We start from the raw sequence: 143,629 nt of genomic DNA, 5'->3' as shown, positions 1-143,629 counted from the left end.
CAGTGCCATCCCACTGCTATCTCTATCTTTCTAGCTTATCATATCTACTCATCCCTCTCCAACAAGTGACAAAACCAGCACCACGAAAAACCCCAAACGTAATAATATGTTAAGTCATCATCCCAATCGTAATAATAAGTACCTACATGGTACTCTAGGTATCAAAACCAACACCAAATTGAACCACCCCTCTTGAGTTATCAGATTAAACACCTAACAAATTTCAATGTTTGATGAATGTCCAAATCCCAAAACCAAACCACAACTAAACCATTTCCATGCCTAAAAGTCAGAATGCTTCAACTTGAAGATTAAAATCCAAGTTGTGAGTCTTGTGACCAATAGTCAAGTCCAAAAAAATTAATTTGCTTTGGTGATTCTTTCGTGATGGTGGCCACTGGCTTACGATATATACATAGACACGAGTCTCTATCCACATATGTGTAATAGGTTTTGGTGACTTGATAATTTGAGCGTTCATTGTATTTATCTCAGCGTTAGATGAGTGGCATGGAGCATAGGTTTTTCTTAGTTTTATTTCAGCATGTATATAAATAAGAAGTGGAGGGTGATAATATGGTTGTTGACATTTCAATTTGGGTATTCAAATTGTGCCATGATTTGCATAATTCTTTTCTATATGTATGGGACCAACAAAAATGCTTTATTATTTTAAGTATCTGAATCACTGTGGTTAGAGGGGATAGTGGCAATGAAGAACCTGGTCATAGCCACATTTTTGGGTCATAGGGTTGGAAATATAATATCAAACTGTGAGCGGACCAATTTTTTTTTCCCCATATATGACTTCTATGTTGTTAGTTTACTTTTTTAGCATTTGTCAAAAGTTTTGGAATTTCTTCAATTAGTCTTGACGTGACTAATTACAAAACTGAAAAAATATAGGCCGAACTTAAAATAAGTTCAGAAAAAATAGCAATAAGCAAAAAAATTATCTGCTTTGGCTTATTATTTTTACTTTGGTGAATTTTTTTTTTAGCTTTCAACCCTATCTTTTTTTTCACTTTTTTAATCGCTCCTCTCAAGACAAAGCAGAAAAGTTAAAATTTTGACTCCACACTAGGAGCAACTGAGAGAGGGGGAGACCAGGAACGGAGAGGTGGTTGAGTGGTGTTACTCGCTTGAGAAAAGATAGACTGTGGGCATATAATTTTTGTTTTATGAAGTTTGGTTACAGAAAAGATAAGTTTAATTTTTGGGATGCTTTAATATCAAGGTTAAGGGGGTGGGGAAATACACAAGACAACAAAATTTTGGGGTTGTATATTAATTTCATATGGCTAAATTTAACACCGTTATTGCAAAAAATAACAGGTGGGTTGATTTTGGTGTTGCAAGAAAAAGTAAGGGAGGTCAATGTAATTTCCAAAAACTTCAGGGGAGATTTATTTATTTGCCAAAAACCTCGGGGGAGGTCAGTGAAATTATCCCAGTCTATTTTTCACGTCAATGTACATTGGTATCTGTATTCTGTGGATAAATAATCTACTAACAAAGGTGTCAATCCGTTGCCATTTTACCTTATTTTCCGTTCACCAGTCACAATTCAGTTCCTTCGGCAATGGTACTTTGTAAAAGTTTGATAATCAGAGCATAGATACAGTACCTCCATGAAGTCCCTCTTGCTTATCACAAGGTACTGTACTTTCCTGCATCCTGACAAGTGACTCAAGATGGTAGATGCTTCCTTGGATCCTCCGCAGATGTCCTTGAACTTCCTCATCGTAATGATGCATGAGGAAGTCCAATGATTCTCTGATATCGTTTTGACAACTTCAGCAGCCTTAACCTACATATAAAGAAAGAAAGAACTTATTCAACAGCATTTAGAATGTTAAAGGCAAGAAGATCAGGCCTAAAGTCCTGGTTCAGGCAAGACAGGAAACAAAAGAAACCTTTTTTTTTTAATCATAAACAAGAGAAACTCTGAGGAACCTAAAAAAGTACTTGGAATCAATTCACAAAGACCAATGCCAAGGAGGTCAACTAATTGCAGATAAGGCAACAAATCAAATTTATACAAGTACATAGTTGACACATTCTAAGAAGGAAATAGGATATAAATATACACACACACACACACACGAAGCAATGTTACCAGAGTATGCTAAAACCCCACGAAATTACGTTCTGGAACGTGTATGTCTCAAAATATCATACACCTTGGTTCCAAATGAGGAATTTAGCAATCCAAAGTGATCCACTTTTCCCCAAGAGAAATGATAATGCCAAAACTGTAGTGTATAAAAAACGGTTTGGTACAAGTCTTTTACGCACTACAATTTTTGGCATTAACAAAAACAATTTTGTCATTAACAACACCCTTCTCCAAAAATCAAATGTAATAGCTAAAAATCCTGAGAGAGTGAAGTTTTGGTAAGAGGAAATTATAAACATTTGGTCATATACTGCTAAATTGAGTTTTGCAGTAATAATTTTAAAAAAATATTATTTTTGAACTAGTGACTATTGATTGCTTGAGAGGTACGTTTTAAATTTGTCATGCATACGAGCCTGCCCCTATCTAGCTTAATTTTGAGCACATGGCACCCCACGATCCCATTCCCGATTCCTGAACCCATTGATCCGCGATTTGGGTAACATAGATATGAGGCTATGCAAGGGAAACATCGCAACACGCAATCAACCCATTTAGTGATTTAGATCACCAAGAACTTGAATGGAAATACATAGAAAGCTCTCAAATCAGTAATTTCGTTTCATCTTAACAAAAACTACTGTGGAAACATTTTTTCACAAGGGAACAAAATTTTCATGAGTCATATGGCATCTGACAAAAGCCAACACAATACGTCCTAATGGATTACCAGCACATTTGGACGGTGAACATACTGCTGTGAAACTCATTGCCTTTTGGCCGCCTTCGAAAGAGCCAGCCACTGTTTCACCAGATGGTTTCAGCGAACTTACTATGTTAAACCCAAGACTAGAGTAGCAAAATCAAGTCCGTTACTTGAGAGCCACACTCTGGGAAACTAAATTACTTCTGGTCGTCATACCAACAAAGAACAAAACAAAGTAGACTAACAAATATACCAACCTACATGAGATGAAATCTGTGGGGCTCCATTCCGAATGGCTTATGCTTTTTGACTGTGGGTTCGAGATCTGCTCCTAATCTCTTTCTTCACCCTGCAAAACGAAGCACGACTAAAGACCACACCGGAGGTTCTCCGGGATGGCCCTCCAGTGCAAGAGTCAGTTCACTTGCAGAGAGAAATTAGGAATTAGGAGTTAGGGTTTTTTCTGTGCGTACCTCTAACAAGAAGGCATAATGAGGTATTTATAGCGAACCTCTTAGCTTGATCTCCAAGATTGCACCAACGCTCGACACGCGTCGGCTGACGTCACTCTTACGTCACGTTTAGGGTTTTGTAACCATTTAGAGGATGAGCTGGCATCTTCACATGCCCCCATCGTTATCCTTATAACTGTTTGGATGACGTCACAATCATCATCATTGCCACGGTTGCTGTTCCCACGCAGGCGAGCTGGAACGATGGCTACGCTCGTTCGGCACCGAGCGTGTTGTGAGACCATCGGAGGATGTCCAACCGAACGCATTTCCCGCTCGCGTGGGTGCTGGAGACTGAGGCGATTAAGGGATTTGTAATTAACGAGACCCTCGGCTATGGAGTCCTTCGGCGTTCCGAACGTTGAGAGTAGGATGACTCGGAGTTGATCGGGATACTGGATCACGTTCAGAAATGGCACGAGCCATTTTGCTCAGCCTGCTACAATAGCCCCTCAACCCATGCCGAAGCTCTTTACTTGGTATGGGTTGATTTCGGATTAGGCCGAGCTTTATCCGAGGATCTTCTTTCAAACTTGCAACAGATTCATCCGAGCCCCACGAAGGATGATAGCTGTCGAGCATTTGAACAGGTGTGTCAGTCGAAAGGACGCCTTGGCAGATGAGAAGACGGCTGGCATGGGAAAGGCTTTTAGTCGCCACGTGTCACGTAGTGGTTGGCGAGGGGTTCAGCTGTGAAATGATGGGCGGGAAATTCGAAACGGCCGCTCCATCTATAAATAACGACGGAGGAGAGAGAAAATTCTTCTGCACTTTCTCTCTCTAGCATTTGGAGCTTCTCTCTCTACAACCCCGTTCCAGAGCTTGATTTAGATCCAGATCTTCACTTTGAAGCCTCATTTCATCAGAAATCTTCAGGTATGTCATTAATTTTTATCGCTTTACTTTTTCCTTTGCTTTTCACGAACCTTTTCTCGGTTTTTGGGGTGATTTTTGGGGTTTTGTGTTTTGAGTCAATAGCGGAAATCTGGGGTGAACAGTGATGTTCATCCCTAAACTCAACCTGTTCTTCCGAGCCCCAATAGGATGTTCGGGGCTCTCTGAACGACTTTTCTCGATGGAGGTAAGTAACCGAACGGGATCACTATTTGATTGTTGGGCCAAGTGTAGAGAGATGTTTTAGATATGCCGAGCCCGTTCTAGGATAGCCATGACTCGTGAGCCGATAAGATGAGCCGAACTTTCAGATTATTTTCCTTGCCGACGCAGATTTCAACTGCTTATTACCCCTTTGTTCTTCTCCTAGGTCTGGCTCACGAGGTCATCGACGTGTCTTCAGACTCGAATTGCTCGGAAACAGAATCCGAACGTCAGTTCATCAGCGAACTTCTCGAGCTGCGTAGGAGGAGGAGTGGCCGAGCGGTCGAATCTGCTTCAACCAGGATGTCGGCGACTTCTCCTGTGTCTGATGATTCTAACGCCGAGCGTGATTATGAGTATACTGCGGATGGCTTCTTGACCGAGCCCGAGATAAGTTTTTCCCCGCAAACCCAATCCGAGACTGAGCCACAGGTGGGGCGGGAGGCCAAATCACGGCTTATGTCGGGAGCCAAAGCTTCGACATCGGCTCCGAGCAACGCCGATCTTTTTGATAAAGGCTTGCTATGCCCTTATGCTCACTACTTTAGTGGCGACCCCGGGGAGTATGCAGCGTTTCGTACGAAGTACAATATTCCCGACGACGTATTGATTCACCGAGTCAGGAGTACTGATATTAGAGACAGGAAGGAGGATCGTCCCGAGCATATCACAGTGCCTCTGATGGCAATCTGTGAAGCCGGGCTTCGATTCCCCATACACCCTTTCCTTAGGGAGGTTCTTTGGAAGTTCAGCTTGGCCCCCCATCAGCTCGCGATAAATAGCTACCGAATTATCATGTCGGTGATTGCTTTGATCAAGAGCCAGGATCTCGATTTTACCCCAACCGATCTATTTTTCACATACACCATGTCCAGACATGGCAAGTCTGGCTGTCGGTACTTGACGACGCGCCCCAAAAAGGAACCTCTGATCGATGGGCTTTCGGATACTGACAAATGGGCTGATTTTTACCTCGAAGTACATGGAAACTTCGAGTTCGGCGACGGTCTCCGTCGATACTCTATTCCAAAAGTGATTGATACGAGAGGTGATAAGGCCGAATGTGCTCAATCTTGTATTACTTTCTGTTTTTGTCTTCTTTGCTGCTGAGGACATTTCCCAATTGTTGTTTTTCTTTTGCAGAGCTCGGCCCAATTTCCAAGGTGCTTAACACCAACTCCCGAGAGAAGGCCTGCGAGACGCTGCTTGCTCAAGTTTGCCGTCACGCTCCGACTCTTCTTGATTACAAGCCCTCTTATAGAGGTGTGCTAAGGAGGAAGGAAAAGGGGAAAAACACCGTGCCGAGCAAGAAAATGACATCCGGTGTTCCGACCATCGAGGCTGCTCAGAAGAATAAGGTAACCTCAAACGTCGAAGGAATTCGAAAGAAGAGGCAACAGGGGGGTAAGGTTGCCGAGGATCGGGTTTACCGCTGAGGAGTGGCTCACGCCGTTCGGATCTGACGAGTTTGTGGAACCTTCTGCTGAGGATATGTCAAGAAGAAACATTCCCAGGCCGGTGATCCCAGCAAAGACGGCTAATCCTGGCCGAAGCCGAAGCTCTTCAGAGCAGCAGCATCAAAAGGAGAAGAAACAGAAAACATCAAAGGACGTTCTTCTGCAGAACATTTCTCAATCCGTACCTTTTAACACTATCCAAGCCCTTCCATCAAAGGAACCGGGGAATCTTACCGAACCTCACATTGATCTTACCGATCCTGCCACCGAAGCCGCCGTCCGACGCCAGTTCAGCCCCTCTTACACGATGCCTAATGGTAGGATCCTGCTCCAGAACGACTCGATCAAGGAGGAGCCGAACCTTGCTGTCACTGTTTTGAGAGGGCTAGCCCTTCCGAGGGATTATGATCAGGTTCCACCCGACCTTTTTCCAAGTCTCGGTGAAATGTGTTCTCATCTTGTTCAGGTTTGTTCCCCTTTTTCTCTTTTTTCTTCTTTCTTTTCTCTCCTCTTTTTCTTATTTTGCTCTTTTGGTCAGGCTGGGCAAGCCGCGCTAAAGGCGTATGATAAGGCTTCCAAAGTTTCTGCCGAGCGAGAGAGATACAGGTCTGACCGAGATTCTTTCCGAACCAAGTTTAGGATCTCGGAGCAGCAAGTCAAGGACGCGGAGACCGAGGTGGAAAAGCTGAAGAAGGAACTGGCCGAAGCGAGAGTTGTCGCCGAGACTGCTGAGGCCAAAGTGAAAAAGTTGAAGGGGGAGGAGAGAGAAAAGATTAAAGTTGCCGACACTCGGGGTTATGAGGCCAGGATCCAACGGGCCGCCCTCGAGTAACCCAGGTTGCGCACAAGATGGTCAACGACGAGCTTGAAGCTCGGTTACCTGACTTCTTCAGGCTGGGATATGCTGCGGGTGTCGACGCAATGGTTGGTGTGATGGCGATTCAGCCTGAGTCAGGTTGTCTGAAGCAACTTCCCGAGCCAGTTGTGCCTAATCTCAACCTTCCGTACACCGAGGAGGAGTGTCAGCCTTTGCCACCTGAGGATGATGATGAAGAAATGATTGATGCGCCTGTGGCCAATCAACAGGAGAAGGTTGGTGATGGTGATAGTCATCTCGAGGCTCAGGAAAAAATTGCTGAAGATACACGAGTTCAGGTTGATTGATGTGATGAAATTTATGCAGGCGCCGAAGCCAAGTCGATCAGCTACCGCAAATGAAGACCTTTCAAGAATTCCTCTTAAGTCTTTTTTGTTTTTTGTTTTTTTTTTTTTTTTTGCAAGGATTTAAACTTTGTTTTGGACTGGTCGGCTCCGAACATTAGGAATTTGCCGTGCCAGGTGTAATAGTTTGGAGGAGGGGCGGCTTTTAAACGTTTTTTCTTACGCCGAACCTCTTTGTTAGGGTTTTCTGAATTCCCTGTTAATTCTTAGAAAAAATTCTCGAATTTGTTGCTTTATTGAATATTCCTCTATGCCTTAGAAATATTTTCTGAGTTTGGCCGAAGGTCAAGCAACCTTGGCTTGTTTCCAAGGTTTTGTTATTTACTTATAATAGCCCCTACGTTGGTATGAGGCTTGGCTCAAAAATGCCAGTCTTACGCCAAGGTAATATGTGAAGTAAATGTCTGAAGTGACTATTTAGTTCAAGTCAAAGTATGAACATAGCCGAGCCAAAAGCAAACCTGTAAGTTTGTTGATTGTTTTGTGTCTGGACGTCAAGTTGTCCGAGCCACGATATGTTTTGCTAATGATTGATCCGAACGCAGTCGTAAAAGCTAGAAGGCCGAACTTAAGTGATCGAAGTTTGAACAATGTAATCGAATAATAGAGAACATTGATGCTTCAGAAATAGGAGGGACTTCTCATTAAGTAAAAAGTTGACCAAAACAGGTACAGCATTTTGGTAAGTAATAAGTAATAAACTGGTAGAGGGAGTGATAGACCAAAACTGAGGAGAAACTTCAAAGGTATGCCTTCCTGAGGTCTAGAGCATTCCAGGGGTTCTCAATTTCCCTTCCTTCTTTGTCTTCCAACTTGTATGAGCCATTGCCGACCTCTTTGACCACCCTATAGGGACCTTCCCAATTGGGTTTGAATTTAGTCTTCTGGCTGGCTCGGACAACCTTCCTCCAGACCCAGTCGTCAGTTCTGAACTTCTTAAGCCTGATGCCCCGATTGTAGCCCCGAGCGACTTCCTGCTGATAGTTAGCTAGTTTGAGCTGGGCATCGTCTCGCTTTTCTTCGGCTAAAATAAGCTCGGTAGCTACTGCATCATTGTTGATTTGTGGATCAAAAGTTTCAGTGCGCAGGGTTGGGAACCTCGACTCAAGTGGGATTACAGCCTCCATGCCGAAGGCCATTGCAAAGGGACTTTGGCCAGTGGAGCGGTAGGCCCAGAGAACCCGAGGCAGTTCCTCGGCCCATTTTCCGCGTTTGGAGTCTAACCGACGCTTGATGCCAGCGCACACTGTCTTGTTTGTTGCCTCGGCCTGACCGTTGCCCTGGGGGTAGGATGGGGTTGAATTAAAAAATCTAATTCCGAACTCAGCACAAAGTCTTGTTAATTCTTTGCCGACGAATTGTGAGCCATTATCCGAAACAATTGCATAAGGCACGCCGAACCTTGTGACGATGTTCCTCCAAACGAATCGCCGAACGTCTGCTTCAGTGGTTGTGATTAGTGGCTCGGCTTCTACCCATTTTGAAAAATAATCCGTTGCAGTTATTAAAAACTTGAAGCCCCCAGGGGCAGTTGGAAGTTTGCCAACTATATCCAAGCCCCATTGAGCAAAGGGCCAGGGGCTGGTGGTAGGTTTGAGGGATTGAGCGGGCTGCTTTGGTATAGGAGAAAAAAGTTGGCAAGGTTTGCACTTTTTGACTACTTCTTCACAATCCTTCTTCATTCCTTTCCAGAAGTATCCTTGACTTAGAGCTCTTTGATAGAGGGAACGCCCGTCGGAGTGACAACCGCAGCTTCCAGAGTGAAGTTCGGTCAATATTGTTGGGACCTCGGTTGGATGAACGACTCGAAGATATGGCCCTGTGAAGCTTTTCCTGTAGAGTTGGCCGTTCTCAGAGATCCAATAGTGGGCCGCTTTGCTGCATACCCGATGGGCTTCTTTTTTGTCGGAGGGGAGCGTGTCATTCTTGAGGAACGAGATTATCTCATCCATCCAGCTAGGAACGATGGAAATGTTGAGAACTTCCTCCGAGACTTCGAAGCTTGGCTGGTGGATCTCGCCGAGGCTGATGTGTCTGTATTCAGATGCTTTGCTTACCGAGGCTAAACTTGCAAGAGCATCGGCATGAGCGTTATCTTCTCTGTTGATCTGTTCAATGTGGAATCCCTTGAACCCTCGTATTAGCTCAAGAGCCGTAGCCTGATACTTTATCATCCTTGGGTCCCGAGCTTCATAATCCCCTGTTACTTGGTTAACGATCAGTTGAGAGTCACAGAAAACGTGTAGGTCTTCAACTTGTAAACTTGTTGCGGCTCGGAGCCCAGCTAGTAATGCTTCATATTCAGCTTCGTTGTTTGTGGTTGGGAAGTTGATTGTGATAGCACTTTCATGAAGGACGCCACAAGGGTTTACAAGGACAACCCCTGCACCCGCACCGTTGCTGTTTGATGCCCCATCAACGTGTAGCTTCCAAACGTCTCCACTGAATAAGTTCCATGTTTGCCGAGCCTCTTGTTGTTCCAGCATTCCATAATTAGGCTTAATCAATACTTGGACCTTGATTGCTGTTCAAGGCTCAAAATGAATATCAAACTTTGCTAATTCAACCGCCCATTGAGATACTCGGCTTGATAGATCGGCCTTCCTTAGGAGGTTTTTCAGTGGAAACTCTGTGAGGACTATGATAGGTGTAGGGGGCCGAAATATCCGAAGGTTCATAGGGTTCACAAGGTCCAATGAGGGGGGAACAGGTTCACGCGCTATTCAACCCGTCGTTCAGTTATCTCAATTCATCTGTAAATAAAGATAAGCTTAGGCGTGATGTATCGTTAATCTTCCGAAGGATAGAAGGATCCCCAGGTGCTTCACCGAACGCTGCACGTCCATCCGAACGCACATATATTTGAGTTCGCTCGGTGATCTTATCTTTCGCTCGGGGACGTCTCTCGTTCGGCTAAGTTGTTCTTCGGAGAGCACACCAGATGCTCGGGGCAGCTTCGTCCATCAGGGGGGCGCTCCACCGAGTACAGTCGTTTATGGAACCTTCCAGAAATATCTATTGATAAGTAAGCTGTCTTTTCTGATATTCGAAGTGACATCTCTAAGCGATGTGACCTTTCTAACATCAACCCATGTGACTCTGTAAGATCTGAGGAAGCGGCGCTTATTAAATGGCTCTGCTACATGACGTCATCCGAGCGTTACTCGACGCGTGGAAAGCAGAGCCATCTTGCTCAACACTCTACCCCATCGCCTATAAATAGAAGGGCATTATCACTAAGAAAGTCTTTCTGAACTCCTTCTGAAGAGCACTCTCTCCTCTCTACTAGCACATTTCTTACCAAACTTTTTTTTATCTTCTCCACTTACTGACAAGTTCGTCGGAGCTTCTTCCCGGAGGAACATCCCCCTCCGGTTCTGCAGGTACACCAAGTTCAACGCCGTCTCCAACGGTCCGGCTTACGAAGATAGGAACACAGGAAAGATCACGAAGAAAGCGACCCCCACAATTGGCGACTCTGCTGGGGATCACGTTCTTCGTGGTGTCCTTCGTGTTCTTCGTGTTCATTATACCGAATAGAGGGCCTGATTCGATCCAAGTTCGAATTCTGTCCGCTCCTCTCGTTTGAACAGAACAAATGACGCAGCGCCTCTCACCTCTGGGACCAGAGAACTTCACCCTCGGGTTGGAGGGTTATGGGTCTATCAACCTTGAGCCCCATCAAGCGGCTAGGACGGTTCCCCACGTTGCTTGCCAACTTTCTTTTCCACCCACCGAATTAGACGTCGCCTTGGCGGAGCAGAAACGTCAAGCGGCGGTCATTGCCCTGCTTCAACAGCGGCTGGAGGAGCGGGACGGAGGGATGACTGTAACCCCTACTCACGGGCATCCCGCCGAACCTAGCCGACCGAAGGAACCTCGCAAACGAAGGAGAACATCTCGTCCAGCCCAAGCGACCGAACTCGCTGTTTCCGAGTGTCGAACTGTCTTCGAGCGTCTTGACCAAGGATATCAACAACCGACAGCTTCACGTCCTCGGCTTACGAGCATTATTCATGCAGAGAGTTCACGATCTTCAGCCACAGGCTCCACAGCCGGAACCAGTAAAGGAGACGCGTCAGCCCGAGCGAAACTTCGTTCTGAACGGCAACCGAGTCCAAGAGATGGGAAAAGGCCCGTGGATTTAAACAATCCACCTCGGCGCACACACACCAGCAGCAACCGGGAATACTCGGTGCGATCCCGACATGATTCCGAACGCCATGAAGGACGACACTCGGCTAACTCAAGCAGCCGCCGCCGAACAGACGGCCGAGGAAACCGTTCGGAGCATGATAACACGATTGTCCTGTACGATCAATTTACGGGCTTGCCAACCATGTATCAACCCATCGACCCAGGATTTGAGCCTCGGCATGCTCATTTGGCAGGCTCGAGAGGTGATGCGCGTGCTCCCTCGATTCTAGCCACTCGGCGACCGAAAGAGAAAGACGAACGTCACCAGCACCATCGACGAGAACGCAGAAAAACTCCTGAACCACATGTTGAAGTTCCTCTCCCTATTGTCCCACAAACCCCAATTCAAGAAGACAACTCGAAGCTCGGGAAGGCAAAGGCTTCCCCCTTCGTGGAAGCTATACAACAGGAGCGGCCGCCGGATCGGTTCGTCATGCCGAAGCTGAAACGTTACGAGGCGAAGGAAGACGCAGTCGCGTTCGTTTGTTGCTTCAGACAAACTATGAGCCTCCATAACTTCTCCGATGCCCTCATGTGTAAGATCTTCCCACTCACGCTGAGCGAACCAATCATGTTATGGTACAATCAATTGAAACCCAAGTCTATCACTTGCTTCAACGAGCTGGAGTTGGAGTTTAGTAAACGCTTTGTAACAAGCAACATTCAACCGAAGACATTATCTATGCTGGTGAACATGCGAAGAGCGGCTGGGGAAACCCTATGACTTTATACCGAGCGCTATTGGGAGGTTTATAATCTTATCCCAGATTGTGATCAAGGAGTTGCGGCTGAGTCGTTTATGAACAGATTGGATCCAACCTCGGCAATGTTTCGTGACCTTTCTCGTAACCCACCTAAGACAATGGGAGAGCTCATGACCATAATCGAGAAGGATTGTGTTCACGAAGAGGCCATGGCCGAGCGACGTACACCAAAGGCTCCCGAACCTGCCAAAGCAACAACTCGGCCGAAGAAACAAGTAGCGAATGTTCGCCAGGGGCAAGGAGGCCAGGGCAGTTCAGGCCAAATGACCAACAAGCCGATCAACAAGGGTCGACCTCCGCAGCACCCTCAGCCACAGTCATGGCAACAAACGAAGAGAGAACCACGGCCAGACGAGTACGTGGCCGAACATACGGCATTCACCGAACCTATCTACAAACTCCTCAACATCATCGGTAAACTACCATTCTTTGTTTGGCCAACAGTACTCTTAGGCACCGTCGGGAGCGGACCAGGGATGTGTACGTATCACAAGGAGCGCGGCCACTACACTACACAATGTCAACCTTTCAAACGGTATCTAGAAGAGCTTGCAGCAGCCGGGTATCTAAATCAGTGGATTGACGTTCGGCGAAGTTCACTTCCTCCACCTCCACCGATCATCGGCAATCTCGTAAGCGTTATACAAGGGCTGGTTTCCGAAGATAGGGCAGCCGAGCTTCGTTCAGAAATTGACAGAGCCGTCACCTCTTTACCCTTTTGCAACGTCGGCATTTCGGGAAAGCGAAAATGGGAAGATCCGAGCTTCGGCAACCTTATTACTTTTTCGTCTGACGACTTGAAAGGCGTGCAACTCCCTCATACGGATGCCCTCGTTGTTACTGTTACTATCGATAAGTCAACCGTTCAACTGGTGTTGATAGATCAAGGAAGCTCGGCTGACGTAATGTTTTATTCAACATTTCAGAGCCTCGGATTATCTCCCGCTCAACTTCGGACAGCATCTACTCCTCTCGTCAGTTTTACTGGAGCCCCGGTCTGGCCACTCGGCTTAATCTCTCTCCCTGTGCGGGCTGGATCACGAGTTCTTGAAATCGAGTTTGTGGTGGTCGCTTCTCCAAGCCCATACAACGTAATACTCGGCCGAACCTGGCTGCACGGGCAGTCGCTTCTACCTTTCACCAGGTGGTGAAATTTGTTGGATGGAATAGTGGTCAGGAAAGCCTCCGAGGGGATCAGATCCAGTCAAAGAAATGCTACATCAGCACTGTAACAAACAAGCGGAGCTTTATGGAAGTACAATGCGTGGTAGCCACTGCTGTCCCACTAATTGAAGATGTTGGTGTGCCAGCCGAGCAAAGATCTACCGAGGAGTTAATACGATTTTTAATCCCCGAAGGTGACGGAAGATATTTTTTAATTGGGAGTTCTTTGAGCATGGCCGAACGCAAGGAGATGTGTGACTTCCTGATGCGAAACATAGAAGTATTTGCTTGGACTCCGCAAGACATGCCGCGTGTGGATCCCACGATCGCCGTGCACGCATTGAATGTTGATCCAAGTAAGCAGCCGGTGGTGCAGAAAGTTCGACGCTCGTCCGCCGCACACATCGAAGCCGTAATGACAGAAGTGGATCAACTATTAAAAGCTGGCGCCATTCGGGAAGTTTTATATCCCACCTGGCTTGCCAATCCAGTGGTTGTACCGAAGAAGAATGGGAAGCTACGGGTTTGTGTTGATTACACAAACCTCAATGACGCCTGTCCTATGGATCGATTTCCCCTCCCTCGGATTGAGCAAATGGTGGACGCAACTGCTACAAGGTCGTGCCGTTCGGCCCGAAGAATGCTGGTGCAACCTTCCAACGCTCCATCACAAAGATGCTTCCTGGTATGCTCGGCAAAATATTAGAAGCCTATATCGATGATCTGGTTTGCAAAAGCACATTCGCTCGGGACCACCTTCGGGATCTGGGAGAGGTCTTTGATGTTTTGAAACGGCGGAAGTTGCGCCTCAATGCTGAGAAGTGTGCGTTTGGTGTAAGCTCTGGGAAGTTCCTTGGTTACATAGTCAGCCGCCGAGGAATCGAAGCTAATCCAACACAGATCTTGGCCGTGCAGAATCTCCGAGCTCCGACTACTATAAAAAAGGTACGACGACTTACAGGAATGGTGGCTGCTCTGAACCGTTTCATCCGACGTTCGGGCGATCTTTGTAGTCCGTTTTTTCGAGCAATCACGACTAGCCGACGCAGATTTGTATGGACCGAAGAGTGCGAGCAGGCTTTGCAATCTTTAAAGCAATACCTGTCCCACGCTCCTTTGCTCGTCAAGCCCCTTCCCAACGAAGATTTATATCTTTACCTTGCTGTTTCGGATCATGCTACCAGGGCAGTTCTTGTTCGCAAAGAAGGAATGGAGCATCAACCAATCTTCTACTCAAGCAAAACGATGACGAACTCTCAGACGAGGTATTTGCCCATGGAGAAATTGGCATTGGCCCTCGTTTCAGCTAAAACGAGCCTCTTGCCTTACTTTCAATCCCATAGGATTGTGGTCCTCACTGAGTTTCCTCTCAAAGCCGTCCTTCGAAAGACGGACACGTCAAGTCGGATCCTGAAATTTTCTCAAGACTTGGCCAATTTTGACATCCAGTTTGAGCCTCGGACCGCCATCAAGGGTCAGTCCTGGCCTGGCCGACTTCTTTGCCGAACTCACTCTTGGATTGCAAGACGAGGCCAATGCCTTGGCCACCGCTGCAGAAGAAGCTCGAATTCAGGACGAAGAAGTTTTGGAAGAACCATGTAGCCGTCCCGCGGAACCCCTCCGCGCTCGGTACACCCTTGGACACAAGAAACCGAAGCGGCAATGGAGGCTCTTCTCTGGCGACGCCTGGCGAATGACCGTTGATGGAGCCTCCAATGTTCACGGGGCTGGAGCGGGCATCGTCCTTGTGTCTCCGAGCGGGACTATGCATGAAAGCGTGGTTTCGATTGGGTACCCGGTGACGAACAACGAAGTGGAATATGAAGCTCTGATTGCAGGCCTCCAACTTGCTCTTCGGCTTGATGCAGATTTAGTTCACATCTTTTGTGACTCACAGCTTATTGTGGGTCACTTAAACGACGATTATCAAGCCAAAGACCAGCGTATGAATGCTTACGTCAGCCACGTATTGGCCTTGTTCCGAAGATTTGGCCGAGTGGAAGTAAAATGGATCGCTCGGGAGCGCAATGCGCATGCTGACGCCCTGGCAGGTCTTGCTTCGGTTTACCGGACCTCCGGCAGTCGCACTATTGTCTTTGACGAAGTCGCAACACCGAGCTTCGAGCAGTCGTGTCAACTAGTGATGGCGATTTCCCTCGGTCCAAGTTGACTGGATCCAGTGATTGATTATCTGAAGCACCAGGTGTTACCACCGAACAAACGCGAAGCATACAAACTCCGTTGCCGAGCAGCCAATTTTTTCCTGGATCCAAACGACAACCTCTACCGACGGACTTTCACTGGCCCAGATTTGCGTGTCGTCCACGAAGACAACGTGAAGACCGTTCTCGAGGAACTCCACTCGGGAAGCTGTGGGGCGCATTCCGGAGGACGGTCCCTTGCACAGCGTGCGCTGACGCAGGGCTATTGGTGGCCAAAGATGGTAAAACAGTCGGAGGAGTACGTGAAGCGATGTGTTCGATGCCAGCTGCAGGCGTCTCTCATCCACCAGCCTGCCTTCCCCCTTAAAATGTTCACTAGTCCATGGCCATTCGCGGTTTGGGCTTTTAACATAGTTGGCAAGATGCCAAAGGCACCAGGAGGATTTGAATATATGCTCACAGCCAGAGATTTATTCACTAAGTGGGTTGAAGTTTCCCCCTTGGTCAAGACAACTGCAGGCGACGTGGAGCGTTTTATTTGGAAGCATATCATCTCACGGTTCGGCGTACCTTACGCCATCCTTTCTGACAATGGCTCCCAGTTCGTTGCATCCGCCATCAAAGCTTTTTATGCTAAGCGCCACATCACGATCCATAATTCCTCCGTGGCCTATCCTCAGGGCAATGGACAGGCCGAAGCTTCTAACAAGACGATCACTCGGGGGCTTAAGCGCCGTTTGGACCGGAAGCTCGGTAAGTGGATGGAAGAGCTTCCACACGTTTTATGGGCCTATCGTACTACCACTCAGCGGTCTACAGGCCGTACCCCATTTGCTATGGCCTACGGCATGGAAGCTGTCCTCCCCTTGTCTACTATGATTCCAACAGCCCGAACAGAAAATTTTAACCCTGTGGATAACAATGCTCTTGTGGGGTCAGAGTTAGACTTTGCCGAAGAACTACGTGACAATGCTAACCTTCGGCATGCGGCGTATCAGCAAGAAGTAGCCAGGGGCTACAACCGAAATGTCCGCGCTCGTCTGTTTGACGTTGGGGACTTAGTCCTTCGGATGGTCACCGAAGCATCGAAGCTAACCAAACTAAAGGATCCCTATGAAGGACCCTACCGAGTGGTGGAAAAGATTGGACATGGCGTCTACAAACTCGCTGAGATGGATGGAACGCCAATTGCTAATCCGTGGAATGCTCAAAAACTTCGGAAATTCCATGGCTAGTACTGGCATCCTCCATTTTTCATTTCTTCTCTTGTATTTACATTTTTGTTCGGGATGTACGCCTTTGGCGTTTACTTAATGCAAGTGTGTTTATTTATTCAGTTGTTTCCTTATTATTCTTTTAACTGGGGTATCTCATCTAGCCCCGGGTTCATACCCTCGGGTCGCAGGTACTTCCTCCCTGTGACCGATACGCTCGGTATGCACTTCACTTGTTCGGGCGAAATTCTCGTAGCCCACGATGGTTCGTACGTACGGGCGAAATTCTCGTAGCCCAATATGGTTTGTTTGTTCGGAGGAAATTCTCCAAGCCATTGATACGAAGTATGCTCGGGAGAGCTTCTCGCAGCCCAAGTCTTTTCCCTCGAATGGACCGCTCGCACTTTCTGTATTGACGACTGATGATTTTATTGTGTACTCATTTGTTTGCCTTACTGGATTCTCATTTTTACATTATGACCATCCACTAAGACAGGGGGCTTATACTTGGCTACACACATAAATCCAATCCGAACAAAAAGACTAGGCATATTTTTCATAGTAAAGACATATACCGAAAGGAGTTAAAACTAAAAAGATTTGCAAATTTTTCAAAAAAAAAAACAAGTCATCGTTCACCAAGGCATGGTGGTCGTAAACCGTTCAGCGCCATCCACAAATCTGTTTTAATTACATCCCATGGTTTGGCAAGCCTCCAATTGCTCGGTGCCAACCATATTCAAAACAAAAAAAAAAAAAAACACAGGGGAAAGCCATTGAAGCTAAACTAGACTAAATTCAGCTTGTTGTAGGAGCATCTGCAAGGGCTGGCACAGTGGTAGAGTCGGCAACGTCAACTGTTGTCTCTTCTGCTTCAGCTTCGGCAGGGGGGAGGGGAGGTACTTCCACCAAAGTCCTCCTTTCGTCGTCAGGCTCAACTCCTGCATCGTCGAAACCCCTGTTATAGCCGAGCATGAAGCTTTCCTTGTGCTGACCTTCCTTAATCTCAGCTTGAACTTCCAGAATTTGATCAGCCACGTCCTCCTCGGCTTGGGCGTACCCCTTATCATGCTGCTCCTGCAGCTCCTTCTCCATCTCCATCTCCTTCATCTCCTCTCGCTCGAAGGCTCTCCCTTCAAATAGGCCCTCCTCTTTTCCTTCGGCCATTGTACGCTCGGCCGAGTCCTAAAGTCCCTTTATCAGGTCATTCAGATTTGAAATCTGAACTTCCTGGCCTTGACGTACAATCTCGGATTGCTCCAAGCTCTTCTTGTAGTCCTTGGCGACGCTTTTGTTATGCTCAACCGATTGCTTCAGCAGTTTAGACTTCTTGTCATGTTCGGTGAGATAACACTGGGCACTCATGATGGATTGGGTGGCCTGCAGTCAAAGCAAAATGAAAATTATTCTGGGAAACTAGGGCGAGTGTACAAAAAATCATTGCAAGTACGAGAAATCTCCTTACTCTTCCAACATGAAAGTAATACTCGCTCAAGGAATGCTTTTAGAGACGGGGGGCTTTGTATATCCCTCGGTAAAGCCAGCCCAGAGTAAAGAGTAAAAGCCAGGGAGGGGTCCTCCTTCAGGCTGTCTGATTTTAAAATTTGTTTCTTGCTCGGGGTGACAAAGTTAGGCACCCACGGGTGTCGAGGTCCGAGGACAGCTCCATCCTCTCTTTCTCTCCCTCCCCCTGTATCCCCTTCGGCAGCTCTACCTGCTGGCTCTTCCCCTTTGGAGCTGTTTTGGTCTTTTTGCTCGCGAGTGGACCTTCGGGGAAGGAGGGGTGTCTAGAGGGCGTTTTTTAGAAGGTGGGGGAGGCGGGGTTCTCTTGCTTGGCATGGAGCCCGAAGCACCCGGGGCTCCAGCCTTCATGAGCTCGGCCTTTTCCTCCTCTTTTTCCTCCAGTTTCCTTTGGAGAACGGCTTTGATACTCCTAGGAGGCATCTCTTCTTGCTCACGAAAAGGCTCTTCTTCGATGGGTAAGCGGATTGTCCCTCGGAGAGGTTTGTCAGAGCTCGGAAGAAGCTCCTCTAGAATGTCCTCGGAGCCAACTTCAGAAGCTTGCTCACGCTCGTCGGTTACTTTTCGTCGGATACGACCCCCGTACGTAGCTTTGTACCTAAGAATTGTTAGGGCGTCCCTTTCCTCTGCTGGAATGGTAAGGAGAGAATCAGCTAGACCACAGCCCCTTACTGCCCTTAAGAGAATTTTGTTGAGCTTGGTAGTATCTGCCAAAGAAAAACACAGCAAAAACAATAAATATAAGCATAATAAGAACAATAGTAGGAATGGCACCAAAATGACGAATAACTGTTCTTGCTCGGAGTCCCCCTTCGCGTGGCGATTTCGAACTGTCCATACTCTAGTTCGGGGAATTGGAAATTTCCCCGAACCTCAACGTAATCGGAGGCCCATTTCTCCGAGTCGTACATACCCTCGGGAATGATTTTTTCCATCTTCCTTCGGGAGCACAAGTAGTACCGGGAATACCTAACGTTTCGTGACATCATGTAATTTTCAAAAAAGTGGTAGGCTTCGAGTCTGAACATCTTTACCTCAGCAAGCTTGATTACCGAGTGAATAATACGGTAAGAGTTCACACTCAACTGGCATGGAGTGAGATTGAAGCGGTGAAGAATCTCTCTCAGGACTCTATGCATCAGGAACCGTAGACCCCCTTCCGTAATCGCCATCAAGGATACGGTGATGTGTTCGTCACTATATCTTATTCGGGGGCCCCGGACCGGCGTGATAACGACGTCATCAGGAATGTAGTAAACTGCTCGGAAGAGGTTTAAGCTCTATACCCTCGGGAATGATTTTTTCCATCTTCCTTCGGGAGCACAGGTAGTACCGGGAATACCTAACGTTTCGTGACATCATGTAATTTTCAAAAAAGTGGTAGGCTTCGAGTCTGAACATCTTTACCTCAGCAAGCTTGATTACCGAGTGAATAATACGGTAAGAGTTCACACTCAACTAGCATGGAGTGAGATTGAAGCGGTGAAGAATCTCTCTCAGGACTCTATGCATCGGGAACCGTAGACCCCCTTCCGTAATCGCCATCAAGGATAAGGTGATGTGTTCGTCACTATATCTTATTCAGGGGCCCCGGACCGGCGTGATAACGACGTCATCAGGAATGTAGTAAACTGCTCGGAAGAGGTTTAAGCTCTTCTCGTCTTGGAAGTATTCCAAATAAGGGCAGGGATCCCTCCCCGTTCAGTCGGGAATTACGTCGGGATCCAATTGAACAATTTTCCTCTTCACCTTTGGAGCTTGCGACGAACACTCTCCGACGACGCCGATTTCCTCGTTCGTTCGGCTTGACGAAGCAACAGGAGTTTGTCTTCCGGATTCAGCTTCGTCTGCCCCCTCGGCGTCTTCTTCCTCTTCCACTTCGTCGTGTGGAAGTTCTCTATCAGACAATTCCTCGTCTATATCTATAATATTGGGGTCTGGTCCCATTGTTCGGAGGGGAATTACCCTGGCGGGATAGTCGATCCCTTCTACTCCTTCGGGAACCCCAGCGCTCGACCCCGTTCGGTAGCTCCGGGCGAAGTCCCTGATTACTTCTGCTAACTCGGGATCAACTCTACCGAAGTCCGACGCTCCGGTATCCACTGACTGGTAAGATTCACCCGACGAAGTTGATTTCGAGGATTCCATACCTAGAAACAAATAAGTGCATGGGATAAGACCGTTAGCGATTTGCATGGCCAGGAATCTAAGTGCCTATGTTCGGTGTTCTAAGTCTACTCAATTACTTCCCGAACGATAACCCTTCGGCAGAAATTCCGAAGAAGAGATTCCCTACCGTTCGAGGAAATGATTGGGAACCCTACATGTCTCCAATGAAGAAACCAGTGGTTAAAAAACTTGATACGTATTACCAAGCTTCTTAATGAGTATTCCTTTGGGAAAAACTCATGCTTAGAGGTACCCTCGTGTTTGGAAGAACACGAGTTGAAGATGAACATGTGTTCGGAAGAACACATGAACATGTGGGAGATTAGTCTACTGTTTCAATCCAAGCGAAAAAGGGAAAAAGCCAACTATAAGGGGGCTAAAGGCGTTCGAAAATAACCAAAATGCATCGACAAGTGTTAGAACTCGAAGAATACCTGAAAAATCGAGAAAAATCTGTGATCAAATCCTTCAAATCTGCATATTTCTGGCGATTTCTGGTCTCGAACGTCGCTTGAACAGGGAAAACGATTGAGAATGGGAGAAAAAGTGATTTTCTCTCTCCATCCCCCGCCCTTGTATACTGAGTGCGGAATTCGAAGCGGTATTGAACCCCAGCCGTCGGATTTGAGCGGGAGATTGATGTGACGCTCGATGAAGGACACGTGGCAAGTAACGAAACGTGCCGTACCACCACCCAATGTAATCGTGACACCTGGCAACGTTTCAAATCGGCGGTTACAGAAGCATTAAATGAAAGCTGCAAGCATATGTCAAAAAGTTCCAAGCATTTTTTCCGTTCAACAACTTCAACGATTCGTCCAGTCATTCGCTCTTCGGATCTATATTGACGTTCGGCCACTTATTATTCAACTCCTCCTTCCCGCCCGAGCAAGTAAAGCAGGAGTTGAGGGGTTATTGTAGGGGGGCCGAAATATCCGAAGGTTCATAGGGTTCACAAGGTCCAATGGGGGTGGAACAAGTTCACGCGCTATTCAACCCGTCGTCCAGTTATCTCAGTTCATCTGTAAATAAAGATAAGCTTAGGCGTGATGTATCATTAATCTTCCGAAGGATAAAAGGATCCCCAGGTGCTTCACCGAACGCTGCACATCCATCCGAACACACATATACTTAAGTTCGCTCGGTGATCTTATCTTTCGCTCGGGGACGTCTCTCGTTCGGCTAAGTTGCTCTTCGGAGAGCACACCAGATGCTCGGAGCAGCTTCGTCCATCAGGGGGGAGCTCCACCGAGTACAGTCGTTTATGGAACCTTCCAGAAATATCTATTGATAAGTAAGCTGTCTTTTCTGATATTCGAAGTGACATCTCTGAGCGATGTGACCTTTCTGACATCAACCCATGTGACTCTGTAAGATCTGGGGAAGCGGCGCTCATTAAATGGCTCTGCTACATGACGTCATCCGAGCGTTACTCGATGCGTGGAAAGCAGAGCCATCTTGCTCAACACTTTACCCCATCGCCTATAAATAGAAGGGCATTATCACTAAGAAAGTCTCTCTGAACTCCTTCTGAAGAGCACTCTCTCCTCTCTACTAGCATATTTCTTACCAAACTTCTTTTTATCTTCTCGACTTACTGACAAGTTCGTCGGAGCTTCTTCCCGGAGGAACATCCCCCTCCGGTTCTGCAGGTACACCAAGTTCAACACCGTCTCCAACGGTCCGGCTTACGAAGATAGGAACATAGGAAAGATCACAAAGAAAGCGACCCCCACAATAGGGTGCTCCTAAAAATAAGGGAGTAACTTCCGAGCAGCTGTAACTAATGCTAGAAGAAGCTTCTCCAGTGGCAGATATCTGGTTTGAGCTGGGAGTAGGGTTCTGCTAGTGAAATAAATGGGTTGGTCTTCAAGGCCTTCCCGTCGAATAAGTGCCGAGCTAACAGCATGTGGAGAGACAGCTAGGTAGAGATGGAGAGTTTCAAAAGCCTTTGGTTTGACGAGAAGCGGGGCCGAACAAAGATAAGATTTCAGTTCGGTTAATGCTGTGTTGCAATCTTCCGTCCATTTGAAGCTTCGTCGGCTTTGCTTCTTTAGGGTTTGGAAGAAAACGTGGCATTTATCTGATGAGCGGCTAATAAACCTGTTAAGGGCCGCCGCCATCCCTGTCAGCTTTTGAATTTCCCGAGGAGTCGATGGTGGTTTCAATTGCTAAATTGCGGAGATCTGGTTCCGATCTGCTTCAATGCCACGCCGAGTGACGAGATAACCGAGGAACTTCCTGGAACTAACTCCAAAGGCGCATTTGTCGGCGTTCAGTCGTAACTTGTACTTCTTCAGTATTGCAAAGACTTCGGCAAGGTGAGAAAGGTGGTTCTCAGCTTTGAGACTCTTGACGACCATATCGTCAATATAGGCTTCCATGATCTCTCCGATGAGCATTCCGAACAATAGGTATACCATTCTTTGAAATGTGGCCCCCGCGTTCTTTAGACCGAACGGCATAACAAGGTAGCAAAAGAGGCCCCTGGGGGTGATAAATGCCGTTTTTTCCATGTCGTCGGGGTTCATCGCTATCTGGTGGTAACCTCTGTAGGCATCCAAAAAACTGAGCCGAGCGTGACCCGCTGTTGCATCAACTAATTGATCTATCTTTGGAAAGGGTAGGCAGTCCTTTGGGCAGGCATCATTCAAATTGGTGTAGTCCACGCAGACCCTCCATTTTCCATTCCTCTTCTTTACCACCACAAGGTTCGCAAACTAAGTGGGATATTGTACTTCTTTGATTGCACCCGCCTCGAGGAGTTTGTCCACTTCTTCGTTTACTGCTTCGGCATGAATAGTTGCCGATCGTCGAGGCTTTTGAATCACTGGCTTTGCCGACTTTGAAATGTTGAGTGAGTGCTGGATGAGCTTTGGGTCGACGCCTTGCATATCGTACGGTGTCCAAGCAAAGACTTCAATATTGCTCTTTAGGAACTGAAATGTTTCTTCACTCTTGGCTTCGGGCAAACCGGCGCCGAGCATGAAATACAGTGATGCATCCTCGTTGAGTGGGAATTTGATAAGGTCTTCAATGGATTTTTCTTCCGGAAGAGATCCGACGTCCTCGAGAACCGGTTTGTCTGGGACTTCAACCCAATGTACTCGTTTGGAGCTTGGTGTCTTTCCGATGGCTGATACGTAGCATTGTCTGGCCTGTAATTGATCTCCCAACGAATCTTCTTGTCTGCCGTGAGCGCCGATGTATCTAACCAGCTGGTGGTAGGTTGAGGCGACGGCTTTTATCGAATGGAGCCAATTTCGGCCGAGGATTGCGTTGTACGGACTCGGAGCGTCCACGCCGACGAACTCCAGGTTAGAAGCAACCGAGCCTGTAACCACGGGGAGGGTGATCCTACCGAGGGGCCAAACGGGAGTTCCACTGAATCCAATTAAGGGAACTTCTGCTGGGAGAAGGCATGACTCTGGGATTTTGAGCTCCTTGAAGAGGGATAAGTACATTACTTCCGCACAGCTTCCTTGATCAACAAGCACCCTTTTGACGGAGTGAGTTGAGATTTGCACCGTGACCACTAGAGCGTCGTTATGGGGTGTTTGGATTCGTTGGAGATCTTGCTCGGTGAAAGTGATTGACCAGGGACGCTCAAGCGTCTTTATCCGCTTAGGAGCACGATCGATAGAAAAAATTTGGGCAAGTTTCTGAGCTTTGTCGTGCTCTATTCGAAGTTGTTTTGCTGCCTCCTTAGTAATTGGTCCGTGAATAACGTTGATGACTCCGACCGAACGGGGAATAGGATTTTGTCCACCGGCGTTCGGCTGTCTCCTCTGCGTTTTTGTCTAGTCAATATGATCATCGAGAAGTCCCTGTGCCGCTAGATTTTCCAAAAGTGCTTTATACGGAGCGCAAGCTGTGGTGTAATGCCCAAGCTCGTTGTGGTACGAGCATCTCTTCCGACTATTATTATTACCTTCTTCTGTGTTCAACTTGGGAGGGTTCGGCCAGACAAAGAACGGTTCCTTCTCTAACGTACGGAGGAGGAAATAAATTGGCTCTTTAAAAACGATGGTTTCGGCTATATAGTCATGGGCTTTCAGACCTTTTTTGTCTGCAAGCTTGACTATGTTGACCTACTTCTTCGGCTGGACCGCGATCACAGGCTTTGGGGGTGCAATTTGGGGCGTGGGGACATGAAGGCTTTGGGGTGTGGTTGAGTTTTGTCCTGCTTGAAGTTCTCGTTCGGCGAGGAACTCTTCGTAGGAACAGAACTGTTCAACCATCCTCATTAGCTCGTTCATTCCGTGAGGTGCCCGTATTGCTAACTCATCTAAAATCTTGCTTCCTATTTCCAATCCATTTTTAAAGTTCCTTGCTGCCCAGTATTGATCAACACCGGGCATCTCGTTAAACAATTGCCAGTAACGCTCGGCATACTTCCGAAGTGTTTCGCCGGGCCTCTTCCTCAGCTGTACTAGGGCATCTTCTTCCTTGGCTTGCTTGTTGCTTGTGATGAACCGATAATTAAAAGCCCTTTCAAGCTCTTTGAAACTATGGATCGATCCTGCTTCTAATAGGTTAAACCATAAAAGGCCGAGGCGCCCAAGACTCGAGGGAAATGCTTTGCACATGATGGCGTCGTCATCGGTAACGCATGAGATGGTGCTTCTGTAACTGATGAGATGGGTGTATGCTTCGGTTGTGCTGGGGTCGAACTTCTGAAACTTCGGGAGATGGATCCCTAGCTTCGGCAAGGTTGCTTGGATCTTAGCCGAGAAGGGAGACTCTGTCAATTTTTTCAATTGATACTCGTGAGTTGGCCGAGGAGGGAGACCTTCTCGAGTGTTCCGTGATTTCTTTGATGCTCGGTATTCCTGTTCTTTTGGTTTTTCTTCCATCACATCATGCCGACGTTGAGATCCCCTCCCTTTCTTCTCTATGGGGTCCCTTCTGTGGTCCTCTTCTGGAAGATTTTCAGTATGATAGACCCTTCGATGGCTAGGACGATCGTCATGCCGAACGTCCACACTTACGCTTTTTCCACAGGGAATTTTCCGAACGTTCCCTGAATTTGTTACTCGTCCGTCATAGGTCTTTTCCCGAGGGACTTCATCATGTTCAATACGATGGCTCTGGGGAGCTTTCCCGTTTCCTCGCGGCGTTCGGCTTCTTCGCCGTTCGGATTCATATGGGATAAGAGCCTGATCGTTGTCTTGAAATTCCACGGTATCGTAACTTTGGGAGCCCTGGGAGTATTCATCTCCAGCCGATGAACTTGAGAAAACAGTATGTGGGCTCCCTTCTCGTCGCCCTTCTCTTCCTCTAAGTCCCGCACCATTGCCGAGACGTTGATGAACTGGGGAGAGTTGCTGCCTAAAGCGAGCGCTATCCCCGGCTCGGTGCTCTGTCAATGGTGGGTCCAAGCGATCATGGACTGAGATTCTATGTGGTCGTCCATCACCAACCAGAGGAGGAGGAGGCAGATTTCCTCTCCGGCGCCGTCCCTTAGATCCGGAGTGGGATGCTGTCGAACATTCGTTGGCCTTAATTTTTGCGATCTCCATTTTGAGAATGGCGACATCAGCGTTTGTCTGTTCTTGCTGTTGTTCTAGCATTTGTACGTATGCTAGAGCGTCTTCACTTAAACCTACTGGACGCTGGATGGAGGTGCTCACGCCTGGAGGAGTAAATCCAGGGGATGAGATGGGGAGGCGGCATTGATACCGGTTTCAGAGGTGTGTAAAGAGGAACCGAGGGGTTGAAAAAGAGGAGGTGGTGGTGCTCCGCCTATTTTTTAAGAGGAAACTGGTGGAAATCTGAGGGAGTGAAATTTTTAGGACAAAAGAGGTGGTCGACACGGAGGAGCCGCCGTGGATCTAAGAAACAACCGTTTCACGTCGGGTTCACCAAATTGTAAGGCTCCATTCCGAATGGCTTATGCTTTTTGACTGTGGGTTCGAGATCTGCTCCTAATCTCTTTCTTCACCCTGCAAAACGAAGCACGACTAAAGACCACACCGAGGTTCTCCGGGATGGCCCTCCGGTGCAAGAGTCAGTTCACTTGCAAAGAGAAATTAGGAGTTAGGGTTTTTTCTGTGCGTACCTCTAACAATAAGGCATAATGAGGTCTTTATAGCGAACCTCTTAGCTTGATCTCCAAGATTGCACCAACGCTCGACACGCGTCGGCTGACGTCACTCTTACGTCACGTTTAGGGTTTTGTAACCATTTAGAGGATGAGCTAGCATCTTCACGTGCCCCCATCGTTATCCTTATAACCCTTTGGATGACGTCACAATCATCATCATTGCCACGGTTGCTGTTCCCACGCAGGCGAGCTGGAACGATGGCTACGCTCGTTCGGCACCGAGCGTGTTGTGCGACCATCGAAGGATGTCCAACCGACTGCGTTTCCCACTCGCGTGGGTGCTGGAGACTGAGGCGATTAAGGGAGTTGTAATTAACGAGACCCTCGGCTATGGAGGCCTTCGGCGTTCCGAATGTTGAGAGTAGGATGACTCGGAGTTGATCGGGATACTGGATCACGTTCAGAAATGGCACGAGCCATTTTGCTCGGCCTACTACAAAATCAATACCATAATTTCAGGTTTCAATGAAATCTTCTATATGCTTACTTGAGTCTTTCATCTTCAGCAATGGAACTTCGCTATTTGATTCAACTACGCTAGACAAAAACAGACTTCTGAATGAAAAACCAGCGATGACATGATAAGGAAGTAAAGCTTCACACTGGTCCACCTAAAGTCCCAGCTCTAAATGAACCACCACCCTCTCCACCGGCCATCATCTGTTGAGAGAGTCATCGTCAACTCTACATCACTGGTATGTATTGAGTTCTGCTGGAATCTTTCTAACTCTTTCAGAATGCTCTAGGCTTTACTAGAATTTTTCTGAATTCCAACGAAACGTTCCAGACTACAACAGAACAATCTACCTATCGCCGGAAGCTTCGAGATGTTTTCTCTTCCCTCCCCCACCATCTCCCTTTCTTTGTAATCTTCTAACTATTCTTATTTTCATCCTTTCTAGAATAATCTTTTGCTACCTATAGATGTAAGATGAAATCTGCTTATAAGAGTGTGAAATTAAGGACACAAACTCAAGTGCGAAAGTGAAGTGTCCATGTGTGAGGTGTCTAGCAACCTTACTGTGTACTTGTGCAAACTTGTGTTGTGTACAAGTTAAAGGATTTAACAAAACTGTATCTTTGTTGTATCTTAACCCAACAGCATCCCTAAGGCCTAGGGCTTTACCCTAGGTCAAAGCATCCATCTCAAAACAAATATGCAATGAGTAGAAAGGCCATCAGGTTCATATACTAGTTTTGAATGTGATAATTGACCAATGCGGGACAAGCTCTAACACTCTCCCACATGTGGAACCCCTGATTCTCATATGGAGGGATAAACAAAGATTCATAACATACCGATCACAGTAAAACAAGGTGCACTAACGGCACAAATAATGGAGCAATCAATTAAGCAACTCTTATTTAAAAGCCTCTGAAAAAATCTAACTTTGATACCATCTTAAAGCATCTATTTTAAACCAATTCGCAATTAGGGGAGAGGCCATCGAAGTTCATATACTAGTTTGGATGTAATAATTGACCAATATAGAACAAGAGCTAACACCCAACATGAAGTACCGCCCTCCACTGATGAAAAGCCATCTTTTCCCTCAAAGCTCATACCCAAGCTCTCCATTACCACTGCTTGACTCTTGTTCCCATGACCATTATTGATCATGTCAAAAGTTTACAACCCTAGTTGAAGAAGCTTTTTATTTTTGCATTGTTGCCCAACCTAAATCCTTAAAATAGAATTTGCAGAGTACGGATAGTTAAGACATTTGCTGAAACTGTTAAACCCTTTAGATTTTTCTTAGTCAAAACCATAGGGGGGGTATGTATTTGATGAAGTGTAGTAGCAGTACAACAATGAAAATTATGATCTAACAAAATGGGAATATGTTCCAGACACTGTGGGGTGCATTTTCATTGTTGTCGAAAAGTATGTGACTTACTTGGATTATCAAAAATTGAAAATTGAAATTCATTCCAGACTAAAAGCAAGTTAAGTGCAGGCTTGACTCTTCGTGCCACTTTTGGCTATTAGGGAAAGAAAACCCAATTGGCGTAACGGATATCTTTAATTGTTCAAAGAAAAGTACCTGTAATAGTGGCAAGAGAATGAGATGGTCTTCCATGATATCCACCTGAGTTAATGATCTAGACAAACCCATCACTTGTACTACTCTTCTGAAAATTTGAGAGAATCGAGCACTTGATGGATCTACTAGATCCCCCATTCTTAAAATAATACCAGCATTATACATTTCGAGCTGAAAAGGAAGCGAATAATAACTACAATCAATTGAAAGACATTATCGGAAGAAATGGTTCATAAAAGAGAGCTACATGAATCATCTTCTCTGAAATTGTTTCGAACAATTTGATCAGGCTGATTCCAACATGGAACCATCTTATAGACCGACAACAGCATGATAAACCCGAACTGGGGGCTAAAGAAAGCTAGTCATAGTCATGCAAGTGATTCTCAATATAAAGATAAACTAGGGAATAGTTCAATATGGTACAAACACATAACTATTGTATACCAAGAAGAAGAAGTTTCATAGTAGCAGGTTGAGTATAGGAAGAAGCATCGCGTCACAAGAAACTCACCAGTACACGGTCAAGGCATAAAGGACTCAGGCCTCCTCGACTGAACCAAATGTTTTTAACCTTGAAAAACCCAAGGCTAACTCATGAGAAGAGATTAAATGTGACCGTGGCACAAAACAAAAAGTCTTTTGGATCAATAAATGATACTAGTACATAGTAATTAATAAATTCCGAAGAAGTGGAAGTACTGTAGTAGTTTGAGGGAGGGGAGGGCAAAAAAGAGGTAATTGAAACCTCGGAAGGATGAAAGAAGAAGACGCCGAGGTGGGTGGCCACCTTAAGGATGAGGTCTCTCCAGAAAGCGTATTTGGGCTCCCAATCCGACCTCTGTCCGCTAAATGCCTTGAATCTTGCGGTCGCCATCACCTCATCGTCCCAATCTGCCACCTCCTTCCTTACGAATTCCTCGACTGTCCGCGACAACATCGAAGAAGAAGAAGAAGAAGATGATCCAACCACCATTTCTCTTTCTTTTCACTTTAAAGATACATATCCACCTATCTGTGCGAAACTGGTTCTCAAACGAAACGAAGCGCCAACTTCTCAACCCAAACTCCGCCGCATCGGAGTATTTTTGTTTGGATTCTGTTTGGAAACTGGGAAAATGGAGGAAAACAGGATTAAAAATTCTCTTTGGTTGTTTGGTTCCTAGTTTAGGGAAAAAGAAAATGAAAAAATGAAAGAATTTATTAAAGAAAAACTGGTAGAAGAAATTGGGGGGGAAAAGGATACTCCGTACTAGCTCTATAAGGGGAAGGCAAATATTTCTTTAATTCTTTTTTATTTTCCTCTTAAAACCAAGCAAAGAAAGTCATTTACCTCAAACGAGTAAATTCTTTCATCTTTTTTCTACATCCAAATAAGAGAAAGTGTCCACTTTCTTCACATTTTCCTTCCCTTCTTCTTTTTCTTTTTTCCCACCACAAATTTTAAACAGACCCTAAGAACAAAAGAACGTATTTTTTGGCCATTTCTCGTATCTATTTAAATGAAATACTCCATCTACTTGTTTTTCTCTTTTTCAAGAGAGATTAGAAAGTTAATAGAATGTTGCATAAGAAACAACCGTGTGACACTAGAGCAATTCACGATATCGCTCATAAAGTCACAAACTAATTAGGTTCAATGTGTTGAGTTGTAGGACCTGTTTGGAACTTGGAGAAAATAAAGAAAAAAAAAGCTTGGAAAAAAGAAATTTTTTGTTTTGGTTCTTTTCTTTCTTGTTTCCTCTCAAACAAAATAGGGAAAAATTATTTTTCCTTCCTTAATTTTCTTTTTCATATGTTCCAAACAAACACATAGTTTTTTTTTCCTTTTTCTCCCTTAAAACTCTATTAAAGAATTTCCAGTCTTTACCCATTTTAAGACCCAAATTTAAAATTTGGACAAAAACCACAAAAATCATTCTCCAATCCTTGACTCAAACCCTTCCTTATTTTGGGTTTTACCCATTTATTTGCCCAAATCCGGGACAACTTTTGCCTTGACCCATTTCTCCAACGGCTAGTTAGAAAGAGAGAGAAGCTCGTTGACAGTGACAATAGGCCGAGGTGGTCTGAGAGGCGATGGAGAGAGTGATAGTGGCGTTGTGACCTCTAAGTCGTATTGGGTCCCCCAAAGTTGTTGTTTTCTCTTCTGGCCTCCTCCTCTTCCGATGAACGAGTTTCAGAGTTGTCTTCTGTGGTAGAGTCTGGTTTTGGGTTTTGTGTGAAATTTTTTTTGTGTTTGATTATGGGAGAGAGAGAGAGACGGAAATGGAGAGAGAAGAGTACCCGTTCTCCATTTCGGATTTGATTCCTCTACCTTATTTACCATTATGCCATTAATAATATATATATTTATATTTGGATTTGATTATTGGAGATGTGCTTACCCAAAATGAATTTTTATCCAAAATTTTATTTAAATTTGAGGAAAAAAATAGGTGAAGACTGGAGATGCTCTTATTTAATCTAACTACCATGATATCAAGATTGTTCTTGGCTTATCGATGATGCTTGTTAATAAGGTGTTTACGCTGGTGATTAACTTATACAACATAATTTTTTGATTTTGTCTTTATTCAAATTTTTTTTGCGCTTATTAGTTTTATGGAAAAATTTTACTATGTGATATAGGTTTGTCTTAATGAGAGGAACTGAAAAAGAAAAAATTATGACTCTTACACAAGTATTTTGGGAAATAACCAAAGAAAAGTTTTAAAAAATCAATTTTTAAACCTTTTTTGGGATATTTTTCAAAATAGTTGTGTAAAAGTCATAATTTTTTATTTTTCCGATTCTTCTAGTTGAGACAAACCCATATTACACAAAAATTTGACGTAAAACTGACAAACACGAAAATATATTGAATGAGGACAAATTCAAAATTAGTGTGAACGAAGCGACGTTAAAGAGGTTATGTTAGGCCATCCACAGTGGCATAATCAAAAATGGATAACCAAAAGTTAACACATCAGCTTTTGATTATCCATTTAAGAGGTTGCTAAGCTTAACAATATTGAGGTCCACAATGATCACTTCTAGTCCATAACTAAAATAAGGGATACGCTACAATTACACTCTCTCTCCCCTTGTGTTTTCCACCATTGATCACTTTCCTCCATTACACTTTTTTTTTGGCAAAAATATATCGATTTCCTCCTTTAATTTTGGGAAAAAAATTGGTGACTTCATTCCCTAATATTATGAATTTGGAAAAAAATTCATGTACTAAAAAAAAAAAAAACAGATGTGTTCTTAAATTTGTAAAAAAATGTAAGGTTCTTTATGTACTCAACAACAGGGAGAGGAACGAAAAAAAATAAAATAAAAACGAAAAAAAAAGTGAAATACCTTAATGTGGCGACAATTGTTTTTCACCATTGATCACTTTCCTCCATTACGGTTTTTTTTGGGCAAAAATATATCGATTTTCTCTCATAATTTTGGAGAAAAAATTGGTAACTTCCTTCCCTCATATTATGAATTTGGGAAAAAAATTATGTACTAAAAAAAATAAAATAAACAGATGTGTTCTTGAATTTGTAAAAGAATGCAAGGTTCTTCATGTACTCAACCACAAGGAGAGGAACGAAAAAAAAACGGAAAAAAAAGTGAAATACCTTAATTCGGTGACAATGAGTTGAATTGTAAATGATTGAAAGATATGAGCTTCACTTTTGGAGGGGAAGAAAAAGAAAGAGTTTGTGGCCGAAGAAAATGAGATATAGAGCACGCGAAGAAAATACCATTTGAAATACGCGTGTCCATAAATTTTAGAACCAGTTAACTTATGTGGTGTGATATCCACAAATTTTGATTATTGAAAAAGGTTGCTAGTTTTGATTATCCAAAACCCAAAATTTGATTATTTCTAAGAATGTTGTTAAGTTTGATTATACCATTGTGAGCCATCTTTTATCCCAATATTGTTAATTTTAAAAATAATTTGCTTTTGATTATGCCACTGTTGATGGCCTTAAAAGAGGTTATTAATGTTGCTTGAGATGTTGCGAGAAATTAGATTTTCAGAAATTCTTCTCGTTTCAATCTAATTTCCTCCTTTTTCTGATTTGGCTGTTTTGATCTCTAGCAATGCAATCCCATGGATTTGGGAGAGTTTCCTCCGTTGTCTTTTGAACCTAAGAGTTACTTTTTCTGGTTCGATAATTATTTCAGGGGTGAGTATAGTCCGGATTGATTCGGTTTTGTAGTAAACCAAGAACCAAATTAATATCTACGGATTAGGATTTTGGAGAACCCAACCAACCCAAAAAAGTCATAGAACCAAATCAATCAAAACCATTAAAATACGGTTTGGTTTCGGTTTTAAACCACAGTTTGCTTTGAACTAAGCTATCTTCTTTAAAAAAATATTTCAAGTACTTAAAATTACGAAGATAAGCCCGTTCCAGAACACCTTCTTAAAAAATAAGTACTTATTTCACATTTTCAAACTCAAAAATAATGTAAATGAAAAATAACTTTTAAAATTTTTTTGCACCGTATTAAAGGTCTCAATGAGAACTTTCAAACAAGATCCATATTGCATATTTTTAGATTTCAATAAACTCATCGTTTTTTAGCTTGAAATTGCCTTCTTAAAAAATAAGTACTTATTTTGCGTTCCGGAATGGGGCCTTATACTTTGGTGTTCCACTTTCCAAAAAAAGAACTTTTTGAAAAAAGAAGGTAATTTCAAATTCAAATATAATGAAAATGAAAAATATTTTTTCAATTTTTTTTGGCACCGTTTAAAAGATCTTAATGAGATCTATCAAACAAAATTCATATTGGTAGAAAAATTATTTGCGTAAACACATAAATTTTGAGCTTGAAATTGCCTTCTTCTTCAAAAAGTTCCTTTTCCACAAAAGTGGAACACCCCCAAATTTGAATATAGAATAAAAAGAGGCTTTCCTGCATAGAAACTTAGGATAATTAGTTTTGGTAGTGAAGGAATTATAAGAATAGAAATTGAAATTGGTTTTTATGTACAGAAATTTAGGAATTGGGCCGTCGACGTTGACTTATCTGGTAATCCCAGGTGTTTTTTGTGTATAATAAATTAATAATCATAAGAAATTAGGAATGAGTTGTGATATATAGAAGTTTAGTCTAAATTATCTTTGGTAGGGAAGGAAAACTAAGTGTTGTGGTGAATTTAATAGGATCAATAAATTAGGAAAGTAGTAGACTAAGGCTCCTATATTTATTTGGTGAATCATAATTAAATATTATATATATATATATATATATATTTGTGTGTGTGTATTGTACGGTTCGGATCGGTTTGGACAATAACCGTGAATGTAAATCCACAAACAAAACCATATAATGCGGTTTCTAATTTTTTTAAACCAAGATCAAACCATACTACTAAAAGACCGAACCAAACCTTTCGGTTTGAATTGGTTTGGACTGGATTCACAGTTCCACGGATTTTTTGCTCACCCTAATTACTAGCCCCCAAGTGGATGTTTCTGCTCCTAGGAAGGTTAACTCTGCTCATGTGAATCCTCTACCTTCTCCGTTCCAAAATATTTGTTCGGTCTGTAAAACGAAGACTAAAAAATAATGCATTTTTTTCAAGAAAAAAAGCAAACTTTTTTAATAAAATAAAAGAACTCATCGATATCTAGTAAATTGTTGAAAAAAAATTAGATTTTTCTTACAAAATTTGTATTATTTTAACGTCTTTCATTTTGTGGACCAGACAAACAATATGTGACGGACGGAGAATTGTTTGGTTGGTCATTTTTTTAATAAGATAAGATAAGAAACTCTCCTTCCTGTTTCTGCGTAGTACAAATTTGAAGATATGGAATAAGTTCCTGACCAATGGCATATAGAGAAGACCAATGGCATACAGAGAATGACTGGTTTCCTACTTTCCTCCTTTTCTCTTTGAACACAAGTTACTGGCATATAGAGAAGACCAATGGCATACAGAGAATGACTGGTTTCCTACTTTCCTCCTTTTCTCTTTGAACACAAGTTACTCAATGGTGATTCAAGGAAGGTTCTGGAAGTTGGTCGACCTTGATTTCTTGGGGTAACGTGTTGGTGATTAAACAATGGGTAAATTACAGTTAACCCCTTCTAACTAACATCTGGAGACACTTAACTCCTTTTAACTGTAAAATTGAACACTTAACCCCCTTTAACTATTGAAATCCATTCCCATCTTACTTTCGTTAGCAATCTGTTAAGATTTGGATAGAAATTGGTACATGCAAGTCACATGCTCACTTATTTGAAGGATAAAGAAATTGTTGCCCTTTCCTCCCCTTCTATCACCACCTTTCCTCTTCTCTCTGTTCGATAAGAATAACCACCTACTGGAACCATGCCTCTCTCTCTCTCTCACACACACACACACACACACATATGGAGGACAAACAAACCAACTGGCCCTGGAGAACAAGCGTCGCAACCTGTTCAACCGTATCGATCGCCACGTCCTACGGTGGAATTGCTCGATTTGCCGACTTCATGTACGATCCTTTCAATCATGCTTTGAATTTCAACAAAGATGAGCTCCACGACGACTACCAACTGCTAGGCGAGGGGGCTCCGTTGCAGAAATCCTTTGCTAGGGTTTCGACCGCTAAAGACGGTGGCCAAGGCAAGAATCACGTGAGTGTAGATCTAGGTTAATGACGGTGAGGGTTCTCGTCGATGAAGACGATGCAACCATGGTGGTTAAGGGTGTTCCAGAAGAGGGTTTCGTGGTTAAGTCGGCGGATTTGATCTCGGCGGCGAAAAGGCGGTTATCGTCAATGGAGTTTGATAGTGATGCTGGATGAGGGAGTCGAAGATGGGTCTGGGTAAAGGGGGTGCCGTCGGTGGCGGCAGTTATGGTGGCTGGCTTGGGGAAGCAGTTTTGGTGGTGATGAGGTGAGTGAAGAGGAAGTTAGTTGGGAATCTTGGGATGGTTGTTGTGGTGGTAGTGATGGGGATATGTGGGTTTTGGAGGAGGTGGTGGGGATGGAGAACTATTTTTCTGTCAAGGGCAAAATGGTAACTATGTGCTCCTGGTTATGGAAGTCGGATGTGAATCGATTTTCAATAGTTAGAGGGAGGTAAGTGTCCAATTTATAGTTAGACGGGGTTAAGCGTCTTTAGGTGTTAGCTAAAGGGGGTTAACTGTAATTTACCCTTAAGCAATAGCAGCATCATATGACTTTGGTTACGGGTGCTGCTATTCGCAGTCCTTTATTTTCTTCCATGGCCCATTATATTTTGGTAAATGGTTGTTGAAAATCATGCATAACATTTCAGTAAATAACTGTTGAAACCAAAGATTATATTTTGGTAACTACATGTCGAAAATATGTTCAAGTTTCGGTAAACAACTGCCGAACATACATTTTCGGTAAATAGCTGTTGAAAAAAATATTATATTTCGGTAATTGGATGCTAAAAATATATCTCAATTTCGGTAACTAACTGTCGAGTATAATTGAAATTTTTTAACTGGTTATGGAAGAAAATGAAGGGCTACGAATACCAGTGCCTTTGGTTACGGATCAACTTCATACTCTTTTAATATGTGTGCAGTTTTATAATGTCTCTTTTAAATGCTAGACTCTCGCTACAATTATATTGCTAGCTCTCTTGGTAAACCCCTTTATGCTTATAGGAATGCTCGTAAATGCAAATAATTTAAGTTTTGCAAAGTTTGTGTAGAGGTGAATCTTAACTGTACTTTTCTTGATTCTTTTGATCACATTTATTTTAAAGGTGATCCTATTACCTTGGAGATGAGCTCTAAACATGTTGTTTCAATGAAATGTACATTGGAGATGAGTTCTAAACATGTTGTTTCAATGAAATGTACAGAATCGCATATAAAAGGAATTTTCAGGGGAAAAAAATGGTCTATGTTGTTTCAGGAGTTAGGAGGCCAGGCAGTACATAACATGATCACAATGACAAAATTCAACCGATCAAAGTTCAAAGGACTTACAGTTCAAAAAAAAATATAGTTCAAAGGATGGATAATCCAAAAACTTTAAATTTTGATTTACCAACATGAGAACTACTCTCTCCGTCCCGATTTGTTTGTCCATTTTCATTATTTGGGACTTCCTACAAAATTATTTATATGTTTTAATTTATAATAATTTTTATATGTAATGTAAATCTTATTTGATAGATTTCAATTAAATATAAAATATAACATTTTAAAAATTATATAAAATTATTATAAATTATAAAATATAAATAATTTTTTAAAAGATAAATATACCGACAAACAAACTGGGATAAAGTGAGTACATAGTAAAACTCAGGAGAACAAAGTGCAGTTTACAACGTAACATAATATTCCCGAGCCCACCGATAATATTCCCCCGTCTCTTTCCCCCACGTGATCCGCATGTGAAATCCGACACGACACAACTTCACCCCAACCCAGCAGCTACCGACACCCCTTCTCTCTCTCTCCCTCTCTCTCACTGACCTACCAGTGGTGTGGAGAGCAGAAAAGGCTGCGCAGGTGGACTGGTAGCAAGCACGAGGGTCAAAGGTTGGTTTGGTAGTACAACCGAGTTCTATTTTTCTCTCTGTGGTATGTGCTTGATTGCGATCCCCTTCGCCTTTTATCAGTAGAAGATCTGATTATTATTTTTTTATCGCTGCATATACATCCGAGAGGTATTTTCATTTTTCCCATTTTCCCTCACCATTAAAAACCCTAATGCGTTTTGGGTAGTTCTGCTTTTGTTTATACTGGCCGATCTTTCTACCGAACCTACTCCTCTGGTTTTCCTTATTCGCACTTTTTTTTGACAGGACTATTACTGAAAGCAATTTATATAATCTACTAAAGTAAATTAGGTGAGATCATCTATCTTATAGGTAGTTAATTCGGGTGTTAAATTTTCTAGCAAGACTCAATTTTTGTCACTTGCATATATACTGCTCATATCCCATCAATCAATCGGCCCTTGGGTATTTGTCTACATGTATGTATTTGTGCATGTGTTTGTATTCTTGATACCCAGTCCTTCCTTTCATTCTGCAGTTTCTAATGTTCTATTGTTTGCTTTTCTTCCCCATCCTTTGTTGATGGCTGCTGAGAAAGATTACTAATTGATGAATAGGGGAATCTATTTTGTATTTTTTTGGGCTGTGTTTGGATATTCGTTTTGTAGATGGATTGCTGACAGGAAAATCAGAGATAAAAATTTTTCAAGCTTGGATTTCCTTTCCCCTTTTACTCTTTCCACCATAAGTTCCTTGAAAGAAATCCAAAATTCAGATACAGCAAGATATTATTTTGCCCCATTTTACATAAAGCTCACAGACCTTTGCAAAACTGTGTAAACTATAAAGGTATTGATACGTGTATGATGGCTTCTGTAGGTGAGGTGTATTGAACTTGTTTGTGCAACTGAAAGCAAGAGTTTGTTCTTGGAAATGGCAAACATAGACATCGAGGGAATCTTGAAGGAACTGCCGAATGATGGCCGTATACCAAAGACGAAGATCGTTTGTACCCTTGGACCAGCTTCTCGAAGCGTGCCAATGATCGAGAAGCTTCTGAGGGCGGGTATGAATGTTGCCAGATTCAACTTCTCCCATGGTACTCATGAATACCACCAGGAGACCTTGAACAATCTTAGGATTGCCATGCACAACACCGGCATCTTGTGTGCTGTCATGCTTGATACCAAGGTGGGTTTCTTGTATTGTGCTATCTTCTGCTTAATTCTTGGTTATATTTGGCACCTCGTGCAGGGTTCTTAGGACTGCAGTTTTTTTTTTTTTCCCCTTTTCTTCCAATAACCCTTACTTGTTTAGGGGTTGGGGGCATGTGACTTGCGAGTGCAAATTAGCTGGCCTTTTAATTTCTCAACATCAATTTCGAAATTTATTTTCAGAAAATGCCACTGTGTAAAGTCATTTTCAAGTCTAGAGTTGTTTGCTGATATTGATATAGTGGATATTTTCTACTACGGTAATTCCCATTACATCGACTGAGGATTAGGAGTGACATTTTTTAGCTACTATGCTGATCACAAGAAAAGTACTAGATTTTTGGGCTACCATTTTGGTAAATGTTCAGTTATTGCCAATGGGTTACAGAATGTAGCATTTTCTTCGGATCTTAATCAATTATGCTTGTAGGCTTGTAGTACAATATGAGATGATGAGTAGCTCTTGGTCTGATCAGAAATTCACTACTTGCTGGCTCTGAATCTCCTTCGGCCATAAGGCTGTTGATATGGATTTTAACTGTCACTGCTGCACTTGGTTCCATGAGCTAAAGTAATACTGTCTTGAGGTGTGTATTTAGTTCAGTCAATGCATCTTGTCAAGCACTGGGACCTTTTTTCGTCATTTCATATTTAGGGAAAATTTACAATTGGCGGTAGTTTCCGAGGTGATACTCCCAAATACCCAGGAAAAGAAAATGCCCAAGCCTCCAAGAATCTCTCCGAAATACTGTAGCCTCCAAAAAGGCTAAGAGAAAAGAAAAAATGCAGTGCAGAAGATCTTTGCTGACTTAACCTTTTGAACCATCAGCAAACCCCTTCTCCTCTACCTTTTTCAGTCAACTGTAAACCATTTCATTCTATGGTCATGAAGGCTTGCTTCTCTTCGAAGGTATTCAAACCAATTGGAACAAGGTGAAACATGAAACCTACCTTTGTCACCCGACTATAGCATATAATTTCTTCCCCAGTGTTTTGGAGGCTGAGAAAAATCTATGCTGCCGTCAACTTCTGAACTACCAGCTACACTACTTCCCTCATCCAACACCATTTCTTTCAGGACCAGAGCTGATCAAGGCTGGAACACCAAACCTTTCAACCTTCTCAATGTCGAAAACATGATCTCCATATCTGATTACCTTTGTAAAATGCTACGCAATCTTGTTCATCAACAATGGTTGCTGTGATCCCCTACATATAACTTCTCCCCTGCTATAGCTGAATTCTCTTTTGACACTTATATTTCAGTTGGAATGGACAACCAATCATGACATATCAGAAGACCTGCCTGTGATCCTTGTTGCTGCCAGAACACAGAACTCTGCTTCTCCTCTGTATTACTTTAATGACATATCAGAGATCTCATGCCCCCTTACTCAGACATCCTTTAATGTATTACCAATGTTCTAAAAATCGCTAGGCGCTAGTCAGGCAAAAAAGGGGCACCTAGCTCCTAGGCGGGGACTAGGCGCCTGACTAGTCGGCTGCCTAATTTAGGCATTGGACCACCGCCTAGCGCCTAGGCGGGGACTAATTGATCTAGGCAGCCAACTTTTGTAACACTGTGTATTAATCCTCTTCCCTTGGCCCTTTTCTGGACTATCGTAAATGGCTCATTTTAAGTCGTTCCCTTTGTTCTGACTCCTGTCGAGGTAAAAGTTGTCTGGTTGTATCCTGTTTGTTACCACTTGATGTGCTTTAAGGATAGGTCTTTAAAGACCTTTAAGACCGTGGAGCCAATTTCTGGGTTCTTGGAATGGGCCTTCTAAGAGACCTTAAACTCTGTTGCCCTTTTTGAGCATGAACCCAACTCGTAAACTTCTGCCAAAAAAAACCCGAGCATGAACCCAACTCGTAAACTTATGCATAAAAGAACCCTCTAAAACCTTTGTCCCTTCACCCTCCTTTGCCCACGATACACAGTTGATCTCACCACCATGCTCACAAGATCTTATAAGTGGCGTTTTAAGTAGGTCTTCTGAAACCTTGTGAGCTTTCACATCCCCAACTTGGCCCTTTGCGGATGTGAACCTGTTTATTAGTATTGAATGGAAACATATTAGACCCCTTTTCTTGGTCCTTTATCCGGACCATATACATCATTGTGATACTTATACAACCTCTTAGGTAAAGATTCTGGAGAGCTCTCATACCTATACGACTCTGTAATTCATCTCAAAGACATGTGTAACGTCAAAACTTACAAGTTCACTCCTATTTACAAGATCTCTTGTATAGTTTGCAAACTGGTTCTCTCTGAGTTTATTCACGTTCACGTCTCAATGTCTCGTGTTCTTCACATCGGGCTTCATTGCAAAAAAAAAAATGCTAAGCTAGTAAGCCCTGTGAGTAGTTTACCCCTTGGAACAATCTTCATTTCATGGATAACACCTTCTTCGAAAGCATACGTTGTTACGTACGAAACTGTACCATATATCTTTGTCAAAACTGGAAGAATGTAACTAGCTCCAAGATCTGAACATTTAACAGGCTTCTTAAAGCTGAACATATAACAAGTGAAATGACGTTTTGAGTTAATGCGACCCCCACCTACACCCACAGATACAGTGACAACAACAGTAAACAAGTCACAAATTAACAGTGAAATTTGTCTGATCAAGGAAGATTTCTGGCTAAATGGCATGTATGATTTTATGTTTCCAATTTTTCTGTCTTCTGCTTGCTAGTATAATGCTGATTCTTACATGGACATGTTTTGTTATGCATACTTAATGGTAACTTGTTACTTTTATGTACTGAACTGATATCATCATGTCTTCTTACCTCTTATAAGTCCTCGTGTAGTGTACTCATGAGTTTCATTTACTGCGTGCTTGGTCGTGTTATCTGTTTTCCTGTTATTGCAGGGACCTGAGATTCGAACTGGTTTCCTAAAGGATGAAAAGCCTATACAACTCAGGGAAGGTGAGGAAATCACTGTTAGCACTGATTACAGCATAAAGGGGGATGCGAAGACGATCTCCATGAGCTACCAAAAACTGGCCGTTGACTTGAAACCTGGGAATGTCATCTTGTGTGCGGATGGCACTATAACTCTCACTGTCTTGTCATGTGATCCAGCTAATGGAATAGTGAGATGTCGTTGTGAGAACACTGCAGTCCTGGGTGAGAGGAAGAATGTCAATCTTCCTGGTATTGTGGTGGATCTTCCCACACTCACAGAGAAGGACAAGGAAGACATCCTACAATGGGGTGTTCCTAACAACATTGATCTGATTGCGCTCTCTTTCGTGCGCAAGGGCTCAGACCTTGTTAATGTCCGAAAGGTGCTTGGGTCCCATGCCAAGAACATACAATTAATGTCAAAGGTATGTGAACTTATCAAGTTTTTACTTGTGAATCATCTGCTTATCATAATTTTGATCCTTCCACTAGGTACTCCCCAGTCGGTTACTGTTGGGTACTGTTTGTCTTATGTAATATCAATCACCCTGCAGAAATGAAGACTCAGGCTGCAGTTTCCTGGAAAATAAAATTCTTTATTGGGTTTGAAGCGATGGCTGATACTTATTTCCTTAAAATGTGTTTAAGAAAACTTTTTGGTGTGGATAAATTATGATTTCAAATGGTTACCCGCTTTGCTAATTGGCAAATGGTATCTTCTATCTTGTCCTTCTCCTTCTATCTTATTCTCATGTTCTGATGATCAGATCACCTATTGTTTGTTCTCTCTTTGGCCCCTTCCTTCAATTTCAGTGTTCACCTTTTCAGTTTTGGAAGTCCCATTATATGTGTCCTCATTTGAAAGGTTTGTACAATAGTTATTGTAATTTGTAACCTTATGAATCCAGGAGCCAGGAGAAATCACTGTTCTAAAAATCATTAGTCGATCGGAAAAGGGGCACGTAGGCGCCTAATAGTCAACTGCCTAATCTAGGCGTTGGACCACCGCCTAGCGCCTAGGCAGGGACTAGTCGGCCTAGGTGGCTGACTTTTAGAACATTGAGGGCAATGGATAGTGAGGTCATGTACCTAGAGTCAAATATAGTTTGTAACGCACAAGGCAAGAATTTAAAACTTTAAGGTTTTTTGGGGGGCAATTATGCAATACTCATTTTGTCAAATGTGATTTGATTCTTGTACTCCACATACCTCCGCCCATGCTTGTAATTTTCCGTAAAAATTACTAAATTAAATCGTAACTAGAGGGGATATGGATTCCCAGGAAGCTTGTGCTGACCACGATAGGGTTCTTTTACAAATTTGGCATTTCAAATAATGCATCTTTAAAAAGCCAACTAGGAGCATGCTTTATACATGTTAGGTAATCCAACTAGGATACATCATAGTAATTCATATACCGTATCAGACTATCAGTATAGATGATTGATGTTTCAGTTTGTTCATGTGTTGTATTGAGAGTTGATGAATAGTTCTGTGGACGAACCTTGTGGATCGGAATTTGTGGGACAATTCTTCATGTTATTAAGTCATGCACTGATGGCATTGCTTGATATAGTATATCACAATGGGTTTAACTGAGAAAATGAAGTCCTATTAGGTCTGGTTACTAGTCGAGCATGCATGTGAACTTCTATAGTTTCCTCTTAGAGTGGTCTTAGTTCCATCAGATCTTCGTTTGTTTGAAGCCATTATAGACATCTTAATTGTTTGTTTTTTTATATGACTATTTGTTAATTTTTTGTGATTTTGACTATGGGAATCTGTTTAAGGTCGAGAACCAAGAGGGAGTCATCAACTTTGATGAGATCTTACGCGAGACGGATTCCTTCATGGTTGCTCGAGGTGATCTTGGGATGGAAATCCCTGTCGAGAAGATATTCCTGGCACAGAAGATGATGATATACAAGTGTAATCTCGTTGGAAAGCCAGTGGTAACTGCGACTCAAATGCTTGAATCCATGATCAAGTCTCCCAGGCCAACCCGTGCCGAGGCCACTGATGTAGCTAATGCTGTTCTTGACGGCACTGATTGTGTCATGCTTAGTGGGGAAAGTGCAGCTGGAGCCTATCCAGAACTTGCTGTTAAAATCATGGCTCGGATTTGCATAGAGGCAGAATCTTCACTTGATTATGGGGCCATCTTTAAAGAGAGGATAAAGTCAACTCCGCTGCCAATGAGCCCGTTGGAGAGCCTTGCTTCCTCAGCTGTCCGAACCGCTAACAAGGCTAGAGCAAAACTCATTGTCGTGTTGACTCGCGGTGGGACCACTGCAAAACTAGTTGCTAAGTATCGACCAGCTGTCCCGATCCTGTCGGTTGTAGTTCCAGTTTTGACAACGGATTCTTTTGATTGGACATGCAGTGACGAGACCCCTGCAAGGCATAGCCTCATCTACAGAGGATTGATTCCACTCCTTGCAGAAGGATCCGCGAAGGCGACTGATGCAGAATCAACAGAGGTGATATTGGAAGCTGCACTCAAGTCAGCAACAGGGAAGGGGTTGTGCCAGCCAGGTGATGCTATTGTGGCCCTTCACCGTATTGGCGCTGCCTCGGTTATTAAGATCTGTGTTGTTAAGTAATAATATGGAATGTGGAGCGTTTCTGGATTTTCTGGCTTCAGGAGGGTGCGGCAACAACTTAGGTGGACCTCCTTTTTGCTTTGTGTTCCTTTGTCATTACTATGGTTAATCTACGAAAGTATGATAGGATTCTATTATTTTCCATTGATTGTCAGATATGTTTCAGGATCCATATGGATGGTTGCCTTAATATGACCTTTGATTTCCCTTTGCTTAGTATTAAGTTTAATATTTATCCAATCACCTGCACTCTTAAATCCCGAGCTTCCTTTGAAGTAATATATTTTATATTCATCTGTTCTATCTCTCTCTCCCTCTCCCTCCTCCACACCCCGGCCCCCCCCCCCCCCCCCCCCCCGGGATATAGTGATATCTATAACTAAGCTTCCTTTTAGGATATATTTAAGGGTTATTGTCTGTTCCTTGCATGTGCCCTAGACTCCTAGCTATGCCCAAACGGATTACATATGAATTTCTCGTGAATTTGGAACTGTAGCTTGACATATGTAATTAGACGAGGAGATGTAGTTGCTGATATTAGAATGACATGAATATCAGATTGGAATGAGGTGATGAAGCTTGTTAAAATCAAATTGCTTTTTGGGTCAAATCCAAATTGGAAACATGTATGTACTTTATCAATGATTTCAATCTATAGATGGGGGAGCATTTTGGACTTTGGAGGAATCCAAAATCATTGCTGGGCATGTTTTTATTCTCTTCGTTTCTGTGTGTGTGTGTGTTTCATGTGTGTATGGGTTTCTAGTGTGTGTACTAGAGGGGTGTGTGATACAAGTGGATGTGACTTTAGGTAAGTGTCTTACGTTGACGTATGGATGGTGGTTACTCGGTGTTCTTTTGTGGGATACAGATGGGTGTAAGTTTGGGTGGGAATTTGGGCAAGTGTCTTATGTTGAGGGTTACATAATAGGTTGGGGATATAAACAGATGTGTTACTCAATGGATGGTGGGTTACACTGTGGTTTTGTGGGATTCAGGTGTGTGCTCTTGGATAATGGTGTGTCTTAGTCTGGGGGGAATTTGGATGTGTGTCTTATTCTCGAGGGTTGCATAATGGTGAGGGCCTTTTGTGCGTCTCTTGCTGTGGGTTACTATGATGGGAATTGGATTGCCTCTTGAAGGGGTGCTATATTTGAAGAAGTTAAAAAACAGGTGTGTCATAACTCATAAGGCTATGTCATGGTATTGGTGTGGCGTGGAGATGATTATGGCATGACTTTGCTGTGTGCCATATGACCTCTGCTGTGTGTTCTTGGTTCAAGTCTTGGCTTTGTCATGCTATGGTTCTTCTGTCTGCTGCTGCTACAAATACCTTCTGCTGCTATTATATGATCATGTGCTTCAATCCATTCCAGTTTAGTCGTTGCTCGGCCAGATTGGTGCAGCTCCAGTCCAGTCCAGTCCACATGCTTCTGATCCTTGGACTTCATATCAGTCATTGTTCAAACTTGTTGTATTAGGGCCAGTTGATAGATTTGGCCAGTATCTATTTTTGTTCAGAATTTCTAGTTCTTGCTTTATTTCCTTGTTATCTTCGGTTGATACATTATCAACCTTGTATCCTTTAGGAGCTTGAGTGGTACTCCCTCCGTCTCCCAAAGTTTGGCACTTTTGTGCTTTTACTTGTCCCATAATATTTGGCTAGTTTGAAAAGTCAATAGAAAAGTTAGGTGAACTTTCCACTTTACCCTTTTCTTTTGCACACTAGACAACAATCAATTCAAACAAACAAATCAATTTTGAATTTGGGAGTCACAAATCAGCGCCAAAACTTTTGGCATCTGACACCCAATTTGAAAAATAGTTGTGAAAGTATTTTTTTTATGACAAAAGTTGTGAAAGCACAGATGGGTAACATTGGAAAGTTCGCTTATTAATTTTACATCAAATTTTTTCTCTCAAAAGTTGGATTTCCCAAAAGTGCCAAACATTGCAGGACGGAGGAAGCATATGATTGTCGTGTGCTTGGGTGTTAACCTAGTAGGGATGCTTCCCTCTTGTTTGTGATGCCGTATTGCTCTATTCCCTTTTAATCTCTGTACCCATTACTATGATTAATAAAATCCTTTTCCTCTGTTAAAAAAAATTAGTAGCCTATAAACAGATCCACACTCAACAGACTTTCGGGAAAAGTGTGGTGTGTCTCACACCATAACATAGTTAAATGGAACAGTAAAAATAATAAGAAGGCTAGCACAATGTACACTACACGTATCGACAGAACTACAAAATCTGCTTCTTCTGGTTTGCAAACATTGAACAAGGTATTTTGTCCAGAAAACCAAACTATTTTTTGGTTAGGTCTCTCATAGTCATGAACCGAGAGGTGCTGGTGATTTTGAATGTTGTTGCAAAGATCGATTTTGATTTATTTATTTTTATCACCATGACAAGTACAACTTTTCTTCTAAATAGTCATACGAACAAATGTGATCATGTGTACAATCTAGTAGACATTTGATAGAACTTGTGGACTATTTGAACAAATACTTAGTTTAGGACTTCAAAATAACCTTTTAAAGACGAAAAACAGTAGAATTAAATCGTCCAAATTTGTAGACACTTGACGAGACTCAACCTATAAGCAAACTAACTCGAAGAAGTCCATGATGCAATGTGTACTAGAGTTGCGCAATGGGGGTAGCACAAAACTCATGGTTTTGAGTTGAGGAACAAAAGGAAACAAATAAGTAACTTGGACCTTTTTTTTTGTCAATCGAAAGACCAAACCAGTTGACTTGGACCTTATTATACACTCAATTAAGTGATGAATCTAACGGTCTTGGTTGTTTTCCTTGCTCTTTGCTTTTATTGTGTCTTGCTTCTTTTTACTTGATAATTTGAAAGTTTTATTGCGTTTTAATAGATGTTCTGTCTTGCGCTACCAACATCTTATACGATGCTAATGAGAAAAATGCATGCGTGATTCCTAGTTGACAAGATTTCGCTACCACCACATGGTGTGCAAGTTAAGAGACTAGAAACTTCATCTAGGCAACATTTACTAAAGAGCTAACGGCTCTTTCTTTTGTTGTAAAAAGGAGAATCAAGTTACCCTAAGGCGCTCAAAAACTTGTATAATTCTTAAGTGAATCTATAACTTAGCTAAAGTTAAGTAGCCTGTACAACGTAAAACCGTAAAACAAGCCAATTGACCCTGAAATACTCTTCATATTGCCAGCCCTTTGTATACCTTGCAATAGTTTTTATATTCTCGGGTTGGAAGCTGTGGAAACGAAGGGGAGAAAAGAGAAAATACTCCTGAGTAAGAAGAAAAGTGTGGCGTAAGTATTGGAAATATTTTACTTTGCTAAATACTTATTTTACTAGTATTTTTTATGATATTGATTTTCGGGCTCCACTTTTACTGATGGCGCTCCACTTTTAACGTGAAGTTACTAGTAACTTCCTGAACAAAGTGAAGCACTATCAGTAAAAAATGGAGCGCAAATATCAAAATTCTACGTATTTTTCACTCTATTTTTTGTCAAACCAAACAATGAAGAATCTTTCTTCTTCTACTGGAGTACTTTTTTTAGCTTTTCCGCCTCTTCACTTCCTTTCTATAAGAACCAAACAATAGCTTTTGAATAGTAGAGAAACGAAGACGAGCTAAATGGATGGTTGAATGATTATACTGTAAAAAAATTTATGTTCCTATTAAAAATCTTGAAACAAATGATTGAGTATTCCATTATTTAGAACATTAAGCATACGTAAAGTGTTTACCATCTTTATAGTAGAAATTTGTTAGAATTGTGACTCATATGTGAAGTATGGAGAGATACTAAAGAGTTCTAGAAATAGGCCAGTTACTCAAACGGAACGGAGCGGAGCGGAGTGAGGTCCGCTCCGGCAACTGGCCCATCGTGGGTCCAGTAGAAAGGGTTGGGGGGTGCGGTGGTACAGTACAGGGGTATTTTTGAGATACAAGCCAAATACCGGATTAGAATTAGAATAGAGTAGGTATAAATAATCTATATTGTAAACCTTGTTTCATACTGTGATAATAAAAGAACAACAGCCGCTCTCTCGCTCTCATAGACGTACTCGATTTTGAAAAATCACGTACTTCTATATGTTGATTTCTTTACTATTTTTGATAGTCGCATATCTTATGTGTGTGTTCGGTCCTACAAAATTGGTTCAAAGTATACTATTTCATAGGAAGCCTCGGCCCTCCGTATGGTTCGAAAATAAAGGATAAAACATTCAAAGTACAAGGGGTAGAGAAAACAAGTTACAACGGTGCTAGAACCACGTCCAAACTCACACCCAAACACATACCCACCACTCACATGAGTGGTGAGTCTCACATACACTATACATTCTAGTGTGTGTATAGGGCCCACCATTTATGTGAGTGTAAGTATGTGTTTGAGCGTAAATTTGAGTATGTCATTGGAATTATTGAACAACTTGGTGCGAGTAGAAATGGTACAATCATCATTTAACAGTACTGTACGATTACTCTATTATATATAATCTATTTTGAGACTCCGTTCCAGAATACCTTCTTAAAAAATAAATACTTATTTCACATTACCAAACTAAAAAATAATGTAAATAAAAAATAATTTTTAAATTTTTTTGCATTGTATAAAAGATCTTATCGAGATTTTTCAAAGAAGATCCATATTGCATATTTTTAGAAAATAATGACTTATTTTACGTTCCGGAACGGGCCTGATTTCTTCCGTTAACCGCCCCCTCGCACGCCATTATTTGGAATTTTTTTACTAATGGTCTCTCTAATTTGCATGAAGTCTCAATTTTGTTGATAGTGTCAATTTTAACCCGGTAGTATACATTTCATCTCAATTTTGTCCCTCCATCTGAAAGGCATCAATGAAGCATAGGGATGGCAATCTCGAACGAACCGAATGGGCACCCGAATCGAAACCGTTTTTTTTCCTCGAACCATAACCGAAAAATTCCCCATGGGGGTGGATATGGTGGAGGATAGGAGATAACCGAACGGGTTCGGTTCGGTTATGGTTCTGTTGATACTCGAACCAAACCGTTACCCGAAAACGAACCGAATAGTTTGTTTACAAAAATACCCCTACGTGTGTGTGTATATATATATATATACGCACACCTTATTATACTTATATGGTTTTCTCCTTCACTCCCCAGAAAAAACAATGCCAACTTGGGGCAATTCCAGATCCATAGAGCCGAAAAGCAAGGGAAACAGCTATAGCTCTGTAATGGTCGTGAGCTTGGTGCAACTCCAGATATGATTCTTTGAGAGAAGGGTTGTTTTGAAATTTATTGCAAGATAGCTTCTCCAAATTTGGGAAATCTTGGATATTTAGTTCAATCAGAGATTGGGGCAGCCACAACATCATCCTATCTTCTTCTTCTTCTACTGGTGGAAATGATGCCCAACCATAACCAGAGAAGGGAAGTGAGGTTTGTGAAGTGACAAACATTTTTTTCACATTTGGAGCAATTTAAAAAAAAAAAAATTGATCTAGGGTCCACTATAGAGAACTTGTAACCCAGTTAGTCCACTTCTAATGTTTATAACCCCTCTAGTCCACTAATATAGTTTAGTAAGGCCTTAAGTCCATTTCTTTTAAAAAAGAAATTAAACCAAGACGAAAATGTCCTTCTACATAAGCTATCTTATAGTGAGAAACCCTAGACCAAAACAAATCTGGAGCACAGCCTCTCTCTCTCTCTCTCTCTCTCTCTCTCTCTCTCATTGCGGTAGCTCTTGCTCTCCGGCCACACACCGCTGTCTAGCACGCCGACAATCACGTCCTTCCCGTAATCCGACGCCGGCCGGAGCCCATTGACTGGATTAAACGATAGGAACTCGAACGTGTGGTGGTGTCCAGCGTCACTTGCCTGTCACCGTAAGCCGACAAAAACCCTGGTAACTTCTTTACAGTCTTCATCTCGTCTTCAGAAAGCACTGCACTGAACCCATCAGCGGTGCTATCGTAAGTGTAGAGAACCCTCGCCGACGATTGGTGGCCGTCGGATGTCACTGGGCTCACATACACCAGATTGGAGCTCTTCGTTCGGATCTATCATTGGCCTTTTAGATGCAATATTGTGTCCTTTCTTTTTCAAACAAAATGAGATTGAGTTTGACTTGTACAGGTGTAGATCTGTGAACTCTTTTATGTAGTTTGTTGTCTTCTTTCCATTTTGATTAGTGGTGTTGTTCTAGTGGTGGTATTTGAAATGATGGTGAGCCTAGTGGTGGTATTTGAAATCTTGAGGCGTGAAAAAGGTTGATCCGGTCTTTTGTTTGTCCCGTGTCCGATTATCATCAGATTTGGAGATTTTTGAATAAATACATAAGGTTATATGTGTGATTTTCCTAGGTTAGAGATCTGAAGTTTTTTGAATAAATATATAAGGTTATATTTGTGCTTTTCATCAATTACTAATTGATTTGGTCCGCGCAGCGGCCTCTCCGACTTGATATATTTGGAGTTTTTTGAATAAATATATAAGGTTATATGTGTTTTTTTTTCTAGGGCTAGACATATAAGATTATATGTGTGTTTTCCATGTCACACAAAAATATATTTTTGTGTGTTTTTATTGTTATTTAATGTCATTTTTTAAAAACATTCTTAGTTAGAGAGATATATAATAATATATAACGTTATATTGTTATATATAGCATTCTAGATTAGAAATATTCTATGTTATTTAATAAAGAGAACATATAACGTTATATATGACCTTTTGTACCATGTAACGTTATATATGAGTTTCTGTCATATATAACAGTATATACTCCATTGTCGATCACTTATTGAATTGGTCCACGTAGCGGCCTTTCCGACTTATACGTGAAAATATGTGATTTGAAGTTCGGTTAGCGATGTGGTTTGGTTATAAATGATCTTCTCTACTGAGACATATATGTTATATGTGACAATTTGCCCTTGGTACCTAATTTTGTCCTGTAAAACTCCAAAACAAAGAAACTAATAACGTTATATATTCTCTTATTGAATTGGTCTGCGCAACGGCCTCTCAAAAACACATATGAATAGGAAAAAACAAAAAGAGAAATTTGTCACATCTATAACGTTAAATATTAAGTGTAACGGGTTCAATAAAAAAAATCGAGAAAAATGAAAAAATATGTTTTTTGTTACACATATAACGTTATATGTGGCGATGGTGGTGATGGCGGCAACGGCGGCGGCTTGATTGCAACAAAAACGAAAAAAAATGAAAAAAATATATTTTCGCGTTAGCCAAGCAAGGCCCTTGTTTTTTAAGTGGGGTATTTTTGTCATTAAAATTATTAGTGGACTTAGTGGGTTATGAAAATTAGAAGTGGATTAGATGAGTTTGGAAAGTGCTATAGTGGACTTATGAAAAATTCTCTCATTTTTTTAACCATCAAATCTCTATTTTTTTTTCCTTTTTTATCATAATTAATAGTCTATTGCGGTTTCCCATTCGATTCTGAAATTATCCAAAAATTGAATGGTTCAGTTATGGTTCGATTTCTCCCTCCCCGTTCGGTTATCGGGGCGGATATGGGTAGCATATCAGTTTCAGGGATCGGGGACGGAAATCCCATATCTGCCTCGAATGCCATCCCTAAGGAAACAAATGGAATTCAAGGGTAAAACTATCATTTTCCCTCCCTTAGGGATAAAATTGAGATTTTATACAAACTAGAGGGGCTACTAATTTTTAAATACATAAAAGATATAGGTATACATATATACACGAAAATAGGATATTTAAATCAAGCATCCTACACACATCGGATGTCATTAATTCTCGTATAAATCCCCTCGTTTTTTTTATTTTTTAAATTTTTGGACGGCTCGGATTGGCCGTCCGGTGTCTGGAGACGGCCCGGAGCGGCCGTTGGTACGATTTCTCTACGCCGGACGTCGGCACGTGTAGCAGGACTCTTTTAAATATTCAAGGGCAAAACTATCATTTGAAAGACACGCGCGATACGTAATTCGTAGACCTAGTTTACAACTCCTACTTTTATACGTAAAAATAAAAACAGACAGACAGGTTGACCTAGTTACTTGAACACACAGGCTGCGACTATTTAGAACCATCAAAGACAAGAGGTAGCTCAGCTCGGACATCTTTGAATCGAAGAATCAATGAAGGCGAAGAATTTCCGGAAAAGAGGGACAGCATACGAAGGAGAAGACGATCAAGGTATCCAAACTAATGTCTCAGACGATGAAGGGGAAAGGAGGTAAGCTCTTCGACTGTGTCTTTTTATCTTGTCCTCTCGTCCTTCCTAATCCCTCCTACGATCCAGTCTAGGGTTCTTAATCTCACTGATTCAAATCTTGTTTTTATTTATTTATTTTATAATTTATAGTCACTTCCATCCATTCATTTGTTCGATCAAACTTAATAGTGTTGGTTTAATAGTTAATTGGGGTATTATCGTTCATTAAACACACGACCAGATTGGTGTTAGAAGAGGTGAAATTCCTTCAGAAACAGAGGGAGAAGAAGTCTGGGATTCCCGCGATACCTACAACAGCAGCAGCAGCAGCAGCAGCGCAGGGCGCGGTTGTCGCCAGCTGCAGTGGCGGTTTAGTTCCCAACAAAGCAAGCGAGAAGAACGAAGGGGATGGGGAGAAAGACGAATTGGTCTTGCAGGATACCTTCGCTCAGGAAACTGCTGTCATGGTCGAAGACCCCAATATGTAATACTCCCACATTTTTGGTATTCCTTGCGCTCTCTCTTCCAAGGTTTTTTCAAGCCCTACAATTTGTTTTTCAATACCTTTCAACTGACTCTTTAACTGTTTTTTCATGCACCTCTTCTTTATTGACTCAGCTGACCCACAATTGCACAATCCTCTCTCTTGATACTATTGTTGTTTGTGTCGTTATTGTTATACGTGGCGTTAAAAGTCTTTCCTTCCATTTTGTTCCTCAAAGATTTCCTTCATACGGAAAAAGATGAAATATGCATGGTCAAGTCCAGAGAGAATGGGGTTTTGGCAAGGCAAGGTTTCAGAGTTTGGGCTGTAATGCTCCTTGAATGTGTTTTTGCATGATTACATTGAAGAAGAACAAACAATATGTTTCAAAAGAAGCACGATGGGAAAATACTGTGATCTATTTTATACTAACTTTCCATATTGTGATGTTTGGATCGTTTTGGTGACCACCGTCGGGACAGAGGTCACAGCCGTCCGGATGCTCATTGGCAACTTTGACTCTGAAGCTTTTGTTTGTTCCGTCTGGATGGTAGTCAAGTCCGTCCAGACGAGTTGCAACTTGGGTTTATGTTTTTAGGGTAATTATTTTTTGGCAAGGATTCTCCTAGTGTAAATACTTGTATTGAGATTCATTATTTGTAAGAGAGAAAAACATAAGAGTCTCAGTTAGGGTTTGAGAGAGAGAACTTGTATTTTTGGGTTTGGTGGGAGTTTGAGAGTGCGTTGCTACAGAAACTCTCCTTTGTTGCTCTCTTGAGCATTCTTTTATTTTTCCATTGGTGGAAGCCATTGATCAACTTCCCTTGGAGTTGGTGTGACCCAACATAAGCCGAGCTACATAAATTCTGTCTCTCTTGGTTTGATTTTCTCTCTCGTGTGTTTGGTTTTGCTTCCCACATGAGTTTTGTTCTTTATTCCAATATTCATACGATCGTTGTTCGTAGTGTGTTGAGTCTTCGGTTCGGTGGCTCTCTGCACCACGCATACCACACTCCAATTTATGTTTACAGTACTAGAAGTTCAAGGTAATAGTTGTAGAATAAAGAGCATGGACTATTGAGTCTTTGTTGTCTCTCCGGACAACGCATACCACACTCTACTTCTAAGTTCTTTACAATCTGTTTTAGTTGCTATTGATTGCTCCAAGTGTTAATTTAATCAGGTACTACCATTTAAACGTGTCTTTCATTTGTTTCATCTCTTTTGAAGCTTCGAAGTATTGGGGACTTATCTAAAGTCTGGTCTAGTTACGTGCATAGTTGTCTAAACGATCATGTAATGAATTAGAGGAAACAAGAGTCCCAGACCCACTATAATATAGTAGTAATTTCTACTTCAAATCACTAAAGTGAGATACATTCAACACATCATGTATTCACTTGTGTTACATGACTTTCATATATGTAGTTGAGACTTAGACTGATGCAAACCAAATCAAGGATAGATTTCATAAGAGTGATAAATTCCTCAAAGGGGAATACAAGGAGCAAAAGCTCTCAAATATCTATTATCAATATATCAAAAACTAACTAATGAGGGCTCAAGACACCTATTTATAGACTCAAAACCCTACACACACTAAAGTCACTAAAATGACAACAATACCCCTAAATCCTACTGCATCATAGACAGCCTCGGAAGAGTCGGAACACAGTTTCAAACATGAGATAAACAATGAGGTCAGCAAAAAAGGCAGATTGTAGATGAGGGTATTTTAGTAATTTCAGAAGATCAGATTCTTGGCAGTGGTGGTCGTTCAAGCATTCGTAGTTCAAGGGCATTAATATTCATCTAGACTAGATGCATTAAACACATGTTAGTAGGTTCAATGTATCAGATTGTTCAATGTGTTCATTGATTAGGTTCATTTCATTTAGACTTCTAGGAATTAGAAGAGTCTTTTTCATGGATTATAAATTGGGACGTAATCTTTCATTTGGGCTTAATGAATTGAGTTTTACAAGGCTGAGGCCATTGTGATTAGGGTTTGGGTTGTGGTCCTTCCTTGCAGAAAATGCCTAACCCTTTCGAGGTTGAAGCACATCTATCTCTCTTCTCTCTCTTCTTCTTGTCAATTTTTCCTTTCTTCTTCTTTTCGCACTTATCCAAGTAATATTTTATTTCCCTACCCAAAACCACCACGATTCCAATTGTAGGTGGCAATACTCAGGTGCCCTAAAACCGTCCTACATCAATAAACCAAGTGTCCCGTCAGTTCTCCAAACAGAATATAATTGTCTTCATACAAAATAGTCATCAAGAATCTTGGACATTGCCCATATCAATCCTGAAACAAAACTGTGTGCATATCAATCCTGAAACAAAACTGTGTGAACTGCCTTCTGAACCGTCTATAGCTTAATTCCTCCACTGGGACGAATAACAATAGAGATTGAGGATCCACATGCTGTAAGATCTCGGAAGATTGGAAAAAGCATGTTGGAGTTTTGGATAGGTTGAGGATATTGAACTACTTCCTTTAGTGATGGGCTGCAAGGTGGGTAATCTCTTGTCATCCGTTTTGGGTTCACCTTTGTGCTCAACTTATAAGGCGATGTCACTCTGGACACAACGCGTTGGTTTAGAAGGGACAATATTTTGTGTCTTTGCTTGGATTTCCTTTGGGGTGGGCTAGTGGAGAACTTTAAATAGCATTTAGTATATGGTTTATGGTTCTATCAATGATGGGACTTGAGAACGACAAAGCCTAAGATCTTTAACAAGGCTTTGTTGGGCAAGTGGCTTTGGTGATTTTTTTTGCACGAGGGAGAGGTGATGGAGAAAGGTGGTTTCTTCCAAGTATAGTTTGTATTGCCACCTGGGAAGAAATTAGTAAGGGCTGGAGAAAGGTGGTTAACTTGTTGGAGGTGATTACTCCTCTTATGGGGGGCTTTGGAACGGAATTAGGAAGGGCTGGAGTGAGTTCACAAGTCAATATCAAATGGACTTGGGAATGGTAAGTTGTTTTAGGATAGTTTTAGGAATCTGGAGTGAGTTCTCTTGCAGTGCAATTTTTTATGTGGTAGTGAGTAGGAGTGCATCGATGGACTACTATGGCAGGAGGGATGGTGTCCAAGTCATTTGGGATCGAGGCCTTCACGCTGCAATACATGATTAGGAGATGTAGGAATTTTATATTTTTACAATGATTGTATGGCCTACAGTGGATTTGGGGAAATGAATATTCGTTTGGTGAAGCTTTGCTTTTACGGGCCTTTTTCAGGTGAAATCCCTTTATAGTGCATTCATCATAATTCCACTTTACTGTGGAGAGCAGTTTGTGGCACCCATGCCCCACCCAAACTGGCTTTCTCTTTAGTTTGCGGCTTAATGAAAGATTTGGCCATAGATATGTGATTCGAACAATGCAAATATTGTTTTTGGTGGTTATATGTGTAAGCAACATGCGGCTGCGATGAATCGTCTTCTAATCTATTCTTTGATAACCAAGGAGATGTGGACTTCTATTATTCCTTGGTTTGGGAAGAGGAGCAAAACTTGGGATATATTTGGTTTTTTTTTTTTTTTTGTAGTGGAGCATTTGGCGGGAGAGGAAACAATGTCATTTTGTAGGTTGGTTTGGAGGGTCTTGTATATAGCCTAACTGTGCTCTCTTGTTAGTAGCTTATATAGTTGGGATTCAAAGGAATGTAATCCTTGTCTCAACCAATAGCTTGATAAGTTAGATCTTTTTGTTACACACGGAAATGTATGGGGCCATTTTGTTGTGGGCCTTTTCTTTTGTGTAGGAGTGGCATTCCTTTTATGCCTCTTTCGAGATGATCCCAGAAGGGAGGATTAGTGAAATCCTATTGATTGCAGCTTTCTCCAAACCTCCGGGAAAAGCATGTAAAAAAATGGCTCGATTGGTATGATCCCTCCGTGACTCTGTCACCCCAGAATGAAAGGGTGATCTTGTGACATACAAAGAAAGAATGCCACATCATAGTCTAAAATCTGTTTTATGTACCAAAACTTGTTACACTTGTTGTGAAGTCAAAACTCTCAATTCTTATCTACAATCTTTATTAAAGGGGGCTGTAAATAAATTTTTTTTTGGTCACTAGAGTGATTTAAATGCTCGCTTCAAAGTCTGGTGGCGAAGCCAGAAACTCAATATAAGAGGAGCTGAAATAGCTTATTGTAATGTTGGGTCCAAAAAATAACGCATCTCCTTGTGTTTCTGTTTTAATGTAAATAGATATTGTTTTTTTCCTTGAAACAGTCGCCTAACAGATTTGTATCCAAAGGGCTTGACTTGATAATATGTACAAAGGAATTGAAGAACTCATTGGCCCCTTTTTACAATTAGGAATATGATGTGGATTTTTTTTCCATCTATTCATTCTTCACAGATGTATCTTCTTTTTTGTTCGAAACAGGTTGAGATATGTAGAACAAGAGTTGGCAAAGAAACGGGGGAGGAATATTTCAGCAAATCATGCTGAGAATGAAATAAAACACGCAGAGGATGAATTATACAACATTCCTGAGCATCTTAAAGTGAGTAAAGCAATTTTGTTACAAATTTCTTATGCTTTCCTTAAGTGGTTGGCAATCTTTTCTTGAACATGTAAATTGTGACAACCCGAATTTTTTCATTGCCATATAAATAATAATTCCCCAAATGTTACAAGTCTCCAAAATAAATATACATTGTGGCCCTCAATCACCAAAAATTATACCACAACGATTGTTCTCCAAATAATCTTTAAAATGCTAAAACCTCCAAATACTCCAACTCGGGTCCCCACTTGCTCTGCACATGAAAAATTAATAAGGCCGTAGAATATAATAAACCTATTTCCTTGATCAACTTGTTGAATTTTCTACTCACAATATATGATCAAGTATTTTACAAAGCCAAAAGACTACTGACTAAAGGTAGAAGCGTTTCTCACTTTATGATGTCAAAACTCACATTATATACTTCTAACACATCACGAGACATCCTCTTAAAAATCAAAATTAATTTGTTTTTATTTTTCATATACTGGCAGGAGCAGAAGTCCTATGGGTACACCAAGCTCTTTTCATAAAAGCTCACATTTGCCAACTATAAAAGCCCGTGCATAATGCCACCTCTATTCCCCCCCCTCCCCTTTTTTCCCCCCAAATGGCAAATCACCTATGATATTGACAAAACTCATAGATCCACAGTTTGCACAAGCACTACACATTTTTTTTGTTCCATATAATATCATTGTGCCACTTCAAAATTTTGACTAATACTTTGTTTTTTCAAAATCTACAAATAATGATAATTTTAAACACCAAAACATGGGTCGTTACGTAAATGCTTTTATTAACATAGCATCAAGGGGTTTGAAATCATGTACAGCAAAAACAAAGACTTTGCCAGAGTCACGAAAGACCCTGCAAAGCTACAATATCAACAAATTCCCTAAATTGGTTTGGGTCGGGACTTATCCCCTAAGATAACAAACTATATTCAACTTTAATAAAGGAGTGTTTCTGTCGTTGGATTCTTGCTTCCACCAAGAGATTTTCTCTAAGCTTTGCTTCCTTAGCTTTTGAACTGATCTTACGGATTTTAAACAAGCTTTGGTTGAGTCAATTGAGAGCCGACCTTGGGTTATTTAGTCCTTTGTATAGCCTAGAGTGCGTATAATTTTATCTACACACAGAACTCTCATAATGCTGTAGTACAGCATGATCAAGTATGGGCCTGGGGAGAGGAATTCACACCCTTGGAAAATTGCTCTTCCATGTCCACTGAAACTAGAAACCAATTATCCGAGTCATGGAAGGTTAAACATTTGAGTAAGTCAAGACTAAAGAAACAATCATAGGCAACCAGACCCATGGCCCCTACACCCCATGGAGCTCCTATCTGGAAGCCAAAACCTTTAGGCTAGGTTTGGATGTTGGTAATCTTCAGCAGAAATAGGAATTTGATTACCACGGATGATATTTCTAGTAATTCAATACCTAGAGTAATTCTATTGTGATGTTTGTATTAATTCAGTAATCTTATCTACTATGGATATTTACTAGAGTCAAACATGTCCTATTTGTATGGAGTGAGCCAGGAATCGAGGATTCCCATGGGGTATGGGAGGGATCAGATTCTTAGTTTGAGTTTGGGAATGTGATTCCTGGTTGAATATGTCATCGGGAATCACATTACATTCCAGTCAGTTCCAAATCTAGAAATAATGAGAATATGACATCAGGTTCTCGTTCCTCTTCAAGATTACTGTCATCCAATCCAAACTGAATCTTAACTCCTCCTAGGCATCCTTTCTAGCCCTATCAACCTTTTTGTCTGATTTTCGTGAAATCCAGCCTCAAATAAGACCAAAATACACCAACCTCACATCCTTCCTCTTAAAACACATTAGTTATGTGTGTTGTGTATGTTTTTTTCAGGCTGTTGTCTTGTGTGGCCTTTGGTTGTCCATTGTGCTTTTTCATGGTGTGGCTCTAGTTGTTTTTCTGTAATTAAGGTCAACTAACTTAACAAACAGAAGGAGAATTCCTTCTGAATACTGCTATTGGCCTACTCAATTCAATACCTTTTTTTTAATAGGGAACTCATGCTCCACAGATTCTTCTCTGTCACAAATATTCCTTTCCTACTTGTTTAGAATTTTTTGCTTTTCGGGAGACTGTTAAATAGAGGGGAAAATTATTTTCTATGCAGTATGTCCCGTCACATGTTTCTAGACTCTCTCGTAGGTTGTCAATCGTGCATGGAAATAGTCTTTTTCTAAATTCTGAATCGAATCACGAGTTGTAGAAGATTCAGTCATAATTGGTGCACATATCGGTATTAAATATTTTAGTATTTAAATGAAAGCGGCCTTAATACAAGAGAAGTATGTTTCTAATAATGATTATGCAGCCTAGTAGGTAAGAAACTTGTTTAACTGGAAACATTTGTGGGTTGGTACGAGGCTTTGAGCCTTGCCGTCTGCTGCGATCTGTGATTAGAGTGTACAAGAATTAAAGAAATAGATTTGTCAAAATTCACGTTTCATGTTCTCAGTAATATTTACAGCTACTTGTATGGTTATAGTTTAGCAAATTAAAATAGTAGCATTTGAAAGATGTTGCACCCATTGATTGACTCAGACGATAATGATGTATGGAAATTTCACCAAACAGAGTCAATTCATGAGGAAAAGGTGTCTTAGCCTTAAACATATCTATATGATTATGTTAAAAGTTCAGAAAAATAGGAAAAAATGGATTAACAACATGCTCTGAATAAGAGTAAATATTTTACTCAAATGAGTATCAAATTTTGCATAGGAATACAGTTTTTTCAAACTCAACACCATAAGAAGCTATATTCTTGCTGTTTTTTAAATAAACCAAGTTAAAAGTGGTTTCACATTCGTCTAATGCAACAATTGTTATATGTCCATGGATCGAATGGTTCATCACCGATCCTCTGAACCTCAATTCACCTACAGATTCACATGGTTTTTGCATGAATTGTGAGTCGAATGGTAAATCATGCGATTCTGACAACTAAGGTCTTTGTAGCAACGAGCCCAAACACATGCAAGCAAGGTTGTCAAATCACTAATCGAATTGACCCATTTCCGAATCGTGAATCGTAATGATTCGGTCCAAATTTCGAAAAACATTGGAAAATGTATCTATATACCTGCATAATAAATATACTTTGCAAAATTGAATAATTTAAGCTTAAATCAATATTGAAGATTGTTTTCAATTATTAATTGATAATTGATGATCACGTGGTCTAATAGGTAAAGAGTCGAAAGACACTCCTGCACAATAGGAAAATAAATATGTGGGTATATATGTATGTATTTATACACACACACACACACAATCTTGTATTCTTGTTTTTCTATAAGAATTATTAAGGCAAAACCGCAAAAGTGGTATCATATTAGTCGAATGCAACGATTATGATAAACCTTGATTCACCTGTACTTCTGTAGATTCGTATCGTTTTTGCGTGAATCGTGAAAGGAACTGTGAATCATTACGGGAACCGTGAATCATTACGATTCACCATCGATTTTAGATCAAACTTGATTCACCTATAGATTTGTATCGTTTTAGCGTGAATTGCGAATCGTATGATTTTGACAACTATGCATGCAAGTGTTAAAATTGAAGAGTAAGGTTGAAGTTTGGGACTCGATCTATTGCTTGCTGCTCTAACCCTTGGTTAGGTCTCTCTCTCTCTCTCTCTCTCTCTCTCTCTCTCTCTCTCTCTCTCTCTCTCTCTCTAGATCTATATATGCATACATGGATGGAGAGAGAGAGAGATGTGTATGTGTGTGTGTGTGTCAATAAAGTGCGCTTGTAGTAAAATTTCCCATCAATGTATTTTTCCTTATATATGGGTCCTATGTTGATTCAATGCATGCTTTTTCCCATTACAATGTGTATGGTTCCTGAGAATTGAAGTTTAAAACTACTCGTTTGTTTCTGCTCAGGTGAAGAGGCGAAACTCAGAAGAAAGCTCTACTCAGTGGACTACTGGGATTGCCGAGATTCAGCTCCCTATTGAGTATGCCCTGTCATATCCTCTGTGCAAAACATCATTGAATTTCCACTGGTTGTTGACTTGTTTCTTTTGGGAGCTTTTTCTTTGTTTTTTTGTTGACTTGTACATGTTCTTGCACACCCCCTCTTTATCCGTTGTAGGAACAATAGGGTTGGTTGGGGAAAAAACGAGTATTGTTGCCTTTTTTTTGAGTAACTGCTGCCGTGTTGGGAAGAGAGGGTTGTCTTATTTTTTTGGCAGATGACCAGACTTCTCTGCTTACCTCTTCATGGGGTTTATGTCGAGGTCTGTAATAATTGCAGGTACAAGCTAAGAAACATAGAGGAAACAGAGGCTGCCAAAAAGCTCCTACAGGAAAAGAGGCTTACTGGGCGGATTAAAACAGACTCTAGCATCCCCTCAAGTTATAGTGCAGATTATTTCCAACGCGGCAGAGACTATGCTGAAAAGCTTAGAAGAGGTTACTTTACATTAGCTTCTTATTCTCCGTTCCATTTTGTATCCTGAACTACAGCTTTAGTTTTTCCGTGTCTCGCCTTTTCATCAAATCTGGGACTTTAAGTGTAGGGTAGTCTTGATATCTCGTGTTGTTTTGCAAAACTTCTCCCATGCTCCCAAGTGGTATGGGAGCATGATGCTCCCACTAAATATAGACCCTTAGATTGAAAAATAGGTTATCACAGCCATTAGAGCAAAACTACCCATAGAAAGTTGGGTGAATTTGCAAAAAACGAGGTGGCTGTGATTTTCCCGTGAAAAATCACAATAATACTTACCACAGAAACTGGTTGTACATACTACCTAACATTGACTAAGGTAACACTGACTACGTTATATGGCTACACTTATTATATTGTATGACCACACTATATTGCTACAGTTACTATATCATATGGCTACACTTACTACGTTATATGGCTATACATATGATTTACTAATGGGAGCATCATGCTCCTATACCCACTTGGGAGCATCACAGCTGGAGCCGTTCTTTTGATAACTAATCTGAGTAAAGCTCACCGTCATAGTAAACTGTTGGTCAGTCATCATGTTAGTCTGGATTCCACCATTTCCACGTAATTTTACTCTCGTTGTATTGAGACCATCTTTCTGTGTTGACTTGCCCCCCCCCCCCCCCCCCCCATCTGAGAGAGACTAAGAGAGAAGTGGGGGACATACCCCACCAGCAGCTGCCGACTGGAGTAATCTCAGGTGACGTTTGGCGCCCCCACGCATTGCCGGAGCTTAAATTCTCCTTAGACGTTTTCTCCTCTCAACTCTATATATGCGTGTATGTGTATAGGTAAGTCTGGAGAGAGAGAGAGAGAGAGAGAGAGAGAGAGAGAGAGAGAGAGAGAGAGAGAGAGAGAGAGAGAGAGTCTCTCTACTATTTCCGATGTGCATAGTGAAATAGTATTTCGGTATTTCCCTCATTGGAACGGGCATTTTGGCCAAACCACATATATCTTTGGTGTCTGAGTTGTGTGTGAGTGATCCCCAATTTCCAACATGCTCCTATGTATAAGTTAATAGCCGAAGATATTATAGCACTGTTATGTATTGGGTAAAAGGAAATTACAGCCCATGCAATTGCCAATGAGGTGCCACATTTACATGTACAAACTTTGTCCGCAGACGTGCTCAATGTACTGCTATGATTATTTTCAGATCGAATGATAGTTTTATAATGTCATCTTTTCGTTACTTTTATTCTTTTCCCTTTAAATTGATTCCATCTGAATGCAAAATCATTTCTTACAGAACATCCTGAGCTGTACAAGGAGAGAGGTGCAGAGAGTAGTAGTCAAGAACCTAAACCAAATGAGTCTGGTACTGATGCAGCTGGACGAAGGCAAGCTGCGACAGATGAGTTTATGCTTGAGCGCTTTCGCAAAAGAGAACGCCATCGTGTTATGCGAAGATAACATTCAGTTGCATGTTCGATGCATCTCTTCCTTTTGTCCAAGTCCATATCCAACCTGTGCAATGGTTCATCTCTTTTATCCTAGCTTATTTGGCAGTCAGCGACAAAGACAAATAATGTGTACATTGAGAAATAAAAAATCGTATCTGCTGCTATAGGTTAATTCATTCACCAACATGATGGACCTTGGACGTGTGTCATTTCTGTAGCACCAGGAAAAAAAATGGTGGTGACTGAATTTAGACCAGTATTCTTGAAGTTGATGTCATTCCACTTCATTATACATGTTTCTCAAACTAGAATTTATGGGTTGATCTTCCGTCATATTACCTTTTTTTGGATGGCAAAGAAAATTTTATTAACAAAAGGTCAAAAGGATAGAAAGTATAAGGCATCTTCCATCATATTTCTGTGGTCGTGGTCCTTGTAACGGTCAAAAGTTCTATGTAAGATTTATTATCTAGGGCAAATTGGCATTTTGCTTGTTTTATGAGCTGGCTCAATGTAGACAGCAGATTTTCGGGTGTTTCTTTTTTGATGAATCCAGTGCCATAGATGCAGTTCTGTGTAATTTTTTAGCAATCATTCTACCTCCGCCCCAAATACACACCCTCACTCACAATAGGAATGGAGCCCGCACACATTATACACAGTGTGTGTGTGGGCCCCACATCTATTGTGAGTGGGGGTGTGTAAGTGGGCGTGGAATTAGAATTTTTGATTTTTTAGAGGTGGTCATCCACATTTGCATTGAATTTGTCGCATGAGTATTCTGTAGAAAGTTTCTTTTTGTTTCCCTCTTAAATTTTGAAAGGGGAGAACACCCTTGCGCTTTGCTTCCATGGTAAACTAAAAACTAGTCGACTCCAATCGTTTGCCATTTATGGCCCTTGGACATTTCGCTAGAACTTGAGCATGAAGTCTATACCACTGCTCTCCATCTATATTGTTAGTGCAAGAAGGTGACTTTAACTTAGTAACAGAAGAAAAAACCCACATTGTTTCCACAAAATATGGATCGAGATAGTGGCGGAGCTAGGATTCGGCCGCAGGGGTGGCACCGTACAATGAAAATCTAGTTACATGTGCGAAAAAATATTAGGAAGAAAATTAATTGTAGAAAGTCATAAGATTAGGTTTAACCATTCTCTAAATTGCAATTTTTATATTATTTCTACAAGGTATTAGTTTTTTTTTTCATACTTGTAAATACCTAGTCGAACCACATTAATTTAAAGAAAAAATTATGTGTTCGAAAGTGGCAAGTTTCGAATGACTAAATTGAAATGTTTTAGGAGTGTCAGAGGCAATGGAGAATCCCTCTCTCACCTTAAGTGTAAAAAAAGGTGTAACACGTAACTAATTCATACAAATATAAAAATCAACATATTCGTGAATTCATTTTATATTTCTATTCACACACATCAATATTCATAAAGATACATGCAGTAAAAATCGTACTAAACTTGAAAAAAAATCTAATGTTCAAATGGGTCACGTGCCTTTTCAATTAATGAAAAATACCTTGTGGGAGGAGTTTATGCAAAAGTTAAGAATGAGGGAGCGAGAGAGTGCTGATGGTTTCCCAAAGAGAAAGGGTAATCGAACTCCCGTGATTGTGATCCAAGACAAGGCCCGCTAATTAACCAACTCTGCCAAAGTTCTCTTGTACCTAACTTCTCATATTTTCATATTTAACATGTTTCTGTGCATTTTTTTTGTTTATATTTTTGAAACGGGGTGGACAGTGGTGACGCCACAGCCAAGGGTGTGGGGTCCGGCGACCCCATGGAATTTTTTTTTTACTAATTACTACTACCATAATGAAATTTTCTAAAAATTAATAGACTGACCCCGTGGATATTTACGGCGACACCACATAGGATAATTTTTCTTTCATAGTCAATTCAAAACCAGAGGCGGCACTGTACAAAACGAAAAGCAAAACGTGTTCACCACCTCTGTTATCGTCGAGTCTTCAATTCAATTGATCACAGATGAATAATTTTATTAGCTTTGCCCTTTGAAATTTGTATATACTCAAGTTTGATATAGGTTGTTTAATTTTTTGGCAATCTATATAGGATATGGTTGTTTGATTTTTTGGAAAAATAATTATATAGACTTTGACGCTATTGACATAGAGACCATCATGCAACGATTTCAAAATATGAAATCGCGTCGAATGCAATTGTAGAAGCTCATGTAGCTTCTTCTTTTTTTGTCGAGAACTTATAAGAAAGATTATTGGTATATGCATTTTGATATCTTTTGTATTCAAGTTGAAACGCTTGTCGAGCTTTAAATGTGATTTTTGTTGAAGTAGGTTATTAATTGCCATTATTATGTTATATTTTTACGGTCTTACAATTGGCAAAAGCATTGATGTTTATGAATGACCCCATGCTTTGAAATTCCTGGAGTCGCCACTGGGAGTGGGATGTGCCACTCCCCCCACCAGGTAGCTCCGCCCCGGAGTTGATGCAAGGTAGAAAAAAATGCATTCAAGAATTTCATTATTTTGCAAAAGTTCCATCCCAGTGGTGTAGCTAGGAAATTAGCTCGGTAGAGTCACCATTAATTAACAATGTCCTAAAACTTTCTATCTTTCATAGTAAACAACCGTAACATCAAAGAAATGAACTTAGAACGTAAAATTTGCAGCAATATGCAAATAAAGAACGGGTCTTTATGAAAAACAAATACGTAAAAGAAAACTTTTTTGAAAACTTGACAGAGATACTAGGAGATGTGATTTGGAATAAAACTTATATTATTAGAAATTGCAGGTGCTCGTGCCCCCATTGGTTATACACTGTCTCCGCCACTGCTCCACCCACCAGTAGCTCCATCCACTAGTAGATCGCAGATTAAACATTTTCCCAATTGATTGGGACTTGAAAACTTTGTTTGGCTTAGAGGGAAATGACATGTTTTTTTCTTCTTAAATGTAGGTCAGGGCTTTGGACTTCCCTACCTTGGTCTTCTCCTTTGCACTTAGTTCCCTAGTTTTGTCCATAACCCATATAAAGAAATGAAGAAAAATTGAATAAGGTTTGGGAAGATGTTGGCTAATGAGAAAAGTAAAACGGCGAAGTTCTCAAGAGAACAAGGTTAAAGTGATTTATTGTGAGCAATCCCATGGCTACGTAAGTATAAAACTACTTGAAAGGTGGTTAAAGGAATGGCAATCAAGAAACCAATGACCTGACGCAAGCATCAGAAGATAGTTAAGTACAATCCAAATGCTTTCAAATCCCTTCAAATCCCTTCTGCATCTTTCCATCAGTTCCCTTGGGGCAGATTACCTTAACAAGCTCTGAAAAGCAGCAAGGGACACGGGGAACTTTCCTTAATTAACTCAACTACAATTTCCAGTGGATAAAACATATGCAACTCTTGAGTTATAGGGGCATTGATAATATCACAACTTAATGACAGTGGTTTGTGTTGGTTTTCAAAATAAAAAGAGAACGTCATACTTTGCACTTGTTTTGTGATCTTTCATGTGGACATGCACATACCAGGGCCATTCATGGTCGATAAGGGTAATTCACTAAGAGAGTTCCGAAAACCGCATGTGCTGTTAATTCCTTTTTCCAGTATCACATGTTACCAAGTGCCAGGTGAAACAAACACAAACAACACGCTACTCAAGTTCAGCAATCTATTCCGGATTCATACCAGGGACCAGAACCAGAAAACACGATGAGGTGCTAAATTTAACAGATTCAGATTAGTGGATATGGAAGTATGATTAGACAAAATTACAGACAAAAATGTAGAAAACAGCATCAGCCTAGCATTAGCCTTAAGTCCTAATTACAATTTTAGTACTTTTTATCAATACATCTCACAAAAAGGTTACAGGTTTCTTTGATACGAATATATCTAGTACCTAAGCAAAACTATAGCATAAGTTAATTTTAAAAAAAAGAAAAAGTGAACAACTCCTGAAAAAGTGGGTTTTTCAGTGGTAGGGATCAATCAATAAAAAATTGCAATGCATGGAAGGTAATTGATGTTTCATTTCTGTGCGATTGACAGGTGCATTTCCAATTTGAGAAACACATGATTATAAGAAGGGACCTGACATGGCTAATTGCCAAAAAAGCAAGATATGAACTGACAAATAAGACAACCAGTTGCACGTTGGACAATATATTTGTAAGCTAAACATAAATTTTTTTGGAGAAGATCCAAGAGATTAAGGGAGCCATAAATATGAAACGAATTCTTTTCAGGCCTGGAAATTCCTTCACAGAAGATCCAAAATATTTAGAATATAGCCTACCTGTGTTGTGAAAAACTCATAAGGTGCTCACCAAAGCAGATACCAAATGGATCTTAAACGAGAGGAAGATTTAACAGGTTTAAGCATCTGATTAAGGCGTCAGTAGGTAACCACCAAAGTACCAATCAATTGAATCTGTCTGGTTCTTCATAGAGCAGTCAACAACAGATTTTGAAGTAAGAAAAGGCAAAGAAAAGAAAACTCACGTATGAGTTCTACCGAACAAATGCTTCAAACCTAAATCCTTGCAATTTGTTGTTTGAACTAGTAAACATTTACCACTATTTGCGTTAGAAAATAAGCCATCCTATGCAAGCATCATTGTCCTAACTGCACAAAACATAAAACAACCAGTAAAGAATTGGTCAGTAGCATTCCCTTAAGGCAGAGAAATTATCTGGACTGAACTACCTTGAGAAGGTTTTGCATTTAGGTAAAGGTGCTTGAACCATGCCATGAGAGAATTAACCAGAATCACTAAACAAGTGCTTAAATCATAGAGCTAAAGATGTCTGAACCACAATCACTAAATTAGTGCTAACATGTTTGAGGTGATCATAATCATTTAATTTACCTTCAGGAATCAGAATGAACATTTTGAAGCAGATATTGAGCATTGTGCAAAAGAGCATTGACATCCTCATTTGAAGCATCAAGCATACGCAATTCCTTGATCTCCTCCTGCCATTTGTCTATCTGTTCCTTGTGTACTCTGCAGACAGAAAGTTCGAAAACATGTAAAAAAAAATCTCATCTCTAATGATTTCAATCCTAGATTGCAATTGAGTGCTCACAAAATCACACGTTCTTCAAATTCATTACTGAGCTCCTTTAGAAGTGACTTCCCTGATTCAAGTAACTCGGATACCTGTGTGATTGCAAATTAACAGTAAGACAACAAGATAAAGCTTGCCAGAAGTGGTAACTCGGCCTAAAAAGAAGATACTGTAGCCATATACATGGTATGACCTCAAACTTGACATATTTATTGGGTTGTTTGGGATTATGACATGCTCTATCTCGTGAGAAAGATAATTCAGCATAGTTACCAGCTGAGTAAAGCGATTGATCTTTTCAAGAATGTGACCGATTTCAAGCTCCATCTGCTCAGATACCACAGGATGGATGCCAGTTTCTTCTTCAACAATCTCATCAAGAGCTTTTCCTCCTTCAATTGGTACTGTGTCTTCCACCTAATCACCATAATAGATCAGATATAACCTGTACAAAACTCCAAATAGCAATTCTTTCTTCTCCTTTATTTTTTCCTTCCTCAAAAAAGGTGAAGAATCAACACAACTGGACATACAGTTAGCTTGACACGTTTCCTCATGACACCAGTGCCTTTGCTTTCCATTTGAATGATGTTTGTTGACGCTGGAGAAGGGTAGCGTATGTTGAGGAGGCCACATTGAAATAAAAATCCTTATAAAGTAAGAGCGACAACAGAGAGAGAGAGAGAGATGAATGCGCTTTCTGTACTACTACAATTGGCACGACATTAGAACGTTAACTTCATTGAGACTTATGAGTCTCCAATGTAAGGATTTCAGACATCAGTGACAACTATTTCAGAATCTGGAAAAGAGGACATACATAGCTTACTTCATCGATTAACTAGTAAGATCAATCAGAACTGAACCAAACTTCTGATTACATCAAACCAACAGTATACAAAAAATAACCACTCAAACAAATAAAAACAGTGAATAGACTTGTCTATATAAGATTCAAAACAAAAAATGCATCCTGAAGCTATTTATCATTAAGAGATTTTCTCGGGATTCACAGAGATAACACATACTCCAATTATGAGAATACACCACTTGATCACAAACGTATTAAGCAGGGCCGGCCCTGGGTAGAAGCCTCGAAAGGAACTGCTCGATTTATACTCTTTCAAGGAGTGATCATTTACTAGCTAGGCCCCAAACATATAATATAATGCTTTGTTCCCTTTGCAACTTAAAAAGAATTTTTCAAATTCTTTTCCCTAAATTCATCGTGGATTTCTCTACTTTCAACATTTTTTTTTCTATCTCTCTCCACTTATTATCCCTGCTATTTTTTAAAAAAAATTTCAAATTCAAATCCAAACAATGCATAGGCATTTAAATTAAGCATAAAAGCATGCAGAGAGAGAGAGAGAGAGAGAGACAGACAGACCTGCGTGATTCTGGGCTGGTCCTGATTGCGTAAAAAATGGATATATGCGGCGATGATTATAAAGAAAACCCTGGAATTTGATCCTTGTCACAAATTACTCCTTTTAATTGTGCCTTTTTCAAATCAAACGCACAAGACTTATAAATGTAACAGCAATGGCAACCTTTATATTCTCTCCGTCTCCTTTTCTAGGTCCATCCATTTTTGTATGTCCCAAAATATATATCCATTTTAACTTTTCAACTGGTATGATTAAAAGAACATTTCTTGTATTGCGTTTTCTTTTAGGTCACAACCACCATAGAAATACTATTTTAAGTTTTGATTTTAATGTCACATCAAATTGCCGATAAAAAAATGTCACATCAATGATATCTTATGAAATTGAATAATTTTTTGTTTACAATGATGTTGTTTCTTAAAGAATTAGATTCCCCAAAAAGACAAAATATTATGGGATGGAGGGAATATATACTACTACTCAGTTCCAACGACAGAGTTTAACCATTTGCACTTATTGTAAATTCTAAACTTTCAGTTATCACACCATATCACAATCAATCTATGTTGACTACACACTTAATCTAAATCACACGACGTAATATTTTCATGAATTTACATATGCGTAATCAATCCCAACCAACCTTTTTTAACTTGACATCACTCGCAAAATCCACTCGCGACAAATAAAGTAATTGTGTATGATAAAATTGTTTACACCTGATTAACATTCTTAAAGTTTGAGTTTCAGCAATTAGGTACTCCAATGTTTAGTGAATTGATTTCGAGTTAGTGATGATTGGATGTTTGACATAAGTCACATAATACGCAGGCTAGTGCAGATGCGAAAATGTGAGGATTGAGAGCGTGAGTGAAGACCATATTGAAGAATTATGTGTCTAATGTTATGCTTATTTGTATCACTATTAGCAATCGCGAATCTCTAAGGATGGAGGCCAACAATGATAGAAACTCAAGGCATTAAATTAATGTTGGTAAGGTTATCCGGCATGTACATGCGAGAACTCTAATATTAGTATATGGGGGTGTAGGGTTGTAAATGAACTGAGCCGTTGGTGAACTATTTGAGGTTCGATTCGATAAAGGCTTGTTCCAATTCGATTCGTCTACTAAATAAACCAAAATTGAGCCTTAATTTTAGGCTTGTTTCATAAATGAGCCGAACCTAAACCTTGTAGTATTCGGCTCGATCAAACTCGCAAACCTAAAATATACATATATCATGAGAATTTTATATTGAACTTGATTTAGTAGTAACTTATATAATTTGTATATGTACAAATTTATATATGTATTTCCTAAAAAATTTAGAACTTGTACAAGTTTAACCATTTACAATTACTAAAAAACCAAATTTATATATATGTTTTTTCTTTGTAGCATTTTATATCTGTATGAGCGTATTTATGTGAACTTGATTTATATGTGTAGACACTCTATTTTGGACTGTCCAGATTAGTTTACTTACGGTCTTTGATTCTCCAATGATGATTACGGTCAAGAACATCCCGAGGTTATTGGTGTGTCTGAGCTTTGAGCGTCCTGAACCTCATTCAAACCTTTGTTGAGCCTTGTCCAAACCCTTCAAGCCAGAACCAAATGACCTCAGCAAAACCATACTTGCTTACGCCAGTATTGTGCTGGCGTGCGCTGGTAAATTACCACGTGTCAGTCATCAACCGTTGACTCAGTTACCACTAGCGCACGCAGGTACCATGTTGGCGTACGCCGGTCAAAATTAGTCAAATGTCACTATTCAACTACGTGCTCGAGACTTTTGTGGCCACCCTGACGTAGTCTACAGTCCCCTGATGATTGTAATCATGCAGGGTTGCTCCCCTCTCTCTCTTACATCTTCCATCACCTAGTCCTAGGGCTGTAAGTGAGCCGAGCTACTCGCGACCTCGGCTCGTTAAGGCTCTGCTCGACTCGTTTAGTAAACGAGCCGAGCTCGAGCTCGAGTATTCGGCGAGTTTACTAAACGAGCAGAGTGGAGCTCGACTCGTTAAGGGAGGCTCGGCTCGATAAAAGAGGCTCGTTTAATAAATGACTAAGCTCGGCTCATTAAGGGCTCTGCTCGTTAAGGCTCGAGCCGAGCTCGAGCTCGAGTTTTGGCTCGTTAAGTAAACGAGCCGAGCTCGAGCTCGAGCTCGCTGAAGATCGGCTCGTTTACACCCCTACCTAGTCCCATGCATTTAATTCATGGGAGGCTCCCTCCTTAACCTAACCAGCCTTTAACCCAACTGATTACTGCCCTCTTCAGTCCTCCCTTGGGCTATAAATACCCTCCTTTCATTTATATGCAAGGGGTTCACAATGATTAACCACCATTAAGAGTGGAGGTCTTTCTCTCTCTTGTTTTCTTTGTTTTCCTTGCTTTTTTTTCTTTCATCACTTGGAAGAGTAAGTAGGGAACCTTCCTCTCCATACCACAGTACCTAGATCATTCATCATCCATCCATCAAACCACAAACTCAAGCTCAAAAGCACCCCATCAACCTCAAAACCAAAGATATACCAACTTTTGTTATCTTCCTGTTCTGACCTCTGAGGGGTGCTGGCAGGGTTAAGGCTAGTAATTAATACTAGTCATGGCCCTAAAGCTAGCAAGATCTAAAGATCGTGCCAGATGACACGTGGTGCACGCCAGTATCATCAAGCTGTACGCCAGTCATGGCTGTATGTGCACCACTGGCGTGGGGATCACCGATCTTCCTTTTCTTGTTTTATTTCTTATCTTATCACCTTTATGGATGTCAAGAACCAGTTTATTGCTTTCCATATTTTTAGAGCTGTGTAGTTATCTTTCGTTATTTCTGCTTTAAAAGGCCTCTGGGATCCTTCTGGTCGTGTTCCAGAGCCCAAATCATGCAAAGTCAAGCACTGACTAAATAGTGTAACTGGCGTATGGGGTATTTGGACTGGCGTACGACAGTTGCAATGGGTCCAGTAGCTGGCCCTTGCATGATAGCTAAATTCTGGCCTTTGTTTATGTTCCCACACTGTTTATGGGGTGTGTTGTCTATTTTTTCTCCTTGGAATCATTTATGCTGTCTGTAACCGTATGTATGCTGCTATACTAACTGTGTGGTTTGTCCTGGGTATGCACTGGTCTTTTCCAGAGCCCAGAGGGCTGAGAGTAGGAGCTGTGAACTTAGATTTACCGGCGCACGCCAGTCCTACGGCTACGTACGCAGGTTACTTCTGTATGCAGTGGCCTAGCCAATGCATACAGGTTTTCTCCTGCGCGCGTCATTCCGGGACAACGTGTTCCAGTTTGTTTAAAATGCTTACAGGTGCTTGTTCTCAATCTATATTCATTGCTTCAATCCATCATACTTTGCCATAAATGCAAACTTGTTACAGTTTTAATCCCCTTTAATTGTTCCCCCGCCCTAACTAGCTAAAAAACGATTAATGATAGAAAAACGCAAATGTTTTACAAAATGCCCAAGTAAAGACCGATCTCCGGATTGGGCGAGAGGGGTGCCATAAAACCCTTCCCCTCTCGTAACCTGGCTCCCGAACCTCAGATATCGAAGGTGACGACGGACCAGTCTATGCCTTTTCAAAATCAACCAACGTAGCAAACGTTTCAAGTTCGGTTCCTTGGGTGCATACCGCAAAACCCGAGTGGCGACTCTGAATTGTAAGCGTTTCGCCGTGCTTCCCAAGAAGGGCACACCCGAATTTATGCACAGAAAATAGAATTTTTGGGGCGTGTGCCCACAATATGAACTTATATAATTTGTACTTCGTATGTATTTACTGATAATTTTAGAACTTATACAAGTATAATCGTTTACAATTACTAAAACCTAATTTATGTATATATTTTTATCATTTTATATATGTATGAACGTATTTATGTGCATACTCAAAACCTTATTTGCATATCTAAACCTGTATGAGAGCATACATATTTAATATTATTGACTCGTTAACAACTTCTTGTTTGACTCAAATCTAGACAAGCTTGGCTCGTCAAATTTTCTTTAAATTCGGCTCGAGTTCGCTAAAAAACTAAACAAACAAACTTAAATATTCTAATATTGGGCTCGATTCAGCTCATTTACGGCCCTAAGTGAGATGACATAAGACCAAAAATTTGAGTGAAAACTGAGAATAGATCAACACCTAAAACTAAATAAAGAATACAGTAGATCATTGCTTATGTTGTTTGTAAAGAAAAAAAATTAGAAATGCATTTTTAAAAAATGGAGTACAATAATAATAACCACGTACGTATCATGTACTCATTATATACAAGCAAAACATAGGAGAAATTGTGACAAATCAGCAATTTCTTTGCCAGATGTCAATTGAGGATTGCGGTTGCGGTGAATTATTTTCGCTAGGTGGGCCCGGTAAATTCATAGAGAGTACACCGTTACACTATTTACACGTGTAAAAGTACACAAAATAAACTGTTTTGACTTTTCAAGCATAGGATATCCATTAAAAGCACGTACACCAAAACTTGGTAAAATACGGGGCCGGATCCCGTTCATTTGCTTCGGATAAGTTCGGTTTATTTTGTGCATCCATACCGTCCAAAAGCCTGATCCCATTCATTCGCTTCGGATCAGTTCGGTTCATTTGGTGCATTCAAACCGTCCAAACAATTTTGGACAGCCCAGGAAATGCAAAAAAAAAACTTGTTATCTGAATTTTTCAGAAAAAAAATCTGACTCCAAAGTGAACAAAAAGTGTCAAATATGGATGCTCCAAGTTATCAAAATAAGAACTCGCTCGGGCAAGTGAGTTATCAAAATAAAGTCTCGTGTAACACAGAAATAACTTGTTTAAATGGGCATGTGTTAAGCAACACTGGATACAACGTCGTCTGGGTGATCACATATAGGTATGCTGTAACATTTTAGGCAGCGGTTTGCCAGACAGTTACCACATTATTTGATTGCTGATGGCACATCATTTGCTTAGAGCCATACAAGTTTAACACATCGTAGACTATCCAAATGGGTCACTGTATATTGCTCCATCAATAATAACATTCACATTAAAAAGTCCTGTATTCTTGGACGACAACGAGAAAGGGAGATCTGTTATTTGTTTTACTACATAAAGATTAACTCTAACCGATGGGCTTATGAGCTGGAGTATGAGAGGCTTGAATACGCTTTTTAATGCTTCACTATACAATAATTTTACTACTATGCACATAACAGTGGTCCTTGAGAATCAACCCATAGAGATTTTGACAACATGAGGGGCTGGCTTTATGTAATCACATAGCATAAACCAATTTACAAACTAAACAATAATGATTCTGAATGCATCTATTTGAATGCATCCTTGTACTGGGGGTACGTGAGTGCAAGGACCCTGTAATATCTAGCTTCCCTCTGTAGCCCCGTGTACGCATACCTATGTGTTTTTATAGCTCTCCATCTATAAATACCGACACATCTACTAAGAGACAAAGATAGAGAGCAACAGACATCATTGGCTGTACATAACTATGTTTTGAAAGGCATAGATGTATGTCTGAAATCATTTGTCAATCCTAAGGTTATTACAGAGATGACCAAGTTCAGGCCTTGCATCCATCCAGGAGGAGAACTGCATCTTGGTCGCAGAAGTGCAGTACAGGTAGGATCTAAATGTGATCAGGAAAAAATACCGTCTGCAAAAGAGACAAAAATAAAAGTCTTAAACATAAACAAATCATCGCTCATCCCATTCCTGCAAAGAAATAAGTTCTATTGGTTATGCATTTAATTTTCTTCCATTTGATCTATGCCGACGCTGATACGCAGATGCATACTTCCTCAATTTAAGCAGTAATGCAGGGATTCAACTCTCTATAAATGCAACAGAAGGTAAAAAAATGAACAGGCGCACAAGCAAAGAGAACTTCGAAACGAAAATCTGACAGAAACTATCTCAAGTTTCCCTGGGTTTGGCTTTGCATAATCTGGGCACAAACTATGGCTAGAAATTATATTGGCATGGGACCCCAAGCTTTGGTGATGGATGCGCTCAATGCTTCCTCTTAGGCCTCAGCTGATTACAGAGAAAGTGGACAAGATGAAGCACGAGTTCTTTTGTGCCTCTCTTGTCTCTGTGTTCAACCTGACATATGATAGGAGGAGACCTTGGGCGGACATGAGGTTTCGTACTCATTAATTGGCAGCATGGCATGCATACAACTAGGTGATTTCAGTGTAGTAGAAAGAGTTATGAGAGGCTCAAGGGGATTGAGACTGCCGCAACTGAGGAGTTCAGCAACTGTCGGAATGCCATTAAGATGGATGTCAATGGATCCTAGAGGCTGGTCCTTAGTTGCAGGAACCTTCAACTATGCCCACGTTTCTTCGACGGAAACGCGTTTCCGCGTTCCCGTCGAAGGAAACTCCAAGAAACCCGTCCCAATGACGACGGGAACTCGTTCCTTACCTATACGGGAACTTACACCCAAAAAACGGTTGAGAGACTTACGATTCAAGTTGCAATTGGTACCTTTAAAGTTGTTTTGATCTTGTTAGTGAGCACATCTGATATTAACCTTCTAGAGTCATATTAATGCCCTTAACTTTTATGCCTACTTAATATGCACAAAGAGCTCTATTGTATAATCATGTGCTACAATAAAAATGTTGAAATATAACTAGAAACTTATAATTTTAATAGTAATATTTTATGTGGTAGAATAATATTTTTATATTGACATTTTAACAATATAAAATTCCAAAATATATTTATAATTTTAATAAATTTTCCTAACCGCTCCCAATGGCGCTCCCACACTTCTGTGATCATCCGCTCCCCCGTCCCCGTCCCCGCCCCCGCTCCCGCTTCGTGTAACTAAGGGCTGGTCTACTAGAAGAGGAGGGCTTGGGGCTTAACAAGAGTAAACTGGACAAAGCTTTGGTGAATTCTGAATGGCTGAATGATTTTGGTGCCCCTGGGATTTCTGACCACTGCTTTTTGGTGGTGTCCTTCCTCAAGTGCAAAGACATTCTCCCTTCGGGTTGTTTAATTCTCGATGGGATATGATAGTTTCCAGGAAGTGCTAGTTAGACCCTGGCGTCAAAGATGAAGGGCACCCCAATGTACATCCTGAGCCATAAATCAAAGAGATTAAGCCTGTGTTGAAAGACTTCAACACCAAACATCACAGTACCATTAAGAGCAGAGTGATGAAGGCTAGATTGGAGTAGCAAAAGGTGCAAACAATGTGCTTCAATTCCCCAAGAGATGAATCCCTTTATGAATTGGAGAAAGAGATGCAAAGCTCAGTGTTGCTGAAGAATCTTTAAAGAAACAGAAGTCAAGGGTCAAGTGGCTTTCAGTGGGTGATAGAAATAGTAAGTTCTTCCAACAAGAGATGGTTTGTCGAAGGATGAAGAACACTATTTTAAGCCTAGTAACCGCTCAGAGAGTCAAGTTAGAGGAGCCAGGGGTCATCAATGCTGAGATCCTGGGGTTTACAAGGGCCCTTGGGACTGGTTTCGTGACGGAATTGGAAAGGGATGCTATACAAGCCCTATCTGTGGCAATAAATAGGAAGGTACCCTTGGATGAAGGCCGTATCAGCCCTGTTACTAAAGATGAAATGAAAGTGGCTTTGAAATCTGTTAAGACTTAAGAATGACAAGGCCCAGAGCTAGATGGTTATAATTCTGCTTTCTAAAAGCCGAATTGGGATGTAATTGTCTCTGACTTCATGAAGGCAACCAAGTATTTCTTTGAGAGAGGAGAATTGTTGGTGGAATGGAATTCTACTGCCATATCCCTTGTTCCTAACAATGAGACTCCTGCTTCTATTAACAATTATAGGCCAATAGCATGTGCATTAGAAGTGTCTTATCAAAATCCTAGCTAATATATTGCAATCTCTCTTCCCCAAGATCAATGGTCCCAATCAGTCAGCCTTCATTAAAGGCAGATCTATCATGGATAATATCCTATTGATGCAAGAATTGGTTAGGGGGTATACAAGGATGACGGAGAGGCCAGGTGTACCACGAAACTGGATTTCATGATGGCATATGACTCAGAGGATTGGCACGTTTGGGACTAAAGGAGGATTATACCCGCATTTATGTTCAATGGATCAAGAAGTGTGACGCTTCTCCTAGGTTTTGAATCTCCATTAATGGAGAGCGTCATCCCCACTCTGTTTTTGCAGGTGGCATGTTTATCCTGATTATTAGTAGACAGCAATATCATTGTAGGTAGTACTAGACTGCAATATCATAATTTTGCTTTTGAAGTATAAAATCTGGGAAAGAATTTACTCTTGGTCAAATAAAATCCTGTCTTATGGTGGAAGAGCCAGTTGATAAGTTCTTTACTCTTCAGCATCCAAGTGCACTGGAGGTCTATCTTGATTCCACAATCACTTACTCTCTGAGTGCCACTTCTCATTCCAGGTTTGGAAACAGTTACAAGGCAAATGTGGTATAGCTGGAGATCCTATTGAGCTTTTCTGAGGTGATAGAATGGGCCACTCAAAACTGCAAAGCGAGATCAGTCTCTGCTACTGTGTTCAGCATTGCCCTGTCAGCCACTAGTTACTACATTTGGAGAGAAAGGAAACTAACTCTTTCAAAAACAATGTCTTGATGCCTCTACTGTAATTCTGGAAATTAAGAATAGCCTCTTGGAAGAAGGTTCCACACTCTCAAGCAAATAACACATTTGGGAAATCCTGGGGTATGTCTAGGCATTTCTGATGAATCTGATTCACTGCTTGTAAGCTGTTGGTTCTAGTTTTCATGTTGTATGCTAGCTGTGCTCCTGGTGCTGTAAGCAGGAGCCTGTTTTGCCTGGTTTTGGTAGCTGGTGAGGGTGTCCTCTTAGTGTGGGCTTCAAGGATATTCCCTTGCCTCTTTTCGGTTTGTAGCTTAATAGAAACATAACCAAAAAAAGAAAAAGAGATCTGAACGTTAATCTAGTGAGGTAGAATGGACCAGCTATCTGCGGTTCATTCCATTTCGTATTTCATCATAAAATCATTTGATTAATCATTCCATTGGCCACTAGGCATAAAGCAACGGTATGTATCATATGCACAAAAGATTCATGTTTAAGTGGCTAAAGAGTTGAGAGGGGTGTAAGAATACCAAACAGATTTCAGATGAATGCTTGTTACAATAAGATGACCAACTAAAGTCCAAAGCAGGCTACGCACCTATGCAGAAATAGACATTTTAGGGAGGGCATATTTCCACCAATTCCAACCAAGACGCTTCTTTCGTTGAAGATTACATACTAGGATCTTCACAACTTAGGATTTCTTCTAGAGCAATCAAATCGATCTAAGCAAATAAGAACAAATATCGGGGCTGGAAAGACTAGTTTATAGAACTTGTTTTCATCAATGGAATCAAGGCCTCTCCTATCACTTTATTTATTGGGGAACCCAAACTAACCTTAAAGCTTTAACGCCCATATCCATCAGGTATGCTCGATGTTCATCATCACCGTCTGGAAACTTTTCAAGTTCCTTACTGTAGTAATGAATATCATCTCGCAAATGGCCAGCACCTGCACACCTGTAGGTTAATTGATTTCTATGAGAAACACGTAAGAAGTAACTCCACAGAGCAAGCACAGCATGAATGCAGTCTTTTGGAACAGAAATTACCACCGGTTTGTAGATTTTGTTCAATGCCAATGCTAAGACACAATCTCACATGCAACTCGCACTCCTTTAAGTTAAGTGAACCAAGACAGGGAATAGACTGGGAAAACACAAACTAGATGCACTGGTCCTAGGGAGATTGTACACATTAGATGCTTTCAGCTATTTGCTAATATTCAATTGGCTAGCCAGCGTTTAATGTGGGCACAACCACTAATACATAATAAGTCTGTGTTCCTCATCCTTTCAAAATAAGTGAAAGGTCCTCTTGAAGCTATAACAGGCCAATTGGAAATGGGAAGATTCTCATAACAATCCAAAAACAGGCTCACATACTGCTTTATTCATTGATCTTTCCAGTAGTCACTGTATTTAGGAGAATTAAGATGGCCACTCACTATGTTAACAAATATATTCTATGACCCAAGAACAACACAAGATACGTGGAGATTAACACAACTTTGCATCCTAGTTAAACGAACTGACAACATAATTTCCCGTGGGGGCTGCAGGCCGAAACTTGAGTTCGGATCACTTGGGCTGACGCAATACTTTGGTCTGTACATAGAGTAAAATACACCATGAATACTGCAGTATTATGTGTACAACCAATGAACACATAAACCTACCTAAGGAGAGGTAAGGAGGACTCAACAGCCTTTAGGATAGACGAAACACATAAACCTACCTAAGGAGAGGTAAGGAGGACTCAACAGCCTTTAGGATAGACGAATCCTAAATGACATTACTTGTTAGATGTTTCAACAAAGAGCAGTGGGGAATCAACAACCTTTAGGATAGACTTCTCCTAAATGGCATTACTTATGAGACGTTTCAACAAAGAGCAGTGGGTAACTATTAATTAACTTAACTGTCTCAACCTACTATAATATCAAAAAAAAGAAAGTTAAGTGAGAATATTTTGTGGATTGACTTTCAAATACAAATGAATATGCCCCTGGCCCTTTTTCGATTCGTGCCTGTCAAGTGAGGAGATTATAAATGACTTGATAAATAATACTGTAGTTATCTTAAATAGTCAAGGACATATGACCATATAAAAAGCAGATTCCCTCATAGAAGTACGAGAAGACAACTTCCACGTCATAGAATGTTGAAGGTGCTTACTTGGGAAGATATGAGTAAATTGGTTCATTCTTGATTTACTATTGGGCTGATTGTTAACTGTAGTTTACTGTTGAAACTTAAAGATTTTGAATTCAAGCCTTAAACGAAGAAAGTGACTAAACAAACAAAAACTTGTTGATTTCTAGCTGTAGCACATGATCCCAAAACTCTTTTAAGACTCCCTTCACGGCATCAGCTGTAACTAATGATCCCAAAGCCATATTAGGATTCCTCGCCGGATAATGACAATTTCTCAGCTCTGATCCCACCAATTGTGATTGCACATCTTCCTCAAGGGCATGTATGTTCACTTTTTGGCTCAAATCTCGAGCTCCCATCTTCCAACCACCGATTGATGGCTAAACCCCCAACTACCTCCTTCATCAATTGATGAAAAGCTTCAGCTCCTCCCATATAAATATGTAATAGTATGATCGAGGAAAGCCTGGCAAGATATAAATGACATCTCTGAGTGATTTGTGAGGTGTGATGGGTATACACTGCGGCTTGGGTGAGTGATTGTACACCCACCATGATACAAATCTGCTGCCCGTGGAGAAGGTGATCTGCCAAACCACGTAAAAAATGTTTTCTCTGTTTGGATGTGTGTTTTTTCTGGGTGTCCCCGGGCACAACAATATATGCAAGTTCCCTCCCAACTACTCTAGTTTTAAGCTGAACAAATATAAATACAGTTCTTAATATCGAAACTTGTACAGCTAGGTAAGGCATGATGTGGTATATAAAACAAAGTAATGTGTAAAGACAAATTAATGTATCAACAAAAAGATGCTTCCTATCACGGAACTGAAGCTCAGAGTACTGAAGAAGCTAGGAAGGTTCCTGGCATGCAGTCAAATTATGCACAAATGCTTATTAATTCTCGACAAGAAATGTTGGTTAAAGAAGAGGAGATGGCATGGCAAAACTTTTTTGGGACCTTTCTTCAGTCTTTTCTTCTTTATAGGAGAAAATGGGAATAGAAAAATGAGCACCCATTAGAAGTAGGTCCTGGATTGATTGGAGGGGGAAGATCGGATCATTACTAGGATTTTACCAATTATACAAGTTTGCATTCCTTTTTACCAGCACCCAGTTTGCATTTTTCAAAGGGATGGGGAAGATCGGATCATTACTAGGATTTTACCAATTATACAAGTTTGCATTCCTTTTTTTTTACCAGCAACCAGTTTGCATTTTTCAAAGGGAGGGGTTACTATAATGGGATAGAAGGTTAGGAATTGATCCCTGTATTTTATTAAGAAAAGAAAAAGAAGTCTTTAAAAACTTCGGTCTATGAGTTTAACAATATCAACACATAAAATATTGGCCAAGGAGTTGCCGTGTTCTATTGGTCTTACGTGATACCACCTATTTTTCTCAGGGTAACTTTGTTGTGGGGAGTCAAAGCTCTTGAGCCTTAGTAGCTAATAAGGTGGTGGAGTCTAGAGCTTACGCAAGGCAGGAGTTATTTTAAGGGATAAAAACATTAAAAAAAACATCAATTGTCCTTTTTTTTTTTGGCACTTTCTCATGAATCTCATTCTAGAGAATGGATTTGGAGAGAGATGAGGGAGACACAGTTGTTTGTCGATGTGCAATTCTTCAGTATTAGTTCACATGAAGCCGTTCATTTTTTTAGGCTAGTAGAGGTCCTAGACAAGGAGATCTTTCATATCTATTTTGTACAGTTCATATCTTGGGGAGAACGGTAGTCCCACAGGTGTGACCAAATGGCTTTTGTGTAGGGGTCTATGATTGTTAGGGATAAGGTTTCAGTTTCTCGTTAATGTTTGCAAATGAGGTGGTGGAGTCTAGAACTCAAACAAGGATTAAATTTAAGGGAGAAACATAGAGATCACATAAAGCTGCTGATGTTTTTAGGCTAATAAAGGTCCCAGCCAAGGAGATCCTTCATATCCATTGTTGTTTACTTCAATGGTTCATAATATTTCAAAGGAGAATGATTGATAGGGTTGAGGAAATGGGTTTTGTGGAGGCTTTTACGATTGGTGGGGGATAAGTTTCAGTTTCTCATTACTGTTTAGTCTGTTTCCATATGATTCCCTTTTCACTTTTGGCGAGTGTTACAGGTCTTAGGTAGAACTTAACCCCAAAAGCTAGTTATTGAAACGAAGGTGCCCTCACGCTTATATACTTCATATTACTTTTGTACCCAGGCGATGTAGGACTTCGCTTCACAACTCCCTCACACGCTATGTGCTTGCCCGGCCCCACCTGGCGCTTGCAGGCCAGACACACACACCCTACCCATCTGTGGTACCCAGCTGGTCTTGCATCTAGCTATTGAAGTAAGGGTGGTCTCACGCTTATATACTTCATATTACTTAGGTACCAACGCGATGTGGGACTTCACTTAACAGTGAGGAGTGAGGAGATTAACACAGTTAATCTGCTTTCTATTCTTAGGATTTTCTTTATGATCTCAGGGCTTCAGGTGAGGAACGTAAACTCATTAGTTGGAATTAATATTCCACTATACAACAAAAGGTGGCAGGTAGTTTGGATGTCCCACCGATAGTTGCACGAACCAAGAGCGGTGGTGAAGGTGGAAGTGGAGCATTAGAAGAATGTAACATTAGGAGTGTTGACCGCCAATGGGAATGTTGAAGTTTTTTCCTCTGCCTCTTTATCCATCCGAATTGAAAGTGAGATTCTGTCCCGATAGGAGCGGGAGGGATACCCCCATAGGAGGATCCTGCAACTAAGGTCCATTTAGAAATTTGCCTTCAAGTACTTGGGGACTTAGTTCCAGGGAGCTCCTAAAGTGGTGCCGCTCCCACCGTGGGAGCCCGCTTTTGCGCTCCCAACTAAGGAGCTTGACAGGAGCCAGCTCCCATCTCGCTCCTTATGAAGATGGGAGCTTTTATATGATATTTGCATAGAAAAACAGGGATCTATCACTTAGCTTTATTAATTGGTCTTTGATGAACTCATATATCTAGCCTAAGTCATGATATCTTGAAAAAAAAATCATATATTGTACCACTAGCCCATTTCTTACACTTATGGAGGACTTGGCCCATATTTTTACTTCCTAAATCATTGTACTTTTTAAAGTGAATACTCTATGCTACATTATTTTCATTTCTATATTCCTTCACTCCCTTGCTTCCGCTCCCGCACCCGCTCCCGCTTCGTGCAACTAAGCTTGGGGATTCCTTTCAGCAGAAATCAAAGGTCTGATGATTTCAGGGCTTAAAGTGAACATGAACAAAAACTCATCCGGAATGTAATATTCCACAAGATTGACTGCAAAGGGTGGCATCCCTGGCGGGTCATTTGAGATGTCCCATTTAGCCATTAGATTTCAAGTACATGGGGCTTTCTTTCCGGAGTAATCCTAGGTGTGGTAATTATTTGGCAGTGATACATAAATTGTGAATAGGTTGGTTGGAGCGATTGAAAAGAGAAGTAATTTGTAAGGCTGAAAGGCATACTCTACAGTTTATTTTGTTCTGTAAAGTGTACATTGTGCCACCTTTCTTTGTTTGGAATCGGGTAGGTGAGTTGATTGTTGTTAGGAAGTCAATTACTAGCAAACGTGAACAGAAAACTAAAACACACAACAAGATCTGATTTACTCTTTGGACCACACACATGAACGGCTAACTTCCATTTGTCAGCTAAAATGGCTTACCTTTCTATGACACTGTCAACATCTGATTTACTCTTTGGACCACACACAAGAACTCTGGTAAGACTTAGTATATCCCTGTAATCACCCATTTTGTGTGCTTCTTCATCAGAAGCTCGATAAAGTAAAGTTGATGGTTGAGGTGTATCTGAAACTAATTTTTCATCCGCATCAAGTCTTATACAGATAATAGCCATTGCGTAAGAAACCCCTCCAAATCCTGTGTGTGACACGAAAAGATAAGACCCTGCAGAGCTGTAGAAGAGTTATTTAGAGTTAGAACGTTAATCCACAAACCCTACTGATTAACACAGCAAACAATCTTAACCCAAACAACTCAATGAACCTCCATCTAAAAATGAGAAAAGCAAAGAAAAAAAAAACCTTTCAACAATGAGCTCCAAGACTATCTTTTATGGATCCTTGGAGACTCAAAGATGGAAATGGACCAAACAAACTTTTAAAGCTCTGAGATTTTAGTCTTTCAAACCAAACAAAAAGCGTTTTTTACAACAAACTCTCCTCGTTTGAGATAAAGCCACCAAGGCAAAGGATTTTCATCACAAATCATTTGTCTGAGTCTCTTGGCATTTTTTGGTTTAGAAGAACAACTAAAAAAAGTATTCATAGTGTCTACTGACAAATACCAATAGGCATTAATACTTTCGTTCACTCAAAAAAGCCATGCAGATAGTTTTGTTTCATGTATAATTTTTTTTGTTTATCGATTAGCTGGACTTTTATCCAGCTAATAACTTCAAAAGTACGTCTCTATATTCCCATGCTGCCAAACCATTAATCTAGTTTATGAGTCGGAAGGTCACCTTTAACAAAAGGATTACAATATAAGTTTGACACCTTTAACATCCAATCTGATGGAAAGTAATACAGTTGCATCTGGATGTTGTCATCTACTATTCCATTTAGCAATGGTTGGATAATGGGAACTTGATTTCAGCGGTCTGATTATGGACTTTGTAAACATTCTTCATCTACCTTGTTTTACTGATAACATAAAATGCAAATTTGGAAATATGCTTACTCGTCTCTGCAGTATTGGATTGCATCAACATCAGAAGCTAACGCTTCTCTCTCCCTAGTTAATGGTATTCTCCTGTATTCAATGTTGTATCCTTCATCTTTGAGAGCAGCATATACTTCAGCAGGCGATTTCACATCATCTACGAAGATGTTCTCCCAGTATCCTATGATGCTGACCTGATTTGATGCCGGGCTGAATTCTTCACGGTGTAGAAGCATTCGACCCCCTGATTGTTTGACCTCAGATATTATATCTTCTTTTAGGCGTGCCTCCATGTGTTCCACCTGCAAATGGACAAAACAAAGGAAGTCGGTACACCAAAGTAGCTTTGGGAAATGCAGTATTCTCACCATGAATGGTGTTTTGGAATGATGACATACCACTGGACCAGTGATTCCAACATGCTTGAGTGTATCAACAGGCTTATTTAGTTCCCTAAGGACAAATGGAGTGCCATTGATATAAACAACAGCTTCTTCTCTTAAGTCAGTTAAAATCACTTTCCTAGAAACATTTACTTCAGCAGTGGGCTTGGCACTTAAATAGGCCAACATCTCTTTGGCGCCAGCAATTGTTGGAGTTGCCATGCTATACACAGGGTAACCATCCACCTGAAGAAGGAGGTTTAGGTGAACAAAACTAGCAGCATAATTATATGGTAGGGCAAAAGTAGCACTCCAGCAAGGAAAAGATGACACTGATGAGGATGGATATACTGAAAAGAGTCAGAAAGGAAACACTCGTATTCCCTATTGACACGCCAGCTTGCAATCTAGCAACTATGCACTGCGAGTGTCATATGTAGCACGGACATTGAAACGGACACGGGATTTTTTTAAAATGGGGACATGGCAAAAAAAAAAAAATACATGTTTTATACAAGTGGAAATATAGTTAGATGAATAATCATGAAGCTTCAATATGTATAAATAAGCATCATATATACATCATTTTCCACTTTCAACCCACAATATTTGAAGTAATACACATTTACCCCCCAAAACTTTTAAAAAATTGCATATTTAACCCCCTGCCGTGTACCCATATGTGTCCCCGCCGTGTCCCTCACGTGTCCTCCTAAAATCATGAATTAAATATATTGGACATGCCACGTGGTGTGTCCCATATGTATTTTTCCGTGTCCCCGTGTCGGACACGGGAACACGCTGGCCTCTAGGAATGTCGGTCTTCATAGCGAGTATCAATGTCCGACAGAGGTAACCCAGCTAGTTGGAAGTGGCCACGCTTTTTAGGCAATTAGTGTAGAGCTTTGTGTTGTTTTCTCTTTCTTTGGACTATGTGGAAATGTATGTCTAGGCTTAGTGTTGTTCAATGGAGGAGCACTAATGACATCATTCATTTAGCAAGACACACATGATAAACCTATTGCTGCCGATGTTGCCAATTTCCATAATGAATCCCAGTTCTATTGACCGATGGGAGATGTTGAAGACAAATCGGATGAGAATTCGACTGCTCATCCTCTGACATGCCAAGTTTGTTTTGCAACCGACAATGTTCTAGTAGATGATACTACTTTGTATTGATTGATGGTTGTTGCTTGGTTTACATCACACTGGCTTCTCAATATGTTGCTTATACAATTCATCTGTTAAGCCAATTTGTGTCTGCTTCTGAGTCTACTCGTTGGGCTGTAAAGTTAGTCATCTTATGCTTTATCCTCAATAATATATTTTGAATTTTCTTTACTGTTGACTGCTTCGTCTTTACTGTTGACGGTTTGCTGGAGCTCAGTCTACAATGGACACTGAAGATCATGCTATGGCTTATGCTACCACTAATATCATTTGGCTTCAGCAGATATTCTGCAATTTGTAAAATTCCCTCCTCCTACGCCCATTAAGTGAGCATACAAGTGTCGTTTCAAATAGCACTCTGTCTTCTATGAGTACGTGAAGCACATAGAGATTGATTGCCATTTAGTTGCTAGCACCATCACATATGGGTATTATTGCTCCACCCTTCGTCTTTTCATCACTTCAGTAGGCTAACTTCTTCACAGACTCATCTGCTCATTTTTGGTTCTTACCTGACAAAAAATCGATGCTCTTTGTGCTCTCATCATGACTTTGAGAGGGTATGTAAAGTGTGAGGAATGTGATCATTCCATTTAGAACAAGCTAAGTTTTGTCATTATGGTTAAGTCACGGTTTTCCCTTTATGTACTTTGTTATCTAGCTTTGTTGGGGTTAAGAGACAAATTGCAGTAATAAATCTTCTTTCTTCCTCTATCCATATTTGTAGGTAACAGACATAACATGCTTTAACCTGCTTCTATAGAGTCATGCCTATGTTGTCTCGTATCAGGATTTGAAAATTACCTGCAGTGCAAAAGAAAAGGTTTCGTTTTGATTTCCACAAGAACATACAAAAAGAACCTAAACATGAGAAGAATAACACTATCTAAGGGATACTGAAAGAGGAAATCCTAGCCAATGAACTCAATGCAACATCGTAATATCACTATCCAATGCATGTCTGCTTCAACAAGAAACCTATATTAAAACCTATCAATCACACCAATTACTGCAGTACCTAAAGCTACATTCTGGCTTTATAAAGAAACAGCAGAAACCCTACGACCTTGGTTTTTAGCAGTAAAAAGAGGAGTTTACACGATTTAGCTCAATTAGAACACTAAAAGAGGAATATGCCTGTAGTACAAACAACCTTAACAGCTAAAAGACCTAAAAAGACACATACTATCAAACACCAAATTAGAGTATTATCAGTCTGGAAGGTCACGTGAGCAACAATCATATCCTTGCACTTAAACTTAAAGTACAGTGCTTTGTTGTGGCCAGTTCCTTCTGGAGGGAGTTCATCGTCAGTGAAGGTGATACCATTAGTGGCTAAAACATGCCCCACTAAATTATGAAAGTTTTCGAGAGTGATATCTGACGGTACATGCTCCCAGTTAGCTTCTAGAGCTTACATGGTTTTCATCATACCTTGTAAACATGAGGTGCACCATGTATCTGAATGCTGCTGGAAGTTCTTTGACCGGGAAAGAAGTACATCTTAAGTATAGAGCCTTTCCCCAAAACTGAACCACTACGAGCCTTCACAATAGCCTCCATTACTGCATCTCCATGTTGAGATTCATGCGGTGCTCTCAACTCCTCCTGTAAAAAGACATCCAAAATCAAATCTCAAGGTAAATAGAAGTACCTAACCCAATGGAACAGCATGGTTTATGAAAGACTATTTACAGGAACTGTAAAGAATCTCCCAGGCCTTAATCTTATGCTCCATTTCATTGCTTGAACTTCAGGTCTCTGATGCAACCAATTCTTGAATGTCATCCTGGATTCACCTTGCCCACAAAACTGATCAAATGCTTCACTTCCAAGATATGCTGCAAAAGCAATCAAACGAAAATAGCGTTCCAAGTACTCAGCTCCACGGTTTAGTGCCAGTCTCCTTTCCCTTGGCTCCACATGTTGCTGATTGAAGACTTTTCTGTATTGCAGGACAGCTTGGCGTATGTTTTGGAGAGCTGAACATCTATCAATAATAGCATCCAAAGCCTCCCGACATTCCACCCCATTATCAAATAGTCTGGTTATCTTCCACAATAATAAGATGTCATTCATCCCAAATGCATGACTTCGCTCTTTTCCTGGTCTACCTTTATTAGAACCAGAGGCTAATGCAGCACTATGACCACCAGTTTCTTCACCACTGGACGTACCATCATCCACCTCCTCATGGGATGTACTATCAAGCAGGATTCTAATGGGTCTCCCATATTCTAATCGAAGTTTTAGAAGGCAAGCGATCACAGTACCAGTGGTTGTCCTTCCTCTACCCATCTGTGGAATTTAACTAGCATTAGGGATAATAAAAGAACTAAAATTATCTTTCAAACGAAGAACAGAGATGATAATGAACATAGTCATACCACACCTATAACGACTAAAAGTTCTACCTGGCAGTTGAAAACAAAAGCAGTATCCTTGGGAGCCGATGCAATATTCACAGCTAAAGTGTCGAAGTCAGAACTTTTGGGGGCTTTACCATCAGTAATGGGCACACGAGCATACTTGACAGGAAAACCCTCCGAATCTAAGCATTTGAAAACTTCCAGTGGGGTCTGAATTACATCAGAGCTGACTTGTTCCCACGCATCAAATATCTGCCCATCATCAGTTTCATGTATAACCATAATGGCACCCCCATAGCGTTCAGCTTCGCGAAGAATATCTTCTTTCAACCGGGCTTCCATTCTCTGTACTCTTTCACGATCAATTCCCTGGATGCAAAAGCATTAGTTTGCTAAACTTCCATCAGTATGGTATATGAAAGAAAGAAATGGAATAACAGGAAAAAAAACCCGTAAGATCAATGAGATAAATGATACAAGCAAAGATTTATATAGTCCTCTAGCATCATGCTCCACAAAGCTATTTCAGATGGTTGTCATATTCTTTATCTTAAGACATCATCCTCAAATAGTTAATGAAAAATCAGTGGAGTAATTGTTTTCACTTTCGGGATAATATATTAATTTATTTGGCGCATTTATCTACACGGTGTTAAGGTTTGAGCCACATACACTTGTCCACACCCCAGTTTTCATAAATGCAAGACAAATCATGACAGTTGGATACCGTGTACTCTAGCATGTTTTTGTACGGTCTTTCAACCTCACGAAGTACAAATGGTTTGCCGTTGATGTAGATAACAGGTTCTTCTCGCATATTGTGCCACAACACTGGACGGCCACCTTTAGAGCTACCTATCCTCTGAATGACTGACCTAATTCCATCAATTGTCGGATTAGCAACTCCATAAACTGGAAACCCAGGAATTTCTCTAAAATTAGGGGCACCCTCCACTCTTTCCGGTAGACTTGTGTTTTGACAGCCAGGGCAGTGGTCACTCTTGAGAACAGTCTGACTTCCAAGAACCTCCCCAATTCTCAAGGCAGCAACTACACTCATTTCACATGGGCGCCCATCAGAAGATTCAGCAAGTCTTATTAGCGAAGGTTTTGCATTGACATATCCAAGTGCTCCCATTGGGTCCCTCCTAAGCAACCTGCAGCAAGGCACAATGTATTACAAGTGAAGACATAATGCATGCAAGCAATCAATGGACAATGGGTGAAAAGTGAACAAAATGTTAATTTCAGTCAGATGAAAGGGACCACATGTCATGATTCATAGCAATATGTGGTGTTTTAAATAAATAAATACAAGTTCCCTTTTAGAGATTAGGAATGTGAGAATCAAAACAGCTCTTTAACAAATTTCAAATTTCTAACAGTTATTCAGCTACTGGTGGAATCTAATTAGCAGTTCTTACAGAATTCAAAGCCAATTGCATTATAGCTATATTGAGGGGGTATAAACACGTACGCGAACGACAACACTTAAGCTAACTTTTGAAATTAGCTGAAGTAAAACATTTATCCAGAGTTCTTTCATAAAAACCCATCCCCAGCAGATTCTGCTACAAACTTACCAGGGCACAATGCGGGAGGCCAGGAGCCATTTTGCTCAAAGTGCAAACTAATGGCCAAGGTCAGCTTTTACACTCATAAGGTCATTCCTGTGAGTCAAGTCTGTCCAGAATCTCCGCACGCTAGGCTTGGTTTTTAATCCAGAGGCCTCAGTTGTTACTGTCTGGACGGTAGTCACATCTGTCTGGACGCACCGCAACTCGGGATATATGTTTTTAGGGCCTTTTTGGTTCATTGGATCATCACATACTTATTTTACAAATAAGGAGAAAGTCCTAATCTTTTTAATATGTCACCATTAATTTATGTCATTTAGTCAATCTTGTCTAAAGAATAACTTAAGGACGGCTAATGGTAAAAACACTTTTCCTGTCTAATGACAACCAATAGCTAAAACTAAGCGGTTGAGATAATTGGAGATATATAATGGTAGGCCCATCTCTTAACTACTTAAGCTTTCGAGAGGATTGGTAATCTAACATCATATCAGAGCCTTGTGATGTAGAACTTCTTGGCTTCAAGTCTCTGAAATCTGTACCAGTTTGCCTGCATTTACTCTCTCTCTCTCTCTCTCTCTCTCTCTCTCTCTCTCTCTCTCTCTCTCTCTCTCGGGGCCCCTGCCATGACTTAATCATAGCAGCGACACTATCCATCACCATTTAGACCTCTGACAATATTTCCCACCCCCCAGTCCTACTTCATTTGGATACCAAATAGGCTAGGCATTCTCTAAGACATGCTAATCAGCTGTCCACTGCATATTCAAAACTAGCGAACTTTCAAAACCTATTGTCTAAAATCTAATACAAAACCGAAAAAACATAATATTTAAAAGCATATAAAGAAAATGAAACACATGATCTGCACACAAAAAACTTGGTAATCACTGTTGAAGTGTACTTAAGAATTTCAATTTCTTTCATCTAATTTTTCTTAGTCGGTCACACTCCCATGAGTGCTATTTGGTTCACCTAGGTCTTTCAACATTACCTACTTTGTAGGATTGACATTGAATCCACTTAAATGATCACTTTTGTAAGATTTAATTTTTAATCACTTATTGTAAAAAAAACCCAGCTCAACTAGTAAATAATTGTTCGAACTTTTTGGCACTCTCTCTCTCTCTCCAAATCCGGGCCCTGTCGTGACTTAACCACAACAGAGGGTGCCGTGACACTATTCGTCATCGTTTAGACCTCTAACCATATCCCCACCCCCACCCAGTCCTGCTTTGTTTGGATACCAAATAGGCTAGGCATTCTTTAAGACATGTTAATCAAGCAACCACTATTAGATAGCTTGATATGCAACATTGGGCCCATTTCCTAACAGCTTAAGCTTTTGGGACTACTGGTAAAGAGCTCAGGTTGCAAGAGGTCTTGGGTTCAAGTCTCCCTATTTGCATTTCATCCCCGTTTGCATTATGTTTCTCCCCTTTGCATTCCATCGCAATATGTATGGATGTTTGTATCTCCACGTGCAAGACAGGGTTGCACGTGAAGGAGGGTGTTAGATAGCTTGATATACATTGTTGGGCCCATTTTCTAACATTTTAATCCTTTGGGACATATTCAAAACTAGCAAAACTTTCAAAATCTATTGTCTAAAATCTAATAAAAATCTAGAAAACGGATTATTAAAAAGTATGTAAAGAAAATGAAACACATGATTTGCACGCAAAAAACTTGGTAATCTCTGTTGAAGTGTACTTCAAAATTTCAATTTTTTTCACCTAATTTTTCTTAGTAGGTCAAACTCCCATGAGTGCTATTTGGTTATTTGGTTCACCCGGGTATGTCAACATTAACTACTTTGTAGGATTGACATTGAATCCACTTAGATGATCAAAACTATTCATTTTGTAAGATTTAATTTTTAAATCACTTATTGTAAAAAAATAGCTCAACTAGTAAATCATTGTTTGAACTTTATGGTACTAATATAAAGATCTCAGTTAGTTCTCTAAATTGGTGCACCAAAATTAAAAACTTATATAAAAATAATACTTTATTCTTTGATTCAAAATATGGCAGGACTTTTTCGTAATGGACTGAAGTTACGGAACTAAGGGAGCAACTTTTTGCAGAAATGATTATGATATCAAATCCTTGTCCTATAGAATAATAAATTGCATGGATCATCAAAGTCGCATCTGGTGGGAACCACATACAACGAGAATAATATTCAATCATTTTGTGGGTGGTTAAACAAAATAGCATTTACTCCAATTATTTTCGTTAATTTGCAAGATCCCCACAAAATTAAATTATAATGCCAGGAATGACTTTTGATTAGCTATTCATCAATGTCTCCTTTAACATGCTTTGATAACATTTTTTTGTTTTTTTATTCTTACTATTAGGTTTTGGGTAACATGTTTTGAGTAAATTTTTATTCGGTTGTTTTTCCTTCCTAAGTAATGAGAAGGATTTGGATATCAAATACTGAATAATTGGCTAACTGCTTAAGGGAGTGCAAATGGTATCCAAACAAGGTGCTAGAGTGATGGTTTGGAGATTCTGTTTAAGTGGGCATTTAAAGTTGCAGGACCCCCTACTGCGATCAACACACATACTCTCTCTCTCTCTCTCTCTGCTTAAGGTAGTGCAAGTGGTATCCAAACAAGGTGCTAGAGTGATGGTTTGGAGATTTTGTTTAAGTGGGCATTTAAAGTTGCAGGACCCCCTACTGTGATTAACTCTTTCTCGCGCGCTCTCTCTCTCCTTCGTTGGATGTTTGCATCTCCTTTTCCAAGATGGGATCGCAGATGAGTGATATAGATAGTTAGGCCCATTTCCCCTCTCTCTCAGATTGACACCACATTTTTCTCATGCACTACATTCCTTTCTCAACTAACTGATAAGATGTCGGAATCTCATAAGAAAGAGAAATAGAACATTACATGGTAAGCACAAAATATTGACCCATGAAAACTCCAATATCATATGTTGTTAGTTCTTAAATGTGTTTATTGGGTACTATTATAATCTTCTTGGCCATTTCATTAGACTATTCAATTTGCAGGGGAAAAAGATGACAAGGATCAATATTTCAATCGTTGGATAATATTAGTGCAGACTTGATTCAGAAGCTAAGCATGCAGAATACATATAATGTTCGAACTTCGAAGGGGAGCCAACCAAAGTAATTTAAATGTACAAGTGAAGTTGGATTCCATTGAGGACCCACATGCAGAACAAGAATTCTGAGTAATTTTGATTGTCTCAGTATACAGTTTACCTCCTGGCTTGGGTAAAATTAAGATTGGTTAGAGTTAAATGGGTGACTCGAGGAAATGATCATTTTTGTGATTGTTCATGGCAAGAAATAGGGTTTTAACTAAACTTGTAAGATATTTGGTCTGGGAGTTGGGCAGACTAAGGAAATTTCGGAAAAAGAAAAAGTCCACTTTAAGAAGAGATATGAAGCAATAGATTATAAATAAGAGGCTGGGGTTTTGCTAAAAAAGGGAGACCACAAGTAGGGCTGCAAACGAGCCGAGCCGAGCCGAGTTTTAGAGTGTTCGAGCTCGGCTTGCCAAAAATTTAGTTGGCTCGAGCTCGTGACGAGCTGCAGGACTCGAGCTCGAGCTCGGCTCGAGATGTATTTACAAAGCTCGAGCTCGGCTCGTTTATGAAACAAATATATATATATATATATATATATATATATATATATATATATATATTATAGTTGGGCTCGAGAGCCAATTTGAGCCGAGTTTCGACGAGCTCGAGCTCGGCTCGTTTATGAAACGAGCCCAACATTTTAGCTCGAGCTCGTTCGTTTGTGTCTCGAACCGAGCCGTTGTCGAGCCGAGCTTCGAGCCGCTCACGAGCGGCTCGGATCGTTTGCACCCCTAACCACAAGAAGCACAGCTATGGCCAGAACAACAGAGGTTTGGTGTTCGATCACGGCTGGGAAAAGAGAAAGAAGAAATAAAGCATTAAACATCTTTTCATATTTTACAAGACTTATTTTTTTCAATGGAGTTTGTTTATTTCATGAGTACATAACTTGATTCCATGAGTGGCTAAACACTTAAACTAGGGTTGAAGAAGAAACCTCATGAATTATAATGATTGATCTTACGCACGCGATTTTTCCTATGTGCGTTCATTGTTTATTGTTCTTGGCTAATTAATTTTTATGCATGAAACTAGGATATGAATTCCATTGGAGTGGTTTTTTTTTATGATTTGAGATCATCCTATTAATCAAATTGCTTTGCTCATTACAGTCCATATTTGAGTATGTGGTATCTCCTGTGATTTGTTTCATATGGATACAGTTGATGATTTTGGCTTCAACTTTAAAGCACAGGAAGAACATATTCCTTTTATAAAGAAAAGTGCTTAGCATAATATCATCCACAGTGATTAACATCGACCTCTACAATCATTGTGTAGAAAACAAAGGAAAAATCATTGTATTAGATTAACTGATATATATTTATGGGTATGGATTCCAAAACCTAAGTTATTTTCTCAACCTGTGATCTCTACCTACTCTAGTTCAATTTCAAGTTCTTAGTTATTTATTTCATCACCATATCTATGATTTTTAGTTTAAAAATCAATCACACTTTCGTTAACTAGGATATTGTTTAATCACTGTAGGCTATTTAGTTTTCCTATAAAAAGCACATGTCCCTATGGGTTCGGCCTCACTATTGCATAACTATACTTCAGTACAATTCGTGTGCTTGCAAGTACAATAAAATTTCATAACATTACACAGAGAAAGTATGGTATGTCCTGGGAATGCATGAAATCAGGAACACTAAAAAGAAATTTATCGCAGAAATAGAACATGAAATTTCAGCCAACCAACTTCATTTGATGCCAGTGTATCATACTTAGCAGTTAGCACACTTAACACGTGGATCAATAAAGCATTATCGAATAAAATACTTATAGCATAAGCTGACAAGAACATTAACTTTACGTAATGGTGTAAAATTGATATAACCCAGATACCATTACGTACCAAATACTAGGATGTGTACCTGCGAATAATACTATACAGCTCTGGCCTTGCTTTCATCCACTCAGCAAAACTGCTTTGATCAGGGGATCTAGCATGGAGTGCTGCTCCCTCTGTATGGAGGTAGACAGCAAAGCATATAAGGAAGTAATATCTTTCCAAGTACTCCACAAAAAAGGAAAGTGATGCCTCCCTCTTCATCTCATCTGGTTGACGCATAATACTATTGCGATAAGTGGCAATAGCTTCACGTAAGTTCTGTAACTTGATCCACAGCAAATGCATTAATGCTTTGGAAGTCCAAAAACAAATATGGAAAACAAAAAATCATGAAGGATGTTAAAGCATCCAACTCAAAACCAATTGAGTGGAGAGGCTGCTCAGGCTCATATACTAGGTTTGGAGGTTATATTTAACCAATGTGGGACAAGCTCTAACAAAGGACATAAGGCAATGAGATGCCATCCTTAGGAAGGAAAAATATTAGCTTTAAGAGGTAACAACAATGGGCCTCTGTAGAAGCTTAGGAAGTTACTGTTGTGGCCCCAAATCTCTGGGATGATTTTTTTTTATCGGCCTCTGGTTTGTTGGATTATATCAGACAAACTTTCATAAAAAGAACACCAAGATCCTAATTCAATACGCAAGTGATTACGCATATAGATAGCTATACCTGCATGGAAGCACATTTATCAATGACCTTGTCCACTTGTCTTTTGCCTTCAACACCGCCCTACATGCAAATTAGAACCGATAAAAATTTCCAAAAACCAGTGGAATTTAATGGAAATTAAGTAATTGACAATCCTACATTCTACTACCTCTAACACCCGAATCAAGCTTCTAATAACAACATATTCTCCTCTACGAATTGCCTCCTCTGAGTTAGGCAAATTATCAGCAATGCTGGAACCAGAGTTGGAGACCTTCCCAATCGAATTGGTCCTTGGAATCCCTATTTACACACAGGTCAGATGACAGAAAGGAGAGATTCTGATCACTTGAGAACTGAGATGCTATGAGATTTAGAAGGGTGGTTCTTCCATACTATACATAATAGCAGAAGATAATTAGAGGACCTTTTGGGCTTCCACCCATTTAAATCAGAAAATATAAGATTTAGAACGGTATTTTGATATTTGACAGGACTAGCTTTGTCACATGGATGCCACATATATGTGGGCCATTCTATAAAGCTGGAGGATATCCCATTCTGTATGTTGTTTTCATATATAATCGTACTTGTAGAATTAAATGAATAGGTATTTGTTGCAAGGTGGAGGGAATGATGAGACGTCACACTGGTGCATCCCGATTCCCCACAATAACAAGCAGTAAGAAGTAGGAATGTAAGATAATCAATTAATTGAGATTTTGTGGCAGACAGAATCTTGCCAACCCTTAATTACCCCGACATTGCCAATTGTCATGGTGACGTGGTGGTCCACTTATGAGAATGTGATGTCAACACATTTCTAGCTCAAGTGTTGGGGATAGGAATTGTTTCGTCAGGCAATGACTCACTGCACTTGTCAGCAACCGCCGGAAAAGCCCCTTTGGTTTTGTAAAATGTTGGAAGTTCTTGTCGCGTCGCTCTTCATCATTGAAAGGAAGTTCTTTCTGCTCAGCAGGCTCTTCAACATACTAAGCCACCACCTGTTCGTCATAGCAGGTGACCATCATGACTTGTTGTTTAGCTGCTAGTAAAGGGTGGTTTGTAACATCTACGATGTCCTTTAGCAATTCTGTTTTTTGCAAGCTTATGATCAACAAGTTTTGCAAGGCTGAATAATCTTTTTTTGCTGGTTTGACCATCCCTTTTAGTGGGTGGCTTCTTTGATTGAAGGCAACTTCTCGTCACCATCTTTCCTAGATTGCCTTTACCTCGACGAACTCAGAAGGCATGGATGGGGATCTTCATCATATCCCCAGTGACATTCCCTATTGTAACTGTCGCAGCCTCCGACCTCAAACACAGTGGGGCGGCATTCATCGTTCCATGATGAGAAGTTTTCTCCTAGCGTGGCCCGCCGGACGGTGTGCAAACTAAGTCTACGATGTTCCGTGCACACTCAAGCAACGTAGAGAAGGTCGGGGGAGAACTATTAGCTGAGAGGACCTTGTAATCTTCATGCATTCTCGATAGACACATTTTGACCAAATTCATCACTTCTACTGGCTTATAACACTCCACAGCAGGGTCATTGAAGCATTTGATGTCAGTGAGCATTCCATTATTCACACCCTGTGCTTTGATTGCGAGTTGTAAGGTTGTGAGGTGCTCTTAAACTTGAACGAAATATCCTCCCGGTTAAAGACTGGTTTTAGGGGAATGTTGGCATACCAAGTATAGGCACCTTCAGTCAGGGGGTTGGGGAACTTGCAAATATGCAATTTTCAATTACCAATTATAGGCACCTTCAGTCAGGGGCTTGGGGAACTTGCGAATATGCAATTTCCGTAACAGCCACCCAGACTCCCAATGGGCTGTGCCATGTGCTCATGGGCACTTCCACCATTTCAGCCTATGAAGCACAGGTACTCCAAAAGTGATGCCGTACAAGGACCGGTACCGGGTATGGTACGGCAAAATACATACCCAGTACGCCAAAAACATGTCGGGTGCATTTTGGTTTCCGGGTACGGCAACGGTACGCCATGGGTATGTCCATGGGTACGACAGCTCCAGTACACCTGTTCTCTCTCTCTCTCTCTCTCTCTCTCTCTCTCTCTCTTTTAATGGACTAGATACTTAATTGTTAATACCTATTTTTTCCCTCCCGTTCTTATTTCATATTTTTTATTTGTCTTTACTATACTTTCTTATTTACAAAAGAAAGAACAAATTTGAAGTACCCACACACAAAAAGGGAAAAAAAGTTCAGTATGGAAAGTATAAGTTTAATGATTGGATGCCCATGAATAAATAAGACCATATTTTATATTGCATGCTAGAAACATGAAAAATTATATAGAAATATTGGCGTACCCGCTATACCGTACCTACATTTTTAGGTTTTTGTCGCAGCCCATACCAGCACTATGATACCCGTACCCCGTACCTGTGCTTCAGTGATTTCAGCTATACTTAACGAACTTTGGAGTTGTATTTTTATACACTCAAGGGTCAAGGTAATCCAACAATCTCAGTCATAGGATAGGGAAGGCCATGCTCGAGGCTGGACATAAGTGAAGTGAATGGTAGCAATGGCACCTTGAACCCTGGTGGGCGGAGGGGAGGTAAGGGGGGCGCCAATAATACTATGGCGCCAAGAGGAGAGATAAAGCAAAGAGTGGCCTTTTGTCACCTCTTCCTTAGAGGGATTGAGGAGTGGGTGACACATCCAGGACGACTTTTCTCACCCTCTAGTCTTGCAATTAGATTGTTACCATAGCAAAGTGACCACTCCCTAGCGGAGTCGCCAAGACAAGCAAACATATGCACTGAGAAAGAGCCCTGCAAAAGCTCTGAAAACTGGGATGGGCTGATAGGATCTATCAAGAGGAACAAGAAGCAGATCTCGAGTGAGAAGTTGTTTACTAGGGTCTAGGCCTGTTGAGAGTTGCTTCCTAGTCCTGATAAGTATCGTCGCTCGGTTGGCAAATTAAACTATCTTGTTATAACATGTCCTGGTATCTCCTTGTCGTTAGTATGTTAGTATGGTGAGTCAGTTTATATCCGCTCCCCGTCTTCCGCAATGGGAAGTGTTTCTTAGAATGGTGAAGTATCTCAAATCCCACACAGGATGCCCCTTTTTTACGGAGCAAATGGACACTTACGTGTTGAGACTTTTACTAATTAAGATTGGGCATGAGGACCATCCAACAAAAGATCCAATGCAAGATATTGTACCTCACTTGGTGGAAATCTTGTCACTTGGAATACAGCCATGGCTCACAGTACATATTAAATTGCGTGGATGTGATCATTTCTTGAAAAAATAGGGTTCCACATGCAGTTAGTTGCCTATGAATTTGTATTGTGGTAACCAAGCAGCGATTCACATCGCATCTAATCTAGTGTTTCCTAAAAGACTAAGCATATTGAAGTCGATTGTCATCTTGTTTGAGAAAAGTTGGAAGGTGGTTGATCGTTACTCCCCTTGTGTCTAGAGCCGCCCAGTTAGGTGTCACGTTTACTAAACCGTCGTTGGGTCACAGTTAGAGTCATTCTGTTACAAGCTGGAATTGTATCATATTTATTCTCCAGCTTGAGTGGGAGTGTTAGGATATATATGGTTAGTATTAATAAGCAAGGGTATTAAGGTCATTGTAATCTAGACTCTCCACTATATATCTCAACAACATGTGTGCTAGGGTTAATTGAAAACGCAAAATACTTTTTCAATCTCTAACAGTTTGGATTCCATATTACCCCTTCATCTTCAGATGCTTTGGACGAGTTTATGGGTTATTTGGAGAGTGCTATTTGTATGGAACTTTGGGCAATTTGGTCGAAGAGAAAGCAAAGAACTCTTGAGGAGAAGAGAAGCTTGACGACACATAAGGTATATGTAACCCATGGATGTAATTAAACCTTTTTTAAAATATCAATTTCTTCAACTTTTTAAAGACGTCCCTTGCTTCTTATTCGCAGATTGGAGAGCTCCATGGGATTTCTAACCAAATCATTATATTTTTTTTTTCCTGATCAAAAAAGTATATTCATTTGATTCTTCTAACCTTAAATCCTTTGACAATAATGAGTCTATGCAAACCATTTGCCGCAAAACACATTGAGTCTCAATTTGCTCCATTTCTCATTTCCTCTACCTATTCTTAGATAAAATGACTCAACAGAATAAATGTTTTCTTGTTTTACTAGCCTGATCACTAAAAACAAGATCAAATATTCAATTTTAAATGGAGAAGGCTTTGAATGTAAGGCTTCTCCCATGGTAACATATTATATGGAATGTAAACAAAGCCTTATGACTAGCAGATTGGGACAATCCTTAACTTAGAAAGCATTGTCCCACATCAACATCATAACCATGAGGCAAAATACTAAAAGCAAAAACGATACCAGATGCTCCAATTCGATTAAGGTAAACCAGTGTAGCAATCACCATCCCAGTTGTAGTTCTTCCACGCCCCATTTGGCAATTGAAAGTTATCTCTGTGTTTATATCAGCTTGAGATATTTTGTCAACCTACCAAGAAAATAGAAAAGGAGAGAGATGACCAGTGACATCTCAGCAGATTTGGAACAAGAAATTTTGAATGCTGGTTACATGGCACAACCACATCCAAAAATAAAACCTACACTTAAAATATCCAATATGCTCTAAATGAATATGAGATATAGCTACACAAACTGTGACAACCCAATACCCCAAGAGAGATGGTGGATATCCCACATCAGCCAGGAATCAACAATTGGTTTCATATATAAGAATATCCACACGAGCTTACATATAACTTGGGAACTATTGTTTTGAGCCAGTGGTTTAGGCTCCACTGACCAGGTAATTTGGGCCAGCTGGTGCGTGAGATGTTCCAGATGGTATCAGAGCCTACACCAACTGGAAGTGCGGAGGAGGGTCCCATAAGGAGATGTGCTTGGGTGGCTCCCACACGGGAGAAGTTTGAGGTGCTTGTGGTAGGTCCTACATAGAGCTTTATATCCTTGTGGCCCTCTTCTACATCGCTTGGTAGGTGGAAGTTGCTGTACCATGTGGCACAGTGAGGACGTTGCGAATAAAGGTGGGGAAATTATGACAACCAATCCCCCAAGCAAGTTGGTGGATGTCCCACTGCCACATCGGCATGAATCAAGATTTGGTTTAACATTATAGGTAAATCCACACAAGCTACCATATCACTTGGGAACTATTGTTTTGAGCCAGTGGTTTAGGCTCACCAGGTTTTTGAGCCATCTAGTGCGTGGGATGCTTACACAAACAATACCTAATTCCAAAACATTTAGGTGATCCAAGTTGGCCAATGATTCATGTTTGTCTGAGTCACACGCTAATGTAATGTGTAGTAACATGGATATAAACACTCAACCAACATGCCTCTTAAATTTCAAAATGAGACGGATTTAAGGTTCACGATGATTTTAGTCTTTTACTTTACAAGTACATCAGAAAAATGGAAACTTTTACTTTGGGCATGACAGAGTGGATGTCATACTGGCCTTTTGTTTACAGGCTTAGTAATTAAGTATTGTTTGCTTCAGCCTTCACGGGTTTAGTAAGTATGAAATGGTTCAAGTCTTTAGTATCGCTTATTCCAGGGATTTCTGGCGGCATATATCAATTATACATCTACACACTAGAAGAAATGAGTGAAAAAAGCCTCTTAAGCTAATTTTATTTATTTAGTTGCATTTACTTTTTCTTAGCTTTGAGCCCCTATGGTACTCTAAAAATGTGGATACACAGGCTGTGTATTTTTTTTCTCATTTGTTGTCGCTAACCCTGAATTCAAGAATATTCAAAGTATTTTTACTTTCTTAGTTCAAGATTTCGTGAATCCAAACATGGTGCAATCAATTTTTAGATCAACCATAATTCTTCTAGTCAATGGTAAGCTAAATGTCAATGAACTAAAGATATGAAGCAGTTTGTGAATGAATGAACGAACTTAAATCAAACGTGAAACATGGCTACTCACCAAAATATCAAAGTCCTGCTCCTTTGGTGATTTCTCATCTGTTACAGGAACACGTTCATAGTCAACAAGGTACTGTTTTGCTTGTAGTTCTTCATACACCTAGCTTGAAGAAACATTGATGAACTACATAAGACAAAATGTTGCATAAATACTGTTTCCACCTCGTATGTAGTTTAACATATTTGTATACCTCAAGTGGTGTTTTGACAGAGTCATGTGTCACCGGTTCCCACTGATCCACCATCTGACCATCAGGCAGTTCATCAGTAACCAGGATCTTATTTCCATATCTGTTAAGTCAGGTGTGCACATAAATTAACTATCATGCAAAGCAAGAACAGGAAATGAAAGGAAATCCTACAAATATATGAACAAATTAATAGAACATAAACAGCTAACAAAAAGTACCTTGCAGCTTCTAAGAGGATATCTTCTTTCAATCGAGCTTCCATTTGTTCAACCCTATCCCTGTTGATCCCCTATTTTAATATAAAACATTTTAATTGCTGAAAAGCCTAAGCCAACAAAGAACCAAACTCCAACTATAGTTGATGAAGTCCCAAAGACATCCATAATATTGGTGGCATAAAAATAAATATCAAGAATCTGTCCGTGGACCATCCCAATGGAGAGAGTAAAAGATGGGTTCTCAGCTAATACGAAAAAGGACACATAGTTAAAATTGTTGTTTTCTCAGCTAATATGTAAGAAGGGAATTTCGCAATTGAGTTTCGAGACATGCATTCGGAGTGGAATATGACACAAGGTTGTTCTCTTTGTTGAATAACTTGGTGCACTTTGTTGTGCCCATTTCGTAGCAGCTTAAGCTCTTGGGACGATTTGTGAGTTAACATGGTATCATAGATTTTTTTTTGGGGAGGTATTCGGTTCAAGTTTCTACATTTGAATCTGTTTTTGTTTACACTATATCTCTCCATTTGATTTATGTTTCACTCTAGGATTCTAGGATTCGATGTTTGCATCTCCACGTACAAAGGAAGTTGAATCTTAAGGACAGTGTTGAATAAGTTGGTATATATTATTGGACTCATTGTCTAAATAGTACTCCTTCTGACCCTCTTTATAAAATTGTTTTGGGAAATCCAACTTTTCAAGAAAAAACAATGATTCAACTACAAAAATTTTGACTTTTCAAAGATGCCCTTCAACATTTTTTTGATTCCATATAGTAGTTTACTACAATTCAAAAGAGAAGGATACAAGGGAAATGGTACTAACTTTTGATCTTTGACCAGTCAAAATGGACATCTACTGAGGGAGTGTTGTATAGCTTGATATACATTCACGGATTCACTTCCCGGAAAACTGGGGACTTTACATAGGATGGTTCATGTCTTTTTATTTGCAAGTCGTTCCCATATCTCCTTTGTATTCAGTTTCACGCTCTATATAAGGATATTTGAATATCCAAGTGTAAGACAGGGTCGCACATGAGGGAGGGTGTTAAATAGCTTGATATCAATTGTTGGGTCAATTTCTACATTGTTGTTGGGGTCCACCCATAGTGGTGGGGTTATTTTGTGTAACAACCTTAGTGTTGGGTGTTGAGCGTATTTACCTTTGGAGTCCCTTATATATAGTTGTAAACCCTATTAGGGTTAGCGTGTGACATAATGTGAGGGAGAGGGTGAGGCAAGCGTGGGGGGCCGGGTTGTGGCCTCCCGGAGAGGAACCGACGTGTGGTTCCCGGAGAGTTTTTTCATCTTTATTGTATATTGTGTGAATATATAATCAAAGGGAGTTTTTCTCTGAAATCACTGCGTGAGTTTGCATGTGTGGTGTCCCTCGCGGTCCTAACAATTGTTGGGTCCATTTTTCTACAGCTTAAGCTTTTGGGATTTGAGCTCAAGTTGGAGATGCATCAGGTTCAAGTGTCTTTGTTTGTATTTGGTCCCTGTTTGAATTATGCTTTTCCTCTTTAGAGCCTATTTCGTCCTATCTATGAATGCTTACATCTCCACATGCATGACAAGGTTTAATGTGAGAGAGGGTGTTGAATAGCTTGATTTACACAGTTGGGTCCATTTCCAAACAGATTAAGCTTTTGGGATAATTGATTAATAAGGACAACCAAACATGGATTAATGGACTAACAAAGAGGGATAGCGGAAGTACAAGTTCTTTAGTCTACTAATTTCTTAAATTCCTCCGGAATCCCGATGGACAAGCTAGCTGAATCTTAACCCGAGATTAAAACTAAATGCCAAAAATAGGGGTAGGAGTACAAGTTCTTTAGTCTACCAGTTTCTTAAGTTTCTCCTGAATCCTCATTAGCTGGATTTTAACCCAAGGTCAAAAAAGAAAGCCTTGACAATTCATTAACTTCTTTTCTTATTAGTAATACTTGACTGTACAGTACATTTCTCACCTTAGTCCAAATTTGGTCAGGACATTAAAAACCATAGCAAAAAAGTAACACAATTAATTAATCCAGAAGGCAAACGAGAACTAGCTAGCTAATTACAAAAGCGCAGCCACATAAAGCCCAGAAAGGTAGATGCCCCCCTCAACTTTGTAAAAATCATAGCCCAGAAGGTTTGCTATCTTTCTCCCCCTAAATAGTTTCATATGCACTTCTAAATCATTCAATTCCCCGAACTATTTTTCTTGTTTCCAAGAAAAGTTCATTTTCTTTAAAACTACCCACACTATATGCATACGCGTGTGTGAATAGATATCTATATATAACCAAGAGAATTGCTGGTTCTCACTATTCACTTGTCCATTATTTCTCTCTTTGTTGAGGTTGAACGGGACAGGTCTCTCTATTCCCTTCTTAATCTTTTGGAGCTGGGAGGTAGGTTTATATTGTCAATATGTACGATATACGATCACGAAACCTCAATTCCTAGAGGCAGGAGGCATGTAAACTGACAGAAGGTTGAAGAACAACAACTATATATCCAATATATGATCATGCACATGTAATCTGTACCCTTAAAAAAACCTCTGCGAAAACCCCCCAAATCTTAATCTCATAGTTCCCGATCAAATTTTGATGATCTGAGCCGCTCAATGTGTTCAGCACGTGATTTTAAGGGTGCCCGCGAAAAATTGGCAAAAAAATAACCGGGAAGGGCTTGATTTGAGCAGTTTTTTATTGAACCGTTCAATAAAAAACTATTCGGATGAAGCCCTTCCCGGTCATTTTTTTTGCTGATTTCTCGCGAGTACCCTTAAAATCACGTTCTGATTACATTGAGTGGCTAGGATCATCAAAATTCGATTGGGAACTTGGGCGGGGGGGGGGGGGGGGGGGGGGGGGGGCGGGGGGTTTAGAGGGTTTTTTAAGGGTCCCCGGAACCGCCCCGTATATTACATATAAAATTGTCCATTCAATATATCTGCAATAACACACCGTATATTCAAGGTTGGAGAAAGGCCTCTCAACATCACGCAAAACAAAAGGGCGTCCATTGATATATACAACCTGCTTAATAAGAAATAGGAAGGAAACAATAACTCAGAAAAGCGGATTTTAATACATATCATATCAGGGATCGTACAATGCTTATCAGGTAATAAATGCCAAAACAACATCTAAACATGGTCGATAAGATAGATTCAAACACAGAGAAATTGGTAACATTCAGATGCTTACCGATATGCCAACATCCATACATTTTTCTCCTTTACAAACAAGAAGATTGGCTGCATTTCAATCAGGAATTGATGTTTCATCCCTCATGTTACTTAGTAATCATATGAGAATATCTCACATGCCATCCACAAATCCAAAATGATTTTCTTTAGGAATATAACTTTTAAGTTCAAAATCCTTTAAGATCAATGAGTGCTCAATATGTTGCTACGCAAACCGCTCTCCCACATTTTTTGGTCTAGTATCCATGTGGGAGTTTGCACAAGGGAGCACGAAGAATTAGTATGAAAATGAAATACAATATTGATCCCTTGTGTCAAGTAGAAATACTAACCACTGCATTACCAATTCAAATGATAGAAAAAAGAAGGGGCACCAGTTCTCATAAATCACCGAAAACAATAGAAGGGATTAGGAGAAGAGCATAGTACTCCACCTTTAAATCACTCCCCAAATGATGTTTGACGGAATCACATACAAGGAATCAGATCCAAGCCCATGAATGTCATATGAAGGTGTTTTCGAGTTCTAGGGTTTCGAAAATAGGAACTCACTAATTTTCGAACTTGAATCGACTTGATAGATTAAGGACTACATAACTGGACAACTATGCATTAAACTCTCAAATAACACAATCTTGTACACACCCATTATTAGGAATCATAAGTAATACAATACATCAAATGTTTGCCCTGTTTCTGCGTCCTTGATAGGAAGGTTAGACGTATCTCACACAGACATGCACCCGCACAAAATCCTAATATTGATCCATCGTTACATTGTATGTCGAATTGGCGGTAAACGACAGTATGTGAACAAATTTACCCAATAAAATTCATCACGGTCCAGTGCAAAGTTGACTTTCTAATATCAAGAGTTGATAAGAGAGTTTTGATGTCAAAATGAATCTTTTAAGATATCTGGGGATATTTCAGGCATCACATAAACTATCTAGAGATATTTCAACTAGATATCTGTGCTTTCTTTATCTTCAAAGTATTGCTGATATCAAAATTCTCTACAGCCTTTTGGCGTTCCAAAAGTTTAACTTTTCTAAGAGATACAATAGTGGATAATGGCAATGCATCGTCAGGATGAAACATAACTTGCTCAATGTTGCGGTGAAATCTAATATGGAAAGCAAGTTATCAGCTTTACCGGCTCTTCACGAAGGTTAATCCAAAGTACTCGTGTCTGTTTTCCATCTATTTGAGCCCCAACATGGTTAAGAACGTTCCGGATCCCATCAATGGTAGGAATTGCAACACCATGAACATGCAACGAGTCCGCCTATCATAAAGCAAAAGAAATTAAAGAGATTCAGTGATATCATTAGATAACACATTTTTGCATTCATACTGACGTTTGGTTATATAAGCGTGAATGATGTCCACATCACAAGTCCAATTTGTATGTTAACCGACTATGCCAGCGCATTTCTTTTTTCAGCATAATTGTAGGTTATTACTATCCACTGACAAGTATATTAATTTTGGCAGTCATGAGTTTTTTGATTGCCAAAACCGTTGAATTAATTTGGTAATGTTAAGGTACAGAGTATTTAAGTTCATAATACTAATTTTGGCAGTCATGAGTTTTTTGATTGCCAAACATGGATTAGGGGTTTTGCCAATAATGTTAGGTATTTTCACCAAGCACGAGGACAACTTTAAACATGAGAATCACCTAGTGGAAGATTCGGAGGATTACTTTGTCTGAGCCTAGCAGACGCTTCAGTGGGAAAATATTCACTAGGAGAAGAACAAAATTGAACGAATGAAGAAAATAATAATGAGATTGCCAAAAAGTCGGGCGGGAAGGAAATAATAATGAGATTAACAAACAGTATCTGTTTGAGTCCAATGGAATCAGAATCAAAAGAAAATCTCAAATGGTAGTAGTAAAAGAAAACACATCTGACAAGATTGTAGAGATGGGAAATCAATTAATGACATGATAGGGCAAAAACTGACCTGACGGTAGTTGGGAGCACCATCGATCTGCGGAGACAAGCGTTTGTTCTGGCAACCAGGAAAATGATCACTCTTGAGAATGGTCTTCTTCCCCAGCACGGATCCCCCTCTTAGTTTCATGACCTGCTCCGGTTCCTTTTGTATCGACATGCTGCGCGCGCTTCGATACGATTACCAATTTCCAATTTCCCGGAAAACGAAAAACAACTCCTCCTCCGTCAAGTGTATTTTAGTTATGCAATCCTCGCATATCATATCATCTCAGCAATGCATGGCCACCGATTCGGCCAGCGAAATTGAAAGGATGGATACCCGCAGCGAGTGATCCTGGTGCTAGAAAATAGAGCGTCGCTGAATGCCGACACTGATAAACAAAATGGAAGAGTTAGCGCGCGCGCGCTCTCTCTCTCTCTCTCTCTCTCTCTCTCTCTCTCAACAATTTTAAACCGAAAGTAAAGGAAAGGAAAGAAATTTTATGGAGCCAGACGATGGATGAGTGGATGGAGGGAAGGGCATATAGAGGATAAGCGGTGTTGGGAGCAGTAGTAGAAATTTTATCCGGCGAGCGACCTTTTACTGATGTGTGTTTCTAAAATCCAAAAAGAGATACTCCTACTATAAACTTTTACGCGGACCCACCATGAATACAAATTTTGCACCCACCGATGAACAAGTGACACATCGTACTGTTGGAAAAATAGAATTTTAACCAAAAAAAATTTGGTGGGACCACACCACGCGAGATGAATCCAAATTGGTTTTAGATACTTCTTGCTAAGAAGTTTAAATCAGTGAAAGAATGAATAAATTGCTAAGAAGTTTAAACCAGTGAAAGAATGAATAAATTCCATTGATAGATGAATGAGAAATTGTCTCTCAAAGTGGGTTTTGGACCAACAACAGTGCACGGTTGGATGGTCAAAACTGGGTTGATTATCCAGAGTTATTACCCATAATTGCGTATTCAATTTAAAAAATATTAACTGTATTAGTTTTATTTCAGAATTGAATTGCAGAATCAATTCCCCTATTGATTGAGAGGCTCCTCCATCATTGCAGCATTCATGGCAGAGGCTCCTCCTTTCACTATGAAAGAAGATCTTTTCCTTTGGTTTCAATACACCAAAAACCACACCGAAAATCCAAAGCTTTTCGACTTCTGCAATATCGTTCTTCCTTTGAGAGAGAGAGAGAGAGTACAAACACAAGTTGGTTTAACGGGCAATTTACGGCGGTGCTCCGGCGGCTGAGTGGTAACCGAGTCAACCCTGGGAAACGAACACCGACACAACCTCCAACACCGGTGAGGCGGCAAATTTGTCTTAAGGGCACCGTTGTACAAAACGGATCTCGGTTTGGAATTGCCAATACTCTTTTTTTACAGTTTATGTTTACATTTCATATTCTGTAATTTTGTGATCCATGTTCATGTTGTAATTTTCAGAAATTAGTAAAATCGTTTATTGTTTTTCTACACTATTTTTCTACAATCTTAAGACAAATTATTTTTTGGAAAATAGTGTTCCTGTTTGGATGAAGGAAAAATAGTTTACCATCAGTTTTTGGAAATTGTTAAACACGGGTTTTTCATATCTTTCGGAACCAAATTAGTTTTTGGGAAAGTAGTTGCTTGAAAAAAGACAAAAAAAAAAACAGTGATTTCACGGAACAGTTTTTTGGGTTTGTTGATTATGTGTTATGACTAGTTTGATTTTTTCAAAGTTGTTATCTAACCTTTTGAATTGGTAAAGGAATTTTGTCCACTACTGTTATTGTTGGTACAACAATTCTCATGTTTTGATTAGCATTTGTGTTTGCTAATTGTTCTTGTTATTTTAATTCTCGGCTCAGTGGGTTGCGAAACTTTGCTTCGTTCTAATATTTACCCATATGTGATTACCGAGTTCGGTTTTGATTCGGGGTATTTAGAGCACGAGTATTTTTGTGGGTTGTAACGGTAAAAGGGAAAAACTTGTTATTTGTTTTTCATGTTTATAGTATTGATGTCAGTACTTGAGGTTGGTAATCGGTTTCGGTATTTGTATAAATACCAATGGAACGATTTAGTCAATTGCTTATTTGGTTATGCAAATACTCTACTGACTCTCAATTGCCAACTTGATTGATTGTTATAAGTGGCTGCTACAAGTTAGAGGATTCTTGTAAAGACAAAATCCATTTTTCGCCGTAAAGGGGAAAAAAATGCAAATTTTTGCAAGAAGAAAAGAGTTTTGCATGTGTGTGTAACTGATCTCGTAAATGCCTTGCTTAATATTTTAGCATAACCATTTTTGCATTAAGAGGTTATGAGTACTGGATATTGATTTGGCACTAAAGGGCATTAGAGAGTCTTGGGCTACTACTTTGAATATTCACACTCCAGTAACGGTTTTAGCGTTTTGAAGGCATTCTATTTGTTTGGTGCATTGAATTCAGGAGTATAGAATTTGACTTTTCAAACTAATTGGTTTATGACTTATACTGACTGGTTCTGTGGTTATGCGGGAACTCTATTGTGCTTCTGTATCCGTTTTCAGTATTATAAAGGAATAAAGGGAAAAGTCAGTAGTGATTTTGCTTGACTCTGTTATTTGGTTTCAATTATCGAAACAGTGGAAGGGTTATCTAATTGTTGCGATTGAGTTTTGGAAGAAACAGGTGTCTGGGATAGTTGTGCGTGATGAGCCCATAGCTTTTTGGAGCATGGTTATTTTGCAGCTCATGGGTGGTCATGATTGATGTTTGCTCGGAACAAAAGGAGAAATTATTTGGCTTCAACGTCGGTCAGTAGTGTGCCACTCGACCTTGGATGGATAAACTGTTTGGCTACGGTCAATCGTGCGTGATTGGGCCTCAAATCAGTTTTTGATAAACTGTTGGGCTACGGCCTCAGTTAGTCGTGTGCGACTCGTCTTTAGATCATTGGATCGTTTGGCCTCTGGAGTAGTCTACTTGGCTTTGGCTTTGGCTTTGGCTTTGGCTTTGGCACTGCTCGGCCTCGGTCTTGTGTTTGATCTGTTCGGTGTAGACAATTTCTGTACTCTGCTTTGTTGGACAAAGTGTTTTCGGAAATATGTCTAAATAAGGGAATACTTAAGTTGGTATTTTCCTAAGTGGGTTGACCATAACTGTTTGGTGCGCCAACAGTGGTTCCTGCGAGAACAATTTTCTCTCATTTAAAGAATGAGCAGAATAGACAAGTGATTGTCTTGTGAGGGTCCAAGTGACAAAGACATCTTATCAATGAGTTGAAAGAAGTACTGAGCTATTGGATTTAATCCACATTGAGGTGTGTGATTTACAGTTACCTTCGAATGTGGGAGTGTCTCGCAAAGGTAGCTGTACCTCCACCTAAAAAGGAGAAGATAGGACCAAGGACTGTTAATTGTGTGTTTATTGGTTACGCACATAACAGTACTACCTATTGATTCCTTGTGTATGAATTTGAGATACTGGATACTCATAAGAACACTATCATAGAATCTAAGAATGCGATGTTCTTTGAACACGTATTTCCATATAGATCCATAGAAGAGTCGAGTTCCGTGAAGCGGACTTTGGAGACTGCACATGAAAGCGGTCAAGACCAAGAGGAAGAGCGTGATGTTGAGCCTAGACGAAGCAAAAGGGCTAGAACATCAACAACATTTGGTCTAGACTTCCTAACGTATCTGTTAGAAAGTGAGCCTCGGACATTCAAGGAAGTTGTGAGCTCTCTTGAGGGTTCTTTGGCTATTAAGAGTGAAATTGATTCCATTCTGCAAAACCATACGTGGGAATTGGTAGATCTTCCTCCTAGTAGTAAGCCTTTGGGCTACAAGTGAATTTTCAAGAGGAAGATGAAGGCAGATGGATCAATAGATAAGTACAAAGCTAGGCTTGTCATTAAAAGGTATAGACAAAAGGAAGGTCTAGACTACTTTGATATTTATTCTCCTATCACTAGGATCACATCCATTCAAATGATAATCGCATTTCCAGCATTGCGAAATCTTAAGATACATCAAATGGATGTGAATACAGCTTTCGTAAATGGCAATTTAGATGAGAAAATCTACATGGAACAACCAGATGGTTTTTCTGCGCCCGGTCAAAAAAGGGAAAGTCTGCAGACTTGTTAGATCTTTGTATGGTCTAAAACAAGCACCGAAACAATGGCATGAGAAATTTGACAATGCTATAATGTCAAGTGATTTCACAATCAACGAGTATGACAAATGTGTATATGTCAAAGACACAGACGTAGGGGACGTCATTTTGTGTCTCTACGTTGATGACATGCTCATTGTTGGTAGTGACGATAAGATTATCAAATCTACCAAAAAGATATTGAACTCGAAGTTTGAAATGAAAGATATGGGTCTTACAGATGTAGTACTAGGTGTTAAAATCACTAGAACATCTAATGGACTTGCACTATCTCAGTCTTATTATGTCGATAAGATTCTTGAGAAGTTCAGCAAGTCTGATACAAGTATAGCAAGGACTCCTGTGGATACAAATCTCCACTTATCCAAGAATGTAGGGGTAGGGGTATCCCAATTGGAGTATTCTCGGATAATTGGGAGTCTAATGTACCTGATGAGCTGTACAAGGCCCGACATAGCCTATTTAGTTAGCAATCTGAGTAGATATACGAGTAATCCAAGGCGTAACCACTGGAAAACGATAGTGAGAGTACAACACTATTTAAGGCATACTCGTAATTTGGAACTGCACTACACCAGATATCCCAACAGTACTAGAAAGGTACTGTGATGCAAACTTGATATCAGATATGAAAGACTCGAAATCCACGAGTGGATATGTCTTTACATTTGGTGGTGCAGCTGTCTCTTGGAAATCTTCAAAACAGACGTGTATAGCACGTTCTACGATGGAATCTAAATTCATTACTTTAGATAAAGCAACTGAAGAGGTAGAATGACTACGCCATTTTCTAGAAGATATTCCAAGATGGTCGAAACCTATGCCAGCAATTTGCGTCCATTGCGATAGTCAATCAGCAATAGGATGGGCACAAAGTAATATGTATAATGGTAAGTCTAGGCATATCCGTTATACACACAATACCATTAGACAATTACTCTCAATTGGGGTTGTGACTATTGACTATGTGAAGTTAAAGGACAACATTGCAAATCCGCTAACAAAATGGTTAAATAAAGAGCTAGTTGAGAAAGCATCGAAGGGAATAATGGGACTAAAGCCTACTATGCTCATGTTACCGTGAAGGAAAACCAACCTAGCTGACTAGAGATCCCAAGATCTAGGTTCAATGGGACAACCTACTTGCGAGTAACGAAAAACGATCACTGTGGAGACATGCTCTATTGCTCATTCCTATAGTGCGAAACAGTGATACCTGCAAATGGAAACAGGTTAAGCATTGGCTTTTAATGACTCTTATGCGCTGGAATGCCAAGCGGGGTATAATAGGATACCCTTTATAAGAAGGTCACCTATGTGAGTATGAAGTGGGGCCGCTTCTTTTAGAATTTAGGAAGGCGAAATTTTCGAAAAAATACTTGCAGAACCAGGAAGGGGTGTCATGGCCAAAACGAACCCAATAGTGAGAACTGAACTGTGTTGGGAGAAGTTCTGTGTGATGCCTGTTGTCTCGGTTTACACAAATGGCAGAACAGTTCAAGACAACATGTTTACTGGTCAGCCAGTAAATCCGATAGGTATTCATAAGGGAAGGTTCAAGGCCAAAAGCTACCTATACTATATGGAATTTTTCCATTGTACTCTCTCTCGTGTCAGCTTTGTCTCCCGAATCGGATTTAGCCAATTTCATTCATGTGGGAGATTGTTGGAAAAATAGAATTTTAACCAAAGAGAATTTGGTGGGACTCACACCGCGCAAGGTGAGCCCAAGTGAGTTTTAGATACTCCTTACTAAGGAGTTTAAACCAGTGAAAGAATGAATAAATTTCATTGAGAGATGAATGAGAAATTGTCTCTCAAAATGGGTTTTGGACCACCAAGAGTGCACGGTTGGATGGTCAAAACTGTGTTGATTACCCAGAGTTATTATCCATGATTGCGTATTCAATTTTGGAAATAATAACTGTATCAGTTTTATTTCATAATTGAATTGCAGAATCAATTCCCCTATTGATTGAAAGGCTCCTCCATCATTGCAGCATTCATGGCAGAGGCTCCTCCTTCAGCTATAAAAGAAGATCTTTTCCTTTGGTTTCAATACACCAAAAACCACACCGAAAATCAAAAGCATCGAAGGGAATAATGGGACTAAAGCCTACTATGCTCATGTTACCGTGAAGGAAAACCAACCTAGCTGACTAGAGATCCCAAGATCTAGGTTCAATGGGACAACCTACTCGCGAGTAACGGAAAACGATCACTGTGGAGACATGCTCTATTGCTCATTCCTATAGTGCGAAACAGTGATACCTGCAAATGGAAACAGGTTAAGCATTGGCTTTTAATGACTCTTATGCGCTGGAATGCCAAGCGGGGTATAATAGGATACCCTTTATAAGAAGGTCACCTATGTGAGTATGAAGTGGGGCCGCTTCTTTTAGAATTTAGGAAGGCGAAATTCTCGAGAAAATACTTGCAGAACCAGGAAGGGGTGTCATGGCCAAAACGAACCCAATAGTGAGAACTGAACTGTGTTGGGAGAAGTTCTGTGTGATGCCTGTTGTCTCGGTTTACACAAATGGCAGAACAGTTCAAGACAACATGTTTACTAGTCAGCCAGTAAATCCGATAGGTATTCATAAGGGAAGGTTCAAGGCCAAAAGCTACCTATACTATACGGAATTTTTCCATTGTACTCTCTCTCGTGTCAGCTTTGTCTCCCGAATCGGATTTAGCCAATTTCATTCATGTGGGAGATTGTTGGAAAAATAGAATTTTAACCAAAGAGAATTTGGTGGGACTCACACCGCGCAAGGTGAGCTCAACTGCCCAACTGCCCAATTGAGTTTTAGATACTCCTTACTAAGGAGTTTAAACCAGTGAAAGAATGAATAAATTCCATTGAGAGATGAATGAGAAATTGTCTCTTAAAGTGGGTTTTGGACCACCAAGAGTGCACGGTTGGATGGTCAAAACTGTGTTGATTACCCAGAGTTATTATCCATGATTGCGTATTCAATTTTAGAAATAATAACTGTATCAGTTTTATTTCATAATTGAATTGTAGAATCAATTCCCCTATTGATTGAAAGGCTCCTCCATCATTGCAGCATTCATGGCAGAGGCTCCTCCTTCAGCTATAAAAGAAGATCTTTTCCTTTGGTTTCAATACACCAAAAACCACACCGAAAATCAAAAGCTCTTCGACTTCTGCAATATCGTTCTTCCTTTGAGAGAGAGAGTACAAACACAAGTTGGTTTGACGGGCAGTCTACGGCGATACTTCGGCGGCTGAGTGGTAACCGAGTCAACCCTGAGAGACGAACACCGACATAACCTCTAGCACCAGTGAGGCGGCGAATTTGTCTTAAGGGCACCGTTGTACAAAACGGGTCTCGATTTGGAATTGCCAATACTCTTTTTTTATAGTTTATGTTTACATTTCATATTCTGTAATTTTGTGATTCATGTTCATGTTGTAATTTTCAGAAATTAGTAAAATCGTTTATTGTTTTTCTGCACTATTTTCCTACACATACAAAATACATTCTCATCAAACACTCACTCAAGCACATACACCATCTGATCCCTGTCCCCTCTCTCTCTGTCTCCCAAATGGTATCCTTATCTCAGCCCACGCTGGAGCACCGCCATCAGCCACCACCTCCTCTCAGGCCACCCTCTTCCCCAGCATCACTACCAACATAAATTTGTTTCTTCCACAAACTAGGTTCGATTAATCATTTTAAAAAATGATTCGTTCTCAGAAACTATTAAAGATTCAAAAACAAAGGAAATTGGAAAGGGAAGATGAGTGTGAGGTCTGATTTTGAAGTTAGAGAAGACCTGTGGTGGAGTCTAAAATACAATGGAAGTTTTAGCTCTGTAACAAGCTCCATTTACATGACCTAATTTAAATTTCGGCAGTCCAAGATGAAGGATTTGAGTACGTTTTGTCGGGTTTGATATGAAATTGGGGATTTCTTGAGGATAGGTGCCGACGAGCAATGAATTGGTCACCTGTATAGTCGTCTTTGCCGGTCTCGGCGAGGAGACGAGTGCTACCGCTGTAGTTTGAAGAGGACTCGACGGATGTTGCGATTGGTGAGCTGGGTGTAAGAATTGTCGGTGTTGATGAGCACCGTTGTTCCGAGAGCCGTACCTCTCCACAAGGAACTGTACCGTCGCCTGTGGTGGCGGTGTACCGTCGCCTGTCGTGGGCTGAGATGAGGAAATGGGGAAAAGAGAGGGATCAGGTGAGGGAGGGTGTTTGTGGGTGTTTGGCGGGGATGTATTTTGTATGAGGTGTCACTTATTCATTGGTGGCTGCAAAACTTGTCTTCACGAAGTGTCTGTGTAAAAGTTTATCTCAATAAAAATAGGTCACACTTGAAAAGTAAAGAAAAAATGACATTTTGTTAAAATATTAGTAGCATACTAGACGCTTAATTTTTAGGAGGCTACGCCACAAATTGCCCTTCTAAAAAATAAATCACTACAGTATATCGTAACAAAAATCACATATCAATTATTTTATCTTTTTGGTACATCTACTCTAAAAACACTTGAAAAATAAAAAGTATTACAAATTTTGATTAAAATAAAATACTTTGTAGCCAACTAGACACTTAAGTTGGGAGGTTTGTGCCACTTATTGCACTCTAGTTAAAAACACTATTCCTACAGGAAATTGATTTTAGCACTTTAAAAATTGATGGAGGAACTCCAAAACGATGTCATTTTGTGTATCAACATAGTTCAGTTTTAGAACCCCTCCATCAATTTTTGAAGTGCCAAAATCACAATCCTTCCTATATGGTAATTGAAATCGTGAAATTTGAACGTGTAGTTTAGCTTTAGCAAGTTAAAAAGTGAATTAGTAAGATTCGTTATTTGAAAAAAAAAAATCCATTATTAGAAAATCTAAATTATTTTTGGTACTCATATATTGTGATACAGTATTACAACCGCTACATTTTACTTTATTGAGATGAACAAACCATACGATCATCTTATGAAAGCACCAAAGTTTACTCATATAGGCTGTAATAGGCAAATTCATTTGTCTTGTTATCAGAGAGTTTTTTTTTTGGGTACCGTCTGCAACTCAAAATGATTTCTTTTTGGCTATTATGAGTTCGGTGGTGGTGGTGGAGTAACAAATTTCACCTTCGGCAGCTTACCATGAAAAAGGTGAGGAGTTATCCAATGGTTGATCTTTCATAAAAAAGACATAATTATTGCTTTGTTTTTTTTTTTTAACAACAGTCAATCCCTTCATATCAAAGCGCCGAACTATAATTTCAACAAATGATACAAGAAAGAACCAAAACTACCAAAGCGGCAAAGTCCAAACACTGGCATCACTGCAAAAGCAGATCATTGAAAATCATGGGCATAGAACCCAGTCAAACCTTGACAGTAGAAGATCCCACAGGATCCACAGCTCAAACCAGATGAAGCACAGATGAAATTATCGGTGGATATGCTATCCATGAGTGTCAATCGTCTGCGCGCTCTTGCCGGAAGACCACAAAACATCGGCAAGTAAACACCAACAGAAGCAACCTCCCAGACAGAGCAAACGAACGCAAGTCCGGCACGAGCTTCCGCTGTCACGGCAAGCACTGGCTGCAAGCCGACAGCTCGCCTGCAAACACAGCCACAACGAGACAGGATAACCGAGCCACAACAAAGAACCCTAACGTAATATTATTAACCCTAACCTAATATTATTGCTTTGTTGACATCATATCATTGAGGCATTTTACTCACTCGAGCTTGAGGTGTTTTTTATTTGACTTCTTATTGCATTTTTGCGCATCCGTGATATGAAAAATTACACCTATCATTGTTGAGGAATTGCCCCTGAATCTAAGCTAATTGTAACCTAAGTAATGACATGGACGCTTCTAACCTTTATACTCACACATGTCAACTTTTAGCTTCAAGTAAAAGTGTGTTGGGCCAAATTAATTGTGATTAAAACAAAAGGAGATGATAATGCCAAAACTCATTTTGTTGCTGCCAAAACACGTACTAAATATATCTGTAACTGACCCATTTGTCCTTGTAACTTGTAAGTCCTGAACCAACCTTCAATGCCAACGCCCCCTCTTTTCAATATTTCTTCTTCCTCCCTTGCTGCTCCGTTACCCCATTCCAAATTCATCTTATACCATTAAAGCCCTCATCAAGATTGAGTGAGAGTGATCAGAAATCTTGAGCAGCCGTCGATATAGGCTGACTCATCAAGTCACGACGAACAACGGAACAAAATCGCCCAAGTTGGCGGTTTGATCAAGTACGAGATTTAGGAATATCCTTTTCCAAATGTTGGATCATTTCAAAAAAACTAACTGGCCTCCATTGTTGAAGCTGGCAATTTTCGAGCTTGAGCTCTGAATAACCTAGTTCAAGTAACGGCTTCATCAATGGTTAAATCGCCAATTGTAGAATTTAATTATAAATCGAAGTTGTTTTCGAAGTTTGAATGTGTGTTGTAATTTGAAGAACTCGAATTATGTTAGAGAAGAAGTTTGCTTTCTCCATTGCTGAGCTGAGTGGGTTTAACATATTCCTTCAAATTCGAGATGAACGGCCAGTATAATGGTCATAAAACTAGGATTCAAAAGTAAAGAAAGGAGAATGTTGTTCAAATCGATTTGTGGCTATATAAATGACGAGAATAGAATTGGGGATGTTTGTAGTTGAGTTACAAGAAGATAGAATAATCCCAGAGTAGAATTGGGGATGGGGACGAAGCAAATGTAGAATAGTGCTAGTATTGAATGGGTTGCAGATCAAAAACAAAAAGAGAGAGAGCATTGAATGGGTAATATTTAGGAGGACAAATAAGTCAGTTAAGTGTAAATTCTATTTGGGTTTTGGCAGCAACAAAATGGGTTTTGGCATTATCATTTTCCAAAACAAATTGATATTATTTTAGCTTTTCATCACATATTTTTCAACTTTTAATTATTTTTAGCTTTTCACATCACATTCGTTCATCTCTATGTCATAAAGATTATAAATTATAAATCAACGTTGAAAAGAATTCATGAAAGATGATGCTAAAGACATTAAAAGACTATCTTTTTAAAAAAATTCAAACTTATTTCATATTTAGTGAATTTTTTTCAAATTTGGTATTTATTTTATAATTTTCTGATTTCTCTCATCATCTACATACAATTAATCCAAAATATTTAACCTGAATCTAGTAAGAATTATGAGCGAAAAAACCCCAAAAAAAAAACTCCATCAGAAAGAGACCCAAAAAATCTGGCATGGGGTTCTAAGTTGCAACCAATGCTGTTACACACACAAAAAAATGCACAGATCCGTTGTGGGGCCCACTACGAGTTTCACACAAACAATCTGAGCCGTTCATTAAATGTAAAATATTTTTTCAAGGGCCTCCGCCAAGAAATAAGCTCAATTCAAAACCTATCGGTGCTCGATCTAATCATCTAACTTTTCATTCGAATTTCAGGATAATGAAAAGTTAGACGATTGGATCGAGCACCTATAGGTATCGGATTGAGCTGAATGAAATCTAAATGAAAACTTAGATGATTGGATCCAGCGCCTATAGGTATTGAATTGAGCCGATTTTTCGCGGGGGCCCTTAAAAAAATATTTTACGTTCATTCATGAACGACTCATATTGTTTGCGTAGGACTCATAGTTGGCCCAGTTGCAACCATCAGTAAAAAATGAGTGAGAATGGTTTGAGATTGATTCACGGAGTCGCGCAATCACACCCGTCCATTTCAGCAATCAATAATTGTTTTTAATTCGGATCGTCCAAAACGCATTTGGACGGCCAAGATTAAGCTCATAAATATGAGGCTCCGTAAATAAAATTTTCTCTAATGGTTTATGTGATTTGCAAGGTGTGCAAATTTGAATGCATTTCAACAATTATTCGGGAATACTAGACATCCAAATTCTCAACAAGTCAGACGTCTGAACCTGAACCTGAATGATATACTTGGTACTATTTCCGTGTTCAAGGAGGCTTACATTCGAAAGGTGAAGCATTTTATTGGGTGGGTTATAAGTTGAAAGTTTTATCGCGGAATTATGAAAAAGACCCGAGGGAAATTTCAAAGCCTCCTTTAATCGAAGGAAGGCGTTTGATATCACCAATTGCATGATCATCAACTGAGGCATAGCATAGTCTGGATTCATCATATGCCACAAGCAGTCAGCAGACCCGATCACTTACAGTATTCAGTTCCTTCCAGTCCGTGATGGACAGTATAAAGGAGCATCTAATCGGAAGGGAGTAAGTTTATTTTTAACAAACCCGATAGTGTTTCCAATCCCAAGACTGTCTTTTTTAAAAAGAAAAAGAAGTAATAGTAGTCCAAAGAATTCATGGACTAGGACAGCAATCTGCACAGGAAATAAACTGTGTTCAGGCTGACACGTCAAGAGTAGCATCCATTTCAGTAAACTCTTTAATCAAGTTTTTGGATGAAGGCAAGCCAGCAATCACATCCTCTTCAATGCCGCACTCATTCGTTCCCCTTTTGATCTTGAAGTATCCGTCCTGCCATTTAAAGCAATAATTAAAGTATCGAAGAAGGGTCACATTTAAACGTGGCTAATTATGCCAAAAAAGAGAACATACATCACCCCAGCTTCTATTCCACTGATTTGCAAGAAGCTGCAAAATGCAAGTGCACGATGAGGATACTGTCTTAAACATGGTTCACAATCTCATGATGATAATGAGGAATGTATCAACCTACCCAATAATCCTCCCCATCCTCAGAAGTTCCCCATCCAATTAGCTTTACAGCATGACCTCCCAAGACATCACCTGTCACGTGCTTGTAAACTCCTGACTTGTAATGAGCAAAATCCTGTTCCGGGAAAAGTACAGTCAAATAAAAAGGTCCTATGAATACAAGGATAATTAGATTCATGCACCTTATCTGAATCCACTTTCAGCATACAAAGCACTTGCAGATGAAATCCAATACAAACAGGAAGAAACATATAAGATGCCAAATTGAGGAAGAAGTGATAAACCCTGTTCCTAGTAAACATTCAAGCACCGTCCATAATCTTCTGGTTCCTAATGTCCAATGGACTTGCACAACAGAATCACATCTTCACAAGTCACACTAAAACAGTTCGCAGAAATTTCTTTTACCTCATAAACAGTGAAAGCAACCTCAACTGGTCCATTCTTATAAACTTCTGCCATGATGCTATAGGGATCCGAGTGGATTCTATATGCACTGACACTGAAACGTTTTGACTCCCTCCAGAGCAGGTTCTTGTTTACACACTTCCTTGCACACTTTGGCGTCGGATATCCAGGTTCACAACCAGGGTGTGAGCATCCACTATTATCAAAATATGGATCACACTGCCAGATGATCATTTTGAGATACATGAGAATGCAAATTGGCCATGGATGCGAAGCCGGTACACGAAAGTTATCATCTTTGAAAGGTGAATCAAATCAGTGCAGGTGAAACAATAATACAGACAAGAAAGCCACCAGACTCTACCTCTTCAGTCACAACACCATGGTGGACAAAGTATCGCCACGCATAGAGAGAATAACCACCATCACAGCCAGCACCGCACAAAAAGCCACAACAGGCTAAGACATCGTTAACAGATAAAGAGAGATTCTGCATTATGACAAACAATGTGTGGATGTGTGTCCATACAAAAATCAGCAGTTACATAAGTTTGCTGTACATGTGAAGTATAGCTTACCATGCTGAAATGGACACAAAAACGGTCAGATAGTGACTCAACAGCACCAAAAGCCCAACAAGAACCACAGTGACCCTGTCCACATAAAATCAGGTCAGCCAAGATATCCATACGGCTCATCTGTTGAAAAAATCAAATAGAAATAAGCAATATTGGTCACCTGATCTTTACGAGGAGCATTGCAGCGGTTAACATAGAGAAGGACAAAGTATTAGCACCTTTATAAAGAATCATGAATTAACTAAGACCTAGCAAGTAACCAACCAAGAATTTTCCCGATGGTGCTACAATGAGGCCAAGCTGTTCTGGCATCAAAATGATCAGGCAACTTTAGGGTTTTTGGATGAGCAATTACTGGGACATCCTTCAAATCCTGTTGTGGTGTTGGTTTGACTCCAAGAAGGTGCTTAAATTGACCAACCTGCAAACCGAAGGGGAAAAAATGGCAACAAGAAGCCATAGAAATAAACTGGAAGTTGAATATTGTCTAAACAGATGTGCACAATTCAGCCCGAACAAGGTCTGACAGCTGAGAAGAACTCACAGTATAATTGGAGAATCGAGGACTCATATAAGCTTTCCATCCAGCACTGGGATTTCTATTTATCAGGTCAATGATTGACTCCTGCATGTCCATACGCAAGAATTACAAAATTTGGAATGCAATCCAACTTAGAATTGGAAAACTTGTAAATCTTAGAAGCAATAAGTACCTGAAGAATCTGTGAGTTTAGCTTGAGGTTTGGAATCGGTTCTGGGACAACAACCTGCGTATAGAGCTAAATAAGTCCGAAAAACCCAGATTCAGATTTACTAAAAAAACAAAGAGTCCCACCTATAAAGTCAACAAGACCCACTCTCTCTAATAAAGTCAAATAAAGCCAGAAAAAATTTGGGAAATTCCCTGTAAAACAAAACTGGATTCAGATACACCAATCAAGCCCATAGGTGCTACCATGAATTTCTTCCCCACTGGTAAAGCATTGAAGAAAGTTTAGAACAGAGGATGGAAGAAGCAGAAGAAGGAAGAAGATTGTTGAGAGAGAGAGAGAGAGAGAGAGAAGTAAGCTCGGTTCTTCGTTGTGCTTATATCTTTAGGCAAATCGAAAAGAAGATTTGAATTGAAAAATGACATACCATCTGAATTATCAGCCTAAATCAAGAAGCGAGAACTTGGAATTCAACCCAAACTATTCCTAAAAAAATTTGGCCCAAATTGTCTGCCTTCGTCTATGCCTAGAATAAATGAGTGGAAATATTGACACTAACACCACACAAGTCGCTCCAAATATAGAGAACGACATGCAGCACAAAGCCCTAGCAACCTCACAATGACCTTAATAAAGCAACAAATGATCCACTAACTTCCTAGCCCTCCAACAAATAGCACAAATCTATAGCAAGCTTACAATGACCTTAATGAAGCAACAAATGCTCCCCTAACTGCTTAACCCTCCCACACCTATATCGCCAATTAGGGAGTTCCAACCCCCTCTTCCCTAAATTGTCAAGATTCAAGAGTGAGGACCCAATTCAAAATCTTTAAGTACTATAAACTCCAATATGTAGTTGGACAATTGGCACCCTTAAGGTCCTCTATATCACAAATTTGGGGATAAGGTGTGCTTTAACATTGGTCAGTCTATCATCGCTAAAGTATCTTCTCTTATTCAAAATGGAACATGGAAATGGCCTCGAGAAAGGAGCAGGATTATGCATGAGATTAAGTCTAATATTCCTGCTACTCTGGTTCCTAATACGTCTGTGAATGATTGAGTGGTTTGGTCCCCCTCTCCTTCTGGACTGTTTACTATAAAATCTGCTTGGAAGGCTGTCAGTGGTTTTCCAAGTATGTTCCAAGATGGGTCTTCATCCTATGGATGGCTATGCAGCAAAAACTAATGGACAGACTCCTTGTTTGGGAATTATTTCTGATGCCTCTTATATCCTCTGTAACAGAGGTGTTTCTGAATCTCACAACCACTTGTTCTTTGACTGTCCCTATTCTGGAGAAGTGTGGCATGAAGTCCTGAGGAAGAAGGTGAATAGGGGCCCTAAGGCTTGGGAAGATGAGAAAACTTGGTTTATTCTGCATGCTAAGGACTCAGAATTTCAATCTTGAAAATTTCCTTGGCTGCAGCTCTGTATCATGTTTGGGTTGAAAGAAATAGAAGCTGATCCAACAAAGATCACTAGACCCCTCATCTCTTGAATTGTTGATTAACACTGCTATCAGGGACTGTATGCTTTCTTGGAGAAACATAAAGCCTAGCTCAGAAAATAAGGACATTTGCACCTTGTGGAATGTTCCTCATAAATCTCATGAGGCTATTGCCTTGATGTTTTTTCTTTTTGTATATGGTGTACAGGATGGCTTCTGACGGCATAGTTTTTTCCTAATCTTGCCAAGTAAGTGGTTTATTGGTTTTTATTTTGGTCTTGCATGGCCAAGTAAGTAGTTTTGTTTTGGTCCTTGGACTGTTTTGGTTGTATTCTGCGTTTGGGCTATGATGAAATGAGTACATTTACCGGGGAAAAAAATAAACTAAAATAGAGTGGGAGCCCCTGATCTCCAAAAAAAATCATGAGAGCGAGAGAGAGAGAGAGAGAGAGAGAGAGAGAGAGAGAGAGAGAGAGAGAGAGAGAGAATACTACCAACTACCAATGCTAGACAAAGTAATAAAAGCTCGTCTAAAGCTACCTTTAAATATCCATCAACCACTAAAAAGCAGGAGACCCCTTTCGGTCTCCTTCCAACTGGTTAGAGCATCTACAATGGTGTAATTAGAAACGCAAAGTAAAAGGTGTTTTATAAGTCAAAAAGTAGAAAAAAGTGGAACCCAATTTTTATGCGTTAAGGGTGTCTTAATTTAGAGATTGATTGGATGTTCGAATGGTGTCACTAAAGTGATTTCCCCCTTTAATACCTATATAAACTTGCACCAAAAACACTCATATTTCATCCCTCTCAAGTCTCAATATATGATACTAACACACTTCCTAAAACAGTCATTGGAGATGCTCTTACACATTAAGTCTGCTGGCATATAGAATGTGAGACCCAATCAAGTGGAGCCCACTCCACTGTCATACTCTCTCCAGCACCAGTTTTCAGCATTAGAGAAGCCGTTAAACATAACAACTGATATCTGAGTGTAGTGTACCAGGCAGATGACACTCACATAACAACTAAATCTGAGCTTGCGGGAAAATCATTTAGCACAACCTTACACCTAATAACCACCATGAATTTGTGCGAATTTCATTACCAAGTTCAGATGAGCAGAAGTATGTGATGAAAATGACGTGTACGGCAATTCCACCGAGGCCCTGAATAATTTTTCGAGCCAGTAGTTGTTTTTGAACTGCATCGAGCCTATTGGATATTGGGCTATAAAACATCTATCAGAGTGAAAATAACTTGAAATCAAAATTAAACATTAAATAGTCTGCTCTTTGTTTGCTTTGATGATAGTACCTTGAAATATCATCAATATAAACTAGCACCAACATCATTACCACAAGATAATTTTTGCTTCTTGGAATGTCTGGGAAAAAAAATTGAATAGCCATCTTTTAGCCTTGTCATAGGATGATATGCATCCTACCCATCTCTGGTGCCTAGCTCTAATACCAGAGTTCAAAATTCATAATATTGTTCTAAAAGCCGGCCGACTAGTCCTCGCCTAGGCACTAGGCGGTGGTCCAACGCCTAGATTAAGCAGCCGACTAGTCTGCACCTACTCCTCGCCAAGGCGTTAGGCGGCCAACTAGTCGGCGTTGGCGCCCCTTCTCCGCCTGACCGTAGTTGTCAAGAGCGAAAAGCGCACCGAGGCGCAAAGTCCTGTTGGGCCTGAGGCGAGAAGCGTGCCTTTTTGAAGCGAGGCGCACCTATGCGGAAAAAAATAGGAAAACTAGCACACACTAATATTTCAAGTAATAATACACTCTTTGAATTTAAAGAACATATTTTTATATAAAGCTACAAACATTAAAGAAATTATTTTTAGAAAATTCGAACTTGTTTCTATATATTTAGATTAATTACTTTTGAAAATAATTACTCCTGATTCTGAAAATAATTAAACAAACAAGTTCAATTTAAACAAACACGATCAACTTGTTTTCAGTGTGTTGTGTTATGTACAGGAGAGGAGAGTAATAGTATATACGTATGGAGAGAGAGAGAGAGAGAGTGGTGAGAGATTGAGAGAGAGCTGTTGATTCATAGAGAGAGAGAGTGCGTGTCGACAATGTCGTTGGAGAGACTAGAGAGAATGTCGATGGAGAGAATTGTTGATTCAGAGAGAGAGGGAGAGAGAGTCGATGGAGAGAGTACCTCAGTTGATCGATTGATTGAGAGTGAGAGACCCAAAGAAATTGATCACCTGCTGCTGCTGTTCGATATAGAGAGAGAGACCCAGAGAAGTCGATCAGTTCACTGCTCCTTCGAACAACTGAGGCATATGTTTAACTTAAATCTTGGATCCAACGGTTGTGAATCAAAGTTAAAAGAAGAGCGCTTTTTTCTCGCCTCTTGCCTGGTCGCTTTTTCTCGCGTTGTGCGCCTACCCTGCGCCTTGTTCAAGTCGCCTTGCCTAGGGCTAGGCAAGGCGCTTAGGGTGCGCCTCGCCTCGCCTCGCCTAGGGCCTAGGCGTGCTTTTGACAACTATGCGCCCAACTAGCGCCTATCGATTTTTAAAATATTGGTTCATATTACTTTGGTACCCAAGAGATGTGGGACTTCGCTTCACATGTAGGTCATCCGTATTTTGATGATTGATTATTCCCTTGTCATCTACGTTGTAGCTTTTTTAGCGAATCAAACGTAAAAGAAACTTTAGAATGATCATATCATTCTAGTATATAACTAGGACTGCAAGTGAACTCAGCCGTTCATGAACTGTTCAACACTCGACTTGGTAAAGGCTCATTCGAGTTTGATTCCATACTAAATGAACCAAACCTGAGCCTCAATTTTAGGCTCATTTATTGAACATGGTAGTATTTGGCTCAATTAGGCTCGTGAACCTCGAGTATATATACATTGCATCTCTTCGTCGATTTCTTTTGAATAAAACTCACTTTTGTTGGGAATCTAAGACACTACTTGATTGTATGCCCCGTGAGAGGCATTATGTTCACTTAGAATATTGATTACAAGTAGAGTTTAGAACATTAGGTCATATGAACAATTGCTACGGACAATTTTTTAGACAATTGAAAATGAACATTAACTAAACTCATTAAACACATCAAACGGTGGTGTGCTCTCTGCACACTTTAACGAGTAGCATCTAACATAAGTGAATAAGTTAAGATCTTTCTAAATGTCCTTCCTTCCAATTAAGAATGAAATCTAGACTAGAAAATTCCAATGATGTTACTAAACTGGCAGTAGCACAAAACGCCAACTAGTTTACCTAGTCCATTGATCTTTCCAGAACAGCTTGGTACAAGGCAAACTTCAAATTCCTCGACAATGATATTACATTAAAGCCGGAAAATAGTTTTCCATTAGAGAAAGCTGAGTATAATAAAAGTCCTTAAACCTCCCCCTTAGCTGAGATCAATTCCCCAACTGAATCATATCACTTTTGTTAAAAGAAATTCTACGTTTGTATGCACTCAGATCTTCATACAAGGAAGACCATTGCTGTATAATCAATAATCAAGCCTTTCGCTGCAGAGGATCTTCAGTGGTTACCACCTTACAAATGCTATTAACCTTATTTACTTGGGAAAAGCCAACCATGATAACTTAAGAAACTAATAAGGTTAGTAACAACAGGTATCTAACTTTATTGATTACAGATTATTTTTTCCACGTACAAACCAAAGCTCTTCAAGGGGATCTTACTTCTTGAAATATCTGTTGATCGTTAGAAGGCAACTGATGGCCTAGCACACCCATCCAGAGCTAATGCATTCAACTACATATATATCTAGACATACAGTCTGATGATGTAAGATCGACAACTACGTAAAATATGATGATGTTTTTCCAAAGTCAACTGCTTTCCCAAAGTCCTGTCGACAGAGTAACAGATAACAGATACTCCCTTCGTCCCTTTTTAAATGTCCACTATAGGAATACATGCATTTTCAAACCCAAACATGTAAAAATGAGCACCTTAATTTGGTGTTAAAAAAAAAAATTATAGATAGTTTTTTTTTTTGGGGCTTGAAAATGCACGTATTCCTATAGTACATTTATAATGGGACGGAGGGAGTATATAAGGGCAATCTACGTCTGTCTGGTCTGACTATCTTCTCCTTTCTCTCTTACCTTTGCCTGTTTCCTTGAATTTTATTTGTATTTCAACTGTTGTTTTGGCTACATATAGACGAGTGTAGGTTTGCTTGTTTCGGATCCAATCTTACGACAATTACTTGCTCTAGGATCATGAAGGGAAAAACAAAACATACAAGAAGGGTTAAAATGATGAGATTCGAAACAATAAGGACATAGATCGTGAGAAAGTTGAGCAACCTGTAATTGAAACCCGTAGATGAGGCCAAAAAGTAGCAGAGTCGCCAGGTTCATATGGCCGGCAGCCATTTTCCTCCCTTGAATCGAATGGTCAACTAATTTGTTGGTAGTAGTAAAATACAGTAGTTATTGCGTAGCGCATCAATTTTTCTACGATGCCCCAATTTTCCTATGATGTCCCAACGTGGTATTGGAGCATGATGCTCCATTTAATATGGGTCTTTAGATTAGATTTTGGGTGAATCTCAGTCCTTGGATCAAAACTACTTTCAAAAAGTATGGTGGTTTTGCCTTTTTTTTTCAAAAAAACATCATTATATTTATCATGAACACTGGCTCTACTTACCATATTTTATACTGACACTTACCACAAAATATTGTATACTTACCACAACAAAAGACTACACTTCAACGTGTTTTCCCTTTCTCTCTCTAACCGGTTCTCTAAGTAGCCGGTTTGTCGGGAAAATATTTTTTTTGGGCGGGAAAATGACCCTTTTTGCAGAATTTATTTTAATTATTAAAAATTTATAAATTGACACCACTTTTTTGTCCTATTCTCCCTACTTTTTGATATTTTTCTAATCATTTGTGTAATATACTACCAAATATTTGGTGAAAATATAAATATAACTTAATAATATTTAATTTGTAAACCAATCTTTTTGTAACAATTTTTTGAAACTAATTATTTAAGCCAAAAAATTGTCTTTATTTTATAATTATTTTATAATATATTTCATTAAATTATTTATAATTACTTATTTAACAAATATTATTGTGAAAATAATTATTTATTTATTATTTTGAATAACTTAGCATTAATGTTGTTAATATATTTCATTAAATTTTACTTTGTATATATATGTTTCTTATAACAAATTTTTAAAAATTAAAAATATAAACCATATAATTGTAATAATCTCCGAATTATATTTAAATAATTTATTTGAAATAATTTCTGTAATCGATTGACGTGATATTGTAACGATTGGTGGTTATAATATGACATTAGACTATTCAATTAGTGGTAGGGTAACGATTAATCGCTATAATCGGCGTCGTTAGAGTCATTTGACTAAGGGTTTAATTAATTGATCATATTCAATGAGTGATGACTGACTATAGTAGTCGAGTCATTGGAAATTGTATTAATGCTATAATGATGATTGAGTATTAATAATTGGCTAAAATGAATTGGTTAATGTAGGTTGATAGTGATCAAAGTCATTAGTAGATGCAGTAGTGAACTATAGTGTTGATTGCGATCAATGATTGACTGATACAATTGGCTAATGTAAAAGTAACCACTAACTATTAATCCCTAATACCGCATTCAATAAATCATTTAGTTTAATTAATTATTAGGTATGATGCTTTAATTACAAGGTAATACAAATTAAGTAGAACTAAGTGACATAAAATTTTGTTGTGGTAGTTAGCTTATTAACTACCCTTATTATGGTCCATTAGTTATGTTAGAAAAATATGTACCTACCCGTTATTAATGCCATACTTACCACAAAATAAGGCTATGCACACCACACTACCCTCGACTAGTACTTCATGATGTGTACACACCACGGTTTATGCTAGTACTTACCTTTTGAAAATGATACACTTGCCACAAAAGACCAATGCTTACATTTTTTGTTTGCATAAATAACAATTACAATAATGTATATCAATCGATTACCACAATATATGAAATTACTTACCACAAACTATGGTCGTATTTGACCATAATTTGAATTTATCTCAATGATTACCTTTTTTGTGTGTTTAGATCACGTTGACCATAATGTATTGCATTTTATACCACTATATAAGAAAACACTTGTCACTGATTGTGGTCGTAGTTGACCTAATTTGGAGAGATGAATGACAACATTCGTTTGAAAGGAAAGAATGTAATGAGAGACATTAGTTATGACACTAGCGATGATGATGGAAATGACGATAATCGGTTTGTTTCGGTTAACAACTTAGTTTTAGTTTTAGTTTACTTTTCAATCATTATCCTATTTCTTTCTCCAATCATTATCCTATTTCTCCAATTATTACTTTCTCATCTCTCTCCAATCATTACTCATATCTTCAATCATTACTCTATTTCTCTCTCCACCTATTACCAAAACTAAACTAAACTAAACTCCCAACCAAACACAACCAACGTTTGGACCACATCTTAGATCCAATAAACTCATTATAGTTAATAAAATTGGTTTGTTCAATTAAAAAAAATTAATACTTAGTTAGATAACTCAACATCTTGAATTGAATAATGAGTTCACTTTACTTGAAAATGATAGCCAGCATTAGTTATGTTCCCACAACTAATTCCAACTCCTGTATGAAAATCATCAATTACTTTGCCTCACGTTCCATACATCAGAGAACTTGATCATTGTTAATCCCATACTTACCATAGAATAAGGCTACGCATACCACAAAATTTGGATCATTATTACCACCATAACATTTAACCATTACTTCTTCATGCAAACATACCATTACTATTGCTAGTACTTACCTTTCTGAAAGGAAATATTGACTACATGTTTAGACCTCTTTGCCAATTCTTCTTAGGTGCAACAAGTCTAGAATCTTGCTTACTTGCCACACATGGTGTCATTAATGGTAAATATGTTCATTGACATGGTAAGTACATCCAGTTTATTACGTGCACATCAAAATAATGGGTATCACTCTAAGTTAGCAACACTAAACACATAAACAAGGTCAACCAAAACAGAAAATTCATCAACATTGATCAAACAAAGAGGAGCCACCAAGGCATGACATCCGTTAACAATGGTAAAAAAAAGAAGGCTGCTAAGGCATATCAAATTTAATGATCTCTACATAATCCAAATAAACAAAAAAGAGACTGCAATTTACACTTAACAAAAATACAAGCATCTTTTGTGTACTTGTCATTGTTTATCTCCATGAACTATACAACAAAAATAGCAACAATGTCATTGATTTTTCCTTCCGGTGTTGAGAACTTTCTGTTGAACTCTCCCATATTTAGATGAATGCATACCTACGCGTCACTAATGCGATACTTACCAACAAAATCTTGTTATACTTGCCATCATAACAATCAACTACTTTTTCTTGATGCAAATATACCACAAATTTACTAGTACTTGCCTTTTTGAAAGGAAATACTTACTATATATTAAGGCATTTTTGCCAACTTCTTAGGTGCAGAGTCTTGCTTACCAACCATTAACTAATATCCTATTTAGTTGTCGAGAACTTTTTGTCGAGCGAGCCTTGATTTGACGAAGAACTTAATTGATCGGTGAAATCATTTTAAATTTATTGTATTTGTTTCTTGTAGAATTTTTTCTTTTTCTTTTCATTAAATTGTCAAGTCATTTTAAATAGATGAAACCAAATCTAAATACGTCCGTAACCGGGCCTCAAAAAATCTCATTTGTTTCTTTATTTTTTTTCTTGATTTTCAATAAGGGGCTTGAAATATATATATTCTCCTTCAGTGAACATTCCAGTAGAAAATCTTGCCCTCAACATAGTTTGTGGCATAGGACAAATTGGACAAAAATTGAAAATTACAAGAAATTCTATGGTGGTCGATCTGAAGCTGGTGGAGGACAACTCAAACTCGTTTTTGCCTTTGATTCATTTTCACTTCAGTGAGAGTCGAGATCTTTTTATTTTGGGTAACTCGGACCAAACACTTTGTGAACATTTAAATTTGCTATCATCAGAGGGCTTTCATTTGGGGTTAACAGTTAACAAAGAGACGTATAACATAGAGACAATACAGATGAAGGTGAATCGGAGATGATGCCGAGAAGAATAGTGAATACGAGAGTCGAGCGAAAAAGATACAGTGGAGGAGTTGGGGCCTTTGGGTTTGATCGAATCATTATTCTGTTTTGCCCTACGAATTCTGAGAAAGCCCTTACCGATATCGGCTGGAGCTGATTTTTTTTAGAAACCCTCTAAAAATTATTTAAAAAAAGATGAATGGTTCGGATCATTTTGTAGAACCCTGATATGAGCCCCACAAAAATATATGTGCAAGATATGTGTAAGATTATATGTGCAAGTACCACGGTTGTTCTCCTTCGCTGGTGCGGAGGAGCTAAATAAATGAACACACAGAGAGAGAGAGAGAGGAGAGAGAGAGAGAGAGAAGAGAGAAAACTGGTTGTAACCGGTTGGGACTTTTCAAAATCAGAGGTTAAAAACCAAGTGAGATGATCAGACGGTCAAAAACATTTGGGGGCATGATGCCCCAAAACCGCTTTGGGGCATGGAAGCCGCCCGCAGATGAATCACATGTGAGGCTTATTTTAAAAGGTGAGTTTTAGAAAGAGTTGGCAACGGATTACGAATTTGATTTTGGTTGGTTCCAAATTATGTTGCATCATGCCTAAAGCCTTAGGCGCAAGCAATTACTAGTTACTTATAAAACCAAGCAAAGATATAATCTTGAAAGACTAATGAAACTGTTAACTCTTTAGAATTCAAATCCTTTAATACAGACATGATAGGAATGTGACTGTGATTGTCTCTTAATCCATCTGGAAAAAGATTCATGGATGGATGTCCGGTCAACTTGGATTTTTTCCACATGCACTTTCTATGAAGTAAACGCTTTGGATTGTATTACAAGGCTCAAGATGATGCAAATTTTGAGAACACAGCATGACTATTGTGCCGCCCCAAGTCCATTTGATCACCTCCCAAGTCCTAGTTAATGACCACAAAATTACTACAGATCAATATCACGAGGCTACTTAAACAAAACCATTGTGAATGGAAAACTACATCACATACTACAAGCACAACTCACGCCCAACTCAGCTAGTCAGCTGAGCATTTGGAGGGGGCGGGAAAATAAAACTAAATTAGCCATCCAATCCAATTCAACAACCAAATTGGCCTCTTGGCTAACTTACTAGTACTACCTTTTAGTCTTTCCCTACCAAACATGACGTAAAGCAAGATTTTCAACCAATATAAATATGATAACATCAGAAGTTAAGGAAAACATAAATCAATCTGCGTTGAAATTGTAGTTCTCCAGTCAGGTGAATAAAATCAATTTAAATGCCACCAGTAATCCTTTCTCGAAGTTAAAAATTAGCTATAAATGAAACTTGATTACAAGTAAAATATAAATGATAATGAGATTTCTTGTTCTTCCATATATTGCCACAAATTCATTTACGTGGTCAACTGGATACTGCTGAGCTCAAACAGGGTCACATATCTGCTGGCAAATAGGGCCATTAATTGACCAAAGAAAGCAGTGGAACCAAAATTGGATCAATCAATTAATCGACCAATGTGATCACCGGTTATGTCGACGATGAAACAGCCTCAATTGCACTGCCTAAAGGCCATGCTGCTTCAACTTGGGAATTTTGGTAGTCAACTCTCTTTACCAATGTAATCTCCTGCTCTGGATCTAGACCTGTACAAAAGAACCAGCATTCAGCTTCCAAAAGAAAAACATTAATGCAAATTCAAGAATTGTGACAACATTCAACTTAACAGAAGACTTAAGGTTCTGTTTGTTTCACTGTAAAACATTCTCTTGGAAACCATTTTTCTTGCTTTCAATGTTTGGCTGCGTATGATTTAGGTAAAGTGTTATGCTTGTACAACATTTTACGCCTACACATTGGGAAACGGCATTATCTCCAAGTTAACATCCAAACTCCAGAAGATGCAATCAACATAATCAGCTTACACAAAAAAGTGATTTAAATGGAGAATATTTTCCGCGTTTATGTCGGAACAAACGAAGCCCAAAATGTGGGGAGCACTTACCAAACCCATCTACAAGCAATGTGAACTCGTACACAAGATCCATACACAAGTATGGCAAGTTATCCTCTTCCACATGTGGATATCTCGATTTGGCATCCTCAAAATTTGTTTCACAAGCCCGTTTAGCTTCATTCGCAAAATCCATAGGATGAACTTTGGCTACAGGCAGATTTGGTTTTACAAAGCCAGCCTACATGGGAAATAGCTCTATTCAGCAATCCTTTTGCCACAACAAAAATGTTAAGTTGATTACATTCTTCAACACATCTAAAGCAAAGGAATGATTAATACCTCAGCAGCCCTGTCAAAGAAAAATGAAGCAACAAATAAATTCTTCTGTCCGTCCCCACCTCCACCATTCCATATCCCACCAAACGTGCATTTCATATGTGTACATGTTGGTTCATTAACTCTGAGAATTTTAGTAGCTACTCCCCTACATTTTTCCATGCTTGAACCATAGGAAGAAGCTGACGCAGGATAAGATGCTCCTCCATAGTTGTAGTGCCCTTGAATAGAAAACATACACAAATAAACAGTGCTTTATTTTCTTTCCTACCAATACAAAGCAAATAAATTGAATAAAATTAAGAGTTATATTTCACTAAGTACAATCCTCTGGTGTACGATGGTGTTTATAAACTAACGTAGAACATTTTACGCCTTCTATGACATAATTTGGATGCAAGGTCAGCTACTGAAGCATGTTTAAGTAGCGCATGTCCAACTAGACGTTCCAGTGGCCCATTCCACGTGACTAGGCGTGCATAAAGGATGGGTGTGGGTGAATTTGAGCAGGTTATAAATGGGTTGGTTTCCCGTCTACAACTTAGTTAGCTAGATAATTATTACCCCTACCCTACCCAACCCGACCCATTTCTTTAGAGTGAGACAAACCAGCCCCTTAACCCAATTGCAGATCCATATTATATATCAAATATATGTTTATATCCGGGGAAACAAATGGTGTGGCATCAATAAATTTTTGTATGGTGTTAGCTGTTTTGTACGACATTAGTAAAATTTGGTGTGCTGTTACTGATTTTCATGTGGCAATGGAGGGTTTTAGTGTGCTAGTATAAATAAGGTGTGGTAATAGTGAATGTGGTGTAGCGGACTAGCAGTAGTAGTTTGTGCTATTAATGGATAACTTACTGGGTTTGGATCCATTTAGAACTCATTCAAGATGAGTCAAATTGGGTTAGGAATCATTACGAACCATCTCATAAGTGCGTTGGGTTTTAGGATGTGTCATTTGGAGCAAAAATACACATCCGCTTTAGGATGCGTCATTTGGAGACTTGAGAGAAAGAGCTCTGGAGGTGTAACGACAATCTTCCAAATTAAATACAATGTTATTTGTCAAGCTAAATGGAGAATTTAGCTTCTAAGTTCCAACATTTGAATTACCATCTCTCAAGGCTTTTCCCATATTTCATGTAGTGATTAGAGTTTTAACAATCATTACTGGGGACCAAAAGTGTACTTTGCTCTTCTTGAGTGCTCCAAAATATTTTTTTTGATAAGTAAAATATTATATTACCAAAAAGGCATTAAGGGAATGCCGCCCATATACAATTGAAGGCCACAAGACAAAAAGGCTCTATACACTTGCACTCCTATTCGATTGAAAAAGCTCAAACCAATCTAAAAATTGGTCAAGAGATGGACAAAAATCATACTTGTCCCAACTATACAAGCTATTTAAGGCCCCGTTTGATAACCCTCTTAAGCCTTGGGATTGGTAGTCCAATCCCAAGGGACTCCTAAACCTTTGTTTGGTAACCCAAATAGATCCGGACTAATAATCCCTTGGGATGAGTAGTGTGGCCTTTAGGGGGGATTCATAATACCCCTTGGGACTTGGTATTGGTAATCCAATCCCAAGTAGGTTGATGCCAAAATACAAAGTTGCCCTTGGACTAGTAATGGAAGCTACTTTGCATAAGGGCAAAAATGGAAATATATACTATCAATCCAATCCTATCCCATGGAAACAAACATGGTATTAATAATCCCATCCCAAACAAACATACTCATTATCAATCTCTTCTCATTACTAATCCCTTCTCATTACCAATCCCAATCCTAATCCCATCTCCTTACGAATCCCACTCATCTATCACTGTTAACAAAAAACTTTTAATTCTAGATAAAGGCTTTTCAACCCCTTCAAAGCATCTCGAGTTTCTTTCACGCCAAATCACCCACATCAAACAAAGAGAGATCATAGCCCAAACACGCTTCCTTCTTTTTCCCGTTTTGGCCCCATTCCGAGCAATTAAGAGTTCCATGACATTACTTGAAACAACCCACTGTATCCCAAACCAAGAGAAGATCAAGGACCAAAGCTCCCACGCCACCGGGCAATGAAGGAGGAGGTGATTGACCGTCTCCGCATCTCTTTTGCACATACAACACCAATTTACCAAGATTCTCCTTCTCCAAATCAAATTATTGATAGTAAGAATCTAGTCTTGTGCTGTGCACCAAACAAAGAAACTCACTCTAAGTGGAGCCGTTGTTTTCCAAATAGCTTGCCAAGGAAAGGAGGGATTACCCCTCCGACATAAAGTGTGATAAAAGGAATTCACCCGAAAGGCTCCAGATGAGGATAGATTCCACCGCATCTCATCCTCCCCTTCTCCTAACCCCCGTGGCCCCGTACATCGTACACTCTGGAGAGCAACACAATCAAAGCCACCTCCTCCTGTACACGCACATCTCTACGCAAGCGGATATCCCAAACAGTAACTCCATTGTGGACATGGAGGTAATCACAAACTTTCGCATCTCTTGAATCTTTGTTGCAAGCTAAAAGATAAATATCCGGAAAAGTTTCCTTCAAACATGCATCCCCACACCATACATGCTCCCAAAACTTCACTCTATGCCCATCACCAACCGCCATACGAGTATTCTTACCAAAAGCCTCCCACCCATTCATAGTGCCCCTCCAAACCGCCACACCATAAGGGGTCCTCACATCAAGGGAAGCCCACTCTCCCCATCCACATCCATACTTTGCCACTATTATCTTTCTCCACCATCTTTCCCTTTCACAAGCAAATCTCCAAAGCCATTTGCCCAACAAGGCTTGATTGAACAACTTTAACCTCCTCACACCCAAACCGCCCTCTCTCATGGGAGCACAAACCTTGTCCCACTCAACTAGATGGTATTTAAACTCTTCCCCTACACCACTCCACAGAAAGTCTCTTTGTATTTTCTCTTGTCTCTTAGCCACAGAAGCCGGAATGACAAAAAGAGACATAAAATAAAAGGGCAAGCTAGAAAACGTATTTTTGATTAAGGTCACTCGACCACCTTTTGGAATGTGTTGCCGCTCCAAAATCAAACACTGAAAGAACAAAGTTTTATTTATCTGCCATGTGACATTGTCATACAAACCCACCACTTCATTTGTACAAACCCACCAATTTATTTGTCATGATGTCTGTCATTTGTCTACAATTTCACTTGAACATATTTATTGCCATAAACAACTAACAATATTAAGCTTTAGTATGTCTATGTACAAACATGCTATGCATCTCTACATTCACAAGAATCTCAATGAAAAGAACCACGTGCAACATGAATAGTAGTACTGTTGTCTAGACAACTTCATGACTTACAAAATTGAAAGAATTTAGCGTACCATCATATCCAACCAAGATACAGGGGTTTCCAGAGTTTCCAACCTTCAAAATCTCAGCCCGAGCGGCTAATAAACCATAGTTCAAGTAACTGAACACCAGATGTGGAAGTTGTATCAATTGAAAATACATTTAGCAATACTATTTTGATCAGCATTCAGATGTTACCAGAAAAACAAAAGAATTCTTCAAATAAATTCAAATACAACACTATCTGAAGACAGTGAGAAGCTTAAGCTATATAACAAAATAAGCTACGTGAACTGAAGTTTGACTGCATGATAATATATAGGTAGTATAAGGTAATAACCACGGTCAGGAAATCATCATTCTTCGCTATTGCCATCTTTCATCAAAGAAGGAGAAATAAACCTGTGAACATAGAGGTAATAATCTGTTTCCTTGAGATGCATTTTCTTCACATAGGTATCCTCCCCATCAGATATCCTTGGAGCATTTGCAGCATCTGTCTCTGAGATAGCATATGCCATTTGTACAGATCCACCTCCGAGGTCAACTACTCCAACTGTATCCGAGTACTTCTTACCCAAACTCCCCAATAGATAGTTTACGGTCACCTGTAGAGCCATATGCAATTTCAGACTGTCCCAATTCCCAAAGATGCTGGTTCACTAGTAACGATTGTGCATGGATACATTACAATACAACAGCTATTCTTGTTGTCATTATTAAAGTTTTTCTATATTGAAAGCAAACAATTGCTATTATTGTTTATTTTCGCTGTTTTGCACTTTTGCTATATTGAAAGAAACACTAGCTATGAAAATGGATAACAGGAGGATAGATCTAAAGAGGAGTCGTAATCTACCACTCCACATAAGAGTTCACAACATAACATGTTAATTTTGATAAAAACATACCCACAGATAAGCACCTTCCTGAGTTCCATCCAAAACTGTGACCCAATCAACCTTAGTTTTGAAGGTGCTCTCATCCTTCAAAAAATCTCTGACCTATTGAATATAAAGTTGAAATTCACTTGTGAATAGAGTGCTTAAGGAAACTTTGAACAAAGAGCAGAAGAAATTCAACATTACCGCCCGTAAAATTTGATCAGATGCATCACCTTGCAATAGCCTCAGACCTGCAGTTGCCTGAGTAGACTTCAACATCAGAATTGAGTATACACGTAACAGCCTTTTAGTAAGATCATGCCACCAAAAGCTTTAGTAGCCATACAAATTACTCACCCCAACTCTAACCGGCGTCTTGTCCTGCAACTCCAGCGGAACCACACTCTTGGCTTTCTCCAAAAGGGACAGTAGAGAATCTGCAGCAGCCTTAGGATCTTTCGCGTATGAACTCAGCCCTGGTTTCGTCTGCAATAATGGTGCAGATCAAAAATTACACCCAGAATACAGTTATACATAGTTGCATACAATGATCGATCCAAGGGGCATAGGGGAAACCGCACCAAAATGGTTCAAGCTGATTATCAATTCCTATTAACGGATTGCTTCGTCTACCATGTGCCTTTCTCCTATTTCAACTGCGACATTGGAAATAGTACATATTCCACTATAGGCCTTGTCGTAAATAAATGATTAACAAGATCCAAGTCAATGTCCTAGGTAGTTAGGTGATCACACATACTCCGAATGGCATTACTCAATGTTTCGAGATTTACTGTAACACGAAGGTAAGTCAAGCACTACTTAGTATACGAAACCTAAACCATTGAGGCATACAGCAATAGTAATCTGCTATAAAGCTTATCCTAAGTAAATTGAGCAATAAGATGCAAGACAATTTTCTAGCAAGATACTAGATCACAAATATTCAGAATGGCATTACTCGAAGTATTGAGATCTACCATAGCATGAACGTAAGACAAGACTTCTTAGTATGCCAACCTTAATCGGGCATAAATAGCAATAGTTTCTGTATAGTATTTAATGCGCCCATATTGTATCATTCACAATTTTGTACCTCTCTTTTCTTTCTTTTCTGTCTCGGTCGAAATTGATATAGAATATCTAACTAATCTAAGCAATTTTCTTACTTAAAAAGGTCTCACGTAAAGTTGGAATCCCCTAAAAAAGCGGGTTACCTGTACGAAAAGCTCAAGATCTTTGCCAATGTGAACGAGATCCAAGTTTTGATCGAAGCAAAACACGTGGACACGGCTGCCCGAACTGCCCGCATCGAAAATGACAACGTAACTCTTACTACTACCGCGGCCGTAAAGGTAATTGGGGGCGAATTTACGGTTGGTGAAAGAATCGACTGAATCGGACGACGGAGAGCGGAGAAACAGCACCAGGAAAATGAGGAGTACAAGCGTCGAGATCGTGAGGATAGGGTTTCGTAATCGTTGCATCTTTTCGGAGAGGGACTCGCCGTGTTGTCTGTTGCTGCGCTTTGGCGGCATCTTATCGGTTTGACCTGCGGCTGATGACTGCCCGTCGCGGAGGAGTTCGGCGGCCGACGGTGATCTGTACCTGATCTGACCGTTTCCGGTTGTGGCGGCGGGAGGCTTGAAGGACTGGGATTCCTGCTGTGCGGACTCCAGCTCGGCTGACTCCAGGTTTTGACCGAAAGTAGTGATGGGAATTGAACAGTTTGGTGGATCAATTCGGTGCGATTGGGGGTGGAAGAAGAATAGAAGAGAATGATTGAGGGAATAAGATTCAGACAGGGGGAGTATATTTTTCGCGGGGTTTTATATTTTGGCAGTGACCCAAATTTGGGTCAAAATTTGGATAATTTGTGGTCAGCCCACTCTATCTATTACCCAAATATATATATTTTTTATACTTTCAAGACTATTTCCCTCCATTTTTGTTTCCCCCAAAGATTTCGCTAAAAGGGTAGCACACATCTTTCCTCAATGACGCAGTTCTTATTTCGAAATCTGCTTGAGGATTCTTCCAAAAAGAATAGAGAGAGATCGTCGAGACTTTAGCATTCAGATAACCAACATTCAGATATCGGGGGGGGGGGGGGAGAGAGAGAGAGTGTGTGTGTGTGTGTGTGTTACAAGTATCCACAATGACGCATTTTAGGGTTTCAAGTTTTGGGTTTGGGGTTCAGGGGTTTGGGGTTTTGGATTTTAGGGTTAAGGGTTTATGATTTGGGGTTTAGGGTTTGGGGGTTAGGGGTTTTGTGGTTTATGGTTTAGGGGTTAAGGGTTGGGGTTTAAGGGTCTACGGTCTAGGGTTCAGGGTTCGGGGTGTGGGGTTCAGGGGTTTGGGGTTTAGGTTTTTAGGGTTTAGGGTTTTAAGGTTCAGGGTGCGAGGTTCAGGGATCAGGGTTTAGAGTTTAGGGTTTAGGGTTCAGGGTTCAGGGCTAGGGCTTAGGGCTTAGGGTTAGGGTTTAAGGGTCTATGGTCTAGGGTTCTGGGTTCGGGGTGTGGGGTTTTGGTTTTTAGGGTTTAGGATTTTTAAGGTTCAGGGTGCGGGGTTTAGGGTTTAGGGTTGGGGGTTTGGGGTTTCGAATTTCGGGTTTAGGGTTTAGAGTTTTGTAGACACCCCATTCTTGACTGTCCAGAGAGAGAGTGTGTGTGTGTGTGTGTGTGTTACAAGTATCCACAATGACGCATTTTAGGGTTTCAAGTTTTGGGTTTGGGGTTCAGGGGTTTGGGGTTTTGGATTTTAGGGTTAAGGGTTTATGATTTGGGGTTTAGGGTTTGGGGGTTAGGGGTTTTGTGGTTTATGGTTTAGGGGTTAAGGGTTGGGGTTTAAGGGTCTACGGTCTAGGGTTCAGGGTTCGGGGTGTGGGGTTCAGGGGTTTGGGGTTTAGGTTTTTAGGGTTTAGGGTTTTAAGGTTCAGGGTGCGAGGTTCAGGGATCAGGGTTTAGAGTTTAGGGTTTAGGGTTCAGGGTTCAGGGCTAGGGCTTAGGGCTTAGGGTTAGGGTTTAAGGGTCTATGGTCTAGGGTTCTGGGTTCGGGGTGTGGGGTTTAGGTTTTTAGGGTTTAGGATTTTTAAGGTTCAGGGTGCGGGGTTTAGGGTTTAGGGTTGGGGGTTTGGGGTTTCGAATTTCGGGTTTAGGGTTTAGAGTTTTGTAGACACCCCATTCTGGACTGTCCAGATAACACTATTTTTCGACCTTTTATTTCCCCAATGATAATTATGGTCGAGAACAGTCTGAGGACGATGGTGTGTTTGAGCTTTGAGCATCCCGAACCTCTTTCGAACCCATTTCAAACCCTTCGAACCAGAGCCAAACAGCCCCAGCAAAACCAAACTGGCTTACGCCATTGATCGCCTGGCGCACGCCAGTTAACTGCCACGTGTCGGACATCGACCGTTGACCTAGTTATCAGTGGCGCACGTTGGTCTATATGTGGTGCACGCCAGTAAATCCCAGTCAAATCAACTTTATTCAGCCACATGGATGAGACTTTTGTGCCACCCTGACGTCGGCTACAGTCTCCCTTATGATTACTCTCGGCAGGGACGTCCCCCCTCTTTCCTACACCCCCCATCAAGGCAAGTCCCATGCATTTAATGCATGGGAGGCTCCATCTTTTGTTCCAACCAGCCAAACAAGGCCTTAATCCAACTGATCTCAGTCCCTCTCTCCTCTATAAATACCCCCCTTGCATTCATTTGCAAGGGGTTAGCCACATTAAGGAGTGCAACCTTTCTTCTTCTCTCTTCTTGCTCTCTATCTCTCCTCTTCCTTTGAAAGGGAAGGGAGGGTAGCTCACTTCCATATACCCCACTGATATCCAGACACAATCTAATCCTCCATCTTCAGCCTTTAAGCTCAATACCACTTTCAAACCTCAATACAAAAAAGGTATACCACCTTTGCATTCCTTTCTGTTTTCATCTCCTGAGGGGAACCAGTAAGGCCCACGCTAGTAAGTAATACTAGTCCTGACCTTAAACTGGTAAAATACAGCAATCGTGTAATATGAGACATGGCGCACGCCAGTACAATAGAGCCGTACGCCAGTCATGGTAATACGTGCACTACTGGCGGGGGGATCATTGATCATCGTTTCTGCTAACTTACATTTCTGTCAATCACCTTAGCATGCTAATAACCAGTTTACTGCTTTTTGTATATTTAGAGCTGCTAGGCTGTAGTAGTTAATGGTTATTCCTTGTCTGTTTTGAGGGCCTCTGGGATCCTTCTGGTCATGTTCCAGAGCCCAGATGATGCAAAAGCCAAGCACTGGACCAAGATCAAACTGGCGTACGGCCTTTTATGGCTGGCGTACGGCAGTGCTCACCATGATCTAGTGACTGGCCCTTGCATCTCAGCTTAGTCTTGGCCTCTTTCGTATCCCCACACTGTTTTTGGGGTATTCTGTTGTCCTTCGTGGCTTGAAGCCTTCTTATCTGTCTATAACTGTATATATTCTGTTCTATTAAACTGCGTGGTTTGTCCTGGGTGTGCGCTGGTCCCTTTCCAGAGCCCGGAGGGTTGCAAACAAAGACTGTGAGACCGGATAAGTGGAGTACGCCAGTTTAGTTATGGCGTGCGCAGGTCTGATCAGCATGTCAGTGCATGCTGGTGTGGAGCCTGCTCATTCCCCTCTTAAGCAGCGTACTCCAACTTATTCAGGCTGCTCTCAGTGCTTGTTCTCAATCTATATTTATTATTGCAAGCAAGTCATTCATAAGCATTTTATCACATAAATGCAACTTGTTACAGTTTTAATCCCCATTAATTGTTCCCCCCGCCCTAACTGGCCAAAAATGATCAAATGAGAGAAAAATGCAAATGTTTTACAAAACAAAATGCCTGAGTAGAGACCGATCTCTGGATTGGACGAGAGAGATGCCATAAAACCCTTCCCCTCTCGTAACCTGGCTCCCGAACCTCAGATATCAAAGGTGACGACGGACAGATCCATGCCTTTTCAAAATCAAACAAACGTGGCAAAACGTTTTTCAGTTCGGTTCCTTGGGTATTTTACCGCTAAAACCCGAGTGGCGACTCTGAATCGAGGCGTTTCGCCGTGCTTTCTCCAAAAAGAAAAAGGGCCACACCCAATCTTTAAAAGGAACCCTATTGAGCATTTTTGGGGTGCGTGCCCACAGTGGCGACTCTGCTGGGGAACTCATTACGTTGATTGGTATTTGGCGATTAATACATGATTGAACAATTTTCAAAAGTCTGTCAAAATAGTACGCTTCGCGCTACTGAAGAACGAAATGGTAACATAACAGGATCTCAGCATCCGACCAATCCGAACTGGGGCTTTTTCTATTGTTCACTTGTGTAATTTTCTCCAAGTACTCCCTCCGTCCCTAATTAACTGTCCACATTACTATTCCGGACATTTTAAAAAATCATTTATATCTTCCAAAGTATAATATTTTTTATATGCAATATGGATCTTGTTTGATAGATCTCGATTGATTCTA

General features: G+C 40.2%; 7 protein-coding genes and 2 long non-coding RNA genes across 26 annotated transcripts in view; 3 read left to right on the top strand and 6 right to left on the bottom strand.

The window, feature by feature from the left end:
• The window catches only part of LOC131312666 (uncharacterized), a 33,262-nt gene extending 3,594 nt beyond the window's left edge, over positions 1-29,668 (bottom strand). The window contains exons 1-4 of one of the 3 annotated variants that reach the window (XM_058340583.1): positions 29,246-29,668; positions 28,970-29,029; positions 28,456-28,626; positions 1,628-1,810 (exon numbers count right to left, since the gene is read on the bottom strand). In XM_058340583.1, coding sequence (XP_058196566.1) covers positions 1,628-1,810; positions 28,456-28,626; positions 28,970-29,029; positions 29,246-29,431 — 600 coding nt within the window. In that variant the 5' untranslated portion in view covers positions 29,432-29,668. Of the gene's footprint in view, positions 1-1,627; positions 1,811-28,455; positions 28,627-28,969; positions 29,030-29,203 lie in introns of all 3 variants that reach the window. The other 2 variants (XM_058340582.1, XM_058340584.1) reach the window with 2 other exon arrangements.
• A 7,126-nt stretch (positions 29,669-36,794) lies between these two features.
• On the top strand, positions 36,795-43,938 carry LOC131314997 (pyruvate kinase, cytosolic isozyme). Of its 7 annotated transcripts, none has more exons than XM_058344013.1 (5): positions 36,838-36,982; positions 37,249-37,293; positions 37,822-38,133; positions 41,042-41,503; positions 42,869-43,938. In XM_058344013.1, the coding sequence occupies exons 3-5, from the start codon at positions 37,876-37,878 to the stop codon at positions 43,679-43,681; spliced, it is 1,533 nt and encodes a 510-aa protein (XP_058199996.1). In that variant the 5' UTR covers positions 36,838-36,982; positions 37,249-37,293; positions 37,822-37,875; the 3' UTR covers positions 43,682-43,938. The 7 variants fall into 7 exon arrangements, with proteins under 7 accessions (XP_058199994.1, XP_058199995.1, XP_058199996.1 ...); XM_058344014.1 differs by having other exon boundaries at positions 36,889-37,024; XM_058344017.1 differs by having other exon boundaries at positions 36,970-37,110.
• Positions 39,918-40,185, bottom strand: LOC131314999 (uncharacterized). The gene is made up of 2 exons (XR_009196567.1): positions 40,035-40,185; positions 39,918-39,995 (listed from the first exon to the last, which is right to left on the bottom strand). It is a non-coding gene; the product is annotated as an uncharacterized LOC131314999 (long non-coding RNA).
• A 7,767-nt stretch (positions 43,939-51,705) lies between the features above and the next one.
• Positions 51,706-63,167, top strand: LOC131313621 (protein COP1 SUPPRESSOR 2). The gene is made up of 6 exons (XM_058342024.1): positions 51,706-51,917; positions 52,138-52,380; positions 56,784-56,904; positions 60,849-60,922; positions 61,222-61,379; positions 62,681-63,167. Exons 1-6 carry the CDS (start codon positions 51,820-51,822, stop codon positions 62,842-62,844), a joined length of 858 nt encoding a protein of 285 aa, XP_058198007.1. The 5' UTR covers positions 51,706-51,819; the 3' UTR covers positions 62,845-63,167.
• A 4,019-nt stretch (positions 63,168-67,186) lies between these two features.
• On the bottom strand, positions 67,187-69,509 carry LOC131314435 (uncharacterized). 2 transcript variants are annotated; one of them, XM_058343058.1, is made up of 6 exons: positions 69,304-69,509; positions 68,447-68,514; positions 68,187-68,330; positions 67,932-68,005; positions 67,712-67,849; positions 67,187-67,467 (listed from the first exon to the last, which is right to left on the bottom strand). In XM_058343058.1, exons 2-5 carry the CDS (start codon positions 68,492-68,494, stop codon positions 67,714-67,716), a joined length of 402 nt encoding a protein of 133 aa, XP_058199041.1. In that variant the 5' UTR covers positions 68,495-68,514; positions 69,304-69,509; the 3' UTR covers positions 67,187-67,467; positions 67,712-67,713. The 2 variants fall into 2 exon arrangements, with proteins under 2 accessions (XP_058199041.1, XP_058199040.1); XM_058343057.1 differs by lacking the exon at positions 69,304-69,509 and adding an exon at positions 68,942-69,091.
• Positions 69,510-74,540: 5,031 nt separating this feature from the next.
• LOC131312310 (uncharacterized) lies at positions 74,541-108,002 on the bottom strand. 8 transcript variants are annotated; one of them, XM_058339974.1, is made up of 19 exons: positions 107,456-108,002; positions 106,641-106,772; positions 105,240-105,311; positions 102,269-102,339; positions 102,051-102,150; positions 101,861-101,959; positions 100,266-100,392; positions 96,061-96,194; positions 95,913-95,972; positions 95,262-95,503; positions 89,400-89,829; positions 88,718-89,041; positions 87,999-88,601; positions 87,738-87,911; positions 85,146-85,376; positions 84,766-85,049; positions 83,727-83,978; positions 78,726-78,848; positions 74,541-74,971 (listed from the first exon to the last, which is right to left on the bottom strand). In XM_058339974.1, exons 1-19 carry the CDS (start codon positions 107,603-107,605, stop codon positions 74,839-74,841), a joined length of 3,741 nt encoding a protein of 1,246 aa, XP_058195957.1. In that variant the 5' UTR covers positions 107,606-108,002; the 3' UTR covers positions 74,541-74,838. The 8 variants fall into 8 exon arrangements, with proteins under 8 accessions (XP_058195957.1, XP_058195959.1, XP_058195960.1 ...); XM_058339976.1 differs by having other exon boundaries at positions 95,262-95,497; positions 107,456-107,992; XM_058339977.1 differs by having other exon boundaries at positions 89,436-89,829; positions 105,240-105,314; positions 107,456-107,892.
• An 11,672-nt stretch (positions 108,003-119,674) lies between these two features.
• On the bottom strand, positions 119,675-127,986 carry LOC131312321 (cathepsin B-like protease 2). 2 transcript variants are annotated; one of them, XM_058339998.1, is made up of 10 exons: positions 127,806-127,986; positions 122,026-122,079; positions 121,857-121,937; positions 121,473-121,733; positions 121,313-121,387; positions 121,099-121,224; positions 120,735-120,953; positions 120,328-120,441; positions 120,207-120,242; positions 119,675-120,125 (listed from the first exon to the last, which is right to left on the bottom strand). In XM_058339998.1, the coding sequence occupies exons 5-10, from the start codon at positions 121,313-121,315 to the stop codon at positions 119,991-119,993; spliced, it is 633 nt and encodes a 210-aa protein (XP_058195981.1). In that variant the 5' UTR covers positions 121,316-121,387; positions 121,473-121,733; positions 121,857-121,937; positions 122,026-122,079; positions 127,806-127,986; the 3' UTR covers positions 119,675-119,990. The 2 variants fall into 2 exon arrangements, with proteins under 2 accessions (XP_058195981.1, XP_058195982.1); XM_058339999.1 differs by having other exon boundaries at positions 122,026-122,091; positions 127,806-127,926.
• Positions 123,269-124,513, top strand: LOC131312322 (uncharacterized). Its single transcript, XR_009195840.1, has 2 exons — positions 123,269-124,057; positions 124,172-124,513. It is a non-coding gene; the product is annotated as an uncharacterized LOC131312322 (long non-coding RNA).
• A 4,844-nt stretch (positions 127,987-132,830) lies between the features above and the next one.
• Positions 132,831-140,020, bottom strand: LOC131313582 (apyrase 2-like). Its single transcript, XM_058341968.1, has 9 exons — positions 139,356-140,020; positions 138,496-138,624; positions 138,343-138,399; positions 138,166-138,258; positions 137,657-137,862; positions 137,287-137,375; positions 133,917-134,134; positions 133,626-133,815; positions 132,831-133,266 (listed from the first exon to the last, which is right to left on the bottom strand). The coding sequence occupies exons 1-9, from the start codon at positions 139,674-139,676 to the stop codon at positions 133,151-133,153; spliced, it is 1,419 nt and encodes a 472-aa protein (XP_058197951.1). The 5' UTR covers positions 139,677-140,020; the 3' UTR covers positions 132,831-133,150.
• Positions 140,021-143,629: the final 3,609 nt, after the last annotated feature.

This window comes from Rhododendron vialii, chromosome 13a (genome assembly GCF_030253575.1).
Source record: "Rhododendron vialii isolate Sample 1 chromosome 13a, ASM3025357v1".
NCBI lineage: Eukaryota > Viridiplantae > Streptophyta > Magnoliopsida > Ericales > Ericaceae > Rhododendron > Rhododendron vialii.
This window is presented reverse-complemented; position numbering and strand designations above follow the sequence as displayed.

Coding starts and splice junctions, on each gene's coding strand:
- LOC131314997 (XM_058344011.1), top strand. CDS start 37,876: ATGGCAAACATAGACATCGAGGGAATCTTGAAGGAACTGCCGAATGAT. Junction 38,134..41,041: donor CTGTCATGCTTGATACCAAG/GTGGGTTTCTTG, acceptor CTGTTATTGCAG/GGACCTGAGATTCGAACTGG. Junction 41,504..42,868: donor ACATACAATTAATGTCAAAG/GTATGTGAACTT, acceptor AATCTGTTTAAG/GTCGAGAACCAAGAGGGAGT.
- LOC131313621 (XM_058342024.1), top strand. CDS start 51,820: ATGAAGGCGAAGAATTTCCGGAAAAGAGGGACAGCATACGAAGGAGAA. Junction 52,381..56,783: donor ATGGTCGAAGACCCCAATAT/GTAATACTCCCA, acceptor TGTTCGAAACAG/GTTGAGATATGTAGAACAAG. Junction 60,923..61,221: donor GAGATTCAGCTCCCTATTGA/GTATGCCCTGTC, acceptor TAATAATTGCAG/GTACAAGCTAAGAAACATAG.
- LOC131314435 (XM_058343058.1), bottom strand. CDS start 68,494: ATGGAAAGCAAAGGCACTGGTGTCATGAGGAAACGTGTCAAGCTAACT. Junction 68,331..68,446: donor GGAAACGTGTCAAGCTAACT/GTATGTCCAGTT, acceptor TATGGTGATTAG/GTGGAAGACACAGTACCAAT. Junction 68,006..68,186: donor TCAATCGCTTTACTCAGCTG/GTAACTATGCTG, acceptor GCAATCACACAG/GTATCCGAGTTACTTGAATC.
- LOC131312310 (XM_058339973.1), bottom strand. CDS start 107,605: ATGTCGATACAAAAGGAACCGGAGCAGGTCATGAAACTAAGAGGGGGA. Junction 89,830..95,261: donor CTGTATAGTATTATTCGCAG/GTACACATCCTA, acceptor GCCTTGCTGCAG/GTTGCTTAGGAGGGACCCAA. Junction 74,972..78,725: donor ATGGGCGTTAAAGCTTTAAG/GTTAGTTTGGGT, acceptor TCTCTTTTGCAG/ACGGTATTTTTTCCTGATCA.
- LOC131312321 (XM_058339998.1), bottom strand. Junction 120,442..120,734: donor TTGCTTTCACTGTTTATGAG/GTAAAAGAAATT, acceptor TTCCCGGAACAG/GATTTTGCTCATTACAAGTC. Junction 120,126..120,206: donor GGAATAGAAGCTGGGGTGAT/GTATGTTCTCTT, acceptor TTTAAATGGCAG/GACGGATACTTCAAGATCAA.
- LOC131313582 (XM_058341968.1), bottom strand. CDS start 139,676: ATGCCGCCAAAGCGCAGCAACAGACAACACGGCGAGTCCCTCTCCGAA. Junction 138,625..139,355: donor ATCTTGAGCTTTTCGTACAG/GTAACCCGCTTT, acceptor CCATTATTGCAG/ACGAAACCAGGGCTGAGTTC. Junction 138,259..138,342: donor CTGATCAAATTTTACGGGCG/GTAATGTTGAAT, acceptor TATATTCAATAG/GTCAGAGATTTTTTGAAGGA.